The sequence below is a fragment of the Xiphophorus maculatus genome, chromosome 18 (genome assembly GCF_002775205.1).
Source record: "Xiphophorus maculatus strain JP 163 A chromosome 18, X_maculatus-5.0-male, whole genome shotgun sequence".
In the NCBI taxonomy this organism is placed as follows: domain Eukaryota; kingdom Metazoa; phylum Chordata; class Actinopteri; order Cyprinodontiformes; family Poeciliidae; genus Xiphophorus; species Xiphophorus maculatus.
Genome location: NC_036460.1, coordinates 5,641,025 through 5,785,203, shown reverse-complemented (window position 1 = coordinate 5,785,203; position 144,179 = coordinate 5,641,025). Strand labels below are relative to the sequence as shown.

At 36.8% G+C, this 144,179-nt stretch overlaps 4 protein-coding genes across 5 annotated transcripts; 1 reads left to right on the top strand and 3 right to left on the bottom strand.

Annotated features, from left to right (window-relative positions):
- Nucleotides 1-54,720: 54,720 nt before the first annotated feature.
- Nucleotides 54,721-67,768, bottom strand: treh (trehalase). The gene is made up of 15 exons (XM_005796897.3): nucleotides 67,642-67,768; nucleotides 65,276-65,376; nucleotides 65,037-65,184; nucleotides 64,353-64,440; nucleotides 64,048-64,148; nucleotides 63,867-63,959; nucleotides 62,804-62,920; nucleotides 62,588-62,710; nucleotides 61,525-61,574; nucleotides 60,636-60,836; nucleotides 59,282-59,499; nucleotides 57,354-57,465; nucleotides 56,638-56,750; nucleotides 56,505-56,558; nucleotides 54,721-55,041 (listed from the first exon to the last, which is right to left on the bottom strand). The coding sequence occupies exons 1-15, from the start codon at nucleotides 67,722-67,724 to the stop codon at nucleotides 54,904-54,906; spliced, it is 1,740 nt and encodes a 579-aa protein (XP_005796954.2). The 5' UTR covers nucleotides 67,725-67,768; the 3' UTR covers nucleotides 54,721-54,903.
- A 70-nt stretch (nucleotides 67,769-67,838) lies between these two features.
- ddx6 (DEAD-box helicase 6) lies at nucleotides 67,839-82,601 on the bottom strand. The gene is made up of 14 exons (XM_005796841.3): nucleotides 82,473-82,601; nucleotides 81,293-81,842; nucleotides 80,610-80,673; nucleotides 80,417-80,521; nucleotides 79,337-79,466; nucleotides 77,664-77,810; nucleotides 77,219-77,313; nucleotides 77,008-77,130; nucleotides 76,786-76,914; nucleotides 75,237-75,353; nucleotides 74,599-74,662; nucleotides 73,188-73,289; nucleotides 72,272-72,455; nucleotides 67,839-70,594 (listed from the first exon to the last, which is right to left on the bottom strand). Exons 2-13 carry the CDS (start codon nucleotides 81,487-81,489, stop codon nucleotides 72,280-72,282), a joined length of 1,449 nt encoding a protein of 482 aa, XP_005796898.1. The 5' UTR covers nucleotides 81,490-81,842; nucleotides 82,473-82,601; the 3' UTR covers nucleotides 67,839-70,594; nucleotides 72,272-72,279.
- A 6,666-nt stretch (nucleotides 82,602-89,267) lies between these two features.
- cxcr5 (C-X-C motif chemokine receptor 5) lies at nucleotides 89,268-93,211 on the top strand. Its single transcript, XM_005796898.2, has 2 exons — nucleotides 89,268-89,353; nucleotides 91,934-93,211. The coding sequence occupies exons 1-2, from the start codon at nucleotides 89,321-89,323 to the stop codon at nucleotides 92,996-92,998; spliced, it is 1,098 nt and encodes a 365-aa protein (XP_005796955.1). The 5' UTR covers nucleotides 89,268-89,320; the 3' UTR covers nucleotides 92,999-93,211.
- A 2,921-nt stretch (nucleotides 93,212-96,132) lies between these two features.
- bcl9l (B cell CLL/lymphoma 9 like) lies at nucleotides 96,133-139,289 on the bottom strand. 2 transcript variants are annotated; one of them, XM_023351209.1, is made up of 9 exons: nucleotides 138,875-139,289; nucleotides 115,904-115,977; nucleotides 114,490-114,866; nucleotides 106,471-106,590; nucleotides 106,095-106,248; nucleotides 105,229-105,313; nucleotides 102,045-104,268; nucleotides 100,397-100,651; nucleotides 96,133-98,435 (listed from the first exon to the last, which is right to left on the bottom strand). In XM_023351209.1, the coding sequence occupies exons 3-9, from the start codon at nucleotides 114,782-114,784 to the stop codon at nucleotides 97,348-97,350; spliced, it is 4,221 nt and encodes a 1,406-aa protein (XP_023206977.1). In that variant the 5' UTR covers nucleotides 114,785-114,866; nucleotides 115,904-115,977; nucleotides 138,875-139,289; the 3' UTR covers nucleotides 96,133-97,347. The 2 variants fall into 2 exon arrangements, with proteins under 2 accessions (XP_023206977.1, XP_023206978.1); XM_023351210.1 differs by lacking the exon at nucleotides 115,904-115,977.
- Between the last annotated feature and the right edge of the window lie 4,890 nt (nucleotides 139,290-144,179).

Here is a 144,179-nt window from a genome sequence, read left to right as displayed (position 1 = left end):
TAGCAAGTGAAATAACCCACCGTCTGTTACCACAGTTACAATATGACGCTACTCCATTTTTGTCTGCATTTTATGAAGAGTTGCAAAAGTTGCACTCATGTCTACTTGAGAGGTTTTCATGTCATTTCCTTCTGTAGTTTTTGGTGCAGCGCCCCCACAGGCAAGGAGGGGAACAGGTTTTTCAATTAGTTTGGTTTGTTGCAGTGTGAAAGCAAAACAAACCAGCTGAAAATGTAACAAACATTGTAATTTTAGTCCCCAGTCGAATTAAGTCTACTGGTCTATCTGGCATTAATACACAATAAGCAGAAAACAGAACTGGGTTTAAGGCAAACTATTAACTAACTAATTACAATCAAGCAGTAAAAAAACAAAACACTGAAATATTCACAATTAAGACACAGTAAATAATAAAAATGTGGGATGTTTTGATTTGCTTGCCAACACCTCCTAAATCAAGTAATGGCCTCTCTTTTTGTCCCATGTAAAACAAATTTAATAAATCCTGCAGCCACATGGACTGAAATATCAAAGCTGATCTTAAAAAAGTAGGAAAAGAAACAGAAAAATACAAACACATAATCATTTCTTACTTCCAGATGGGGTTTTTTTGGCAGCTTATGGAGGAAACATGCAGAAGCAATAAACGAATCAAATGTTCGCAGCTTTTAATCTCAATAAACCTTCATGAGACATAAATTGTCTAAAAGCTTTTATACTTGAATTCACTTCCCCTATTTCGTGATTGTTCAAAGCTTTTGAAAATCCAAGATGCCTAAAATATTGTTTTGGTTCATTTATCAAGAAAAGAAGCGATGGAGAATAAATCAACATATTTTTAAAACCGCTGAAGGGCCACCAGTGTCCTCGTCACCTTTGCTCCTCCTCCAGATTTAACCTCCCAACCTGATGCCCTTTTCTGCATTTAGTCGGCAAACTGAGTGCATTTGCTTCTCCATGAGTCTGTTTGCGCTTTTAAACTTTAACTTTCTCTATCAACTTATAATATCAAAGCTCACTTTTTGTTTATTTCCTTTGGCCTCTGTGTCAGTTTGCTACTTTTTGGCATGGAGGAATAAAACCTTTGTTTCAGTAAGAATATCTGAAGCAGAAAAACTTCTGCTTCGGTTTGAAGTGGAGAAAAAAAACAAAATTGCAACATTACTAGGGGATGAAAATAAAAGCCGAAGGGTTTTAAGGATAAGAGAGACTAAAGAATCGACATTAAAACACTAAAATGGAAGTCACAAATGTTTGGGCTGGTTTTTAAAATTGACTTATTTCCAGTTTGGATTTGAAGCATCTTTTTATCTGAAATGTATCAGCAGTTATTTAAAAAGCCGTAATTTTATGTAGAAATTTTTCAAGTGGTTTTTAAGATTTTTCTTCTTTTTATGTTGTAAATTGCTGATTTATGTGAGAAGATGTAACAGTCAGAGTGATTTTATGCTTTATTCATCTAATACATATGCATACCTAATACATTTACTTCATTGTTTCATTTAATAACCTTTTCACTACAAAATAAAACATCAAATGCAGAAAAATACTTTCAAAAACAACATTCCTAATTCCTCCTTAAAGTCTAACCAACCCCTTTATGAATGTCAGGCTAGTTAGCAATTAAATGGTTTTCCTCTCTCAGTAAGTATTTCTCCACTATTGGCACGTACACAAGGTTGATTGACAGCGCTAAGATCCGCCTCCTGACTTTTGTTGGTTGTTTTTGGTCGAGAGTGGTGCATTTTTTCACACTCCCAGGAAGGAGCTTGATATTTTCACAGATTATCTGTCTCATTACAAACTATAATGTCATGGTGATAGTTTTACCAAATGTGTAAAAAAAAAATAATTTTTTATAAACGTTACATAGTGCAGCTTTAAGATAAACCCAGTTAGACTTTTAAAAATCTCTAATCAGAGGTTTAAGTGAAGAGAGTCATTTTGTAAAATGTTTTTCATATTCCAGTTTCCCTCAGCAGTTTTTCCTCGGAAGAGGATTAGAGCCACTGGGGGGGGAAAAAAAGACAATTCTGACTTTAATCCCAGAATTATGACTTTAAAGCAAATTGGTTCCTGCAGAAACCTGCTTCAATGATGAGATGCAAATTGTGAAGAAGGAAAACAAACTTTCTAGAGAAAAATGTTGGATTTAAGCCAGATTTTCCGTGGCTGAGGGGTCACTGAAGATGCCATTTCATTAACAGAAGAGAAAAAGGTTTCCACCCAGCTTCCCGTCTGCTTTAAAGTTAGAGATTAAATTTTCAAGAGTCAAAATTTTGAGAGAAAAAAAGTCAAATTTTTAGATTAAAGTCAGAATTATGATATTAAATTAAGAATCATGGGGGGGAAAGTCAGAATTCTGAGAAAAAAATATTAAATTCTGAGATTTGAGTCAGATTTCTAAGATAAAATTCAGAAATCTTGGATTAGTCAGAATTATATGACTAAAAAAGTAAGAATCCTGAAAAAACACCAGAAGTTAAAATCTGAATTCTGAGTAAAAAAAAAAAAAGGCAGAATTTTTAAATTAATATAAAAATTCTAAGATAAAAGTAATTTTAAGATTAGAGTCAGAAATCTGAGTTTTAAAAAGTCAAAATATTTAGATTAAAATCAAAATTGATATTAAAATCAGAATTCTGAGGTCACAGTCAGATTAGTATTTTGTCAGCGGTCCTAATCCTGTTGCTCCTGTTACTGTTCTGGTGCTAATGTACAGATTCCGTCGCTCATCCTGTAACATGCAGCTATCAGTTTCTCCTGTTCCTTATTTCCATTCATTGGTCTGATCTGTGTTCTGCCACTGAAGGGAAACATGAAGCCTGCTACGCGACCCAATCTGAAACAAAAGCTGCGACCCAATCTGAAACAAAAGCTGCGACCCAATCTGAAACAAAAGCGGCATCAGATGTGGCTGTCATCCTGACACAGTTATCAGATTGAACCCCACACTCCGGAGGAGCGCCGGGAGTTCTGCCCCGATAGGTAAAACCGTCACAGCGTGTCTGACAATTGATTTGGCATTAGTTTTTCAGGTCAGACCAAGTGGAGGTAATCAGCCCCCTGCTTGTCTCCTCGCCTCATGCAGCCACTGATTGCTCCTGTTGATCTGCAGCTATTTCCAGTCTCAGTGGTGCAGTCGATGGGGCTTCCTAAACGCACGCCGTTTTATCTGCGAGGTCTGCCGACGCCGCACCTCCGTTCATGGGGGTTCAACTTTCTTCCAAGCTGTTTGGGGATCTTGTTGGTTGTTTTTTTTAGAGGTTTCATCTAATTTAGGGCATTTCATATCAGCCGATGTTAGTAATATAAATGTTAATACTGATTATTTTTTGTTTCCAATAACTGAAATACTTCCAAACTGGTGGCGTGACCTTTCTTTTTTTAATCCACACTTTTTATTTTTTATTTTTAAGCAGTTAGGAGGGAAGGTAGTGAAACCTGAAACTGCACTGCAAAAACAAAATCTCACAAAGTATTTTTAATTCAGTTTCTAGTGTAAATATCTTAATGCACTTGAAATAACGCAAAAGTAACTTAGAAATAACTTTTCAGCAACATGTAGGAGCTTTTTTTAAGTAAATAATTCCTTATATTTTGGTGAAAAGTGCTGGTTATATCGGCAGATAATTTCACTTATAACAAGACATTTTTCCCACGTTACAAGCGAAATAATATACCAGTGGAAGTAGCACTTTTTTAGGAAGCTCCTAAATCATGCTTAAAATCTGTTTATAAGTTATTTTTGTCTTTTTTCAAGTGCACTACCATAACTTTTAAGTAACTTTTCAGCAAGCTATAATAGCTCATTTGAAGTAAATAATTTTTTAATAGTGATAAAAAAGTTCTAGTTCCATTGGCACTTATAACATTGAAAAAATGTGTTGTTATAAGTATTAGTTCCAATGAAACTAATACTTTTTCATCAATATTGAGGAATTATTTACTTAAAACAAGCCATTATATAAGTTATTTTTCTCCCCCTTAATTCAAGTGTAATATTTCACAACAGACAAAAATTCTTGGTAATATTTTGTGTTTTTGAAGTGTACTGAAGTAATTTGTAGGACGTTGGAAGACCCAACTTTTTGAAGTAAATATCCATTTAAAAAACCAATAAGCCTTAAAGAAAAGCTGGGAGATGTAGTCAGAGGAAAATACTTTAACTGCTCAACCTCTCACGGCTAAGTCAGGTTGGCAGAATCAACTAACTCACTCATTCTTTGGTTACCTAGCAACTCATTCATTCTTTGGTCACCTAGCAACGGCCTGTTGAGTAACTCCAGCCACAGCACACTACAAAAAAACACAAAATCTTACCAAGTATTTAGTTTTAATGCAAATATTTTAGTACACTTGTAATGAATCTAACTTACAAGTAACTTTTAAACAAGAGGAACTGGTTTTCAGGCAATATCTTTAATTATTTTTTAAAAAGTTCTAGTTCCAGTGGCAGATCATTTCACTTATAACAATAGAAATATGTCTTGTTATAAATGAAATAATCTGTCAGTGAACTTTTAAGTGAAGTTCCTGTGTCTTGCTGAGAACAGTTTTTTTGTTTGTCTTGTCTTAGGTGTACTGAGATATTTGCAGAAGATACTAAACAAAAATACTTGGTAAGCGATTAGAAATTTCCTAATTGTAGTTTTATTTATTTTTCTAAGTTGTAGTTGCCGCTGGGGATTGGTTTAAATAAGCATTTAGTTAACACTCATATATTCATGGGTAGAAAATCCAGGCTCTCTGCAGACAGACCCCAGAGCTCGATTCCAACCGAGGACTTCCTTGCTCCAAGGCAACAGTGCTAACAACGTTTCCACCTGCAGCAGGAACTAATTGCTTTAATTTAAAACTGAAAAGCTACAGTAATACTATTAGTGTGAATATTATCTTTTATTTTGTGTTAATTGCATGTTTTGTTTTTATATTCCTCAGTGTGTTTGTTTTGGATTTATTTAAAGAGGCGGTATTATGTAATTTTTTTTAGTTTTTGTAGTTTTTATCATGTTATAAAGTTATTCCCTCACTAAAAACATACCTGAAGTGTTGCTTTATTTTATACATGTTTGAGAAATCCTCTCATCTCCATGGCAACCATTCTGCTGTGCAAAACGCCTGGGTGGATCTAGCTCCTCCCCCACTCAGCTCCTTCAGACTAGCCAGCAGCAATTAGCAAACACCTGGTGGAACTGCTGAGTTCATTATAGGAGCCACTTCCCAGTGAAACGCTGGTAAAAACTTTAAAGGGTTAATAGAGGAGCCATGTTGTGAGGACTTCCTGAAGGCGGAGTTTCAGAAAGAGCAGAAGCTTCTTAAAGAGACAGAGACGGAATTTAAAGGTGCTAAACTACATAGTTAACTTTCTTTTAGGTTATATTCATCAGTTACTGGATTGTGGTATAAAGTAGTACTACTGTATGTAGCCAGAAAATATATAATACTGAGAAGTTAAAGGATTTCTTTAACATGCATGAAAGAATCAAAGCAACAATCCAAGTTTGTTTTTGATGAGCAAATAACATTATAACATAATAACGCCCATTTTAAGTTCCGTTTGACATATACAGCATTTTTACAACAATGTCAGTAGTTATAACACTTGATTGTGTTATAAAATGGCACTAAGTGTGTGGAAAATATAGACAACATTATCACACTAAATGCTGTTAGGAATAAGTTTCAATGCAGTAACGGAGTTGTAAATGTTCCACTTTAACCTGCCACATATGTAATTAAATCCAGTCGGTTGTCTATGCTATGCTACATAAATAAATAGATAAATAAACATACTTGATGTTAAAAATAAAGGAAATTCACCTCATGGGAAACTGCTTCAGTAGAAGTCAGTAATGTCAGTTTTTTATTAACCCTGTTGTTTGTTTTGGGATTTGCTTTAATTAAGAGAGTTTCTTGTTTCTGTCAAAACAAATCACATTTTCCCAGTTCCTGTTTCTTATTGATCAGTTCTCCTTAAAGAGCAGCTTTTCTACATATATTCTCTCTCCTGCTCCTCGCGTTTCTCTGGTCTCGCTCAGTACTCAAAAGCACGTTTGTACCACCAGTTAGATTCACATACTACTTCTTACTGTGGAGTTGGAGTTGACGGCTCCAAACAGAGTGCAGACTCCTTACCTGCGGATGAAACGGCTTGTATTGATGCCTTGCAACAACATTCATATCTGCAGCCCTTTTCGCCGGGATAATTCAGCTCTTGGGGACTGAAATATCTGCCCACACACATTTCCACCGTTTGACTCCTGAGTTTCGTCTGTTGCTGTGAATGCTCTCAGCAGCAGAATAATTCTTCCAAAGGTTTAATGCAGAGAAGAAAAGACTCTGGTATTTCCTTCCCTGCCTATTTTGGGCCAGTGAATCGTGTGTAATGCATTAACTGCATCTGTGAGTTTGTCCAGCTGAAAAGAAAACAGCTGGTTGGACTACCGTTTATTCACGTCTGTCTCTTAAAAGCGTCATTTGAGATTCCTGCTCAGCTTTGTATTTTACTTTCTTCTTAAAGACTGAGAACCGCAAAACATTTACTGAAAAATGACAGAGATCTCACAAATTAATGTTTTCAAGTGTTATTGTGATTATGCTATTTATACTCCTCAATATCATACAGTAGCTGCGTCAAATTTTAATTATGTAAGTAAAAGTAAAGCTGCATATGAAAACATTTCGTCACTGTTACCAAAGTCTGCAGTGTGTAAAACTGATGACTTCATGCAAACCTAGCAACTTCATTTTTTACTTTATTCAAAGTTGTTTGATTTAAAAGCCTAATTGTGGAACTACACAGCAAAATACTGCAGAGAATGAGAGCAGAGGCTTTTTGTTCCACATTATGTTCAGTAATCTGCACTTAATTAGAAAACAGACACAGAACGAGCTCATTCTAATTTCTAATAGCTTTTTCTCTTGGTGTCATTTGGAACATGTTCAGCCAACTGACCATGTGCTTTGACTTGTTAACTGTAATTTCCTTGCCTCTTTAATTTGCGTGTGGTTTCATCATGTTGTTTGTTTTCTTTTATTATTCTGAAACCTGCTTATTGCCTGCTTGCAGTGAGCTTATTATTCATATGAAAGTATTTCAGGTTAAAACAGGAGAAAATTAGTGACAATTGTTCGGATGCAAATGCATTCAAAGAGACTCGCTTCTAAGAAAATAGGTTTTGTTGAGTATCTTTTAATTTTTGAATTAATACGATGATCAGGGACAAGAAACTTAAATGTAAGGACTGAAAACCAATCATCTAATTCTGATTAAATATCCAACAACTTTTGGCTTCATCTTTTTTCAGTCTATTATTTAAATGTGTCAAAAATAATTAAAATTTGAATTTATGCATTAAAATATCATTTTATGTATTTTATTTCCTCTTCATGTCCGTTACGAGATAATTACATTGGTGCACAGCATCTCAACTGCAGACCAATCACGTTGTTTAAAGCAGTGGAAGCCCCGCCCCCAAATTGTGACTAAAACTGAAAGAATGAAAAATAAATTAATAATGTTTTGTAAAGTAGAAGTCAAATGTTTTCACACCAGATAGTCCGGTAGATTCGGTTCGATTGGGAACCAAAATTGAAACATTTGTTACATTTTCATCTGGTGCGATTCTGTATGAACCAAACCCTTAGAAAAAGCTGTTCCCCTCCTCACCTGTGGTGGCGCAACAGCAAGAACCACAGAAGCATGAAAACCTCAGGAGAAGACACTGAACGCAACTTTCTTCCTCACAGAAATGGTGGCATTACATTTTTAGTAGTTTCTCTTGTCTTTTGGCGACAGACCACAAGCTACTAGTTCTAGACTAGCATGTTTGTTTTGGTTGTATTTACCCAGAATGCCTTGCGTTAACTCCACTTCCTGCTTTTGGATAGATCTCAACAGCTTACCGCAAAACTGTCCATTCGCCGTCATCGGTGGTCATGCTAACTAGCTTTAGCATTCCTGACAGACTCTGTTTTCAGGAAGAAGTGTAGTCGAGCTTGATTGACAGCACTAAGACCCGCCTCCTTGCTCTGATTGGTTGTTTCTGGTTAGCACTGGCAGAAAAGCTCTTTTTTCACAGGTTTTCTGTCTCATTCTATACTGTCATGACATGGTGACAGCTTCAACAAATATATAAAATTAGATATTTTTTAAAAAGTTACATACTGCAGCTTTAAGAAGACTTTCAAAATAAGCTTCGAATCTCTATAGCTAGGAAACTATTTATTAATTTTACCTTTAAAAATTTGGCTGGTTTGAGGCAGAATATAAAGAATGATTGAGATGTTTTTAGTGAAATTAAAAAAAAAAAATACAGAAAAAAGCTGGGAAAATTATAACAATAAATCAGAAAGTAATATAATAAAAGCTTATTGTTAGACATGTCTGACAAATGGATTTTAACTTTGTCTCATAGCTGTCTTTTGTGCAGATAAATTACTAGAATGCTGCTTTTTGTATACCTGCACTCTACCTGAAAATGCAGTAAAAAAGAGACGTTTTAGGCAGAGACATAATCATAACGCCACATGATGACCTTTTACATGCCACTTCCATCTCTGTTCTCCTGACGGCTCACAGGGGTGCCATACAGAGCAGATCAGCTGGAGGCAAATTAATTTATTAAAATTACCGACATCTGGAAACTTAGAAAGGCCTCCGGAAAGTGCAGATTTTCTCTGTGAAAACAATGGGGGGGAACTGAAGCAGCCTTATATAACTCGCTCCTTGGGTGTCCATCTGAGCCTTGCTTTGTTCCAAACATCGGCTTTGTGTTGTCAGAATATGACAGAATACCGCTGCTTCAACGTCAGGCTCTTTTCTCCTTTAAAGGCTCACCGAGAAACGGTGCCTGAGTGCAAATCTGTGACCAACAGGAAACCTGCTGCCAGGGTTGGGCAGTCACTAGTTACATTTACTCAATTACATTTACTTGAGTATTTATTCAGTAAAACTTTACTTTTTTAAATTTAAACTTGGAAATTTCTGATTTACAAGTTTCAGAAATAGAGATTGATCCCAGAAGATTTCTAGAAAAAAACTGTAAAAAAAAAATAAAAATAAAATGTAACTTTTGAAATTCAAAAAATTTCCAAAAGTCAAAAAATTTTGATGTTTAAAACTGAAATTTCCAAGTTTGTTTGAGGAAATTTCTGAGATTAAAATTTCAGAGTTTTTGACTTTTCAAACTCAGAAATTTCAGATTTTTGTCTGGAATATTTCTGAGATTAATCTGAAAACTTATTTTAAAGTTAAGTCTTAATTTTCGACTTTTCAAGCCCCAGAAATGTTCATATTTTTTCAAGAAAGGTCCTGAGGTCCTGAGTTTTTTGGTGAAAATTTACTCTTCCTTTATTTCCATCTGCGTTCCTAATAAGCAGTTATACTTTTATTCTTTTAGAAAACATTTAAAAATGATATTCTCAAATGGCATGTGATGTTTGATCGTTTTATTTTATTTGCCATGTTTTTTCATAATTTTATGTGAATATGAAACATTCTATTCTTCTAAGAGTCCGGGGGAACCATAAATCATCTGAGCTTGGGGAGCCAAACGCCTAGCTCCGGCCCTGTCAGTCTACAGTCACGATGCTCCAGTTTCATCGTAACGTTTATATTTGATCTCGTTTCCTCACTTTGCCTGCAGCGAAGTTTAGTATTCAAGATGGCTGCATGCATCATGTAGGACATGTTAACCTGAAGCAGCTGCAAATTACCCTGCAGCTGTCCTGCATTTTGATTCTAACTCGCACTTTGATCACACAGCGGAGGAATTAGCAACGCTAGTGCTGCTCTGTCTTTAAAGAATAACACACAAAAAGTGATTTTATCTTCTCTTAGTAGCTAAAAGTGACTCCAGATTCTTCTTCCTTGTTGGAATTGGACGAGCTGGACTCATCAGATTCACAGCATCCAGCTTTGCTGTCATGTTTGCAACCAGAAGGCTTGATCTGCTCCTTTAGTGGGAAGATTTATTCTCTTTGAAGAGGCTGCGCTCAGACTCAGAGTTACAAAGCAGGGATTTGTGTTGGCTTGGAGGTTTGTACTCATCACATAAAGAAGAGAAGCTGAATAATAATAATAATAAAAATATATATATTACACAGATTGTTTAAAGGAACCTGTTCTGAGCATCAAGGGAAGACGTGAACACATTCCCATATAAATCTACATTAATAAAGACAGCGAGGAGGAATAATGTATTATATATGTTGTATGAATAATATATCGCAGGCTTTAATGTATTTTATTGATTTTATGTGGCAAAGTAGCACAAAGGTTATGCTTCACATAGTTTTAAAATGGGACCTTTTCTGCTGGGTGGTGAACTGTCTCATACTTTTACAGTTTTTCCTTCCACTCAACTTTCTATCCACCCATCTAAAGATCAGAAACAAATCCAGTGGATAATAAGATCAGCAGAAAAGATCATTGGTGCCTCGTTTTTTTTCCCCTCACAATGAAACGAAAGGAAATTGCACATGGTTTTAAACTGAAAAGTGTGGCGTACATCTGTGCGTTCGTCTCTATCAGCTCTGCAAACCTGAAAGAATAAACATTTCTCCCATTGTTATTTACGATGTCAGAGAAAGAAAGGTTCAAGTCTTGCTTCACAGGTTCTTAATTAGATTTAGGTCTGGACTTTGACTAAGCCATTATTTGAGCTATTCAGTTGTAGCACTGGCTGAACGTTTAGGGCCCTTTTTCTGCTGGGAGATGAACTGAATCAGCCTATTGTGGTTTCCAAACATCATCACAGTTTCTCCTTTCACCCAACTTTCCAAATATAGTAGCTGGCCACCACATCTGGATGCACACTGGCAGTGAAAAAAAAATTATTTAAGAAGGCAGAATGATGTTTGCTATCCTGACAGCAGAAATTAGATTTTTAAAATATGTTTCTTTAAACTGGGTAAAATAAATTACTTGTTTGATGCACCTGAATTTATTATATTTATTCATGTCTTGTTTTCCACGTCTGTTGTGGAAGAGGAACTGATAGAGTAACTCAAATGCTGCTGTACTGGGTTAGAATTTTATAACAAAATTTAGAAAATACACTAGTGGGGTAAAAAATATGAGCAAAAACACAAAATTTTACCAAAAATGTTTGCCAAGTTTTCAGTACACTTGATATAAGACGAAACTAACTTAAAACAAGTAACTTATCATAAAAAAAATATTAAGACAAATAAATAAATTTTGCTGAAAGTTAGGTTTGTCTTATTTCATGTGTACTAAGATATTTTCTAACGTAACCAGACAAAAAATGCTTGGTAAGATTTTGTGTTTTTGCAGTGAAATTAACGTATTAATCCCCAGTTTTTTGTTGATTTGCATTGTTTTCATATAATGCTGTTACACGAAATAACATTTGGAGTAATGTGTTTCTTAAGGTAGATGTATAGAAATAATCTTGTAAAAACTAAAACATTGGGTTGCATACATGAACAGCATGGCTTCAAAGACAGAAAATAAAATCATATTTGTGTCTTTCTGAACGATGAGTCAGAACTAATTATTAGTAGTTGCTGCATGAAGCCATCAGTGAAACATGGCAGCTCTGCATGAGGAAAATTAAGCAGACAACAGAAAAGTCTGCATTTATCTCACTCTTCATATTCTATTTGCTCTGTTTGTTTCTTCCTGTTGAAATTATGTTTATCTCGGTTATTTCTGTGTGGTTATTAAGCGTTTCTGTTTTCTGGCCGCTTTGAGCCTGGGAGAATAATTTAAGGCGTTTTCTTTTCCTCCTGAGGAAACGGTGGGACTGTCAGCAGCTCTTCCTCCCTGTGTCTCCTGCTTCACCTTTTCCTGACTCCAGATAATGCGCTGACAGCCCATTACCTCTTATCACACGCCGCCCTCCTTAATCACTGATGCTGCAGCCGCGTCATAATATCACATAATGAAACTGCAGTCCTTTCCTGATAGTTTTGTCACATTGTTGGAGCTCAGAAATGTTGCCTTTCCTTCTTTTTGATAACAATGTTTTGCTAACTTAAGAGGATTTGTGTTAAATATTAATAGAAAGTGATTTTATTATTGGCACTGATGTTTCTTTTTCTTAGTTTGTGGAAATATTAATTTTATTAGTAGTAAGTCTGCTCAATCTTAATTTTGATGTATTTTTTTTAAATACATTTATTCCTCTGTTATCTTCTTTGTCTGGGTTAAGTTTCAATAGATTCATCTTGAAATTTTATCTTTGTACTGTAGTTTCTCAAATCTACTGTAAAAAAAACAACTTTAATTTGGTTTCAAATTATAATTTTTTACACTTTATTAAAGTTGACCCATTGTCCTTCCTTGAACAAGTTAGGATAGCTTTACGGGTGATTAAAAAACAATTATTAAATTTTTTGCAAAAATCATTGTTGGATTATGAGACTTCAATCTGATCACTTCTGCATATTTTGATCTGTTTTAGGGGGTCCTGTCACTTTAAATCCAAATAGGCTGCTGCTGGCCACACCCCCCCCAACTCAACCTTTACGCTCATAGCTGCAACCGTACATCTTTGAAAAGCAGAAGTGGAGCCTCCTGTACGACTAACATGAAAACAGCAAGCTGTTTCTGGATGGCAAGTGAACAACAAAACCCTTTTTTTCCCCAGCAGCCATTGTACTGTTTAGGTGTTGTGACTCTACAACTGGGAAGATTTTGAAAAGGCTCGTTTTCCAAGTGCCTAAAAACATTAACTTATTGCCAGATTGCAGCTGGGTGTTTTTATAAAGCGATTTGAGAAACAAAAAGAAAGTACAAAAACGCACAAAAATCTTGCATTAAGGTCCCGTTTAATTTAGAAATCAATGCACACAAATTTGTTTAGTTTTTCTACTGTTTCTGTTTATGATGTAATTGTTAAGGTTTTTCACAGACAAACTTAATCTAAATTCAGTCCTACGTGTCAACAAAATAATTAAAAGAAAAAACACAAAAGTGCCTCTACATCAGAAGTTTGATTATATATTAAACCTCAATCATAGTCAGTTCTGGTATCAGTGATACTGGATCTGTATTTATTTACCTGGTTTTGGATCAGTACCAAACTGTGAATGTAGAGACAGATCGACTTCAGATTATCTTCATCTGTTTCTTTCCTCATCATGTTTTTAATAAACCAAATAAACCCATGTTTACAAACACCTTCAGACATGCAGAGCAGGAAGATGTTGATGCATCCGGGTTTTTTTTTTTCTCAGCCATCTGAAGAAGAGAGCAGAGCTCAGATGAGATGATGGAGAAATACATGTGGACTCATGTTTGCACAAACAGGTTCTGGTTGTTCTGACATCTGGTTGTAACCCGTTTAGTTTATGCTGCAGTCTGTCACAATCTACTACGACCTTTCTTTAATTAGAGTGCTGCCTGCAGTTCACCATTTGCTCGCATACAAATGAGGTTTTTGCTGGTTTCCAACAATCGCTTGCAATTTCTTACAAATTAGAAGGAAAGTTTAAAAAAGCTCCAAAAATAGAAGATCTAGGATGGAGAACTAGGACCATACTTAGAAAACAAATTAGGAGAACAAACTCAATATTAGGATATTAAAGTTGAAATAATGCAAGAATAAAGCCATAAAATTAAAAGGATAAAGTTGAAATAAAATGAGAGCAAAGTCATAATATTTTGATGTCAGTCACATTTTTACAAGAATAAAGTCATAATATGAAAACAAAGTTGAAATAATATGAAAATAAACTCATGAGAATAAAGTCATAATATTACCAGAATAAAGTTGAAACATTATGACGTTATTCTCACATTATCTTAACCTTTTTTCCATGTGAATTCATTCTCGTAATATGATTTTATTGTTGTTGCATTTTTTATATTATAAAAATACACTAATATATTTTATTAGTGTGACCCGAATTCTGTGTTATAAGGATCAGATTTTATGTTTGTTTCGGGGCGTGCTGTGGTGGCGCAGCGGGTTAGCACGCCCCACGTTTGGAGGCCTTAGTCCTCGACGCGGACGTCGCGGGTTTGACTCCCGGTCCGGACGACCTTTGCCGCATGTCTTCCCCCCTCTCCTTCCTTGTTTCCTGTCAGCCTACTGTAGAAAAAATACGAGCCATTAGCGCCGCAAAAACTCTTCGGAGAAAATAAATAAAAAAAATGTTTGCTTCTAAAACAAAAATAAAATGAACTTATAATTTGGTGTAGAACGCAGTGAATATTAGAATCACTGTGTTTTATAATCTGAGTTTTTGTCACCAAACTATTGTAAACAAAATGAAAAAGAAACTCGAGATTTTGAAAGTCTCTAATAATTAACCTTTAACTTGAAGACCACACACAGAAAAGAAACTCCTCCATCTTGGTAAGATATCAGAAGTAAACGGTGTTTATGAACGATGGCAGATCGTTTCCAGATGTGTCCGATGTTACGTGTGAACACAAACCTCCCAGCTGTTGATACTGTATATAACCACCGCAGTTTGCCTCTCACAGCACATCTTGGTTACGTTGCTGTAGGAAGCAACAAAGACTCATTGTTTATTCCCCCGCTTTAAGTAAATGCAGAAAAACATCGAACCATCTGAGATACGATATTCACCCCAGCTGTGAGAACAATAATGACACTTCAGAAAAATCACAGATCTCAGCTCTATGCTCCCAGAAAAGCAACTTGTGAGATTTTTCTGTCAGTTTAGAAACAAAACAATCCAATAACTCAATTCAGATTGTTTATTTATACGGTAAAAGTTATACATCCATTGTTTATATTCTAAAACTGCTTCTGCGATGCATTTTTAGATGGTAAATCTAAGTAATAATGTTTCTGTTACGCTAAACAAAAGACAAAGTAAACAGTTTTTTACTGGCTGATTTTTGCCCAGGTCTCTAATTGTAATTTGTATTCTTGGTTGCAAACATCATGTTTGAATATCACAGTGTTTACATTTAAATACCTTAATAAAATCAACTAACTTTATTGTAAATTGATGATTTAATAAACAGAATGAGAGAGTAGCGCTCTCATCAAAACATTTTTTTGAGTTGTTAAATCTGTAAAATGATAAGATTTTTGCAACGTTTATGTTGTGAAACACAAATTTTTACCAACACAACCTCAGTATCTGTGACTCATTACCAGCATGAAGTTCAAAACCAGCACAAAGGCCGAATCAGCTGGAAATCAAGATAACTAGGAAGTCAGAGTCAACAAAATACATGAATACTTCTGTTACTTTAGCAGAATCAAATGTTGTGGTTTAACTGCTAAATATCCTGTTTTCTATAATTGGATCTGCTTTTCCCCCTCTGTCTTCTTCGTTTACTTCTGCATAAGTCAGATTTTAGTCAGAAACCTTAAACTGAGGTCAATTGGTGACCAAAAATGCAACATATGTTTCATTTTCAGCTGCTGCGGTTCTGTTTCTCACCTCTTTGTGTCAAACAAACCAAACTCTTTGAAAAACCTGTTCCCCTCCTCGCCTGTGGTGGCGCTGCACCAAGAACCACTGAAGGAAACGACACAAAAACCTCTGAAGACACTGAGCACAATTTCCTTCATCACAAAATGCAAACAAAACTGGAGTGGCGTCAGATTTTAGCAAATATAGGATTTCTCCTTTGTCTTTGGTAAAAGACCACTAGACATTTCTCCCACTAGCCTTAGACGTTTGTTTTGATAGTATTTACCCAGAATGCCCTGCGCTGTCATTCACTTCCTGCTTCTGGAGCGGTCTCCGGTCCACTTGGTGTTCACATATCCATTCAAACCGCACCAGAGTTCACTTTATAGGTTCGATTATGCATTCACGCTACACCAGGGGTCACCAACCTTTTTGAGACTGGGAGCTACTTCACGCGTCCAGAGTAACACAAAGGGCTACTTGTTTGATACAAACATAAATATTCTTGGCTCAGCCTTTATAACAATAAGTCATATATGTAAATATGATTACATGCTGCCTGATCATATTAATGTTATGGACTACTCACAATAGTTATCAGTAAGGACAGCTATGGTTAATGTGATCAGAAGTTCTTAGTTCAGAGTTTTAAGTTGGTGAGGTGGGGCACAAAGCCTAAATCTGATTGGTTAGTTTGCTTTTGTTTATTTCACGGGTTGGCGTTTTTCTGTAAGCTAAACATGAATGAGTGGAGTTCGAACCTCCCGTAGTTCTAAGATCCCGCCTGAGCTTTTTACAGTGTGCGGTTCTGGTGGGTCGCCGGTTTATTAGCCTTTTTGTGGTTTCGCGAACTGAACAGCTGACGGGTCAACAGCTGGCTGACACCAGCAGATGTCGGAAAAAAAAGGTCCGACAGATCGGAGGGTAGCACAAAAACTCTCACTGCACCTGACCTGCAAGAGCAGAACCGCCAAAAATCAGCACAAACCTAAACCACAAGAGACTTTTTTTTTTTTTCAGACGATGCTAAATAATAAAGACATGGAAGCGAAGCCTGACCTTGTGGTTCACGGAAAGAGGAGAATGTTGGTCGCAGGTTCAGGTGGTGTCAGATGTCCAGAGGACGAGAAGGTGAAGCAACAATGTTTGCTTAATTTCTGCTCTACTTTGGCTAGATTAAATTAGGCTAGATTAAATTAGACTAGATTAAATTCGGCTAGATTAAATTGTTTAACTCGCAGTCTTAGCGCGACGCTCAGGAAGAGCAGCAGACGTCAGCCGACAGGTGACCCATCAGCTCTCCAGTTCGGGAAACATCAAAGAAGCTCAGAAACCGACGACCCGCCAGAACCGCACTGCTCCCTAATGACAACGGCTATTTTTAGAACTTGCTCCACGGGCGACTGACAAGGTGCCAACGGGCGACAAGGAGCCAACGGGCGCCATGTTGGTGACCCCCGCGCTACACCAAACAAACCTGGCTTTAGTGCATCCTAAACTTCTTGGGTATTTAAAAATGTTCTGGGAAATTAATAAAACGTTCCAGAATTCATAGCAGATTCACACCTGTAGGACTTACCTTTAAGGATGGTTAGAGCAGCAAAAGAAGTCACATTTTCAGTTTTCAAACACGTGAAAGAAGAATCTGGCCAGTAAAACATGAAGAGGTTTAAATATTTTTCTAAGGCATTGCATATCCACTTTTCTTTTCTGTTATTCTGGGACCAATAGACAGTTTTCAAAGACCTGAGTGGAATTTTATCTAAAAATAATTTCAAACAATGAATGTTTGAAATTATTCTGCTCTTCTCCTGTTTGTATTGTTGTGGAAACTCAACAGTGATAGAAAATTTTGATATAAAAACAGAAAGTTTAGCTGCTACATTTTATGCCAACTAAAGTTTTGACCATAAAATTCGTTTTGCTTGAATTAGAACAAATCCAACAGATACTACTGTGTCCTCATTGCAACAGCTCTCATGTGTGAGTGAGTAAGCGATTCTCAGATTGAGTAAATAGAGCCGTACATCATTTTTAGATAAAAACTATTTCTGCAGATCTCTCACCTTCCTTCCTGAGAGAGAGAAGTCCATCTGGAAACCAGCCGTCTGTCAGCACCACCTCCTCCTCCAGGACTCAGACGATTCTGAAACTCTTCATGAATAATTCAGAGTCACATATAATGTTGGCAAATTATTTTATATAGTCAGGAAAGATTCATCTTAGAAACAGGAATTGGGGAGGGAGAAGCTAATGTGTTTATTATGCCAAGATAATAGCATGAAATAGAGGCCAGGGGTGGAGAATTTGGAGGAGTGTTTATACTTTATATTCATTGGAGAGTAGCATCTGAATGCCTCGTGGTCACATGATGGCAGATGTCTTCTCAATGCAATTTGTATGAGCCTGTTTGCATGCACGTGCGCACTCCAACTGTTGCGCGTTCACGCCGGTGTGCGCTTGCATGTGCAGAGTTAAAGTGTTTAACATGTGGATTTACTAACATTTACAGCTGCTTATGTCTGCTTTCATCGCCGTTGCTGGTTAGGAGAGGCCTGCAGGCTTCACAAAATATGTTCATTAAATCTTTTGCACAGAATCAATCTTAGATAATGAGATTTTATTTTGGTCAGCTTGAACTCCTTTCAGAATGAGCAGCTTTAGATGTCCTGTCACTTTAAATCCAAATAAGCTGCTGCTGGCCACGCCCCCCAATTCAACGTTTACACTTACATGTGGAAATTGCAACAAACAGAAGCTCAATTATACAACTACATCTTTGAAAAGCAGAAGTGAAGCTTCCTGCGCAACCAACAAGAATGCAGCAAGTGGTTTCTGGATGGTAAGCTAACAACAAAACAGCAGCCATTGTTACAGAGTCATTATGAGAATAAAGTCAAAGTTTTACAAATATATCTAAGAGTGACGAGATAGTTCAATATGACTAAATATAAATAAATAAACATGTATATGCAAATAATTAATACAACTAATCTGTAAATAAGTGTAGAAAAATTATAATTAATTAACTCAGAGTTGGGCTAATTAAATTTAAAGCCCAAAGCCCAATATCATAACTTTTTTCTCACATTTTTAGAACTTTACTTTTGTAAATGTCTTTATTCTTGAAATATTATGACTTTATTCTTGTAGTTTTATTTTCTTATGTTTTATTCTTTCTCAATATTGCCCTAAAACTCCATCATACATTAAAATCAGCTGAGAAATGTCCTGGAACTCAGTTTGGGTTGCTAGGTGACGGGTGGAATTCCACCCAGGTTGCTAGGTAACGGGCTTAGTTTCACTGGGGTTACTAGGTCAAGGGATCTGTGACTACATCCTGGAGGTTTCTGAAACGGCTCATTTTCCAGAAACCAAAAAACATTTAAGTTGTTGCCAAAAACCAGCTTGTTGATTTTTTAAAGGTCTTTTGCTGTTTTAGAAGCAGAAGAAACCCTAAAGGAAGTTTAAAACAAATGAGCATAATGTGAATTTTGCTTAAGACGACCCCTTTAAGAGAAGAATTCAATAGACATAATGCTGGCTGTTCTCCGTGAGTGGCAGAAAACGCCATTAAAGTGAAGAAAGACGGCTGCGGTTCAGAAAATGCAGAGGCCCATCTATACGTGGAGAACACTGGCGCTGTAATGACAACGCACGATCAGGTATAAAAGCGCCGTTTGAAGTCGAGGCCGACTGCTGCGTTGCAGAGCCGAGACAGAAACTCCATACAGATGTCAGTAGCGTAGCGTGTTCAGTCGCCTGGAAATAAAAGGTGCTCTCTGGTAATTTATTTATTTCCAGATGATCTCTGGTCGTACCTTACGACGCGTTTTAAAGTCTGGTTAAAGCTCCTGTAGCCAGACACAGAAACAGACATTTGTCATGTTTGTTTTGCCTCCAAAGAGAGAACATTTGTCTTATTTAACCAAAGGCCGTTTGAATCCCCTCCTCGATCCTTTAATATAATTCTCAAGGGCTGAAAGCAGGACATTTGGGGATGATAATATATTCATATTGCGCTGAAAGAATGCGTCTCGTCTCTGGCTTTCGTAAATTGGGGTCAGATGATATCCATTACTCCAGGGAATGTGCTTAGAGCTGACAAAGTCGCATTTTTTTTCTTTTTTTATTTATTTTGGAATTATAAAAATATATATATGTAATCTCCCAGGAGGCAGAGAGAAGGGAAAGAAATTAAATTGCCTCTTCGTCGCCCTGTGAAGAATAAAAACCAATCTGCAGGCTCTCAGTTCACACGTTACAAAGATTACTGTGAATATTGATATAAGTATTAACAAATGCGCTGTCCTTTTGGAGTGTGACGCAGTGCAGCTGCACTGATAAGGTTTTTTCACGTTGACAGAGCAGTTCAGACTGGTTCGTGTGTAGTTCACGTATACGGCCATAAACCACATCGCTACAGGCTTACACAGCTTTCAAACGCTGAATAAATACAGATTATGTCATGTTTGGTGAGGTTGTAACAGAATCAAAGTGCAGATAGGAACTTTTTTTAAAACATGGTGAATTAAAAAAAATAAAATTATAACTAAAAGCAAGAAACACAGAGTACATAAAGAGGAACTGGGTGTGATGTAAGGGAAGAAACAAGCACTGAACAACACAAATACAACAGAGTGAGCCTATTGTAATGACTTACAATTCATTTTTATTTGCAATATCTAAGGCAATTTAATATACTTTAAAGTACTGAAGATTTTAACTCAGGTTTCTGATATTATAAGCTGATTGGAACCAAATGCTGGCCAAAAAGCTTTGTGTGGGATTTTCTGTCCAAACTGTCACTGCTACTAATAATGCCCTACAACATGAGGGGCTTTATATTTTGTTTGGCTTGATTTAAAAATTCCCAGTTTTGTTTCCCTGAAAATCCCTTCCAGTAACATAAGTCCAAATTCAAAGCAGTGGGAAAAGGAAATAATGAGGTGTGTGGACAGAGGAGCTTCAGAAACTAGTCTTAGTGTCGCTTTTTGCTGTTAATTTCACACTGATCACTTCAGTGGAAATCCAACACAACTTAAAGGACATGATGGCCAGTGTGTGTGTGAGCAGTGTGTGTGTCACAGAGGGCACTGTGTTTGTTTACACTCTGCAACAACAACCTAATGTGATTAATTCAAAATGGTATACACAGTATTAGTCAGAGCTGAACAGCTCATTTCAATAGGAATGTAATCAGTCTGCAGACTGCAGTGAAACAGGCAGGTAATTTAAAATGAAAATATTGTCTAGATCACTGGTCCCCAACCCTCGGGCCGCGGACCGGTACCGGTCAGTGGACCAATTCCGTTTTATGTATTATGTGAGTCAGTAGGAGCTTTTATTTTGAAAATCCTTTAACCGGATTCTCTCGGTTACGTCTTGCGCGCCAACATTGAGCCCACAAGTAGCAAAATGAGTAATGAGTAAACAGATGTCTTTGGAAAGCTTCTTTGCAAAGAGGAAGAGACAGGAGGATGGATTTATCCCGGTAGATGATTCCCACATTCCAAGCTCTGCGTGATGTGATGACCGGATGTTAATGAGGGAATGAAGCTTCAAACTGCTTCGCTACTTAGAGACCAAGAACCCTGAGCATCACTTGGTGAGTTATTGTTTCCCTTCACTCCCAGATGGACCGACTCGTTGCAGAGAAACAAGCTCAGGGCTCCATTCGTCGTTATCATGAGTTAAAATTTTCAAGAAAGTAAAATGTTCGTTTTTGTGGCGCATCTGTATCTTATTTTGAAGGGACATGTAAACGTTACCATAGCGACCAGAGTCAGAGCATTAGCAGTGGTCAAGACGAGATGAGAGGAACTTGTGAGTTTTAGGTCTTTTTCACACGATTTAAGGATCGTCGGCTGATTTTCCAAACCTCTGTGACCACAGAGCCGATAAAAGTCCAACAGGTTCGATCGGTTCGTGTGTCCAGTCACACGGCAGGAGCGACACACCACACACGAACCGGTTCCACTCACCAACGTCCCGATTCCTGAGGAAAATCCAGTAAAAACCCCCAACATACCAAACGTGAATTTAGAGTAACAAACATGTCCGACGGTGTAGAAGCAGCAGTGATAGTTTGTGGCTCATTTTAAGCGATAAAAGACAAAACAAAAAGAAAAGGCGTTTGATAAAAGAGGAGGGAGCAGCCGCTCTATTTGTTGCACTATGCACTAAACTGGACTCTCGGTTGCCATGTCAACTGTTTGGGATTCCCCTCCGTTATACGTCACCGCGCTTTCTGATTGGCTACCTGTCACATTCAACAGGCTGCGTTCTCGCTCCCAGTCAGGGAAAACCGCACAGGCTGCAGTTTACTTCATGACCCTACATATAGTGGTTATAGACAATACATGGAGGAACGATACCTTTGATACCGGCCAAAGTGAGGGTGTTCAAAATAAATTTAGAAAAAAAATGACAAGAGTTTGCAGAATAAGATTGCCTTTAAAGTTTCCAAAAGGCGTTTCTTCTCTGCAGCACCCACATTTCAAATGCCTCCCAATGCTGTAAAATATTTTAAGTTTTAATGCCTGAACTTATATACAATTATATTAAAGAAAAACATTTATGATTTTATTTTAAAGGTTTTATTGGCTCTAGTGGCCTTTATTTGGCCAAATCAAATTAACAGAGTCTTTGGAGGTATTTTTATCACCCTTAACCACCATCTGTGGTATAAATATGCCCCCTCAGCTTTTTTATGACTGCAACAAGATTTATGCTTATACATACATCCAGCTAAGTTCAGCACATGATTCAACGTCTTGTAAAACCACCTTAAGCAGCAGTAGCTGTCAGTAGTAATCTTCTGCATGACTCTAGCAGTCTCTCACATTTGACCAGCTAATTTTAACACACTGAGGTTTCTGCACAAAGCATTTCCGTCTTTGTGCAACTGCAGTGCCTTTATTCAAACCTTTTTCAGACATTAGATTTACTGCTGTGCTTGGGAATATTGTCCTGTGGATGACCCGGCGGGGTCAAGGTTCAGCTGTTAGATGGCCTCACGTTTGACTCTAAAATACTTTACGGAGACGTTCATGGTCGGCTCAATGCCTGCAAGGTGCTCAGTTCCTGTGGCTGCAAAACAAACCCCAATCATCATCATCATCATCATTTGTGCCTGGTTTAATGTTTTTCCGCTGATGTGATGTTTGTTTTCCTGTAAACATGAAATTCTTCAGCGTAGAGAATCTCAGATAACGTCAATGATGAAGCGAACTGATGTGTCTAGAAATCATTATTTATGTTCAGCCTTCCCAGACATTTCGTGTATAAACTAGATTGCTTCATCCTTCCCCAGACAACCCTAAAAGAGCTATGAAGATAAATAAGAAAAAAAATATTTAAATATGAACTCAGATGTCGAATCAGTTGAGAATCTAAGTGTTTATCAAAGTGTTTCTTATACAAATCATTTGGCAAACAGAAAAAAACTAATGCAGGAACAGTTTGGCGTTTATTTCAGACTGATTTTGTTTATAGCATTATGGTGCAAAAACAGTCAAACAAAAAGCTACAACGAAAGTAAAGACCAACATTAATTAGCAAATTGCAACAACTAGATGCCATTAAAACATATTAAACACCAAAATACCATATTATTTCCAGGTAAAGACTTAAAAAGAAATCAAACGCAAGGTAATGCTTTAAGTAGCACAGCTAGAACAAACCCTCACAGGAAGTGTGTTAAAGAAAAGTACAAGTAGCATTAAAACAAAATATTCTATGGAAGCAGAAAACCGGTAAAAATATCCTCATCTGACATTTTTAGAGATTTAGTTTTGATAGTTGAAACTGTATGTACTCATTGTGGGGGTTAATGATTAACTGATTGATTTTGTTTGGTGAGGTCTCACTTAGAAATTGTGAAATTAATCTCAAAAGTAAAAAAATATTTGCAAGAAAAAAATCAAAAACTTTTTAAATTAATCTCAGAAAAAACACGGAAATTTCTGAGTTTGAAGTGTTGAAAATGTGCTTTAAAAAACTCAGAAATCTTGAGATCAAGCTCAGAAATTCTCAAGAAAAAAGAAAATTGTAGAATGAGTTTGAAAAGTCAAAAATTTATGTCAAAATTCTTGCATATTTTTACTTCAGAAATTTTCTTTTTTAAAGTTTTTTTTTAAAGGGGGCTTAAGTTCTGCCACTAAACTCAGACTTTTAGATTAAACTCAAAACTTGCCTAGAAATTTCTGAGTTTGTAAAGTCAAAAATATGATAGAATAAACTCATAAATTTTGAGAGGTCAGAAAATTTATAGGAAATTTCTGGTTAAAAGTTTAAAATTTTCTACTTTTGAAACTCAGATATTTCCACATTTTTTCTCAAAATTTTCTGAGATTAATCTCAAAGTGTCAGAGTTTCTTGTAGCAAATCTTTGACTTTTGGAGCTCAGAAATGTCCTTGTTTTTTGGTAGAAATTCACCAATTTATTTATTTTTTTTACTTCTCTCTTTGACTCTAATATGCAGTTATATAATTCTGAGAAAAAAAATCAGAATTATTGTTGTTATTGTTGTTGTTTTTTCAGAGGCCCTAATCCTCTTCTGTACTAAACGATTCAAAAAGTCATTCAAGGATTTTATTACATTTTGCGTCGATTATTACATAATGCTGTTTCAATTATGTTTCATTACATTTTAAAGCCCAGTTTTCACAGCCTGCAGCAGCGACTTCGCTTGAGCTAACAACTGTGCACAAAGTTCTCCAAAGACGTCAGCGTCCTCACTAGCTCTGATAGTGGGAGGTGAGGGTGAGTCTGAAGGAGAGCGTCTTCCCTGGAGGCTACAAGCTTTTTAAGGGGCCGCGCCCCGGAGGGCTGCTACTCCCCTTCCCTCGCCTCAAGATCAAACCCAATTCTCCCGCCTCTCCTCCTCAAAATTCCTTTTCATTAGTTTGCGATAAAAGAAACCTCTTAACAGCTGGAAATAACCGCGCATTAGGAAGCATACGGACAAAACTCTATTCAGGATTGGGCTTGAAATCACAGGAGGGCGTGGCGGAAAAGACGCTGCCAGGCAATGTTTTCACTTTTATCTGCACATTAAAATTCTCTCTGTTTTCCAGCGTGAAACATCTTGTGCAAATGCATCTGCGGCTCCTTTTGTTAGGCTTTAAAAAATCCTTATTATCATATATCTTACACTGTGTTATTATGTCAAAGAGAAACCCAGTCAAAGAGCTTTTTGCTCCTCGTTCACAATGCGCCCAGCAGAGTAAGTCGCACTTAGACATGGAGTCATTTCAATGCATCCAGTTATTGTGCTTGTTACAATCTTCTCTCCCTCCCAGAACCCATTAGATGTGGGATTCTGTATAATTTACATAGCATTCAAGTTGCAGGGCCTTGCTAATAGCTGGGTAGTCAAAGCATTTGCTCTCCTTGGAATGAAACTTCAAAGGCATTTGGGGTTTAAATAGTTTAAAATTGGAAGCAAATCTTCGCTGTTAGTGTTTCAGGTTGAATTGGGAGAGCAGGACATCTATTATTTGATATAAATCATTAATAAATTAGCATTTCAGTGTTTCTGAGGTGATTTTACAGCACCCCACAGGACTTACTAGCAACCCTGATAAAGATGAAAAAAAACAGCATATAGATAAATTCAGTATTTATTGCAGTTGCATCGTCTCATACTGCAAAAAACTTTGCAACTTTTTATCGAAAACATCTACTCAACAGTCAAAAGTTGAGAAACATTTGTTGTTTTTTTTCCCAAAATCACAAGTTCAACCTGACGATTTCAGTTTCTTTGCTAATTAACATTTATTTTACTGGTGGAACTTAATTTAAATTTTAATTGGGTTAATTGCGGAGTCTGTATTTTGAGAAAATAAGCGATATTTTAAATTCAAAACCTCTTTTTGTTGCTAAATAATTGAATAAATAGGCACATGAGCTGTGCAACAAAGATATTTATTGTTTTATTGATTCTTTTTTTAATGCTTTTATTTTGAAGTGGGTGAAGGTTGTTTATAAACAGCAGTTCCATTTCCTCTCCCAACATTTTTTTCCCAATAACTTTAACTTTGTACTTTATGAAACATATAAATCATAATGCCAAAACTAAATAAATGTTTATTATTATTGGTTTAGCGCCAGCTTCTGATAAATACAGTGTTGGTGTCGTGCTTTACTGTTAGCAGAACTAATGTTTATGACTAGAGCTTCAGTGTTAGCTTCTGCTAAACATTGTGATGTCATGCTTTAGCAATAGCAGAACTAATGTTTATCATTAGCACTTTAGCGTTAGCTTCTGCTAAACATTGTGATGATGTCATGCTTTAGCAATAGCAGAACTAATGTTTATGGTTAGCACTTTAGCGTTAGCTTCTACTAAACACTGTGATGTCGTGCTTTAGCAATAGCAGAACTAATGTTTATCATTAGCACTTTAGCATTAGCTTCTACTAAACATTATGTTGATGTAGTTGTTTAGCGTTTTAGTTAGCGGTGCCCACAACTGACTTTTGGAAATTCTTCTGTGGGGCTTGAACTCCAACAGTAAAAAGTCAATACAAAATAAAGGAATAATAGTGAAATTTAAATTAATAGGTGCCTCTAAATAAGTGTCTGAGCTACAAGTGAAAACTGGACTACCTTTTAACCCGACCTGTCCTCTCCCAGAATCCATGTGAAGCTGTCAGCAGATTATGTTCTGTTCATCAGGGTGTTAAATAAACTATCCAGTGTAATGCGGATAAAGTCTGGCACTGGTCGAGGTTTATTTACCCCTCAACCAGTTTGGGTTGCATCCAACCAGTTCGCTTATTTTAATCTAAAACTTTAATCTTTGCTTTTGAATTTGGGAATCTAAAAGCTTTTTTGGCTCGTCAGTGAAAAGCGTTAATAGGAGCCCGGATGGGAGTTTTCATGTGTTTTTGCAGAGAGAGTCATGAAAAGGGCTCAAGTTCATTTTGAAGCACCCCACCAAAAAATAAAAAAATAAGAGTTAAAAAAAACAAACCCCGTTTCATTTCTGCTCCCTTCATATTCCCCAAGTGAAATGACCACTGGCAGAGACCACAGAGTGCGTCTTTTGTGAAAGAGTAATAGTGTTGCAGCATAAAGAGTGTCGCCCCTCCTCAGCCTCTCCTTCTGGTTAATTTCCTCAGAGCCTGCAGGGCTAGCCAGTAGGGGGATTTGACAGAGGACTTCTGACAATCCAGAGGAGAGCTGACACCAAGAGTGCAAGTCTGCCCATCGCTTGCGGCCAGATTGGAAGATGCTCAGCATGCAGAGAGCAGATGAGACGAGCAGAGGAGCCAGGAGGGCTGTCCTTGCAGAGTGAGCTAAACTTGAAAAGTCCGGGAAGGGCACAGTGCCACTCAGAGGCCAAAACTCACACTCCAGCCGCAGATCCCTGCCACAGAAGTCTGAGTCATTTTCCATCTATTTTTAGATTGTTTAGGAATCCGAAACTTTCTGGAGGAGCCAAGTAGCTGGATGTGCAGAGACCTTTTGAAAATAAATGCAGTTCTATCAAACATGAGATGTAATGTAGGTAGAGTGAGAGTGTCTCTTAGCTTTTATGGAGTTCCATTTGTAACGTAGAGCTAATTTGACAAGCTTTAAACTCTTCAGAAGAATTCGGGCTTTACTTCAACAGGCAGGAAGAAAAAAAAAAGAGGGACTAAATTATTACCCAGCTATTTTCTACACCTAGATGTAGAAGATGGATATTCCTGCCACCAATTTAACGCCATCAATGCTAAAGGTTATTCTGCAAAAGTCACATTTTTGTACTTCCATTTGGGTTTCTACTGCTTCTAGAAACAGCATTTACAAAAACCATTATTGCAATAAGTGAATGTTTTTTTTTTAGTGTGAGCCGTTTCAAAAACCTTCGGAACATAAAATCACAAATTAGCAGGCGCTACTCCGTTACCTAGCAACCCCAACAGAGCTCCAGCTGTCACCTAGCAACCAGAGATGAGTTCCAGGACATTTGGTCAGCTGGTAAAAACCAGAAATGGCTGCTGGAAATGACAGGTGTTTTGTTGTTGACTTATCATTCAGCAACTTTGCTGCTGCTATTTTGTTGATTGTGCAGAAGGCTCTATGTTTGCTTTTCTTTTTTATTTTAGGTTTAAGTTTATATATATATAAACTTAAACCTAAAACCTAAGTTTATATATATATATATATATATATATATATATATATATATATATATATATATATATATATATATACATATATAAGCTTTTTTAGATCTACTCTGCTTTTCAGAGATGTACGGTTGTTTGTATACTTGCACATCTGTTTGCAGCCATTTTCACATGTGAGACTAAACATTGAGTTGAGGGGGCGTGGTCAGCAGCAGTTTATTTGGATTTAAAGTGACAAGATGCCCTAAAACAGCTCTTTCTGAGAAGAGCTCAATAAAATTTCATTAACTAATGATTTTGTGCAAAATATGTAATAAACATGTTTTATATACCCCATAGGTCTACACTAACACATTCAGCAAGGCGTAATAGGTCACCTTTAAATCCCAACTTGAGTACTCCCGACTCAGTAAGCCGGGTTATTCAGACAGATGCAAAGCACAGAGAGAGAGAGAAAAGGGGAAAGTAGCTTCAAACAACAGCGCAACGAGCTGCTGAGGGTCTCCGAGCAAGCAGGGGGGAAATGCGTCACTCAAGTTGTTGAGTCTGATGAATTTTAACTGCTGCATTCAAGCATGACAGATCAGACTGCGAGGGAAGGAGATGTTACAAATCCTGCAAAGGGAAGAAAAATCTTGACAGTAAGTTGAAGGAATATTTCTGTCATGAAGATGTGTTGGGTATTCAGCGAACAAGCAGCAGAAACATGCATCAAAAAGCAAAGGAAGAGCGATCTTTATGACAGCTGTGACTGCAGGGCCGTTGCACAACGTAGTACAAAACAACACGTGCAAATTAAGGGTGGAGCCAATTTCCTTATAACATGTAATCTGACATAATATCTACTACAAAAACAACATGTAATCCATCAGTTGATATAGTATTAGTATTAATTTAAACATTATTCCCTAATTTATTTTATTCAGCTGAGTCAGTAAGAAAACAATTGTAACGATTATTTGTATTAAAAGTACACAAAGAGAACAATATAAATAATAATAATAATAAACCTTTTGACTTCATCGGCCCACATAAACCAAGTCATAATCACATGTTTTGGTAATTACAGCAACAACAATGCTAATAAAAATGGGTTTGTTGAGATAAAAAGCAGCCTCTCATTTACGAGGATCTAAAAGCAATTCTTAGCTAATATCACATTTTCATTTTTAAATAGCTTCATGTATTCACCCCGCTCTGAACTTGTGTTAACATTTTAGCTGATTTAGCTACAAATTGACATTAGATTTAAGTTTAACATCAGCCCTTGCTCTAGCCAGATGTAAAAGACAATGTTCCTCAAATTTTAGCTTGTCTTTTGTTCTTTGTTCAACTCAGAACCGAAATCTGGTTGTTTATTGGACTTTTGATCAGTTTTGTCTGAAATATTTGACTGTTTTGTGTGCTTACAGGTTTCATAGCAGAACAGTTAGATCTTTCGTCGCCTGTTGAACCAGATTCGTGTTTTGGCCTTGAGGCCGACACCCGGTGTGCTAACATTAGACCTCAACTTTCCATCCAGATAAAGCTCGGCGCTTGAAAGACTTAGCGTGAATCTCTACGAGTTCTTTCTGCCGGACAAGGATCAGAGAGATTCAGTGGATTTATGCTGCTACTGTGAGAAACCCAAACTGAACCATATGGGTTGAGTGAGTGGGCAGGCAGCTACTGTTCTGGACTCGATCACTGCTGATCCTGGGTTTATTCTTCCAACAATTAGAGTCCTTTCTGTTAAGGTTTGACAGCTACATGGGTACAACCCAGACGTTTGTGTCCAAAAGACAGCATGTTGCTACAACTACAACAAGGTGGCGCTACAAATATTTGTTTCTTAAGATGTCTTGAGTGTCACTCAGCTACAGTCTTCAATAAACCATTTTTTTTTTTCCTGGTGATTGACGTTTACACCCAAAGCTGTTAGCAAAAATGCTAGCATTTTTCCGCTGCTTTGATATGACTTGTTGATGGCATATTTTCATGTATTTACAGGTAAACAATGGCTGTAAAAACACACAAAGTCATTTTCCTGCTTCATACACATATGGTGCATCAAATCAGTTTAATTTCTGCCTGAAATAATTTTTAAAAAATTAAAAAAAGAACAGCATGGAGAGAAAACTGTGGATCAAACAAGGAAGGTCACATCGATAGTGTGTCAGTATTTCAAAGATTTAAAACAAAAAAATAATATGAAACTGATATGAAATGTTTGTATCGTGATACGTTTTCCAGTTCTACTAGAAACTAGACAAAAATACTTGGTAATATTGTGTTTTTGCAATATAAAGACATTATAAAACAGGATAAAACTCATTCATAAAATTACACAGAACATTTAGAAGAAATGTGTTCCTCCTTTTTCAATTAGTCAGAAACAATCTGAAAACATCTAATTTATGAAGTATGTACTCCCTTAATATGCAGCATTTATCAGTGCTTTATGACGGTAATCCTTTTTTTAACTGATGCTGAGTTTGTACAGCCCCTTCGGGTCCTGAAGATGTCCGTCCCTCTCTCTGTTCTGACTCTTTAGTTTTCACACACGGCTTCAAGGTGAGGCGTCTGGAAGGCAAATAATGATGTGTGGGAGTGAGTGTGTGTCCAGGGCAGCTCCGGCCGCTTGTTTCTTCGAATAACGGTGGCCGTGTCCAGCTTCTGATTAATTAAACATCCCCTGGGGGGTCACGGAGTCGTGGAAGGCGATGTAATTTATCATCTGGCTCATGCGTAATGGAGTGTGGCCCACTGCAGAGTCTCTCATTAAAAGTGATAAACTCAGTTGTTGCGTCCAAGGCCTCTTCACGATTCAGCGTGGCTGGATGGGAACAGGTCAGGAATGAGCTTTCTCTGAGAACAGATCTAATTATTATCAGCCGCTTCCAACCTTGAAATAATCGGAACAAAACCGTCTCGATCATTTGAACTCAAAATAGTTTAGAGAAACTTTTACATTCAGCCACAGATGTCAGGAAAGTTCAAAACAGCAATTTAATCAACACTATATTACATTTGTTTTAGACATTTTAAGTGTTTGGATTGAATTTAAACAAGATTATTTTGGTGTAATACTATTACCTGGGTGGGTGTAAGTACATTTACTTGAGCAAATATTTAGAAGTAGTTGTACTACATCATATTTCTTACTCGAGTAATAATATTATTATTAGCTACTCTTATTTGGGTAAAATTTCTAACTACAGCTGCAGCTAACAATTATTGGCAAATTTTGCAGATTGTTAATTTCACCACTTAATCTTATTTTATTGAATATTTGGCATAAATAAATATGAAAATAGACAAATATGTCATAGTTTTATTGCTATAAATCCAGAAACGGCATTTCTTTAGTGAACGTTTGTAAAGGATGAATCTGCAGCTAAATAAATACTTCTGATATCAACTTGTGAAAAACACAAAAGGTGATCACATGTTTTCTTGTTTTTTTGTTGGGTTTTTTTTCCAGAAAATATGTTTCCATCTGCCCTTTAGCGCATTAGCTCATTTCTAGAAAGCCAAAAACTGCCTCGAGCGAGCGGAAGAAATTGCTTTTGCTAAATTATTTTGAATTTTGCCGTTTCCATCATTCTTTTCAAATGCACCGCTTCAAAATGTGCATAGACCTGTCACAATAACAAATGTTGCTGGATGACAAATTGTCCCAGAAGTTATTGTGATAAACTATAATATTGTTATTTTGAGACCATTTTCAAGCAATATTATGGTAATAATGGCACAGTAATGCAAGAACACAGTCTCAAGATTAATCAACTTTAAATTCTAATAAACATTTAATACTGGAAGACATTTTAAATATCCAAAACAAATGAAATTAAATATGAAGTCTCTGTAAACAAAAAGGGTAGTTGAGACCAATAAACCAAACTTAAAACTTTTATCATCCAGTTTTTGGTAGAAAGAGAGAAAAGAGAAAAATAATAAATGAGCTTGTTTTAATTTACTGTGTGATTAATTGGTTAAACCAACTTCCAGAAGGGGTTAGAGTAAACCCTAAGTTTATACTTAAAACCCACCTTTTGAAACATAATCAATGAAACAATCAACAATCTGATGTGCAATGACAGAAAAACGTAATGCTTCAATTGTTGTGTTTTTATGACGTAAAGCCCTGTGACCTGCCTTGTTGCTGAAATGTGCTGTGAAAATAAAATCTGATTGATGTAAAAAGAAAAACATTGATGGAAATACGGTTACAGTTACTGAGCCTTTTTGATTGGAATGAGGAGATTCTCTGGATAAAAAACAAAATAATCACTTAAACTAGACACCTAAAAATAACTTGAATTAAGAAACCACACAGATAAGGAGAGGTGCAAACACGATCACAGCTTTACAGGGTTTCTGACATCAAATGAAGCTACATCACTATTTCTGTCCTCATCTCGTAAACTAACGTTGAAGACAAATACCTAGAAACTGAAAACCGAAGCAGAGTTTCAGTGTTGTTCCATTTTCTCAGCGTAAAGGGAGGAAAATGTAAATAAGACGAGTCTAGTTGGGAATTCGGATGAATCAAAATATAGCACTTGTGAGCGCAGGGAGAAGGGAAGCGAACAGATGTAAAAACCCGACACCGGCTAACTTTGAACAGAATGCAAATATGACTTCATTAAGTCATGAATATGCAAATTAACATAATCTAGCAGCATTCAATAAGTTTCCAAACAGGCTTCAGCGTCTTTTTCTCTAAAAGCTGTTGGCAGCAGTGATTCTGTCGCAGCGCCGACAAGATTTCCTAATATTACATTTTAACATCATACAAGAGATTTTAAGGAACATTTTTGTTTTCCCACTTAATTTAATAAATAAATTTACACATTCTGGTCCACAAACACCAAATTTTAAAGTTACTCAACTAAATCTCTAAATCATATGTAAAATTGTTATTCTAATATTTTCATGAATCTCCTTCATATCAAGTCAAAGTTTAAACATGAGATGACCAATCACAACACCACAGGTAGATAAATGATAAAACGGAAAATAAAATCAAGCTTAGAAAATATCAAAAACTAACAAAAAATAAAAATCGAGATATACTTAATATCATTTTCCCCCAAAAAAATATTATTTTAATGCTGAAGTAGACATAAAAATCTTTTTTTAATTGTACCTACGAGTTTAACCTTTAATTTGCAAAAGACCATACCCTGTAAAAAGCTTTAAATAAGTCAAATAAATTAATCTTGTATTGCAGTAGATTAAAATTACACACAAAAAACAGAAAAATCCAACCTCTAAATGAAGTGTCTGTTTTCAAGGTGTTGGGAAAATCCCTTTTTAAAATATAATTGTTTGGCTGCAGCGAATACTTTGTACAACTCGTTTTGATAATAGCAAGATTAAGATGATCCTCTCAAATTCTCTTTTCCCGACTGAATAAATGTACTTGGAAGGATTTATGAATGAATATGACTGAACTTTTCTTACCCTGTAAATGTCTCACCTCATAAAAAACATTTATTTCGTTCTGAAACTGAGGCTGGAGGTTCTGCAGGTTATAATCAGGAACAATGAACTGGCGTGTTTACAGTTCCAGCATATATTTTATTCACATTGTCTATATTATATTTTGACTTCCAATATTTATTGTATAACATTTGAATATACTTATATTTGTAAGTTCGTTTTAGATTGCATACTTTTTCACCTTTTAAGTTGCATTCTTGCAGACAGTGCAATAAGTTTTCCAATGTACAACGAAACGTGTTTTTAATGTTTTAGCGTTTATTTGGTACAAGTTCAAATAAATGTTGAACATAAGCGACGACCCTGCTCTCTTATTTCCCTGTTAGTGGTGAGAGTAGCTTAATATTCTGCCAATGTCTTTAAAAGTCTTTTTTCCATTAAATGAGAAATTTAATCAAAATCACATGTAAATAAGACCCTTTATGCAATATGTCATTAAAAATTAAGGATGTAAATGCTTACCTGAGATATATTCATAATTCAGTCATGGCGCTAACACTCATCATCTGACCACCTTTTGAGGAAATTGTAGTCGGCCATTTTACAGAAGAGTTTTGGATCCAATACGTTAAAATTACACAAAATGTTTTATGAACGGTGCGATGCTGTGAGAGCTCTGGAGGGAAAAATTATAATAATGATAATAATAAAGAAACATCTTCCTGCTACCACTTCCTGTCATCTTCTTTGACATTTCTGCCAGTAGTAATATCCAGTTGTTTATCATGTGACTCGTGTTTCCATTGCAGTTTTGAGAAATATATTTATTTCGATACGGCAGAAAACCACCTCATTGTAGCGCTAAAACGTTTTGTTGAAAATGTGAGGAGTTTTTTCAAAACTTCAGAAAAAATTTTCAGAAAACTTATTTTCACTCTTGCGCAATTTTGTGGTTAAAGGAAATGCAGCTAATGCTAACTCAATATCTGAAAGCGTGGCCAACATGTACTGAATGGCTTCGTTCTCTTCGTCAGCTGCCGTTGCAATGCAGAAAATTTACATCATTATTCACAACTCATCCTTCTGTTCGCTGATTGGCCAGTTTGAAATTCTACCAGAGGAATCCAAGTAAATTGGAGAAATGCCAGACTCAGCTCTTAAGAGATTATAATCGAGCAGAAATGCAAAACACAAAGTCTTACCAAGTAATTGTTGTCTAGTTTCTAGTGCAAATAACTTAGTACAATTGGCGTAAAACAAAGCCAACTTAAAAATAACTTCTAAGCAAGACATAGGAGCTTGTTTTAAGTCAATAATTTCTTCATATTGATGAAAAAGTTCTAGTTCCATTGGCAGATTATTTCACTTATAACAAAACATTTTTCCCATGTTCCAAGTGAAATAATCTGCCAACGGACAAGCACATTTTCATCAGTATGAAGTAATTATTGGCTTAAAACAATAATTAGAAGTTACTTGTAAATTAGTTTTCTCTTATTTAAAGCATCTTAAGATATTTGCACTAGAAACTGGACTAAAAATACTTGGTAAGATTTTAAGTTTTTGCACCTTCTGTGCAATCATTTGAATCAGTTGTGGGGAAACATCTAAGGTTCAGAGTTGAGAAAGTCCGAGACTTTCTCCTCCGCTCAAGGTTGGTTTTTAATGTCTTACGTAGACGACTCGGGGACTTGTTTAACACATTTTCACCATGAAGGTCCTCTTGGCTCTAAAAAGTATCATCACTGACAAATCCAGCCGTTTCAGTTTCATCCCAGACATCCCAGACAGACGCACTTGATTAAATCCATTATTCTGTCAGTGCCTTGTTTTTAGGCACCATCAGTTAATTGGCTATCTCAGAGGCTTGTGTTCTTGTTAGGCAGATGTTAATAACAGCAATTAGTCATCTTCCTCTGAGACAGATACAGGCTACAGGCCTCAGGAAGCAGTCCTGCTCAACTGACTGAAAATCCTTTACTGGAGTACATTTGCTCACTGTGCTCCGACGCTGGTCACATTTTAACCGTTCTCGGCTCACAGTGAAATGAAAATGTAAGTCGATACTTCAGAAGAGACAAAGGGATGAACTGGGACTAGCATGATGTAACCATTACAAGAAAAGACTTTCATCTTCATGTAACGATGTTAGAAAACCTCAGTTTCTCTATGCTTTTCAGTCGCTATCTGCCATATAAAACAATGAATTATTGAAATTATCAACTGCGTTGAGATGTTCTGCTTTAAACCATGAAAAGACGATTGGATTGTTTAAAGGGAAACTTATGAAAACTTATGCTTCTGTTTGGGTTTTTTACTGCTTCTAAAATCATCTCAAGTGTTTAAAAAAAAACACCCAGCAGTTTTTTTGGAAATAAGTTCATGTTTTTTGATTTCTGGAAAATTAGCAATTTCAAAAACCTCCTAATTGTTAAGTCACATTCACTTGTCATTACAGCTCATTTCACCGCTGTACAATGGCTGCTGAAAAAGACAAGTGTTGACTTACCATCCAGAAACCACTTGCTGCATTCGCGTTGGTTGTGCAGGAAGCTCTACTTCTGCTTTTCACAGTTGTACGGTTATATAATTGTGCATCTGTTTGCAGCCATTTTCACATGGGAGAGTAATTGAGTTGGAGGACGTGACCAGCAGCAGCAGTGGCGATACACCCTAAAATACGGAACACCAAAATACTCAAAATTAAATAAAATAAATAAAACACTATGAAATAAGTATTTACATGACTACATTTTGAAACAGCTGAATAAACCCACTTCTTGCATGTTTTTTACTTCCATTTGGGTTTCTACTACTTATAAAGTCAGTCCAAGTACTTAAAATAAAACACGCAGCTGTTTTTTTAGTGTCTGGGAAACGAACTGTTTCAAAAAACTCCCGATTACTAAGTTCTAACCAAGAGGTACTGCGCTGTCACCTAGCAACCCAAACGGAACCCAGCACCGTTACCTAGCAACCCAAACGGAACCCAGCACCGTTACCTAGCAACCCAAACGGAACCCAGCACCGTTACCCAGCAACCCAAACAGAACTCCAGTATGTTATATGAGCTAGTTTAGCTGCTAAATCAGTTGTATTGCGTTTTGTTCTGACTCAGGGTCGAAGATGTACCGTTGTACAAGTCTGTGTAAGTTTGCAGCCATTTCAGGTGTATAAAAATGTAAACGTTTAAAGTTACAGAGGCCCTAAAACAGCTAAATCTGAAAGAAGATCAACACAGGCAGAACTAAGCAGACTAAAATCTCATTATCTAAGAATAATTTTGTGCAAAAATTGTTATGAAAGTGTTTAGTATAACCCATAGACCTATCCTAACCTTTTCAAGGAAGAATATAGATTACATTTAATATCAGCTTTGGCACAAATCATTATCATAATCATAATAAAGCTTCCAGTCTATTTCTGCTCATGTTCACTCACATCCAACAGACCATCAGGCTACACTCAAAGCCTATCCGTTGTTTTGTGCAATTCAAAACCCACAAAAATCAAAACCCCTTATTTTATGTTTAAACAACAGCAAAGCACTAAGCAAGACACGGACACCCTGACACTGGAAATTACGAGGTAGAGGTGGTAATCAGATCTTCTCTCATGCTCACAATTGCACATTCAGCCACCGAAACCTACGCTGCCATTTTCCCTGCCGCCCCGTCGCTGCGGCTTGTAGGCGTGACTGGAAACGAACTTCCCCCCGCCGGGCAGAGAACAACCGCGTGGCCCCACAGCGGTGCTCCTGCTGGGATATCAGAGCATCTGTGCCCCCCGCGGCTCGTCTTTCAAACCACACGAAGGCCGTCTTCTCTCAGCACCAGCTTCCCCCCCCCCTCAAAGGCACAGGCAACGCTCGGAGGAATACATTACAGCCTGCATCCTGAGCCCATCTGCCGGGCTCACACCTGGGAGGGAGGCTTTCACTCATCCTCAAGCCCACACCAGGAGAAACTCATGCTCTGTACAGCTAATAAAGGCTCCTTCTGTCATTATGAGTGGTTAATCAAGTCAAGTTTGAATCTCAACACAATTACAAAATAAGTAAACATTACATTTTGTCAAGTGCCATCATCAAAGTCATCAAGCAAATACACAAATATGTTACCATGGGTTACTACTTCCTGTTGTCTCCTTTGTGGTTTCTGCCAGCAGTAAAACCCAACTGTTGATCAAGACTTGTGTAAACAAAGTGTTTCCATTGCAGTTCTGTGAAATACATCTATTTCAAAATCACTTTTTAGAGAAAAACGTGACTTTTTTCAAAATTGACATGTTTCCATTAAGCTCATTTATTTTCGTAATTTCAATTTGCGCGATTGTATGGTTAATGGAAACACAGCTACTGCTACACATACTGATATTACAATAATCAATGTGACTGAACATAAACGGTTTTTATAGATCTTGCTGAGACATTAGTCCTTTAATCCTGCAAAACTTACTAAAAACTTAAGGAGACAGAGACTTTTCTTCTGTTCAAAGACTTTGGAAACTCCCTTCCTCAACCAATCAGAGCCAGGAGGAGGGTCTGATTGATAGCGCCGTCAATCAATCTCATGAACTCGCTGCTAAATGTCCTAATGGTGGAGAAACAACTTACTGTTACAGAAAAACCATCTATCTGCCACTACTGGTGGCTATGCTAAATAGCACTACCACCAATGACACGTCTAGTTAGCATAGCCAACAAGTCTAGTTAGCATAAAGCAAGAATGGAGGGGAAAGGAGGGAGAGCATATAGTTAACACTATGAGACGGCAGAGGAATTCGATTTTTTAACAGATTATTTAACTCATAGCATAGTGACAGTTTCAACAAATATGTAAAACTATTTTTAACAAAAGGTACTTACTGCAGCTTAAAGGCCAGCTAAAAACTTTTTTTTTTAAATCTGCCTTTGTTTAAATTTGTTTTACCTACTTATCACTGAAGCTGTGCTGACCCTTTAGGTCCAAAGATAATAACGTCGGTTTTTATCTTTCCCTGAAATTAGTTTCCATTCCCTTCCATTTTGAGATGCAAAGAGTAAAAGGTGACATTTGATAAGAAAATGACTTTTTTCCCCTTCCATCTCCCTCAAAGTAGATATTAAAGTAGATGAAAGGAATCATGGGCCATTTCCTTTCCTGGTGACCAGCTGCAAAAATTACTCCTGAAAAGCATTCTCTGTGGTAAAATGTCATAAAACTCTGCAAAATTTCATTTAAAGTCAATGACAATCAAACACAATGAGTGCTGTTAAGCCCTGATGTTTCCTTAAAATGAAATCCTATTTTCCTTCCCTGGTTTAGGGTTTTCGGCCGGACTCGCTGATTACATGCTTTACACGTCGCTGACAAAGGAGGAAATTGGTTTCCCATCATTATTCCTCACCAACGGGACACAACAGATCAAATCCAGTGGACAAAGACGGTCTTGACCCGACTTTGTAAATATTCAAACGCTCCTAATGAGAGACATGAAAGAGGACGAGTGGCGGAGGGGGCCTCGGCGGTCCCTCTGTTGTCTTTTCTTGGGAAAAAAAAGAATAAGGATGGATTTGCTCTTTCATCGAATATAGATTCCTTGAAGGCGTGAGCGTTAATTACAGGATGGCATGACCTGCACTCAGACGCAGAGACCCACGGTGCTCAAAAACACAAACAAGAACTCCTGGAGTGATTGGGTATCGATTACCTCGACAGAAGTCGTTTGTCTTCTAATGGAAACATTTTTATTTTATTTCAGAGAAAATGGACCACGCCATCAGCTGCATGGGCTCATTTGAAGAGAAAGGTTGACTTCTACCGTCTAAAGCAAAACGAATGTAGATGAATTGATCGATTATTTTCAGATTAATGCCAGATATGCATTGAGTAATTGGTAATTTGTCTAATAAACGAAGGCAAGGTGCTGCATGAACTCGCAAAATGGTGGGAAAAGTTTGATTTTCAACATTTTTTACAATTAAAATGTATTATATGCAATGATGTTCAACAGTGGAGTCAGTATTTTGTAGATCCAGCATTTGCTGAAACTGTTTCAGGGATTGTCTGCACCAACGTTATTATAGTTAAATAAAAACAAAATAACAAAAACTGAGATTCAGATAACATTTTCAATTCCTGAAACAAATAAAAATGATAATTAATGGAGAAAAACTAACGACCTGGAACAACATTGTGTGTTTATAAAACTAAGACATGCTGAAAGTATAGATGTAATATTTTTAGTTATTGTGTTTATGAACCTATTAATCTTTAAAATACCACATTTTGGACTTAACGTTACATTTCTGTTTGATTTTTTTTTTTAATATTAAATCAGATGCTCTGATCGTTTTAACCAAATACAGTTTTACTCTTAATTTTTACATTTACTTGAGTAAAACTATGTTGAAGTATTGCTACTCCTACTTGAGTACAATGTTTTGGGTAATCTACACACTGGATGTGTATTTATCATATTGTTTATCATTTATTGTGATAAATTTGTTTTCATAATTAATAAGAATTCTGATTATTATTGTCACAATAAACTCGAATTAATGATGAGTTTTATGGTTTTGCTGTTTTCTCCAACGTTTGTTCAATGAAAGCGTAAAAAAAAGAACAAGTTTGAAAATGCAGTAATCTTTAACAATATGGGGATACAAATCACACTTAAATAGTTATCTAAAAATGATCTTTTATTGCTATCGCAAAATATCGCGATAAAACTTTACGTCCGTATCGCCATTTTCTACCTCCCACCTCTGAATGTAACGTGAAAAGGTTAGGGATGTGATTCTTTTTGTAAGGTTGCTGTGTGTTTGGGAAACTGCTCCATCTCACCATCGGATTGTTTTATTTTTTGCATGCAGGCTGTATAGATTTCCTGTAGGAGGGCATTATAAATTCTCGACAGGGTTTAATCTCCCCGGAGAGGAGCTTATATTTATGTCTCTGCATTAATGTCAAAGCGGCAGCCAACTCTCCTCTTCCCTCTGCTGATTGAAATGTAATTTCAAATCTAAAATCTTCTCCAAATATCCCTTATCAAAACAAGCCTAAAGAGAAGGAGAGCCGGGCTGGTTAGGGTTGCCTTTCTAATGCCCGTATGAAATGTCATTTCCCTCTTATTACTTCTGCATTTATCACAGGCAGGCAGACAGAATGAATATTGACTAAGGCTGTAATAATAATAGCTTGCAAAGCACAAAATCTGGGCTATTCAAATATATCTTCCTTGCAGTTGCAGACTCATGAGATCTGTTGAATCCCTCCTCCCAGTAATTTAATTCCCCTCCATCTCGGCCGTCCTCGCCGCCCCGACCCGTTCCCGGCTGGAGCCTGCTGTTCTTCCCCTCAGGATGTCGCACCATATGCCTCTCCTACCTTCCGCATTGTGCTGCTCTGAAGGAATTAATATTTTACTGACGGCTCCTGAGCCGTTTTTCTTGCTGACGAGCTGAAGGTGCAGCAGAACAATAAATATTTAAGCGTTTTCTTTGGAGGTTCTCCAATCAGGAGCTCCTTATGAACGCTGTCAGAGTCGTGCGCCGCCGCCGTTCCTCTGTCACACCTCTGACTCTTTATCCATCTCTCCCTACCATCTCATCTGCTGCACCATCTGTGCAGCTGTAATAAGCTCAACTCCTCGTGTTTTCCCTTGATTCCCACTCCTCTCCAGGCGAAGCCTCACCCTGCTTGTCTGTTTGACTTGTTTGGCTCCGAACGAGGCAGCAGTTAAACCCGGCGAATGCAGGAACGACTCAAACTACGGCTGGGCGACAGGGCTTAAAAATAAAATACCCGATTTTATCCAGACAAATCTACAACTGTGAATTAGAGCCATTATAGATAAGAGGGGGAAAAAAAAGAGTACATTTCAGCCAAGAAGTCTCAGAAATTTCTAGCAAAAAATGAGAAAATTTGTGAGTTTTGAAAATACAAAAAATTGTTAGAAAAAAAAAATTTGGGATTAATTGCAGAAATTTGAGAAAAATATGTAGAACCTTGAGACTCAGAAAGTTTCCAAAAGTCAAAAAATTTTCCAATTTTGAACTCTGAAATTTGAGGGAAAAAACTAGGAAATTTCTAAAGCTAATCTTAAAATTTCTAAGTTTTGTCCTCGCATGTTTTCGACTTTTCAAGCTCCGAAATGTTCTTGTTTTTCCCAGAAAATTTCTGATTGATCTAAAAATTTCTGAGATTTTGTCAAGAACATTTAACTTTTCAAGCTTAGACATTACCACATTGTTTTATAGAAAATTTATCAAAATTTGATGGTTTTTAAAGAAAATTTTTGACTTTTCAAAATCAGGAATTTCCTTGTTTTTTATTTAGGTTTTTTTTTTTATATATTAATCTGAAACTGAGTTTTTCAACTTTTTCTAGAAAATTAATCTCAATTTCTGATTGTTTTCCTTGCAAATTTTTGACTTTTCCAACTCAGAAATTCCCATGTTTTTTATTTCTGGTACATTTTTTAGATTACTCTCAGAAATTACAAATGACACACTACAAAAAAAAATCTTTAAAAAGTATCCTTGTTTAGTTTTTAGTGCAAGTATCTTAGTACGCTTGGAAAATGAGACAAAACTCGGTTGCAAGCAACTCTTACTTTAATTTATGTCAATAATTCTTGAATATTGATTAAAAGGTTAAATAATCTGCCAGTGGAACTGGATCTTTTTAATCAACATTAAGGAATTATTCACTTAAAACAAGCTCCTATGTATTGATAAAAAAAAATACTTTAAAGTTAGTTTGTCTTGTTTCAAGTGTAGTAAGATATTTGCATGGGAATCACAAGTTTTTGTATAATAAATTGTGGCCTGGATGTAATTTTCTCTAGAGTTGACCTAGATACAAATAAATAGAAGCTGTACAACACGCTCGTCAAACAAGATGCTGCCTTGTGCGTGCTGACGTCACTCTGAACTACAGAAACACAAGAAGTGCATTGTTGAAAAAATCCCCATTCTTCCCCATTCTCCAAAAATTAAATCTTCAAGCCAAAATCGTGATCGTCCAGCTCTTCCTCAGACTGTTTCGTTCCACTCGCCGTCCCCGTCGTCACGCGAGCTCTGGGCTAAAAACCTCGCCGCCGGCAGAAACGAGGTGACCTTACACACGCTTTATGTGTGACACGCACACAATGCGCCTCTTTTCTCTCCTACAAACTCTCAGTGTGTAGCAGTTCTAACCATTTCAAGTCCCTACCAACAGCAGCGTATCGATCCGAGCCAGTAATCGCACTGACACTGCACTCAGCCGGATGATGAAAAAGGGGAAGATGGAATAAAAACCCCTTGGCTTATGTTTCATACGCAGCAAAAAAAAAAAAAAAAAATTAAAAGTCCTCAAAGAAACTCTTGGGTTTCTGGTTTCAGCGTAAAGCTTCCAATGAAATCCTCCCTGGATCTGGTAAGTACTGTGTGTCCCTCTTCTGATACCGAAAGGCCTTTGAGGTGGGGAAAAAAATCCACATAATAAACGTGGGAAAATGATCCACTACAGTAAAGAGTTCAGCCGCCTCAGGGTGGCAGGTTTAAAGCAAACGCAAACAAAAACCAAGCTGAAAACTGATCTGTTGGGATATTCTCAATATTCCTGGACTAAACAGAAGAGCAGCTGCCAGCCCAGTTAGCATGTCAGATTTATCGCTAGTTGATGACCAAATGGCAACAGGACATTGGCAGACGTCTGATGGAGTGTGGACATGATGGATTTCATCATAAAACTGACAAAGACACAAAGGACATCATCAGGAAACAGTGGAAGTGAGACAAAGACACAAGAGCAGGAACATAGAATCAACAAATACATATTTGAATAGGGAGTTCAGATTTGTTTTACATGTTAATTTCTGTTTAAAGGGAGGAAAATTCAAATTTCACACTTTCATTTGGGTTTCTGCTGCTTCTAAAAACAACCTGAGTAGGGCTGTTGTAAACAAATATTTTTCTATCTATCGATCTATCGATTATTCTTACGATTAATCGAGTAATCGGATTTTTTTTTTAAATTATAAAACAAAATATTGATAAGTCTGGCACAACACTGGTGTTACTATCGGATATCAATATCAGTCCAGTTTTTCATTTTTGAGCATCTCTAACAGTTACTTTTCTGTAGTTTGGAAAACTAACCTGTAACAATAATAGCTCACTTTCTAAGTTAACCTGAAGAGAAGTTATACAAAGATCTGAAATTATATTCACTTTAATAATAAAGAGGCAGGCTCACAAATACGCTTATAAAAAATGTCTATGCTCCAGCTTTTAGCTTATCTGTTCATCTTCAGTGAGTTTAATAGATGAACTCTCACCTTGCCCCATACCTGTCAAGCTTTGGGTTTGAGAATCCAGGAAATGTCGCCTGGAGTTGGGGGAGAGGAGGCGAACAAACGAACATTAGATGGGGGTGGAGAGGAGGAAATAGACGAATGTAAGTCCAGGGACCGGTAGACCAGGGGACGAAAGTAAGAACTGGGGGGAGCAATACGGGAAATTTACGGCTCCTTCGTTCGCACTTAGCTTTTGTCAACAACTCAGAGGCAGAAGTCAGAGCTCTGAGCAACGCAAATAATGTCCCGGCCGGAACACAATGCGCTAAATAATAAAACATAAATTAACGAAGCTTCGAGGCAGGTAAATTTTCCTCAAGGAATTTTAATAATCAAGGTACTTGAATCTTTGGAGGAATCGCTTCAGCCCTAAACCTAAGCATTTAACAATAAACCACCCATTGGTTTTTGGGAATAAGGTAATGTTCTTTTTGGTGTCTGGAAAATGAGTCCTTTCAAAAACCTTCGGAATGTAATGTTACAAATCAGCAGGCACTCCACCGTAACCTAGCAACCCTAGCAGAGCCCAGCCCGTTACCTAGCAACACAAGCTGAGCTCCAGCACATAGGAACATTTCCTCCATTTATTCAATGTTATGAATTAAGAAAAGTTTAAAAAATGTGGATCATCAACTGTTGTTTGCTGAACTATCAAAGTAAGGCTCTTTTAAAAGCTTGTAATCAGTTAATATGTTAGATCCAGTAAATAAATAGCATGGTGTCTTTATTTAGCATTAATCCAAATTTGTTGGTCCTTGAGGACTTTATAACTACATTTTGTCTCACAGTCAGATTCAAAAAAGTTATTTTTTTAAAATGCCAGATTAATCAGCGGGAGACGTCTAGGAGAATGTCAGTATTAATGCCTTTTAAAGTTTCTTTAAGTTTAAAACTCTAATTGTTCCTGTTAGATGTTTACCTCTGTGGTAAAAACAAACTGCTGAATCTCGCCTGTGTTAAAAAGTCCCAGCTGAGACGGTTCAGGTAGCTGATCAGGACGCCTCCCGGCCCCCTCCATCTGGATGTTTTCCTGGCGCATCCTGCTCTGGTGACACCCTGAGGCTGAGCCATAAATCACTGGAGGGGTGACGGCACTGTGCAAAAGTCTTCAGTCGTTCCTTCTTTCTTTGCAGCCCAAGGGAAGCCAGGCTTTTAAACTGGAAAACAGTAACATGTACAAAAACATGTAAAAAATGTACATTAATGTTTCTAAGAGACATGACTTCATCTGATACAATTTTATTTTGACTTGACTGTTCTTTGGTCTTTAAACATTTCTCAACATCCATGCAATTCTGAACGGAAAATGAGTGAAAAGGCCGTCAAACACAATACCTTCAGAAAACCTGGAGAACTGTTAATAGTCCTGCTTATTGTAAAGTAAACAAACAAATTAAGAAGAGTTGAATTGATTCAAGGCAGTGCAATACAAAACAGCCTATTCCAGCCTATGTAGTTTAAAAACAGAAAACTCAGAATGAAGCACAACAAAAAATGGTTCTGGGGAGAAAGTGAAACTATCCATCTTCAGACTCAGAAAAAAGGAGACTTAGAGAGACAGTATGAACAGTAGGAGTCTCTGCATCAACAAAGAGTCAGTGTGAGAGCTCAGGGGTATGAAAGCTTCTACATCCAAGGAGGCAACCAATGCTGGGACAAACCCCGATCTTTTTTCATGGTGGAGAAAATAGCTTCACTACGTCTAAACAAAGTAAGACTCTCCAAAGGGATGGCATCCTCTTGTCTTCCCAGTAGCAAACATGCAGGTTGTAAACCAATCAGAACGCTTTAAAGGATGGAAAATAAAGCTTTTATTTGACCAAAAACACAACAAATGTCAAAAAGTCAAATCCATTTTCAAACAGATAAAACTAAGGTCAATCTTCCCAGCATAAAACACGGGTTTTCTTTAAAAAGTGAATAGTTGAGCAACACAAATCTTCAACTGTGATCAAACAGAAGCAGTGCATATAATACATAGAAAAACAATGAGGCAAAAATCAACCTAAAAGGGGTTCATGACCTTTGTTTGACAGCATCCTGGCAGGAGACAGGGAGAGAGAAGTGGCCCAAGGCCAGAAGTTGGACCTGGCACAACACCATCAAGGTCAATGTTTGTGAAATTTAACTGATGAACTAACACCAGGTTTCAGCAGAATCAGCTGGTCGGCTCTTAAAGGGGCAGGGCGGTGTAAAATCTACTATTACATTATGTTACAATGTTATTCACTCTTCAAAAATACAACTGGCGTGTTGCTTTGATTCTTTCATGCATGTTTGAGAAATCTTTGTGTCTCCGATGGCAACCATTATGAGAGTTTCTACAACACAAACACCGATTGGTTGGTTAAAGCAGCAGAAAACTTACAGTCATCCGAGGTGGCTGCTTTAAATATTTGAACGAGAAAATAATAGTTAAGGGTTTCATCCTTTCTCTCAAAGCTAGTTTAAGAAGCATTATTTTTTAATTATTTTACAGAGCGTTGCTCCTGCGAGCCGTCCTCAATCAGCTCCTCCAGACTAGCAGCAGCAGCGATTAGCAAACACCTGGTGGAGCTGCACTTCAGCTAAGTTCATAATACAAACTACGTCTCTGTTTAACACTCCTAAGAATGGTTGTAATGAGAACCATTTCAGAATAGGACAAGGGCCATTGAATAAATATTTTTATTTAAATCTTGACTAATCTGGAGAAAAAAAGTCAAAAAATGTACAATTTTCAGACTCAAATTGTTTAGCTCTCAGACATTTTCTACAAAAAAAGAACATTTCTGAGATTAATCTAAGTATTTCTGAGTTTGTTTCTTGCAAATGTTTGACCTTTGGAGCTCCAAAATGATCACATTTTTTTCTTAAAAATTTCTTTGCTTAATCTTAACATTTCTGAGTTTTTTTCTAACAAATTATAAATTTTTAGAGCTCAGGAATTACCCTTTTTTTCTTAATTTCTGGGGTTAATCCCAGCCTTTCTGAGGTTTTTCTCACAAATTTTAAACTTTTGGAGCTCAAAGTTTTTCTTGAAAATCTGAGATGAATCTCAAAATTTCCAACGTTTTCTTGCAAATGTTTGACATTTGGAGCTCAGAAATTTCCTTGTGTTTTCTATAAAATTTCAGAGATTTAACTAAAAGTTTATCATTTTTTCCTCACAAATTTAAAATTTTTGACCGCATAATTTAAGTATTTTTCCTAATCAATTCTGAGATAAATATAAAATTGTCAGTTTTTTCTTGCAAACGTTTGACTTTTGGAGTTCTGAAATGTTATTTTTTCTAAAAAAAAAAAAAACAACAACAACAAAAAACATCTGAAATTAATATTAAGATGTTTTATTATAAAAACCTGGACCTAAATGGTCAGTTTGTGTCTGGGAATCGTTGCAGTTTCAAGTTAAAAATCAGGGACAGAGTTACGCTATTGGCCCTCTTCCATCCATTAGATTTAAAAATGTCTTTTTAAGCAGGAGAAATCCAATTGGACCGATTCCTCAAGCCATATTGATCCTGAAACTCCTGATTTCTCTGGACGGTGCACGGTCGATACCTCTAAGCTATCAAATATCCTCCTGTATAAAACCTGTACTTAGCTAATCCTTCCAGTTTAGAGGTCAAGGAGTCAACTTCATCTCCAAACATTTCAGCTGCCGACAGAGAGACATTCGGTTGTGTCATATTTTGCAGGAGCAGCTCGGGAGTCGGGTATTGATTTGAGAATGCTGACTGGGAGCCATCACGCTGGATCTGGTCGTGTGATTTCCCGTCAACAGGACGAAGCTCTCTCTCCCCCTGCGGTCCTGCAGATTGCAGCGGAGGCTGGGGGCGGGGATTATCCCGGGGTTCTGCAGCGCTCGGTAAGCGCCGCGATGACTCAGTGGATAATGAGCCAGTTTGTGATGTGTGCTGCAGGGTCTCTGCCAGGTAGCAGTAATGAAGCACAGATCTCTGCAGATTCCAGCAGATTTAAATCCAGCTGTTATCGCCCTGTTCACTACTGCTTGATAGGATTTCAGTCATATCTGCGTGTAATCTGACATCTTGCTCTCAGAAGAAAAAAAAACAAGAAATGCTGATTTCTTTCAAACAGACTGCAGAGTTTAGGACCCACATTAATTTAAATTCCAAATAATCCGAATATCAGCTGAATATGATAAAGTTTGCATATAGAATATCTATGTGGGACGCAGAAAATAATCAAAAGATTATGCATTTCCTAAACCTTAAGTTCACTATTAACTTCAGTTAAACTGCTGAGTGAACTAAGTCTAGAAATCTGCTAAAAGCTGTAATTAGGCCTGCCATTAATTCAATAAATCTCATAAGTTAAAACAAACTCAGGAATTTCCACATGCGTGATTTATTGTTTTTCTCTGTTTAGACCAAAAACTGGATGACAAAAGTCTTCGGTCTGGAGTTTTGGTCTGAACTAATCGCTTTATTTGAAGGATAATTGTATTTTCAGAATCTTGATAATTGAATTTATTTGTTGTTTTGTTTATTTATTTTGGATATTTAAATGTCTTCCAGTTCCCGTGTTAAATGTCCATTATAACTTAACGTTTATTAATCTTTAACAATGTAATCTTGCATTATTACCATTATGTTACCTGAAAATGGTCTCAAAACAACAATATTATTGTTTTTCTCAATAACTTATGGGACTATTTACTATATGACAGGTCTAGTTGTAAACACATGAACTTATTGTGTATTTTAATGATGCGTTTAAACCTATTTTTTCCCAGGTGGATTCATTATACAAAATAAGATTTAGATAAATTTTAAAAACAAGAACCAAGTGTACAAGTTACAATTTTTGGTGAATTTTTATTTAATTCACACAAGGTCACAGTTAAGCACTAAGAAATATACTAAGTCATCAGCTTTAATGACCTGTGGATTCACGTTGTCATGGTAAAATGGGGTGGACAGGCATTAGAAGTGTGTTTATGTGAGTTTTGACCATTCTTCCAAAAGAGCATTGATGAGGTCAGACACTGATGTTGGACAAGGAGGGCTGATTCACATTCTTCACTATTTCATAACATTCCTATTATGTTAAGATTCTGTGCAGGTTAGTCAGGGTCCATACTTAGTAATTCAGTTTCAAAGCTCTGTCCAGTAATATCTGCACCACTAAAACATTTACAAACCTAAGTTGTTCAATCCTTTCTACAGCCAATTTTTGCTTCATATCTACTTTAACACATTAATTTTAATTAATTACATGGATTTTAAGGTGATAAAAATTTGAATGCAGTTAATAACATTTGGGTTTTATATAAAAAGGTTCGGGCTGGAACCTTTATAGTCATATGTTTCTGGTACGCCAGTAAATCCGATGCACAAGCAACATTTGCAAACAGCAGTGATGGAAGTCGCTTCTCTTTTTCAAATGGTGGTTCATTTTTGTTTGAAAGAGCAATCTGATGGGACACTGGGAAAGACTATTGTTGTGTTTAAGTTGTGCTAACAGGAGTTAGCCTACAAGCTAAGCAAAAATTGCATCTCAATGCTAAACGTGTTGCAGCAGCACAGACAGCCCCATGCTAACGTTAGCATCCACAGTTCAGATTTCTAAAGAAGTTCAATGAACAATCAAGAGTCCCTGAAACTCTGTTGGTTGAATAACCTACATAATAGATTAAAAACAATAAATAACTTTGGTGTTGAGCTTATATGTGTATTTATTGAGTAATTTAGCAGCAGAAAGGGTTTTTGAAATTGTAATGTTGCTTATTTTGTCGTTATGTTTCCAGTTATAATTTTAATCAAGACCCACCACTAATTGAACACCAACATTGAAGAAAGTCTTGGTAACAGTGCAGGTGATTTAAATGTTCACATCTTCCCACACAGACGCTAATGTTGTTGTAAATCAGTCAGTAAGATTTGCTAAACAGAAAGGATTTCAAATCGATTCCAACTCACTAGAGTGAAGGACGGCGCTATTTCAGAGCTCATTTATATGCAGCACTGCTTGCCGTACAGTTGGTGAGGGTGAGACACTCTGACCTTTTATACCATGACAGCATGCCATGCAGTTGTTGCTGGAGCTGCTTTGCAATTCATGGCTTGCCCATTAAATGTGCTGCGTGAAATAATGTCATCAGGTTTGTGTAATTAGCGGCAATGCGAACACGAACAATAGCTGCAGTCGCACCTCATCACCGGCTAAAGCCAGACGGCTCCTTCCACACTTTGCAGCTTGGTCTCATTAGCTTGCTGTACAAGAGATTTTGTAGAAAGAAAAATTTTGAACATTTCTGCCAAGAAAATATGAAAATCTGTGATTACTCTCAAATTTTCCAGGAAAAACACAAGGAAAATTTTGAGTTTGAAAAGTTTAAAATTTGCTATAAATAAAACTAGAACATTTCTGACATTGAAAAGTTTAAATTTTTTTCTATTGGAAATTTTCAAACTTTTTTATTTTTTTGGAAAACATGGATATTTTTTAGCTCCAAAAGTCAAAAAATTGCTATAAATTTGCTTTTAAAAAATCGGAAGTTTTCAAGAAAGAAAGCCTGGAAATTTCTGACTTTCAAAAGTCAAAATTTTCCAAAGTTGTTTTTCTTTTTCTTAAGGACAACTGTGAATTTCTGAGCTCCAAGAGTAAAAAAAAAAAATAGAACAAACTGAGAAAGTTTTAGGTTAAACTCAGAAATTTTCTAAAAAAAAATAAATAATGAAATTCCTAGGGTTGTAATAATCAAAATATTTTCCAATTCTGGACATTTTCAGAACTGCCAAGTTTTTTTGTTTTGCTTGGTTTTTTAGAAAACTTGGTCATTTCTGAGTTTGAAAATTTGCTGTAAGAAAACTTCACTTTTTTTTTATTAATCTCAGAAATTTCCTAGAAAAATAAAGAGATGTTTGAGTTTGAATAGTAAAATAATTTCTGGAAAACAATAACATTTTGTGATTATTCTTAAAGGTTTTCTAGGAGAAAGAAAACATGGAAATGTATGAGTTTGGAAAGTCGAAAAATTGCAAGAAAAAAAAAACAAGAATATTTTAAGATTAGTCACAGAAATTTTCTAAAAATAAAAAAGACTGGAAAAAAATCTGAAATTTCAGAAATTTCCGAGGGAAAAAACTTATAAACTTGGAAAAAGTCACAAATTTCCCAGTTTTGAAAATTTCTGGGTGTCAAAAGTGGAAAATTTTCAACATTTCAAACTCGACTTCCTTGTTTTTTCTAGGAATTTTCTGAACCTAATCTAAAAATGTCAGAGTTTTTGACATAACTCCTTTTCTCCTTTGTTTGTTTCTACTTTAGCTCCTGCTGCCGGGTGAGAAGTCGGTGACAGCCGCCTGCTGCTTAAACACACGGTGCAACATGCATGACTGCGGCTGCACGGGTGTCACTTATGGCCAGAAGAAGTTGGTGAAATGACTTGTAAATGGAGATAGCGCATTATGGAGGGCGATCTCTGAGGTTACATGCTCCGCTGCTCCTGTTGGCCTTTTGCTGATTTAAATCGAACAGTCAATCTTTGTGTCCACTCATGCTAAAAAGACAAAATCCTTTATTTTGTCGTCCCATCTTCAGCACCAACAAGGGTGGAGAAAATCTCCTTTTAAAGTAAATATCTCATTACTTTTTTAAAGAATCTGCATATTAGTCTGGACGTCATTTCATGCTTGACCACCGTGTCGCCACAGATGTAGGCAGAAATGACAGAGAGATGTGTTAGAAGAGCAAAGAATAATGGCTCGTTTCTGTTTCATTTGAAGTGCTGATGTTTGAAGCGCCTTCAATTTTTTCACATCTTCAACAAATGCTGCAGATGCAAAAAAAGCTTTTTACATCTGTTCATTTTCAAATGCACAACAAATAACTTTGTTTAAAAAGTTAATTATAAGAAACACATAGTTATAATAAAAATGCTCTCAAACCAAACTTCTCGTTTCTGTCTGGGAAACAATAGAAGGAAACCCAAAATGTTCAAAGAAAACACTACCAAATACTGGGGGAAAGTATTTTCTCAGTATTTCTGATTTTGAAGACATTAATAAAGAAATATGACATATACTTTCATTATTTTTGATATTCAGTAAAACACAAATAATTTAGGGGATTTTAACTCGCCTAAAACACTGCAAAAACACAAAATCTTACAAAGTATTTTTGGTCTAATTTCTAGTGCAAATATTTTAGTACACTTGAAATAAGACAAAGCTAACTTACAAGTAACTTTTCATCAAGATATAGGAGCTTGTTTTAAGTAAATAATTCATTAATATTGATAGAAAAAGCACTAGCTCCACTGGCATTTATTTCACCAAAAATTTAAGAATTATTGACTCCTATCTTGCTGAAAAGTTATGTGTAAGTTAGTTTTGTCTTATTTTAACTGTATTCAGATATTAGCAATAGAAATTAGACCAAAAATACTTGGTAGATTTAGTGTTTTTGAGGTAAACAAGACAAGTTTTGTCTAATTCAACTACTAAAACTAAAACTACTAAAAAACTACTACTAGTTGGTAGCACTGTTGCCTTGCAGCAAAGTTTTTCTACATCCAGATTAATTGTTCTCCATGCGCATTACCGAGTTCTCTACAGGTACTCCAGCTTCCTCCCAAAAACGTGCTGCAGTTATGAGTTTATGCCGCCAGGTGGCAGAACTGAACTGGTAAGTGGGATTAGGAGGTAAACGTGTCAAAATAATTCCTGAAATGTTTTCTATTATACAAAAAACAGCTTTAGAAAAATTCTAATTTATATAAAGTATACTTGGGTATGCGGTTTTTGGTATGCAGTAAACAGTTAATCCAATGTGGAGGGTTTTGTCTCAAAGTTTCATGTGTCATTATACACAAGATATTCAAAACGTGACCGGCTTTTGATCTACTGCTAACTATATTAGCTAGCTAGAGCTAACGCCATTAGCAAGAGCTGGATTTGACGTCAAGCCCAGGTAACAGTAGAATTTCACCATGGCAACTTGACTCATAAACACTGTCTGCAGTACCTCTTGAAAATAATTTAAGATTTAATTTCTATTATCAAACACTACTTTTTATCTATTTTTTCAGTTTGTAGTTGTTTGATTTTATGGAAACTCTTACATAATAAACATGACAAACTGTTCATGTGAGGAGCGGCCATTTTTAAAAGCAAAGTCCGCATTACTAGTCCTAACTGGGAAGAGTCGGGAGTTCCTCCCAGTTTCCCCGTGGGTAATTCGACTTCAGAGGGAGGTCGAGTTTAGTTTGGGGGGGGGGTTGCCACTCGGAAGTGGGAATTTCCCAGTTTCGAGAACAACTGGGACGCAGCATTAGGGAGAGCCAACACAGTTAGCAGGAAAGAGCTAATGCAAACTCAAAACAAATTGACATAGATATTTTTAAAGTGCATCGTTAAGTCTTTTTAAAACATCACTCTAATATATTTGAGGAAATATTCCAGTGCTTACCGTAAACAGTTTGTTAGAAACCGGATCCGCTCTTCCTCTGAACTGACGTTTCAAAGTAGCAGCTGCCGCACAAACACACCGGCTTTTCCGACCGAATCTCTTCGCTTCGTCTGTTCAGTCCTCCTGGTTTCAAATTATTCTTACATTCTGTTTCAATACACTTAAACTGAAAGGGCTAAATGTCACTCAACGCGCAAAAATTACTGTTCTGTCTGGACGGAGCTAGCGCCGTACTACCTAGCATAACTCACCTACCCAGAATGCATTGCAGCATAAACAACATTGCGACGTCCGTGTGACAATAGACATATTTTATTTAACTATATGAAAAACATTATCTACAGTATTTTGACTGTTGTTTATACATTTGATTTTTTTCTCTAACTAATCAAATGTCTCTTCTTCTTTGTTCTTCTAGATTTCAATGGCGAATAGAAACATGGCACTTTACTGCTTTTCAGTCACATCTTATGTGACTGTGAAACGGTGTAGCGACCAAAAACAGAAAATGTTTAATCTGATTTGAAATCTGTGACAAATGAATTCTGCATTGTATTTGAAAAACACTGAGTAATATTGACAACCTAATTTGTTGCCTTGAGCAGAAGGGAATATTTAAGAATCCAATGCTGTAAGAAATCAGCCATTTCTGAGATGAATTTGATGGAAAGTGATTTGGCCTGATTCATCAGGCCATTATTAATTTAAACAACCTAAAAAAAAAAAAAAGAAGAGGAGCACGACTCTGTCAGAGAGGGGACAGAATGATCCCGACTAAAGCTGCGATACAGAAGCCGTCAGACACAATTAGTTGTTTTTCTCCCCCTAAAAATCTAACTAAGCATCAACCAAAATGCTCTTACTTGATTTAAACATCAGCAGGGACACAGCTTTAAATAAAAAACCATATATGCATTGGATTAATGCATGTTTGTCATGTTTTCCAACATCTGCATGTGCACTTGAGATGTGTGTTTTCAAAAAGGCCAAAGGTCGTTTCCATATGCACTTTGTGATGCACCACTGGGAGAAAAGGTTGGAGCGAAATTAATTCCCACACACTTCTTCCAGCGCAGTTAATGAAAAAGGCTTCAGTGGTCGACCTGTAAAAACACAATATTCACATATTTTAATGCCACAGTTATCCAGCGTTTCATTCTTGTATGCTGGTACTGATGGAACAGAATGCGAAAGACTTAAAGCATTTTTTTTTATATTTCATTTATTTTTTAAATCACGAAAATGACAATAATACAAAAGAGAATCAGAAAAAAAAAATGTATTTTTTTTTCTCAGAATAAGAATCCTTTAGATTGTTCATGCAGACAAATCTAGTCTTAAAACTAAAATCTACAAAATAAATTTGGGACAAGCTTCTAGATAAAGAGTCTGTTTACCAATCTCATAACAAGAAGTAGACAGTTATGGGATTATAACTTGTTAGCATATTAACCGGATTTTAACAACATAACTGACATGCACCTAAGAATATATTGGTTTTCACATAGATGGACACAGAATCAGAAATTTGAGAAAAAAGTCAAAATAAAGTCAGATTTTTGAAGATAAAACTGAAAATTCTAAGAAAATGTGAGATTTCTGAGGAAAAAAGTAAAATTCTGAGATTAAAATTAGAATTTTGAGAAAAAAGTAAAAATTTTCAGATTAAAATCAGAATTCTGAGATTAAAGTCATAATTCCGAGATTAATGCCAGTTCTAAAATAAGAATCAGAATTCTGAGAAAAAAATCAGAATTCTGAGATTAAAGTCAAAATGATGTGATAAAACTCTGAACTTTTAGATTAGAGTCAGAATGTTGGGAGGCTAAAATCAGGATTCTGAGAAAATGTCAATTCTGAGGGAAAAAAAAATCTAAATTTAATTTATTTTCTTCAGTGGCCTTTATCCTCTTCCGAACAATAAGTACAAGAACTGAATCAGTTGGATAAACATTTTTAATCTCAGTTTTATCTCTGAGAAAAAAAAAACAATGCTGAGCTTCAGTGGCACTAAAGTATTAAATCTTCTCAGGAACCCAAACATTATTCACCTCAGAGGAATGAAACCAATTAACAGTAATTATATTAGGTTGCTGCAGCTACTTCTGCGGTAAAAACATCCTCGTTAGTCTCTGTAGTCCGTGGACGAGGCGTGGAGGAGGAAGTGTGAGTCGAAACATGAATGCTAAAATAAAATCCAAGCCTCAGCCGGGTTCTTCTGACACCTCCGATTCACCGGAGCATGACAGCGACGGAGGCGACCAGAGGCAGCAGGAGGTCAGAGCGCACACGGTCGCCTCCCGAGGTGAGAGTCGCCCCATACTGATCCAGGAGCTGCAGGGCCACGCTGTTGGTCCAACCAAAGCCCAGCTGCAGCAGGAGGAGAGGAGAGACGCAGCAGCAGCAGCAGCAGCGTTAGTGTTGCTTCTATTTTTATAAAGAGCATCAGACAGACAGCCAGAGACGTGCTGCTCAGTCACAAAAACCTCAAACGCGACTTGTTTTCATTAACTAGCTACAGGGAAAGGAAGATGGCGTCACGTTTAGTTATTATTGAATATTTCAAAATATTATAAAGACCTGAATCGGCACAGATGTTCCCAGCGGCTTTTTGAAAAAGAAAGAACAAAAAATCCCAATAGCATTAGCCAATGAAAAATTCAAAATGGCCACTATGGTTGTCATGGAGAATATATTTTTGTACTAAATTTGAATGCCTTTGGTGTCTAATTATACGTTACTGAAAAAAGCCCATAGAAATCATATTTACTGATCAATTTAGATTTTTCAAGATGGCTATTATTGTTGATATGCAAAATGTATTTTAGCACAAAATTTCCATTATTTATCACAAATTAATACTTCTGCAATATATTTACTGATCATTTTTTATATTTTTCAAGATGGTTGTTATGGAAAATGTATTTATTGCACTAAATTTGCCAATATTTATCACAAATTAATACTTCTGGTGTCAAATAATTCATACTTGGGCCCATAGCCTTTACTGATCATTTTTAATTTTTTCAAAATGGCCACCATGGTTGTCATGGAAAATTTACCAACAGAACCCAATTGTGCTATAAATAATAAAAAGTGCCCGGAAAATAAATAATACCGCTGCTTTAAATAAAATAATTAACTGAAATCCAACCTGAGGCTCACAAACAACTCTTCAAAGTAAGAGCTTCTCTACAGTTTTCTTAGTTCACTGACGTTTCCAGTCATTTGTTTCTGCATTTCAGCCAGGCAGCCATTTTGTTCTGGACTTAATTTTCCTTATTAATGACCCAGTTTGTACGAATCTTCAGCTGTCAGATGATTACACTAATTCTGTTTGTCTTTTGAAAACTTTGAAACACAGAAACGTTCATGATCAGTTTATAACCCCTTTACGCTACAAAACAAGTCCAAACCATCACACCTCCACCACCGTGCTTCACAGTTGGTATGTGGTACTAAGCATTGGAGCCAGGAGATATATGATGATAATAATACTAAAAACATTTTTGGGACACTCAAAGACAAGATTGTCCCAAAAGCTGCAATTCTTCCCCACCACATTTCTTCCTTCCACTCAACTTTCTGTTAAAATGTTTTGATTTTACATCCAGCTTCTTCAGCAATGACGTTTCATGGCTTCCCTCCCTTTCGGAGTGTTTTCTAAACATCTGTCCCGTCAGCCATCTTCCCTATTTTTGTGTTTTTATTTGAGTTATTTTCCTTCCCTTTCACCTCTACGCACTGCTTTGTGTTGGATCAATTCACAAAACTCAAGTAAAATACGCCGAATTGGCGTAAAATACCAACTGGAAACATAAAGAGGGAGTCACCTGAACGTCGTATTCTCCACCTCCGCCTGGTTTTCCGTCTCCGTTCACGTCGTACTGTTGGGGCGGAGACGAATATTACACGATGCGTCATCTGAGCGCGATCTGAGCTCTGAAGCAGCACAAACACACTCACCTTTTCAAACATGGCTTTGTATATCTCATAGGCCCGCCAGTTCGTGTTGATCCAGCGCTGCGCCAGATCAAACGCCAGCTTCTTTCCCTCCTCTGAAGGCAGTTTGGACAAACCTGGAAAAGCAAAATCTCTCCTTTTTTAACATAAAACACTCAAATATTTTACCCTAATTCATTCTTTTTACAACAATGTAGCACAGAAAAACCTCAGAATACAAGACTTAAGGTGAGATTTAGCTTTTTATGGCCCAGTAGTGCATTTTTTTATTTTTCTGATCCAATCTGTTACCTGATTTCAATGCAGGTGAGCATGTATTTCACTTCATGCACACCAAACTGAAAGGAAAAAATCCCCTGAAGCAAGAAGAAAATAGAGAGAGCTGCTACACAGGCTCCATCAGAGCATCACTGAGGAAGATGCCAGATAAAAAAAATATGACAGGAAACAATCCCTCCAGCTGTGTGTCTGATGTGAATGTAATAAACACATTTAAATGGAAACCAAGTGTGATGAATTGAGATCTCAAAGTGGGAGGTTTGGTCGTATTTCTACTAAAAATAGCAACAAATGAGCTTAAACATTTATTTTTCCTGATTTTTTAGTACAAATCCAAAAGAAAATGAGTCATATAATCTGAATTTGCTTCATGAAGTCCTCCCATGGTTTCAGGAAGTTGTTGTTTTTATTCAATTTATATGTTTTTTTGTGCTTCCCACCTTCGATGAGCATGTGCTGCAGAGGCGGCCAGGCGTTGGGATAGTCCCACTGCTGCCCAGAGTCCCTCAGTGACGTCGGCACGCCGTTGGGGAAGTCCAGAGCGCCGCTCGCCTGTGCAGACGCCAGAGGAAGAAAACGAGAAGTGAAAAAGCCTTGCGGTGTGGCAGCGCCATCTGCTGGCGCAGCCGGGAATCGCTCAGAAAGAAACCGTTGCATCTTTCAAGCTGCAAAAAAAAAATCTACAAACTTCTGATTTTAGTGTGAAACAGTTGAGAACCAAACAGATGTTAAGAGTCAATGTGACCTTTAACCTCCATGAAGATAAAACCCAAACTACTCTAATGAGCCTTTTTCTTCTTATAAACTTAATGATCAGCTTCTCATTTTCATATCATATCAAGATTATGAATATTATGAATGTACTGACAAACAGATAAAATATCAATAGTTTTGTCTGTATTCGATAAACACTTCTTAACATTTAATAACGCTGAACATCTCTTCACTCTAGTCCAGGATTTCACAATTTTGATTGTTTTGCAATAAAAATTACTGATTTGTGGAGAAAGTTTGCAATATTTGCACTTAAGTAAGACAGCAAATGGCTAATAAGAGACCATAAAAGTAAATTTTCCTGGGATCATACCTTTGGTGATATTTGCTGGAAAGATGTTTGGTTCATAACTGAAACGTTTTGAGATTCTGCATAGATGTAATTCTGTTAATTGTTTCCATTTTGCCACAGCTCTGTGGAAAGCATCACTCATCTTTTCTGGGACTACTCCTTTATTAAATTAAAACAATATTATGTGGTTTCTCCTGTTTGAACACTCCATAAGAGCAAAATTTGATATACACAGCTGTAAATTTATCAAGCTAAAACCTAAGCTTAATGCATTGTTTTGCCTATTTCTTTTCATATTTGTATTTTCTAAAGTATTGTACCAATATAACAGCTTTAAAATCTCAATTTGTGCTGAATTTCTAACAAAATCTGCCAAAAATGTTGTATTTTTCCTTTTTAAGGTTGTAATTTTTGCTCTACATATTTTTATTCCGTTCTTCTAATTTGTTGCACGTATTTTGTCTAAATTAAATAAAAAATAATAAAAAAAGGCCGAGGCAGCAGTGAAGTAGAAGTGAGAGATACTGCCCCCTACAGGCGAAAGTTAGCGGTCAGTTAAACTCAATGTTTACGACTGAGGAAGATTTGTAATAAACACACACAATTTTTTATTTTGTTTTGCCTTCTTTCACAGTTACAAAGAAATTATGTTTCTGATTAAAGAATTAGCGCAAAAAAACTGCAAGAATATGTTTATTTCGCGTGAATTTTGGCGATCGAAAGTAAAAGTTGCCGCCAAAAAAAATTTGCTCAAGTGAGGAAGAGTAAAAAAAGTATTTGGTAAAAATTTACTCAAGAATGGATCAAATTATCAGTCATTTGATATTTAAAAATTACATCATCAGATGGACCAAAATATAAAGTTAAGTGGAAATTTTGCCATTTTATGGACCAAAAAGAAAATTATTTATAAAAGTAACAAAAAATAATAAAATCAGGCAAAAAAAAAAAAAAGTCTAAAACCGTTTCTTTTAATAAAAAACTTTTAAATGGAACTTTAACAAAAATTGCAGGTGTGTGTCTGTCTGGTGAATTTTTGTTTAAATCATGTTTGTCTTTCATTCAGTGGGTAGAAAATCCAGACATTTTACTGAAGTAAAAGTTCAAATACTTCATAATAAAAGTACAGCGTAGTAAAAATACTCATAAAAGTAGATTTTTTTTCAAAAGGTTACTGGAGTAAAGGTAACTATTTAGATCCCAACTCTGAATATGATAAATGTTTTGCTTAGTTTTTATCCAGCCAGCAAAACAAATAAAAGTTTTGAATGTTTGACTCTGATGCAGAGTGAAGCTTCCCACCTTCAGGTACTGCAGCGCCTTCTCCCCCATGTCCGGCTGGGAGTAGCACTGGGCCCAGACCGGCGCCAGGTTGGACGGGTAGAAGTCAAAATGTTTGGAGTTCGTCAGCAGGTTGTAGTCTAACCACGCGCCCCTCTCTGCGTCCCACAGCAGCGCCTCCATCGCCTGCGTCCTGCGTGCCGCCGCTCGCTCGTACAGAGCAGCCGACTCGTTGTTACCTGTCGGAGAACGGCATCGTCACGCACAAGCAAAATGACAATGATAAATACGAGTAGCAAAAAATAACAAAATCAGGCAAAAGAAAATATTTCCAATTCAGTTTCTGTCAATAAAAATATTAAGAAAATTTAATAAAAAACTGCAGGTGTGTGTCTGAGTCTGGTGAATTTCTGTTTAAAACATGTTTGTGGGTAGAGAATCCAAAAATACTACCCAAAATTTGCTAGAAAAATAAACTCCCAAGTTTTCATATTTCTGAGTTTGGAAAATTTACTGGGAAAAAAAAATACAGAAATTTCCAGCATAGAAATATGGATATTTCTGAGTTTGAAAAGTCAAATAATTGGTAGACAAAACTCAAATAATTTTAGAATAATCTCCAAAATTTTGAAAGAAATTAAGAAACTTTTAAGTTTTATATTTGGAAAATTAGATAGAGGAAACTCATAAATTTTCAGATTAAGCAATATATATATATATATATATATATATAGAAAAAAATGAGAATATTTCTGAGTTTGAAAAGTAAAAATAAAGAGTAGAATAAAAACCAAAAAGATTTTAAGAATAATCTCAGAAATTTTATAGAAAAATCAATAACATTTCTGGGTTTGAAAAATTGGATATTTGCTTGAAAATAACTCAGAATTTTTTAGATTGATCTCAGAATTTATTTTTAGAAAAAAGTAAGAACATTTCTAAGCTTGAAAAGCCGTAAATTTGGTTAGTAAGAAAACTAGAAATTAAAAATTTGTCTCAGAAATTTAACATTTCTAAAATTAGCTTGAAAGAAAAACTTTATATTTTGAAAAAGAAAATATAATATACAGATTTTAAATATATATAGATCTAATATATAGATTTATGTTACAAAATTTCTAGAAAAAAAAAGGAGATTTTAGAGTTTCAAAAGTCTAAATTTGTCAACTTTTGTTCTTCATTCAGTGAAGTTACTGACACCGGATAAAAAAATCCACACATTTTTCTCAAGTAAAACTAAAAAAAGTACAGCATAAAAATATTATTTTTTTAAAGTTACTCAAGTAAATGTAACTGAGTAAATGTAACTGTTAGTCTTTATGCAACACCAGCTGGGAACTGAAAGCTAAGTGGAGGTCAGAGGTCAGCATCTGACCCAGCAGCCAGTGGAAAGAGGCCAGGAGTCTCTCGTTGCGGCAGAGCAGGGCGTTGAGGTCGGCGGGGAGGATCTGGCTGGTCCGCGTGTCTCTGAGCGTCCCGTCGTTCTGGCCGCTGGCGTTTATGAACCAGCGGGACGTGAAGTCCCAGCCGGACTCGGCGCCGGCCTTCAGATCCATGAACAGCAGCCGTCTGGCCTCTGCAGAGAGAGAAAGAGAGAAACATTCACACGTCCAGGGCCGTTTGCTGCGCATGCATCGCTTCGCTGCTACAGGGAAACTACAACCAGGCCATTTTAGAGAGAAAGACAAAACATGAAGAGGAAATTTCCAACAAAACCTCAGAAAGTGTCAGATTAATCCCAGAATTTCTTTGAAAAAATAAGGGAACAGAAGAGGTGATTTCTGAACTCCAAACTTGCTAAAAGCAAAACTCGGAGAATTTCTAGTGAAATTCTAGTGGAATTCTTTGGGAATTAGTTTTTTGCCTTTTCAAACGTTTGTATTTTCCAAAGGTTTTTTCTAGAAAATTCCTGAGATTAATATCAACATTTCTGAGTTTTTTCAAACAAATGTTTGAGTTTTCAGACTCAGAAATGTTCTAGAAAACTTCTGAGGCTGAAGTTGTTTTTTAAAGTCAATTTTAGACTTTTGGAGGTCAGAAAATTTCTTGTTTTCTTTTCTAGAAAATGTATGAAATTAATCAAAACATTTCTGAGTTTTCCTTTTGGACAAATGTCCTCCCTTTTTTCTATTTACTCTATTTACAGTTTTAATAAACTGTTTGAGTGGAGGAATGAAAGGTGTACCTCTGTTCTACAATTTAAGTATAAAAAGCAAAAATGTCTCTTTTGAGGAAGAGGAATAATAATTTTAATAATTTATTACCATCGGAGAGTCCTTCGGCTAATTCCAGATCATCTGTGTACGATTCAGGCCTGGAAGCAAAAACAAATTAATGTGAGTAAAGATGCAGATAATATTGTTTTTTTACACAAACGTTACTGCTTAAGATTTGGAAAATCAGAGTTTTTCTTTCCTTTAGTTTTACTTTTCTAACTCAATCTGTGGGAAGTTTCTGCGTTTTTGTGTAGCAAATTTTCCACATTTCAAACTCAGAAATTTCCATATTTTTCAGGAACATTTCTGAGATTAATCTAAAAAGAAATTTCCTTGTTCCTCAGAAACGAACATCCTGAGCTGCAAAAAAACAATTTATACTTTTTAAATGTAACTCATAAATTTTCTATACTTTCTCTTCAGTAAATTATCTAAGTATTTTCTCACAAACTCAGATATATATATATATTTTTAGAAAATTTAAGATTAACTCAATATTTCTGTTTTTTTTAGTAAAATTTAAACTGTTCAAACTCAGAAACGTCCTTATTTTTACAAAAAAAAATTATGTGATTAATCTCAAACTTTGAGTTTTTTTAAGCATATTAAAATTTAGTGACTTTTCAAATTTTGAAATTTCCTTATTTTTTCAAGAAAATTTAAGCTATTAATCTCAAAGTTTTTTTCTAGGAAATTTTCCACTTTTCAAACTCAAACATTTTCCTCCTTTTTTCTAGAAAATGTCTGAGATTAATACGATTTCTATTTTTTCAACCAATTGTTTGACTTCCCAAACATAGAAATGTTCTCTTTTTCTTTAATATTTCTGACATTAATCTCAAAATCAAAAAAAATAAATTCAAGCAAATTTTCAAAATTCCCTTTATTCTTTCTGAGATTTTCTGAGATTAATCTAAAAATTTCTGAGTTTGTAGCAGACATTTACTCCTCTTTCTGGTGCGAATAATTCACTGTAAGCTGTTTTGATTTGATTAATAAAATCATATTTAAGCAGACAAATGCTATTTTATAGTTTCTATTTATGTACCTGGAGTCTAGAAAGCCACATAAAAAAACTTTGGCAGAAGTTTTAAATTAGTTCCTGCGTTACCTGGGCAGGTCCGCCTCCACGTTGAACCGGTTCAGAACGTGTTCTGACCCGGCTACCGTCACAGTTACTGAACGGTTCTGCATCCAGAACCGGTACTCTGTTTCCAGAGCCGGTAGAGCTCCGCTAAACATGAACGGGAGGCGACATGTAAGTGCAGAGCAGCCTGAGATGTGACGGCGCCATTTTGTTTTTATGGTTTAACAATAGAAAAATCACCGGAGGAATTGCTGGTTGCCGGTTGCTCCGTAGTAGCTCTCCACCATCAGCGGCAGGAAGGGAGGCTGGCTGCGCCGCTCGTAGTAAACCCGCCCGCCGTTGGGAACGAACCCGTATCTGAGGGAGAATCACAAGAAATGTATTATTTTATTAAATCTTAAAAATGTGTCTGGATCAGGGGTTGACTTAACCGAATATGTTCCGTCTTTGACATGTTGTTTTATCTATAAAAAATTTTACGACAGAGTATTAAAAATAAATAAATAAAATAAATGAATAAAATAAATGAATACAATTACGAGAATAAAGTTGAAATAATGCTAGAAAAAGTCGTATGAAAATAAAGTTGTGTGAAATCTGTCAAAAATGACGAATGGGCGTCAGATTTTTCCGTCGCCTTTTATAAAATATCAGCACAAGAAAGTAGAACCAAACTAAATAAATAATATTAAAATATACAAAAGTAAATGCAAAACGATACAAGAATAAATTCGTGATATTTCGAGAATAAAGCCAAAATAATACTAAGAAAGTAACAATATGAGAGTATGGTCATAATATTTTGAATATTTATTATTATTTATTTTCTTTGTGAGAGGAGAGTCCTGATTGGCTGTTGTAATTACTCCATTGTATTTTAATAAAAGATGAGGAAAAAAATCTGACGGTCATCCTTCATTTTGACAGATTACACACGCAGACAGTTTCAACTTTACACGCAGAGACAATTAAATCAATTAATATGTCAATTAATAATCACATCAATTAGTGAAATTTTACTCCATTCCAGCGTGATGATGACGAGATGTGGGTTATCTGTTCAGCTCGTTGAATAAAAAGTAAACAAAATAAAAAATAAAAGTGGAATTAAGTTTCATTATTGAGTTGAAAACTGATGGGTAAAAATAGATTATGGCGGGATTTTAGTCAAAATGTTAGTCAAAATGGCGGAAAACGAAAAAAAACAAACAAACAAAAAACAAGCTAGCCCGACCTAAACTCAGGCGAACCCCGTTGCCATGGAAACCACACTTCCGCACGAACTTCCGGCGTTCTTTAATACCTTTCGACCAAGAAGAGGAAGTTCTGAATCATTCCGTACGCCGTTTCCGTCATCTCCGACAGAATGAGCCCGTTGATGACCCAATAAGAGTCCCTGTTGAATGTGAGGGGAGCGTCCTGATTGGCTGATGGGGTCAGAAGGGTCAAATTGACGGCAGTGATTGGTCAAACTGCTGGCTCACCAGTAGTAGAACTCCCTGAAGCGGCCGCCCGGAACCACGACCGGATGTGGGGTGAAAATCTGAGAGTAGAGCTCCGGGTGATCTTTGACACTGGTTTGCATCTGGAGGAGAGATTTGTTCTTGAATAATCCCTCATTTCTTTCAATTAAATAAATTTAGATTGTGGCTGTAGTGGGATGAAATGTGGAAGAGTTAAAGCGGTTTTAATACTTTTGCAGGTTGCTGAAAACATGCTAACCTTGCTAACGGCGTTTACTAAGAGTGAAACTGTAACTCATCTGGGTGACGAAGCTGGAAAGCGTCACCTTTCTGCCCAGAGATTTCCACAGGCCGTGAATCTGCTCCGCCCACAGCCGCAGCTTCTCGTCTGCGATTCCACTCAGGAACCGCGGCCTGCCACAGAAAGACGAGTCTCCTGTTAACCAGACACCGATACAAAACACACAGATCTGTACGGAAGACAATTAGAGCCACTGAAAAAAAAAAGAATACAGAGATTTTTTCTCAAAATTATATATTTTTCCTCAGAATTTTATTATTTTCCCCTCAAAATTCTGACTTTTTTTTCCGTAGCACTCAATTTTTGTTTTGCAGAATTCAAAATTGATTTTAAATCTCAAAATTCTGTTTTTTCCTCAGAATTCTGCTTTTAGTCCAAGAATTCCTTTTTTTTTCTCAAAATTTTTGTCTATAATCACAGAATTCAGGCATTTTTGTCTCAGAATCAGAATTGTTTGAATTGTTTATGCTCTATCAGTCAAATCTAGCAGGTAAATTTGTACACAAATGAAAAAAACACAACTATGTGATCATTTTCATATACGAACAACAAAATTGGCAGGAACCTAGGAATGTTTGGCTATTTATTCGAATTTTGACATAGTTGACACAGAATCCGAATTCTGAGATTAAAGTATTTTTGCTGAAACGTTTTTATTTTTTGGCCCTAATTCTGTTCCGTAGACCTGAGTGGAACAGCTTGAACTCACTTTTCCTGCCAGTCGGTCGGCGTCCACGTCTCAAACTCCGTCCCCGGTTTGTCAAAGTTTGCCTCCAGGAACTCCTGGAGCTCCTTGGTTGGGATGCTGGAGTTTGGCCACTCGTTTAACAGCGTTTGAAAAGCCGCCAAAACTTCACCTGTGGAAAATTTTAAAAATAATAATAATAAAGAGAAAAGCAGGAGCCATGGATGTCTAATCAAAACATTTTTATAGAGGCACAGACTCACCAGGAGGCGACTTCAGCTTCATGTCTACAAAGTGTTTGTCATCGTTGAACAGCTTTGCTTCCTGCATGTGATGCAGGATGGGGCCTGAGCAGTAGATTTCACTGAAACAAGGAGGCGAAACCATTAAGAAACTCCAACTGGAACATCATAAACCCCAGTGGGATAATGCATAAGCAAACTGGGATAAAGGTTGATGTAATAAATTTAAATAAAATTACTAAAACTTTCTATTTCAAGCACATTTTCTCAAACAACAATATTTTGTCAAGTTAGAAACAAGAAAATGTTACGTATTTCATTGGAATATTATGTGATTTATTGGGAAATTGACCATACACTAAAATATATATATATATTATGAAGTACAAATATTATGTTTTATTTAACTTTGGCTCACAACAAGATGCCTAAGATTCAGTTTCTTAGAAAATGTAAATGTCATATAAAACCAGAGACAAATTATTTTTTGTAGAAAAATAAACACGTTTGTGTAATTTTTTCATTTAGAATAATTGGATTAAATTTCTACAAAAAAAGACACAAAAAGTACCAATTTTAGTTTTTCTTGTCTTTGTTGGAAACTATGCTCTTCATATACAAAATTACATCAACATCTCATAGAAGAAAATGTATCCATCTTATTTTTGCTAACATTTTCAAGTTTTTGTTTTAAAATATAAAAATAATCTAGAAATAAAATTGTGTTTTGTTTTTGGCTCTAATTTGATTTTATTTTGTGGACTGAGGGAAATAAATGATTAAGGTTTCAGACACCTGATGTAGGGGAAGAATAAGCCACAAAATACAAACGCTAAAGAAACAGAATATCCACGCCTATTAATGGAAAATTTAGTGGAAGGAAAAAGTGTAATGGAAAAGAGAATGATTCAAGAGAATCAAGCTGCTGCTGGAATCAAGACGGATTTGCAAGGATAATATATTTTATGTTGTAAATGCAGGAGTAAAATGCAAATCCATTTAGTTTACTTTGACTTATCTGTAAAAAATATGATAAACCTATTTGAACATGACATTTTCTAATTATGTAACCCAACTTTTGAACCAACTCATGTAGGATTAACAGCAGGCTTTAAATACGACAATGACACAGCATTATTACCACTTTTATTTATGGGTATTGTGCTGTTTTTTTATGAAGCTCCAGATAAGAAGTTTGAATTTCAAGATGGTGAAATTCCTTTACCAGGAAAGGTTGACCAGCTTTCCTGGTAAACCTTTTCCAACAGAGCCTGAAGCTCGAGTGACAAGTCATCGCTGTAGCTCATGCTTCCTGCCGCGCTGTCCGTGTCCATAAACACTTTTTGCAGCAGTTCTAAATATTTTAAGGTTTATGTTTTGTAAGCAAACACCACTTTTAATTTTCTCTGTTTACAGCTACAAGCACTCCTTGGAACACGGACTTTAGACGCACTTTTACACGTTTTGTGAGGAGCGGCCATATTGAAACATGAAGTGAGCCAGAAATCATAACTGGTGTTGCTCCCAGTTTCCCAGTGGGAAATCTGGCTTCCAAGGGCTTTCCGGTAAATTGTTTTTTACTTGAAAGTCAGAAATTTCAACATATATGTATTTTTATCTAGTAGTTTTGCGCTGCCCATTGGGAGATGGTGCCCTGTGCAACTGCCATATGAACATGCACATATGAAAAATCACCAATAGGAGTCCAAATTTCTAAACTCTTTGCTGCAGTAATTTATGTAAAAGGAGCCCAGACCAGGAAATGAGTGCAGGCTGGCCTTCCTGTATTTAAAGTAGTTTTTTTTTTTTGTTAGTAATTCTGACATTTTAAAGTTCGCAAGTGACTGAAATGTCTGAAATGGTTTTAGTTATGCAAAGTTAATCAAAATTACTAAAACAAAAAAAATCTAAACATTTTTAACCCCACAGTCATTGACTTTATTCCATTTATTAAGATGCGTATATTCCTTAGGCTCCATTTTTGTTAGATTTAAGCATTTTTACCTAAAAGTACAGGTTTTCCTACATTTCCACATTGAAATGACGCCCCTGCTCGTAAAATTGATTTTTTCCCAAAGTTATCAGAATGGACTTTGATGTGAAATAAAGATCTGCAAGTCATTAACAGATAGTTATTTTAAACCTTCTATTGCAGTGCCATTAAGATCAAAGGTTTTCAAAATCACTAATAAAATTTTAAGTAAATAAAAACAGAATTAAAAGCAATTTCCCCATTGTTTTAAACAGAGCATGAACTTTAACCTTCAACACAGCCAACAGAACCAAATATAGTTTAACAAATGCTTCATTCTTTTTTCTGTAAGTTTAAATATTACTTTTAAACAAAAAGCAGAAGTTAAACTGGATTTTTGTAGTAATTATCTCACCTGTCGCATGGAGGAGGCAATGAACATTTCACACAAATAAACAGAGTTATGAATGAAAAGCAGAAGACAACACGATTCTCCATTTTGAGAGATGAGTCGAAGTGGCATATCGGCTTCCAGGTCTATTTATATACCTGCCCCAAAGTGCGCCACACCACCCTCTAGCGTCCGCTCAACAAACTACACACACCAGTCGATAAATTTCAGTGAGTTTATTCATCCAAAACAAAACAAAAAAAAAAACGTCCAATCCAATATTCAATATCCATGACTTCTTGAACATGTAAAATTTGCCTCACTGAAAACAGCCAATTACATCAAATTTAAAAAAAGAAAAAAAAATTAACAGGCTTTAATAAATTTACTTAAATTTGGAGACTTAAAGTTAAGGTGTACTCCATTTGAACACGCCATTAGAAAACAAATTTAAGGGGCAACTCTTAAATATTTTTATACCCATTTCCAAAACTTTGGATTTGTCTTTAGGTGCCCGCTTGTCCCTCCCACCGTTAACCGATGCACTTCCGGTTGTGACGTTCTCTCGTCCGGCGTTGTGACCGTTGAGACAACAAAGGAGTGCATCAGGGCAGCAAATGAGCCAAATTACCCACCCAATACTATTTTTGTAAAGAGACCTTAAAGACGGAGACAATTTGGATTCAAATTTTATTAACTTTAGCCAGCGAATCCAGGGTAAGATGCTCTTGTCTCGGTCTTTAGGGTTCAAAATGGCGACCTGCGTCAGTGCGGCTAATTCCAACTGAAACATTTTAGCTTCGAGTCGGCAGCCGTTACTAACGGCAGGAAGCCAGGAAACAGACAGCTGCCGGGTGTCTGAACAACGGCATCCCTGTTCGCTCGGTAATGATTAGGTCGCTTTTGATATGTAGTTTTTTTTTTAATTTACCCCCCAAAAAAGAAAAAAAAATAGAGGTCCGTCCCCTCAGAATTAGCCGAATTAAAGCCACATTTGCGACGATTTCTGGGACTACAAAACCGGGAGAACAGGGATCAGAGCTCCGACCAATGAGAATGGAGCTTTAATTGGAGGAATAATTCTCATTGGTTGGAGCAGTCAGGAGCATCTCACCAGAAATAAATAGGGAAATTTGTTGCTAAAAGCAAATAAAGATTTTTATGACAAACCGAGACCAAAACCCCACAATATAAAGCAACGACAGGCTGAGCGCAGACGCCACCGGCTCAGCAATACAACTACTCTTTAATTTTTTTCTTTTTAGGCCAATTATTCAGCAGTTCTGCACCATAATATATTTATGTCATCAAAGATGTAAATAAAGCAGTCCAAGTCAGAGCAGATGGAAGAAATCACCTCTCTGAGTGTTTTAAGTGCAACTCAACCTGCTGAGGTTGTTTTTGATTAAATTCCTGGTACATTTTAAATCAGATGGTTCATTTTGATGCATTTGGCGAACATTAAACAAAAAAACAAACAAAAGAGGGGGATGGACAAAACAGCTTCTGCCCAACAGGAATTTATGTAGCCAAGCTTAAACATGGCATAAATCAACGTAACAGCTTCCCTTCAGAAAACAAAAACGGCCAATTAAGCTGCACTGCAGCAAGAAGCACGACTACGTCACAGATTATTCCTCCTCAAAACACCAGCAATCGTTTTGACAAATCAATTTTTGGAGGCGGTTTAACAAACCTGAGCTGGTGACAAAAAGAAAAATAAGATAAAAGTCATCAATCTAAACACAGAAGTTAAGGGAAGCCATCTTGTTGACTCTGTGCTTGTTAACACTGGTAGCAGGAGAGAATAAGGGCGACATTTAAACACCAAGTGCATGTTGAAGGAATTGCACCGTAAAATTTTTAAAGAAATAAAAAAAAAAAATAATTACTGATTACCTCAAAAACATTTCATGAACACAGTCAAATGTTTTTGCAAATTTTTTCTTCTCTAAAATTATAAATAAACTCCCGGGCAGGACAAACAAACTGGCAGTAGAGGGAAAAAGATCTCCAGTGATAACGGGCAGCTTTCCAGTTCGCCAGCCAGTTACTATTACAATTTCTTTTTTCTTCTTTAAAACAATCTTAAAATGAAAGTATGTACAGGAAGTGAAAGCTGACCCCGCATGTCGGCTTCGTGTCTCGCAAAATAAGGTACAACAAAAAAAGAAAAAGAAAAGAAAGACGAAGGAACGCCACTGGAACAGGAATCCCCACAAATCACGGTGTTTTGTTTTTTTCCGTTTTCCACGCTGCTGCTGCTTTTTTTCCTCTTTTCTCTCTTGACTTTTAGTGTTCTGATGCTGAAGACGAGCGGAAAGGAAAGGGGTCAGGGTCTCTTGGGAGAACGAGCTTCATCACACGCAACCGAGCAGTCTGGTCGTCTCTGGGCGAAGAAGAAGAAAAAAAAAAATCCAGTCTGTGCTCTTTGAAAATCCAAGTTTGCCCTCATTTATCCGCCAGACCAAACCGGTTATGAATCCTCCTCATCTGGTCGGACGTCGACAGGAACCAATTCTCAATCAGGTGAGCATGAATATGGAGTGATTAAAGATGGCGGGGTTATTACTTCGGAACGTGTTGAAACTGCTCGTTAAGGCACTTGTTACAAATTGGTGAAGAGTTTTAAAGGTGAAGACGTGCAGAATGGAGGGCGTCCTTTCGGGGTCGGAGGTGGATGTGGGTCAGAGTCGTTCCGGTTGTCGTTTTTTATTTTTTACGTTTGCGCCGACGTCGTTTCCGATTTGGTCCCGTTCTTTCCTCCTGCCGCTTGCGTCTTCGGTACGTGGCGGAGCAGCGCGAAGCCTCTAAGTGAGGCCAGTGAGTTCTTCCAGAAAGTGTCCGTCTCCAAACGCATTCCAGGTGGCGGGATCCGAAAAAAAAACTGTACACGAAAAAAGGTTTAAAAAAAAAAGAAAAAAGAAGCAAGACAAGCAGGGGATGGAGAAGGGTTTGAAGGAGAGCGGAGGCCGATCTGTAGAAGACAGATTACAATCAAGTCAGACAGGAAATTAGAAAATGAATATTTTTTTTATAAAATGTAGCAACTTTCAAAAATATTCACACTGTTCACATTCCAACTAGCAATGCACAGATCCACTTTTCGTCCCCTTCTGATGCCAATATCTTACGTTTAGTATCGGCTAATATCGATTAGATACAGGAAATCAGCTGAATTCACGTAAACGTTTCTTTTATGGATGCACTGATTTATCAGCGCTGATTTCCATGATTTTGGGTGATCGGCCGATGCTTGAACGTGAATCAGATCTCATCTACCTCAGCAAAGGTCTAAAAATCAGAAACAGAGAGGAGACCGAGACCGGCCCACCAAGTCATGTCTGCATGTTAATAGTCACCTCACCGTTGCCAATTCAGCAACTTTCCTACTGTATTTAGCAACATTTCACATAACTGGCATTGCCTAAAATCGGAATCCACAGGTCAGGCTTTTTAAAGATCTGTAATCAGCCAGAAAACTGTGATCGGTTCACCCCTAGTTTCTTTTTCTAAACAACAAATAAATTTGTAATTAAGTACATTTATATCAACACTGCACCCATTAGAGGTGCAGATTTCTGGCAGACTGCCGGTCACAGATCTTTAAAAAAAGCCTGACCTGCCAATTCAGATTTTGGTCAATGCTGATATTTTTTTCCCCTCATCTGAAATTTTGCTAAATATGGCAAGAAAGTTGCTGTGTTGGCAACAATGGGGTGACTATTGTTAACACAGAACGTGCAGACATGATTTTCAGAAGTTAAGATCGGCTTCACGTACAATTATCGGTCAATCACCCAAAATTAAGGAAATCGTTCAATTTATCAGCTGGCTGATTCACCTGTGCATCCCCAACACCACCAGCTTCACAAGCTTTGTCAAATGTTTAAAATCAACTTTAATTTGTTCAGTCAGGAGTAGAACAGTCAAAGTAAAATAAATTAGAAACTGGCAATAAGAGGTCGACTATTTCAGTCCAACATGTAAAAAACAAACTGCAACAAACTTTCTCTCAAATGGCTTAGAAAGTGCAATTAGGAAATATAAAATAAATTAGAAAGCACGACGTTGCTCGGAGCACAAAGCATAGAACTAGACTGAATAGATCTGTCCTTATGGGTCAAACACACTAGCTTTGTTTCATTGATGATATAATTGAGCAAGTTGACATCTTGAAGATAAATTTGCTCAGTGAAACGCATCAATTTAGGAAAGACGCTTTAGAATTGGGATATTTGTTTTAAATAATCAAAATTTGTTTATTTCTCTAAACTGCAGGGGAAACAAATTGGATGTTGGAAAACCACAAAGACGACAGGAAGTAGCTGAAGTATCACGGTGCTGCATGTTTTTAATGACTTATGATGTGAACAAACTTATTCATGTGCAATTTAAATTGTGTTTATTAAACAATGCAATTGCGAAATTAGCGAAACTGCCCAACATTAGCAGAACACTGATAAGGTTTTGCACATATTTGTAATAAAAACGCAGCTACTGCCACCGATACCCGAACTAGAATTGTTTCAATATCAAGACAGATTCAAACTAATATCGGATCGGTGCATCTCTAGTTTAGAGGGCCACATAAAAAGCTCTGGCGGGCCATGTTTGGCCCCCGAGCCTTCAGTTTGGCACACGTTTGCTGTACCTGCAGGCTCACTGCTTGACCTCTTCGCCGCTCTCGCTGTGGTACTCGGCCACATACAGGCTCTTGTCGATGATGCCGGGGATGGGCTTGATCTCCGTCCCCAGCTGCTCCTCGATCGCCTTCAGGTTGAAGCGGTCGTCGTACGTGATGAGGTTGATGGCCAAACCAAGATGGCCAAAGCGTCCTGGGAATCAATCACACGGTTTGTACGCTCAAGCATTTTCAAAGCAAGTTTTTCCACAACACTTTGGAGATAACAGCACAAACGAACTAAAGACGACTTTTCATTTCACGACTGTATGATTTATCACTGATCAATAGTGACTTGTAATAGCATTTCATACAGCAGGAACAAGTGAAATACTATAAAGCTAAATTTTATTTTTAATCAAACATACACTTGACTGATCTGTGAAGGAAAAGAAAACAAATTTAACAAAAAAATTAAAACATTTTAATAACATTTAATGTATAGAATATAGGCCAATTTTTATGTGATATTACATTGAAACAATTCAACTAAATTACGTAAATGTAAATTACTTTCTTATTCATGAACACAATATACAAAAAGTCACAAAATATTTTTATAAAATGTTCTCGCCAAGTTCTCTAGTATTATTGAAATAATGTTAGTGATTCCAAGTGACCAAAAGCAAGAAAAGTTTAGTCAGATTTAACTTCAGACTGAGAGGAAAAAATGTGCATGTCTTTTTGTTCTGTGTGTGAAAATATCTGGTTTTAACTGTAAATGTTTTCCGAAGTCAGACTTTTAAATTAACGTTAAATTGCACTTTTATCAAAAGATGCCATTTGAATTTCAAGCACTTCAGGATTTTAAACACGCTGTAGGGATTTAAAATCTTAAAGTTACTGAAACAACATTTACTCCAGGAATAAACTCTGCTGCTCTTACCAGATCTCCCAATGCGATGGAGGTACGTCTCTCCCAGTTTAGGAAAATCAAAGTTGATCACAACATTCACAGCTTGAATGTCAATTCCTCTCGTGAAGAGGTCTAAAAAAATAAATAAAAAGAACTATGGAAAACCGTTTTCCGTAGCGCACCAAATACTGTAAAGGGATGCAGATTAAACATGATCAGATTCATAAACAGGGAAATAATAATTTGCTTTTGGTTGTCCTGTTAATTAACATGGCTGTGTAAATATCTAACAGCAGAGACTGCAGATGGCAACATGATGTAGACTAAAATAAAAACTAATTAGTCAAATAGATACAATGAAGAATTTGAGCACTCAGCTTCTATGCGCCACAAATCTGGAGCAAACAGCCGAAACACAGAGTTGCTCTAAAGCAAGACTGAAAACCCAAATGTTTAAAGTTATTTTTGAACCATAATAAATGAAACATGAACAAAGATGGCAGTTATCAAAATGTAATGTTTCTTACTGTCTCTTACATCTTTGTGTTTTTATGATGTAAAGCTCTTTAAAATGCCTTGTTCATGAAATGTGTTACATATTTTAACTCGATTCATAATTTGGAAAGAGTGGAAATTGTGATATCAGTAAAAACTGTAAAAATTTATAAATTGGGATATATCTGGATAATTATATAATCTTTGTCTCCTTCATATTTGTTTTCAAACAGGATATGCTTGATTATTGTGATACATTTCTTTTTTTATCATTTGAATTTGTCAGATATTTACTTGTCCAAAATAAATAGATTTCATAAAAGTTTTGGATAATGACATTTTCATTTCTTATGGTAACTAAAATGATTGTAAATATAGATTAAGAAAGGAAAACATATTCCACTGTGTATGGTTTGCATTCAACACATTTTCTTCTGATGTATAGTTCAGAGTCAAATGGAAAGAGATTTGTAACTTTTGTTTCAGAATATTTAGCTCCCAATAACAGCAGGCGATCAAATAATTTCAGCATTTGCAGCAGAAAACTGCAGGATGAAATCCAGGCAGAAAATTATTCCGATAGCAAGAAGCTACGTTTAGAAAATTATGAGATTTACTCATGACACCACAAGCAAGTGGAAAGGAGAAATAATCTGAAGCAGCAGCTATCATCCCAAACACAGTGCACAGGAAATGACAAGGTGCATGCTGGGTAATTACCAAAACGTTCAGACAAACACTGCACACATTCGAGTGTTCAACCGGCAGAAAAAATGTAGAGAAACATCAGAACCACGTTTCAAACTGCAGCAGCTAATCAAACAGTTACAAATAAATTAAATGTGATCCCAGGTTCTGAATGAGACTGGAGCAGCTTTAAAATGTAAAAACCACCAATCAGACGAGACGTTGACACCCTGAAGCACCGAGCAGCTGCATCACTCACCAGTGCAGACCAGGTTTCGGCAGAGCCCATTTCTAAAGTCATGGAAAACACGGTTGCGATGTTCCTGAGAAATAAAAAAGATTCATTTAAACTGCAGACTCAGAAAGTTAATCAGATGAAGCAACCAGATTTTGTTTTACAGTGTCTTTTCAACAACTGGAATCATATGAACTAGAGGTGAACCGATCAGTTTTCTGGCCAATCATCTATTTTAAAGCCTGATTCTTATTCTTTTGTCTGAAAAGTCACTAAATATAATAACATTTCCTAACAGTAAGCTGCTAGGAAACATCACCATATGGGTTAATACTAAAGGCCTCCCTTAAAGGGACATTTCTGATTTTTTCTTTTTCAGTCCAGCAGTTTTGTGGCACATGGAGCGGTACAAGCTAGTTAAGTATTTTCCCCAACTTACATTTAATCAATCAAAACACCTGAAACCAAACATCTCATTATATCCTCTATGCTTTCATAAGATATGAAGTTAGCTGCTGTCTTAGAAGCTAAATGTCTGTTGCTAACTAAAGCTACGCTAGTTAGCTGGCTGCTGCCTGGTCGATTAAACAAAGCAGCTAAGAAGCTCAGGTTGAGCAACAGTAAAAAGTGATGAGGACAGTAAAACTCATTTTCCAGCTGACCTGTCTCATCTTGGCATGAATGTAGAAACATGAATAACCAAGCTGGGAAATCTTCTTGGCAAGAAGCTCCACTCTCTGAGAGGAGTTACAGAAGATTATCGACTGGTTGATCTGGAGCTGAAGGCCAAAGAGACACAAAGGAAATCAGAGTGTGGACAGAACGCCATGAAACAAACTATATAGCACAAACTCGAGGTCCGGGGGCCAAATCCGGCCCGCCGTAGCTCTTTATGTGGCCAAAACGTGGCGTCCAAACCTCTTGGCATGGAGGCCAAAAAATTCAAGTTGCAATTTTTGTACTTTTTTCCCCAACTATAATCACAAAAACTACTTTCTTTTTTGAATTTTTTTGATAAATAAACTTGAGCACACAATATTTCAATGAAATACGCAAAGATATCTGTATTTCTTTGTAGATTTGAAATAATACAAAAATGTCAAACCATATGAGAAATTTTGAAAAATTTTTCTAGATTTTTTTGTATCTTTTTTAGCCATAAGAACAGCTAACTCTTGTAAAATACAGACCTGGTCATGTCCAGGTCTGTATTTTATTAAAACCCACTGGATGGTTTTGTTACAAATAAATTAAATTAAAAGCCAAACCCTGGATGAATACTTTGTGTTGCACGTTACATTTTCCATTTTAAGATTTTAATTGCATAATTTTTGAACAGCCTGGCATCAGTGAAAATTTCACCAACATTGATTTTAAATGCGGATCCGCATTTGATGCCAAGTTTAGGCCGTTGAACTGTGATTGAGGGCCACAAGTGGCCCCAAAAAATCCCAAAAACAATTATGAAACCCTGGAGGGACTGAAAAGATGTTCAATATTATTTACTCTTAAGAAACACTTATTGAACTCTGAAACAAACAACTGTTTATTGATATTTTAACAGTTTATTGGGTTTTATCAATACATTCTGTAGCAACCGGCCCTTTAAGAACATTCAGATTTTTGATTTGGCCCAAAATGACCCTGCTCTCGACTCTAAGGGGACATAAATAGAACCGTAAAGATGACATTGTTCCTAAATATTATTTTATCAATCCAATCAAACCAGTTTCTATCCATTTTCATCAATCAGTCCCTCTGATTTCTTGCGAATTATTGCAGAAATTCACACAAAAAAACAAATCCCTGCACTTTTTTGTGTTAATATGTAATTGAAAGTTTATCGCAGACTTTTGGTAAAAATGGTGAAAAACATTCGCTCCAAGTGACTGTTTACTCTCACCTGCAGTGTTTCTTCTACTAAACAGCTGCCTCACTAGATGCTATAATCTATAGTATAAAGTGGCATTTACCATCACACATGAGCGCAAATATTTATAAATTACTTACACAAACCTTTTTTTTTTTTTTAAATCCCAAAACAATGGCAAAACCCTGGAGGGACTGAAAAGATGTTCAATATTTAATTTTAAGAGTTCGTATTTTTACGGTTTGTTAGGTTTAATCAATACATTCTGGCACAACCGGCCCTTTAAGGACATCTATTACCTTGATTTGGCCCAAAATGAAGATCAGTTTGACCAAACTTACCCTGGAGAACAAGGTGTTGAGACAATGGACCTTTTGCCTTTCTGTTACGTAAGCATAATACTGAGTCACTCCCTTCAGCGTTAGCTCCTCCATTAGGTTGATCTCATAAGGTTTTTGCAAATGTGCGTTCTGTAACCGGGGTAAAAAAAAACACATTTAGATGATTCTAGAAGCTTTAGACAATATTAAAAAAATGTGAATAAATGTGATTTTCTTTGGCACCATAAACTTCTGCACACTGAGCGGGAAAGTGGCGGAGTAAAGTAAAATCTGCCTCTTTTTGGGCAGGAAGCCCAGCATCTCCTCCATCATGACCACAAAGTCCTGAGACAGGAGCTTGTCGGCCTTAACGCAGAGAAAACGTTTAGTTTTCAGCTCAATACACGGATTTATTCAGAAAAAAAACAGATATTCAACACCAAAAATGACTCACTTCATCCAGAACAATCATCTGGACCTGATTGACTTTGGCCACTCCTTTTTTGATTAGGTCTAAAATCCTCCCTGGTGTAGCAATAACCACATGTACTGGAAGACAACAAAAAAAAATACATTATCTGTATTAAACTCGATATTATGAAAAAAATCAGATCAGACATTTGTGACTTTGCAGATCTATTGAGTCTAATTCTACGCTTTTCTGCTCTGAGAAACATCTCATTTTATTATTTATCTTGCATTATATTTAGATTTCCTAATTGCACTTTCTGAATTATTTAAAAGGTTTGTTGCAGTTTATTTTAATGTCAGTTTTTATTATTTATTTTTACATTAGATTGACTGATTAAATACATTAAAGTTGTGTGTTTTTTTTCTTTTTTTAGTTTCTTTAGGTGCAGCTTTATAAAATCCCATCCTGGTGGGAATTGGATGCTCACCCGTTTCGTCGAGCCTCATGATGTCGTCGCGGAGGTTCGTCCCCCCTGTGGTCGCCATGACCTTCACGCCGCCCATGTGTTTACTGACCTGGATGCTTATTTGGCTGACCTGCAGTGCCAGTTCTCTGGTGGGCACGATTACCAAAGCTGCAAATAAAAATGATATTAAAACCCAAGCCACGCTGAGATTAATTTACCATCATGTTCCCACTAGAACTGCAGAGTCAAAAACAAAAGTTTCAGAGTGAGAATAAAGATCAAGTCCTTTGGATTTATTATCGCTTTAGTTATATTTTATGCCTCAACATCGTAATAAATAATGCTAGATATTATTTTAATTGCTTACATCCTTGTGTGAATACATTTCTAGTTTAATTAAGCCAAGAAAGGCTCTAAGAAATCTGCTGATGACTAAAGTTGTCAAATTTGCAGCTTGTTTGGAGACAATTATTTATGTCAAAAAGCTTTTAAAATTTTCCTGTTGTGGCACCAGAAGGATTTGGACTATAAATATGAAATCTACAGGTTTCATAATGTTAACCATAATAATTACTTGTCAACTTTGTAATTATTTTGGCTTTAAAATGTTGTTTTACAGAGACAGGGCTCCCATTAAACTGCAAAAATACAAAATCTTACTAAGTATGTTTGCCTTGTTTCTAGTGCAAATAAATCAGTAAAGTGTAAATAAGAAATTTAATTTATAAGTAACTTTTTAGCAACATATAAGAGCTTGTTTTAAGTCAATTCTTGATTGTAGATTTTTAAAAAAATATATAAGTTCCACAGATTATTTCACTATAATGAGACATTTTTCCATTGTTAAGTGAAATAATCTGCCAGTGGAACTTGTACTTTTTAATCAATATTAAGGAATGGGTTTTTTTTTTAAACAAGCTCCTATTTCTTGCTGAAAAGTTACTTGAAAGTTAGTACACGTTAAATAAGACAAAGCTGACATATTTGCATGAGAAACAAGACAAAAATATTTTGCAAGGTTTGGTGTTTTTGTAGTGTATAAGCAATGATTGGTCAGGAGAGAACAGAGGGAATAATAATGTAAATGCATCTAAAAATCAACTGAAATTCAAAATCTAGAAACAAAAAAACCAAACAAAACAAAACAGGTTGGACATTTGTCACAAAAATGTAACATTTAGATAAACCTGCAAAACAATTCTCTTTGCTCACAGAAGATACTTTATATGGGTCTTATTTTGCTTTAATTGAAGCTTCTGGAAATTAACATGCAGCTATTTTTAGAATAAGTCTTTTTGAAGCAATCAGGGAATTCCTCATCCATTTTCACAAAGCCTTTTTGTTCTTCAGTAATTATTACTTGGCATAAACTTGAGACAAAACTCCAGATTTAACTCTTGACGTACAGATATAATTGAGGATTTTTCAACCTCCTCTAAAATTTAACTACCAACAACATCAACTTTACCCTCCCCAAATTTCAAAAAGACATTTTTTTTATTTTTTGTTGTGCAACAAAGAAACCGCATAAAATGCAAAATCACAACAAAGGTCTCCAGTAGAAGTAAAGCTAATTTGTGTCTCTGTAGTCTCATGTTTTAAAGTCGCTCAGTCCTGGATGCGGTTTCATTTCTCTAATCGTTCTCGTTATGTGAATCTGCAGCAGCAGCTAAATGAGCAGAAATCAGACTGACCCTGTAAACAGTCTTTCTTCAGGTCGATGCGTTCCAGCAGGGGAATGAGGTAGGCTCCGCTCTTTCCTGTGCCGTTCTTGGCTCGGGCCAAAATATCCCTTCCTGACAGTGCGATGGGAATGCTTTCCTCCTGCACAAAAACAAAACACGTCTCCTGTTTATGTACACAACATCTTCAAACATTAAAGCTTCATATCAATTTGAAGCAGAAAACAAATTAATTTCCCTCCACAAACTGATTATCGCAGTATCTTCAGTCTTTTCCTGTCATCACATGTTTAAATCATTATTATCCATCACTCTTTAAAACAGACATGAAAGATTAAAGTTAAAATTGGCTCATTTTCAAAATTTCATTCCATTCTGATCTGAGTTTAACATGATAAACAGTTTAACAGTTAAAATATTTCCAGCTGAATCAATGGGAGAGAAAACGGAAAGGCAACGGCAGCCCGAGATAAAAATAACTCATCTTCAAATGTAAGAGTTCACTTTCTACCAAACCCAGTCCAGACTGGTTCGATCTAAACCCACAAATATCCACCGAGATTAACACAGCAGCAGCAACTCACCCAGATATCAACAGATTATATTATATATGTCACGACTTAAGATAATTCAAGAGTTTATTAACGGAAAATAGTCACTTCTGATGAACATTTTACTACAAATATTTGATGCGTTTTGTATCAAAATGTATCAAAGGAAGTGGTTAATTACTGCAGACATGTACTTTACAAGAAAAATAAAGTTTAAGTAGTTATTGCAATAAATGATAATATTGTTTAAGTAATGTAATGGTAATGCCATAATAATTTGGGAACACATTCTCACAGATCAATAAACATTTAACACTGGAACTGGAAGACATTTTAAATACCAAAAATAAATAAAACAGAAAAACAAATAAAATTAATTATGTCTTTCAAAGAAATATCTAGTAGACAATCACCAGACTGAAGACTTTTGCCATTCAGTTTCTGGTAGAAAGAAAGAATAAATCACAGAGATGATTGAGTTAGTGTTAATAACTGATTTATTGAGACAGGTCTAACTTTGAGAACCAGTTTGAGACTGTACCTGAATTGGAGATGGCTTTTCCCAGCCCATCTCAAAGATTCCCATAAGTAGCTCCCTCTTTAGGCAATAATCTTCAAACTCATTGCCTTTAGTTGCAGTCACATCCTGCAATCACAAAATAGCTCCTGAGTAGGATTACAGGACGTATAGATATGTGTTTTGCCATTAACATTAAAATTTTATTTATACTTACCGAAGTTTTGATCCTCATGTCCTTTGGGGGCAATTTCAAATTCTTCTTCCAGTCATCTCCAGGCCTGAGTGGGTAAAGAAAAACATTTACAGTAGAAAAAGAGACCAAAATTTAATGAAATCATAAATAGGAAGAGAGTGAACATTAAAGATGCACTCATGAAGATTATGATTCTCAGGACTGATTCTAACAGATTCTCTGTAGGATTCTCACACAGATGAGTTAACTACCAAAGCATCTGCCTTCAGTATTTATTCTGATACTATCAACCTAAAATGCATAGCTGACAAGATTATAGCCTGAAATCTTATTTCATTTTTTAGCATGTGTCCGACTGATCTGAATGAATCAAGTTGAAAAATTGGTATCATCCAATATTTTGGAATAAATCAAGTGGAGCGATTGGTAGAATGCAATGTATTGGAACAAATCAAGTGTAAAAAAAGTTAGAATCCAATATTTTGGAACGAATCAAATGGGGAAAAAAAAGGTAGAATTTGATATTATAGATTGAATCGACTTAAGACATTGGTAGAATAAATGCTATAGAACAAATCAAGTAAAAAGATTGGTAGAATCTAATATTTTGAAATGAATCAAGTGGAAAAAAATGGTAGAATCCATTCTACCATTTTATTGGGGCCTCTTTGGTAAATATTAATTTCTTTGGTGGCAGGACTTACTTGATAACAGCGTTTGTTGGAGGGGCTGACTGGGAATTGCCGTTGATTGCGCCTTTTATCATCTGGTTTAACTGCGGAGGTTGAGGACCTCCTCCACCTCCACCTGGTGCCCCTCCAGGTTTCACCGAGCTCCTCAGCTGTCCGTTCTGGTTGGACAAGCCCAAAATCACTGGGTTCTCTGTCCTGGTGGTGCTCATGTCCACTTATTTTTATTTTACTTCAACACCAATTAAATCTTTAACAGTCTCTAAACAAACCGTGTCCACTTCTCTGGGACTATTCAAAGTAAAGATTGCCCTTGGCTTTTCAATAAATCAAATTACTCATCAAAACTAATGGACCATCAAGTGTCAAGAAATGAACTCGTCCTTTTAAATTTACTAAGACTTCTGAGCATGAAAATTAAATAAGGGTTTGGCATAGGGTTAATCGGCCAACTTTATCTGAAAATCAATACACCAGGAAGGCTTAGTTAGCTTTTAAACGTTGGCCCCATTAGCCATCCCGTTAGCTTAACCGGGCCTCTGTGTCCTTTCAAGTCTGTCCAACCCTGAAATATAAGAAACGCAGAAGGAAGCATTGTTAAATAAAAACAGGGGTTAGTTAAATAAGTGAGTCACAATATTTAGCCTTAAAAATTGAATTTTTAATTGTAAGAAGCGCTAGCTAGGAGTTGGCCTAAAGTCAAAAGTTAGCCGACCCTGCGGTGACCGTTGCTAAATGCCAACAGCAAGGCAAAGCGTCACGGTGAAACATATTTCCCATCTTAAACATATTTATTGTTTCACGTATACATACGTGTATACAAAAGAATGAGACAGCTTCTTCCCAGTTTTATCCAGCTTGTTAAACCAACGTCAAACGGGGCTAGTTAGCTTCGAGCTAGCGCATGAAGCTAGAGGTTTGCGGCACCAGTGAGGATTCCGTATTCAAATATGCTCAAAAAAACTAACACACGACTTGCATGTTCTGCTGTGTTTTAGCGTTAAATCGTCTCGAACAATATTATTAACAGTCCGAATTATTCGTTTGTCGTTTAGTGACAAGTCTGTATAACTACGAGCTAACTGGCTAATGGAGGCGAATTAACGTTCACCATTAAAGGTAAAAGCCGTCAGAAAACGCTAACAGTCGAATACATGTCATTACTTTGTCCCGGGTAGAATACAAACGCAGTTACCTTGGATAACAGAAATAAAGCGGTTCCGTTTGCGGTTTTTTTGTACAGTGTACTGGTTTTTTTTAGCTGACTACGAGAGAGTCTTGTCAAACAAGGATTCAAGATGGCTCCCAGCCGTATTTGAAGCCGTCCGCAGCCAACAAATCAGCTGATTCCATTTCAAATCAACAAATCAACATTTAAGGTTTTCTCGCGAAGAAATACGCCACAGATTAAAATGTCAACATCGCAACTCTGTAAGCTCTAAGTTGTTTATCATTTATTAAACAAAAGCTAAAATCTCATTAGTTTTTTTCATGCAAGTTTCATGAGCTTTTTTTATTGAAAGAAAATGATTTGGAAACATTTTTCTTTTGCCTGATTTTGTTATTTTTTGTTACTTACATAAATTATTATATACCCAAATTTCCACTTAACTTTATGTTTTGGTCTGTCTGATTCTGTAATTTGTAAGTACTTTCTTGGCTGTATACTTTTTACTCTTACCTGAGTAAAGTACTCTGCTCTCCCTCGACATAAACCATAGATAAAAAGAAAATAAAATAGGACTGCAACTAGCGATTATTTTGGTTATCAAGTATTTTAGCCTTTATTCTAAAAAATAAAAAATTCGGCGTATTTTGCAGATTTTTTATAACCACTTCTGCTCCTTTTTTTAAAAAAAAAAACAATATTAGATCTAAATAAACACATAATTAAATAATTATTTAAAAATAATACTTACTAACCTCAGTACTAGTACATAATGACACCCGATTTTATTTATACAAAATGATGTCATCAGACAGACAAAAATGCAAAGTTTTGTGCAAATCTTGGTATTTTAAAAACTAAATAATAAAAAGCACGATTAACATTAGATCTTCTACATTTGAAACTCTTCTACAAAATTTGTGATATTATTCTTGCAATTTTCAGAAAAATTTCTAGCAAATTTTAAACTTTCCAAACTCAGAATTTTCTAGAAAAATTCTGAGATTAATCTTTTTTTTTTTCTTGTTTTTTTTTTTTTTTTTTTTTGACAGAAAGTGTCCGAGCTTCGTTGTAAACTCCCTGTTATTTGTGTTTCTCTAACAGTAATAACGCTGCAGCCGGATGTGCAGTGTGTCGGTTCTCCCACCAGAGGGCGATCTAGGCTTTGGACGCCGCCCCAGGCATTCTGCGGTGTGCAGGATTTCTTGGTGAGCGCCCTGCTGCGCAGCCAGACATTCCTGCAGAGAGACTGTGGTCACTAGTTACCCTTCCTGCAGTTCATGACTGCAGGAAGTTCTGTACATTTGGTGACTAAAATCAGACGAAGTGTTTAAATCTAAAAGTAATTTTGTCACCTTTTGAACTTGTGGCCTGCATAGCTCAGTAAAACTGCTCTGAAATATAAAAACAAAGCTCACATTTTAATTGTAACCTTATTTAAAATCTTTAATTATTGTTTAATTAATTCCTGTTCAACAATTGAAGTTTTTTTTTCTTTGACTGACATCTTTTTTATGTCATTTTTTATTTTAATTAAAATAATGTCAAATCCCACCTTTATTTGTTTCCTTATTCAAGAATATTTCTGTCACTTTGTTGTAAAACTGTCTTCTTTTTGTAATTTCTGAAAAATCTCTGAGCTTTTATAGAGATGATCATCAAGGACGGGAATTTTCATTTAACATTTCTACTCTGACTGTATTTTTCCGATTGTTTTTAAGAGCAACTGTTTGTTTTAAGATTAATCTCAGCAGTTTTTGAGGAAAAAGTCTTTTTTTCCCCTTTTTTTTTAAACTTTTGGACATTTTCTGAGTTTGAAAAGCCAACCATTTTCCACTTTTGAAGCACAAATGTTTGACTTTTCAAACTCAGAAAATTCCTGGGGGAAGGGGGGGCTTCTTGAAAATTTCCGAGAATAATCTAAAAATTTCAGGCAAAAATTTGACTTTTCAAATTTAGAAATTTACTTGTTTTTTCTGTAAAATTTCTTAGATTAACCTTAAATGTTTCAGAGATTTTTTTTTCAACTTTTCAAATCCAGATATTTCCTTTTTTTCTTGCAAAAATTTCTGAAAATCTAAAATGTTAACAGATTTTTTTGGGGGGGCAATTTTTTGACTTTCCAAGGTTTTCTCAAAAAAACAAGAAAATTGATAAAATGAATCAAAATGTTTTGCTGTTTTTTTGGCAAATTTTCAGCTTTTCAAACTCATACATTTTCTTGTTTTTTCTCAAAGATTTCTGATATTAATCTAATCTTGTCTGAGTTTTTTAACACAATTTTTTGAGTTTTCAAACTCAGAAATTTCTGGAGTTTTCTAGAATTTTTCTGGGATTCGTCTCAAAACCTTTGATATTTTCTGGCAAATGTTTGACTTTTCAAACTGAGGCATTTTCTTGATTTTTTGGCAGAAATTGACTCTTTTTTCCAATATTCTATTTAAAATGATTTTAAGCTGCTCTCGTGTTGCTGAACACCTTTCCTGCTAAGATAGTTTTCTCTCTCCATGAGAAGCAGAGCTAGAAACTCAGCAACAACCACATAGAAATAATATTTTTAGACCAGACAGCCATGCCGGCAGCTGATTAAAGACTAGCATGTCCTGTCAGCTCAGAGTTTGACATGCATGATTTCACTTCCTGTTCTATCGTCCCCAAGTGGCCGAACCGCGATACCAACTTATGAAACCAGGGGAAATATTAGGCATTTCCAAAGCAGAATCATATCATAACCATGAAGAAATAAAGCAGGTTCACTTCGCATGTCATTACCAAGATAAAATAAGTGATCATTTTCTTTAAACAGGTTAAAAAACCCCAGTAATAAACCACTAAAATGGCATAAAAACAGCAGCTATTCTCAATTTCTGTTTCCGGTGTTTATTATGCATATTAGCAACAAAATACCATAAATAGGCCACAAAATTATGGATTTTGTAGTTTAATAGAGGTTATAATTATTCACAAAGTCAAACTAGTATATTTAGCTAAAAAACAAGATAAACTGTGTAATATTTAGACCAGTGAACACAACAGATGTTGAAAAAGTCACACTACTTTGATAAATTATTTCAGCATAGAAAATATTTTCTGTAAGCAGTTTTTTACAAAATAATTTGTGTGGAAAAATGAAGCAAACTGTGACTGAAAACATTGATCAAAGGCAGTTTTATACCTCCTAATGTTTTCATATTGAAAGCAGCACACAGCAGCAGCTTAGTGCCGAAAACGCACCGCGTTTCAAAGGAAGTACGTGAATTACATTCAGAACCAGATAAAGACAGATTTACATTTGAAATATGACAAAATGTTTATTTCGCTCCAGCTAAATGATCGTATCTATAAAGCTTAAAGTGGACCTGCTATGCAAAACTGACATTTTGCATGTTTTTGTTCCTCCATTTGGTCTCAACTGCTCCTCTGCAGGCGCTGTACAATGGCTGCTGGAAAAGACTAACTGTTTTGTTGCTGACTTACCATACAGAAACCACTTGCTGCAATCATGTTGGTTGTGCAGGAGGCTCTACTCATGCTTTTCAAAGATGTACGGTTGTATAATTGCACATCTGTTGAGTTGGGGGGCGTGGCCAGCAGCAGCTGATTTGGATTTAAAGTGACAAGACGCCCTAAAACAGACAGAGAAGACTATAATCTCAATCTAAGAATGATTTTGTTTTGTATCACCCGTAGAGTTCTCCTAATCTGTTCAAGGAAACATAACAGGTCACTTGTACACATTTAATCAACCTTACTTTCTAAAGAAGTATTCCTAAATTTTTTAAGTATCTATATTCTACATGAATTACCTGGAAAAAAATCAAAAAGTTTAATACATTTTAATATAAACTTTACATTATTTTTACACTAAATAGATTTAAAATTTCATTTATTCCTGAACTGGTTTGATTGATTTGTTGAGCTGCTTTTGCTACACATGGCTGCATCCTGGGTGCACAAATGAGCGTTACCATATATCCTTCCTCCATACTGTCATTATTCTGAATTTCACCACTTTTGGACATTTATATTCTATTCAAAGCTGTGAAAACAACTCTGTATTTTTCTCTCTATTTATAAATATCTGCTTGTTTTCTGGTGAACGTGTTTTAGGAAGATTAAAGACAAACATGTCCAAAAGAAAACTGGGGGCATGTATAACTTGAAGTGTAAGTCGACTTCAGTGGCGCCGAGCAGATCACAGAAAGACTCTCCACATAAGTGATCAAAGTCAGACTGAATGTTTTAAGGTCTCAAGTGTTTGAACTTATTTTTCTACACTGAAACACATGCTAGCAGCTTCGTAGCATCTTTAAATGTATTTTCAACAAGAGTAACTCTGGTAGCCTCTACGCATTGCCAAGGTAAGAAATCCTCAGTGGGGGAAACTTTTTCAACTCGTTTGTGGCGTTTATGGAAATCACGGTATCTGGTTTCGAAATGTCTGATTTTTGCAGATGATGCGGTTCTGTTCACACCTTCAACCCGTGACCTTTACGGTTCGCTGTAGCGGCTTGCAGATGTATGATGCCAGCCAATAGGAGTTTATTAATGCAAAGCTTTGCAAAGATAGTCGTGCTTTCAGAGCAAATGCCAGAATGTCGCCTCCAAAAATCATTTTGAGCATTTTTATGCTGTTCTTTTTGCACACTTCAGTGCATTTCACTAAGTTTGTAAGTGAGAGAGAGAAACTAGATGATGACTAATTGTGAAATCCAAATTAAATTTTTTGTTTGTCAAACATTTTTTAAAAATAAAAGTAATTCGCATTCACCCCCCATTTGTTCGACTTAAACCTCAAACATGCAAACAATGCGTTTCTTCCCCTCCTTCACATCTAAGTCGTTTCCAAAACACCAAACTTTGCGTTGATGTTTGGAGGCTACAGACTCTAAAATCCCTGAAACAAAGTGGGTGGCCTAATATTTAAACAGTTAAGGTCAGAAATCAAACAAAACTCTGATTATTGCCACAGAAGTACCACAGTAAAAAACGATAACACTGGTATTCTTCCCAAAAGAAACAAAGTAGATTTCATTTTAAATACTGAATTGTTTTATTTAGTTTAATTTTACTGAACAAGTCCTGTCTGGCAGTGCGGCATTCAAAGTTGTTATTGGAGTAATCAAGGTCAAACAGTTTTACTTTCACAAGTGGAGCATTGCTGCTTTCGCCACACATAAAACTTTATCAGATATTGCTTTGGGATTATTTTATATCTAACAACCACAGAGACAAAAAGTAAGAAGAAAAGAAACAGAGAAAAGTGGGGAAAATCGCAGGTCAAAACAAAACAACCTAAAATCAAGCAAATAAAGTAGCCTGGTATTTATTGTATATCCAAAACTGTAAAGGTGTTTTTATGTCGGTGCATCAGGGCCGTCGTAGATAGAAAAAAAGGAGTACGTTTTTGCCAAAAACTCAGAAATTGTATTTAATTTTAAAAAATTAAAAAAAATTTGTAGAAAATTTCTGATATTGATCAAAATTTTTGTTTTTCAAAATCTTTAATTTTGCACATTTAGTGTATTTAAAAAAGGAGTCTAGTTTTCATTTGTTGGGCTCAATTGAATTAATTTATTTTCAGTAATAAGAACAAGATTTGAGTCACTTTGTTTCAAAACTCTCACTATTTTTAGCCAATTTTTAAGAAAGAATAAAAGCTGATTTGGCTGCAGCAAAGTCGGCTTTTCAGTAAAAATCCAGTTTTACCTTTTGTTAAAACTTGGTTATAAAAACACAAATACATTCTGTTGCACTTTACATTTTCCTGTGTAGAAAATCATGTTAAGAATTTTTACCCTGATTATAAATTAAAAATTTTCGCCTGTATCTACCGGTCATATTGAATAGCAGTCGGGGGCCGCACAAAATCAGTCTAAGGGCCACAAATGGCTCCATTTGTGTCCACACTTTGGACACCCAGGATTTAAAGGGAAAGAAGGTCAACGCCTTAGAAGTCTGGAAGAGAAAAAACAAACTGAGAAACCACAACAACCACCAAAGCAAATTTTCTAGTTTGTCAGTAAATCTCTCTGATTTAAAATAAGTATTACACAGAGAGTACTCAAAAAATGTAATCGAGTAATATCTGTAATGTACTTACACTGTTTGTGAGTCCAGAGCTAGTTCTAAGCTTGTTGTCATAGCAACTCCATAGGAACTGCCTACCAAGATGGCTGCCGGTTACGCGTGTGACGTCACATGAGAAAACTGAGCTGCAGGAGCCACTGTTGGACCTGAAGAGGGCATCACTGGGAGAGTCTTTGGCCAAATGTTGCAGAATTAAACGAGTTTACACAAAAACAAGTTGAGCAGAAACATAAAGATAGTCGTCTTAAAGCTACAGTACGGAGTTCTGAGAGAAGCCTGAAAATTTAAACAAGCACACCTTACAGTTATGATGTTTCCTGTAATGTCAGGCTGGAATTTCAAATGAGAAAAAAAAAAAATGTAATTAAATTTTTATTTTATTTTAAGTTTTCTTGAAAATTTCTGAAATTAATCGCTAAATTTCAGAGTTTTTGGCAAAAAATGTACTTCTTTTCTCTATCTACAATGGCCCTAATATACAGTGGTAAAATTCCTTTCGAGTTTTGCATCTACCATAAATATCAGGCAACTTTATTTGTTTAATTTCAGGTTGTTTTTTTGGCCCAAGTCTACTTTTGAGTCTACCACGTTTAATTTGTCGCTGTGGCTGCGCATCGCTGCTCGTGTATCCGCTGCAGAAATCTTTTTTCAGCTGCTAATTCTTTTCTCCGTGTCTCCACCCAACAGAAAGCTTTAGAAGGCAAATTTAAAAGGAAAGCATAAGAGGAAGTGTTTGCGCTTTGCCGCTGCATAAGTGTGAAACGATCATCTCCAGCCGCGCCGTCATGGCTTTCACAAAGACCTACACTGGAGACATGGTGAGACTTTAACCCACCTTCACAATAACGCTGATTAATTCATCATTTAGCGTACATTTAAGTGTTTTTTTTTTAATCTATTTTTATCTCCAGATAGTGGATTCAGACTATAATTTAAGTCGATTTACCTAATTTCTCATATTTCTATATTTCAATTTTAAAACCAATACAGATTTTTAAAACGGAAACCTAATATTTGTATTTTTTTTCTTTATTTTGCAACTGCAATGCAATATTTCTTGCTTGTTTGTTATTTTATCATTTAAATTGCCCTGTTCCTTAAATGTCTTAAATAAACCTAGACAGGAAAGATGTATGTAACATATGGGATTTATTCAAATTAGCTGTGCACTGCTTGTTTCCTGTTATTTAACCAAGCAACCAGAAAAGAAGAAGTTGTCCAAAGCATGTTGAATATTCAAACTAAATGCGCTGAGGGGTTGATTTTTCTAATATAGCAGAAAAAGAGGAAATAATGCACATGATCAGATTATTTATATGCTTTTACACATTTTTGCATATAAAATGGATGCTGTTTGTTGTCATTTGCAGCTATATGAATGAGCCGAATTAAAAGTAGCAGCCAAAATTGTAAAGATCAAGTTGTTTAAGACGAACTGATTACATTTTATAAATTTTTTAGTTGACAAAGTTTTCTTTTTATCTAGTTAATTAAAATCTTTAATGTTTATTAATGTAACTTTATAAGCAATTCTTCAGTTTATTTAAATAGCACCAATTTACAACAAACGTCGTCTTAATAAAAACTCAACGTCCAACTGGAAGTTTCAGAAAAAGCAGAGAAAGAAAGTAGAGAATCACTGACACAGGAGCACTTTCTACGTTAAGCAAAAAGTAATTCAATGTTGGAGAAAAACGTAGCTAAACTAGGGTAACTATGGTAACCATAGTGACCAGTAGCTTTCTTCGTAATATTGTCAAAAAGAGGGAAAAGGTAAAACACAATGATACAAATCTCAAATGAAGTATAATTTATATGGATAGAAAAACCAGAGGTTAACTGCAAAAGTGGAGAGTAGTAGGAGAATGTAGTAGATGGAAAGTGGTCAGTATGTTTGCCAGGGTGTTTCCACGTCTGATATTCCGGTAGATTTGGTTCGATTGGGGACCAACGTCGCAACATTTGTTACATTTTCAGCTGCAGCGGTTCTTTTTCACACTGAGTGAAAACAAACCAAATCATTTGAAAAACCTGTTCCCCTCCTCGCCTGTGGAGGCGCTGCACCAAGAACCACCAAGAGAAACGACATGAAAACGTCTGAAGACACTGAGCGCAACTTCCTTCTTCACGAAATGTAAACAAACAAAATTGGAGCTGTTGACAAACAACCGCATGCATAAACACCCATTTTTCCCGCTAGTCTAGCACATTTGTTATGGTTGTATTTACCCAGAATTCCCTACGCTGTAGTTCACTTCCTGCTTTTGGAGCAATCTTAGGTCCACTTGGCGTTCACATTTAATCTGCACCAGAGCTCACGTCAGAGTTTCATCACCTCGCTGACGAAAACTTTCGTTGACATCTTGAGAGAGAGAGCGGTTCAGAGAGCGGTTCTGTCTGAACCGGTCTCAGTCAGAGAGACCGAGGTTTGTAGACGGACCAGAGTTCACCGTTTTGGTCCGCATCAGAGTTTGATTGCGCATTCACACCTCCACAAACGAACTGGACTTTCGAGACAAACAAACTACAGTTTGATTAAAGCGGACCAAACAGGACTAGTATGAACACATCCAACTTCAGGAGTCACCAGTAAACCTGCAGCCTGACAGCAAAGATGGACCAATCACATCTCCAATATCTGATGGAGTTTGATTATAACGGGCGAAGAAGAATAATTTCAAAATACTCTGGATTTTGGATCAACAGTTGGCGTGTAACTAAATTTTGTGGATTTCCCGATAGTAATAAATTATAATACTTCAGGCTTGATATACACTACAAAAACACAAAATCTTGCCAAGTAATTTTGGACTAGTTTCCAAAAACAATATCTCAGTAAAAATATATATATAAAATAGAAAACTAGCTTATAAATAGCATTTCAGCAAGTAAGAGCGTGTTTTAAGTCAATAATTTCTTTATATTGATGAAAATGTTGTAGTTGTAGTGGCAGATCATTTCATTTCTAATAAGACATTTTTCCCATGTTGTAAGACTTTTCCATCAACAGTAAGGACTTATTAACTTAAAACAAGCTCCTATTTACGGCTAAAAACTGTAAGTCCGTTTTGTCTTATTTCAAGTGTATTAAGATATTTGCACTAAAACAGGATTAAAAATTCTTGTTAATATTTTGTGTTTTTGCAGCAAGTGAATCCATTGCAGATGATTATAGAAAGTAGTTCTCCTTTATTTGCTATGGATGTTTTGCTACTCAAAATAGCTAAAAATAGCTCAGATGTCTTTAAAGAGGAAGAGGAAACCATCTGGCACATTCAGAGCTTCCGGGAACCGATTTGATAGAGAAGACTGCAGGGTTTAAGTCTGTTTATCTGTTACATAATGACTCTTATTCCGCTGCTGTCATAACAAAATTCTCTTTGTTCTTTATTTCATAGGACAACGATTATGACTCTTACAGCGATGACAATAATACAGATTATAATGAAGACACTTTCACCTGCGATGACGAAAGATTGGTATTCCTGGAGTTTTACTCTGTGTTCAGTCCGGTGCTCAACAGCCTCATCTTCCTTCTGGGTTTGGCCGGAAATGGCCTGATGGTCGCCATCCTCCTGAGGCGTCACCGTCGGCTGCGCATCACTGAGATCTACCTGCTGCACCTCGCCCTGACCGACCTCCTGCTGATATTCACGCTGCCTTTCAATGTGGTCGAAAGCGTCGCCGGATGGATGTTCGGGGAGTTTTTCTGCATGCTCAATGGCGTGTTGAGAAACCTGAACCTCCTGTGTGGGAGTTTCCTCCTGGCTTGCATTGGATTCGATCGGTATCTGGCCATCGTCCACGCAATCCCCAGCATGCAAAGTCGACGCCCGAAAAAAGTGCACCTGACCTGCGCTTCACTTTGGCTCATCTGTTTCCTGTTGTCACTGCCCAACGCCGTCTTTCTCTCTGCCAGGTCAAACACAAACGACTCCTTGCCCGAGTGTGATTACTATCGTTATGAAATCAATGCGCAAAACTGGGTTCTGGCCAACAGGGTCTTGCATCATGTGAGCTTTTTCTTCTCGCTGGCTGTCATGTGTTACTGTTACACCGCACTTGTCATCACTTTGTTCAAGAGTCAGAAAAGCCAAGCAAAGAAGGGAGCCATCCGGCTGGCTTTGCTTGTCACCATTGTGTTTTGTGTCTGCTGGCTACCAAACAACATCACCTCACTGATGAAAACTCTCGTTGACCTGGAAGTCGTAATGAGTGACACCTGTTGGTCCTGGAAAGCGCTAGCTCAAGCTCATGCTGTGACAGAGAGTCTGGGTGTCTCACACTGCTGCCTCAACCCGTTCCTGTACGCATTTGTTGGGGTGCAGTTTCGTAATGAGCTGTTGCATCTTCTGTGTCGTCTGGGCTGCGGCCGTTTTTGCCTGCGGTTTATCAAAACTCAAAATTACGGAAGACCGTCTGTTTCTGATGGAACGACATCAAACAGCATGGTCATGTATTGACTAATGACTCAGATTTATCAAGAGTCTAAAGTGCTACCCAAAGGGCTGGACCAATAAATCAGATATATCTATATGTATCAATAGATAATACATAAAAAGCTAGCCGTCAACCTCTTACGGCTACCTAAATAAGGTTGGTGGTAGACCTGTCACAATAACAAATTGTCCCAGAAGTTATTGTGATAAACAACATTGATGTTTGAGACCATTTTTAACTAATATAATGGTAATAATGGCACAATAATGCAAGAACAGATTCTCAAAGATCAATAAACTTGAAAGGCTAATAAATATTTAACACTGGAACTGGAAGACATTTTGAATATCCAAAATAAATAATCAAAACAACAAATAAAATGAATTATGAAGTATCTGTTAACAAAATTATCGAGTTGAGACCAAAGCACCAGACTGAACACTTATTATTTTTGGGAAGAAAAAGAGAGAAAAGATAAAAACAATAAATCATGCAAATGGAAATTATTGACAGTGTTTTAATTCATCATGCGATTAAATTGATTTATTGATTACTGTGAAATCTGTGCCATTAACTAATTCATTGACTCTCTGGTTACCTAACATAAACAGGTTAAGTAACTAGCACTGTGTCTCACAGCTGCATAAAAGTGAGCAGGGAACGTTACGCCACCAATCTGGCAGTATTTTGAATATTTAAAACAAAAAAACAATCAATAATAATTACCGAAGTCGATTCATATGAACCACTTACCCTGATAAGTTTTCGGCCGTGTTGTCCAGGCCTATGCTACAATTTACATTTAAGGCTCCCACAAACTCAGCCGTACTGTACATATTTCAGTCGCGCGTACTAATTTTCTACGCGGTGTCTAATCCTTACCCAGGGCGAAAGCATTTTCCTCCACGTCTTTTTCTCTGAAAATCGTTAATGTATCATCCAAGTTGCTATGTCTCTTCCGTGAGACGTGCTTCACAATGTGACGTCATTTTGTCCACAAGATGGCGCCGATTCTCATTCGGCGCCATCTTGCCGACGTCGACACTTATTAGCTCAGTGTCACATACAAAACAGTCCGATTTGATCATTGTTTCCCGCCGAGCAGTTCACAGTGCGACCACATATTGCGACGTTCAGTTTAAGTCCGTATTGAGCATGCGCAGACCTCCGCGGAGTGAAGTACGCTAGTGTATGTATGCCTTTACATATGTGGCCCATTAAAGGCACGAAATGGGCTGAAAAGAGGAACGGTAAGGAGTTGGCATTGTATGTAAAATTGTGTACACAGTGGACCCCCGCCTATTTGCCGAAAATCTTAATATTAGGAACAAAATGCAACTTCGGAAACTGAAGTAGTTCAGAACAATGCTACTTGACACACTATTGGCTGGCGTTTGCAAAGCAGCCAATCCAGGACCACCATTTATTTTCCTTGTTGTTGATTGGCTGTACCACCAAGAGGAAATGAGGAAGACCGTAAATGTTAGCTTCCGTGGCAGTTTTGCGATGGTTTCCACTGAGCGTATTCATGTTAAGGAATATTTCGAGTCTCAACTATTACAATAAAGTAATAAGTGTTTTAGAGGAGCTTTCAAGTATTTTCAGATTTTAGATATTTATAGTGGACGGCTGTGGTCGCTAACCCCAACAAATGTCAGGATCCCCTGGGTAGGTTTGCAGAAAAACTTTAGGGAAAAAATGGGGCACTCATATGGGATCCATTTGAGACCAAGTAAAGAGCTACATAATAACTGAATTCAGTCAACCAAACTGGGTCCAACGAGTAAGATGGCAATTTAGGACCATTGGAGATGAAAAGCAGTAGAAGAAAAGTAAATTTCAGAAATTTTCTAAAAAAAAAAAAAAAAAAAAATTTCTGAGTTTGAAAAGTCAAACAATTTCTAGAACCCGTTTTCTCCCCCCAGACATTTTGAGATTAATCTAAGAAAAATTATTGGAAAAAACATGGACATTTCTGAAAAGTTGCAAATTTGCTATTAAAAAACCTCAAATTTGGGATCAAAATGGAGATTAATCTCAGAAATTTTCTAGAAGAAAACATGGAAATTTCATGAGCTTCAAAAAGTAAAAGTTCCCAAATTTAGAAACTCAGAAATCAAAATAAATAAATAAAAAAAATTCAGGTTTTTTTTTTTTAGCAAATTTGTAACTTCTCAAACTCAGAAATTTCTACGTTTTTTTTCCTCAAAGATTTCTGAGATTAGTCTTAAACTCATGCCCACCTCCTTAGCATGAACAGACTACTTAAATAAACCATTTCATAATTATTTAAGCATGTCAGAATTTAAATAGCACTGACAATTAAGTTGGTCTATTCACTTTGTTAATTTGTTTTGGTTTTTGTATTTATTTTATAGATTCAAGTTGGTTTGTCCCTTGGTGTTACTGTTTTGTAACCATGTTCAGTCCAGTAATTTCATAAACTATTGAAATACTCTTTAAAATGCCTTTACATGACATTTAACTTCTGAAAATGTACTTTAATGTATTTTACCTTGTTTCTTATTCCTTTGGACCGGTTGGTTGACTGTACAACCAACCAGTTGAAGGTTTTTATTTTAATTAAACAACCAAATTTCCTCAGAGTAGAACATCGGAAATTAAGCTCAATTTGTGTGAAAAAGTCAGCTACAAATAAATCTCAAAAAGTACAACAATATTTTTAAAGTAATGCCATATTAAAAGGTTAACATTAGGGATGCAATATATATCATTGCTAATATCAGTATTGGCCATATTGGTAATTTTTTTTACATATCTGTTCGATTTAAAAAAAGGATTTGATCATGTGATCCAGCAAAGGATTGTGGGGAATTTAACTTAAGTTAGTGGTGTGGTCTATTTTTTTTCCCAGGGTGTTGAAAAGGTAGCAAAATGTATATGATATTGGTAGACATCAGTTATCAGCTATAACATATCAGTGAATTCCTAATTAACATCCTATATATACAGTATATATCAATATACTCAACATTTCCTGTTTCTGTATTCACAACTTTGTATTTACTATGTGGATAAAAAGGCTGTAATGAACTGTATTATTTGCTTGTATTGTAGCTAAACAAAGTTTTTTATTTTATATGTATATATATATGACAAATAACTGTTGCCTAAAGAAATAAACACAATAACCAAATTAACTCCAGAGATTATTATTCTATTTGTAGACTTCTATTAAAACACAGACAGAACAACTTCAAACAATCACACATTGCATCTTATATACAGCAAGTATATATTATATATTTATATATAATTTATTTTCACAAGTTGTTTTTTTTAATTGGAGAAAAAAATAAATCAATGATATTAAAACAAATAGAAATTTGAGGCACTCCTCTCTTGACCGTCACCAAGCAAATACACAGATTTTGTGGAAATTTACACAATTTACAATATTTTTATTATTTAGAAAATGGCTTCAAATTTATTGAACAGTGTTACAGTGCTCTGAAATTTTTACATGTCTTAAAATCAGCTTCAGCCCAGAAAACTTGGAGATAAACTCAGACATATACGGGATTAACACCCGATTGAAGTTGGCCCCCCAACTGTCTTCAAATTAAATGAGGTTGGTGTCAAAAGTTTGTTTAGCAAAATTTTTAAAATATTAAATGTTTGCAGAGATCATTGAAGATCAACGAGCACAAAAAAAAAATCATCGTCAATCAGCTGTGCTACAAATAATTTAGCTGCACAAGCATAGCACAGTTAATTTGTATCAATTTCGTTTGATTTTGTAAATGTACAGTGGTTGGTTGACCTTTGATGACCTCCGGAAACATTTATGAATATCTCTAGAATTTCAGAAAGAGCTGTTTTAGGGCCTCCGTCACTATAAATCCAAATAAGCTGCTGTGGTTTCTGGAAGGCAAGTCAAAAACTAACATTCGTCTTTTCCAAACGTGCTGGAGCTCAGCTTGGGTTGCTAGGTGACGGGTGGAATTTTGCTGGGGTTGCTAGGCAACAGGGCTGGGCTTCTCTAGGGGTGCCAAGTAACGGGGCAGTGCCTGCTGATTTGTGACTATATTCCAGAGGTTTTTCAAACAGATAATTTTCCAGACGCTAAAAAATATTAACTTATTTCCATAAAGCAGCTGGATGTTTATGTTTTTAAGTGTTTGGGCAAGCAGTACAAACCCAGACGGAAGAATGGAAAAAGTGCAAAATGTGAATTTTACCTACCATGTCTCCTTTAATATCTTTAAAAACAGCATAAACAAAAAATGTTTGCTGCACAAATGTTTGACAGCAATTTCGTTTAATCTGAAGAAGATGTCGAGGGAGGAACTTCACTCAGGTGGGAATAACAGTACACCAAAAACGGACGTTGTGTAAGTATGAAGCCGGGTCAGAAAGGCATATTGGCCATGCCGCCGGAGCCGTAGGCGATCGGACTGTCCAGAGTCATCCCCCGCTGCCTGAGCGGCTGCTGCTGCCCCATCATGGCCGCCTGAGGGTGGGGCGGCCCCACCATGGGCCCCTGGTGTCCAAACGGCTCCCCTGGGATTGACATGCTCCTCTGTTTCGCCTGCATCATCATAATGTTCTGCTGCGTCATCAAGCTGTGCGGGTGCTGCTGCGGCGGCATCATGCCGGGGTACGGCCCCGACGGATGGTGGAGGAGATTGTTGGCCATCATGGCCGGCTGCTGCTGAGGTGGCATCATTCCTGTCCTTCCCATCATGTGTCCCGGCGGACACATGGCGCCGCCGGCGGACATCACCGCCCTCGACCCTCCCATACCTTGTCGGATAACTCCGTGCGAAGGGTGGGGAGGCAGCTGCTGCTCCGCCATGCTCTGCAGGCTGGCTAGATGCGGGTTGCACGACGCACTGCCACCACCGCCTCCGCCATGTTGGGAAAGCTGCTTGAGCAGCTGCTGTGGAGTATGCTGCTGGTGCGGGTTCTGATGAGGCTCGCTTTTGGGGAAATACTGCAGCGTGCTGCTGGGCTTGTCGGACGGAATGATGCGAGACAGATCGAACTCTGGGATCCCCGTCTGTGTCGGCCGAATCACCTCGCTCAAATCCGGGCCGTCGCTCAGAGGCAGTGGCGGGAAGGAGTCGGGCGGGTGCGGCGCACGCTGGTGATGGTGGCCTTTGCTGAGCATCTGAAGCTGCTGATGCGGCAGGATGTCGTCGCTGGGCTGGGGAAAGTTCGGCGGCATTCCTCCGATCGGAGAGTGCATGGGCGGCTGCATACGAGGAAAACCCGCCGACAGCGGCGACGCGCTGCTGGGGCCCATCCCGTCAGGCGCGCCGCCTCCCATGATGACCGAACTCATCGCTGGCATGCCCAGTTCAGGCCCAGGGGCATCATGGGACAGATGCTGCTGGCCTTGGCTGACCAGACCCATCGGGCTCTGAGGCTCGTTCTGGGGTCCGATGGAGCCTTGACAGTTCAGCATCTGAGACATCTGGGCGTTCGCCATGTTTCCTGGAGAGGAAGAGGAGAAAACATGGACGACAAAACAAATGAGTTTACTTAATTCACTCAGTTTAAGCAGTGAACAGAGTGCATTTTCTTAATCTAATATGCAAAATGTACATATTTTTGTGCAGTTTTGCCTTAATTACTGCTTTGAATTTGTTTTTCAGGTAATGAAATTACTCATTTTTGAGTCTCCACTTCAGTTCATGATTAATCAATTACTAAATTGGTTGACGATTATTGCAACACCCGATTAATCGAATCAATCTCGATTAATTTCAACCATAAACATTCCTGACTTGCAATTGGCTTGCAATAATCGAGCAAATTAATCGGTTATTAATCCAATTAATCATGATTAATTATTTCAGCCTTAAATATTTCTCTGGACTAAATTAAAATGATTTTATTTAATCCAGTTAAAGATTGATCAAATACTAAATTGGTTGATGATCATTGCAATAATCAATTAATCTTGATTAATCCAATTGATCGTTTCAGCCCTAAATATATATATATATATTTTAAATGGTTTAATTTAATCCTTATTTAATATTCTATTTATGAGAGGATATTGGGGTTTTATCTGTCAGCCATAGTTATATAGCAGTCTGTGTAATGAATGAGTTTCACTTTTTAAATTGAATCATCACAAAAACGTTTTGTTTTGATATTTCTTAAATACTGATGTGTAAATGTTCATTTTGTTTCTGTTATGGGTAGGCCTGTCGCGATAAACGATAAATCAATTAATCGTACGATGAATTAAAGCTATCGACCTCATTTTCATTATCGGTATTAGCGTCTCTTCCGGCCTTTTCCTCTTTATGTTGATGACACTGAATGAAAAAAGGCTCAACTCCAGTGTTCCCCACTGACCCTCCCTTCCTCATTTCCTTAGTGTAAAGCCCAGCCCACTCTATACGATATTAGAGCTGTTGGCCGATTGTCGGCCCATTTTCAAAACCTGAGCGACCACAAACTAGCCGACAGAAATCCTAGGTATAACGGTTCGATCGGGTTCGGACCTGCCGTGTGGTGTCCAACAATGGGCACAAAATAATGGCTACAAGTCCACTTAACTAATTTTAAAACCAAGCATTAATCAATGCTTTACTACAATCTACCTGCAATGCATGTGGCTAGTGTCAGTCCTGACTGAATGAAAATCATTATAACCTATTTATGTCACGTTAATGAAAGTTACCGGGTTTATCAACTGCGGTAGCAATTTCGCTCCAACTCCTCCTCTTGTCATTTCTATATTCTTTGCATGGTGTCAGCTGTTTGGGATTCCCCTCCGTAATTTCCCCTCAGAAAACACGGAGGAGAATCCACGCTTTCTGATTCAGCCCAGAAATTCAGCACATTCAACAGGCTGCCTTAAAGCTCCCAGTCGGGGAAAACCCCTGATTTGGATCAGAGCGGCATCGAGGATCTACCATAACACACCACAGGATGATCGGTTATGAAATCGCAAACGATAATCTTAGAACGGCGGACGTTCTATCAGGGCAAAAAAATCGAGTAGTGTGAACTATTGCATCAGGTAGTCGATGTGCCCATCTTCTCTATTTAAATTGAATTATTACTGAAGGGCAATATAGTATACAGACATCATAATCTGCCCTCTTTTGGTTGAATGCAGTATTTATTTCCACTTTGGTTTTATGTTGTTTAGATTTCATTCAAGTAAATTTTTTATTAATGGAGACTGAGAATCCATTTTATTTTTGTTTTTGGTTGTTTTGTTTATTTTGTTTATCAGTTCCAGTGTTAAATGTTCTTTTGAAAATAAAGTGTATCCATCTTTGGCAGGAAATCACATGCATTATTACCTCATTTCCATTAAATCAGTGTAAAAAGGTCTTCGAACAATATTATCGTTTATCGCAATAATTTTTGAGACAATTAATCGCTCAGCAAAATCTGTTATCGTGACAGGCCTAGTTATGGCATCTTCATACCTCCAATAGTGACACCAGACAGAAGAGGTCGATCAGACAGCATCTCGTCGTCAGAAGTGGCAATTGTTTTGATTGCATCGTGGTAGAGCGGGGTCGAACTGGGGACGGCGTACTTCGACATCTGAGACATGATGAGGGATAAAGGATTCTGGGATGGCGTCGCACCCGGGGAGGAAGTGAAGGGCATGCTGGCATTCATAGAAGCTGGTTGGCTAAGGGGCGTTGAGCTGGAACTTCTTGGAGGATGGGGCTGTCCTGCAAAATATACAAAAAAAAGTTATTAGTAGCAGAGTTTCGTCTAAAAGAAACAAATGTTGAGGCCTGAAATCTGAGTGTAGTGATGAACTCAGGTCTGAACCTTCAGAGTCACATAAAGACAGTTACAAAGTCAGCCTTCTATCACCTTTACCTAACCCTATCACAAACATTTCCAGGATTAAAGGACTAATGTTCCAGCAAGATCTAAAGAAAGTCATCCATGCGTTTATCTTTAGAAGCATTAATTACTGCAATAGTGTCTTCACAGGTCTGCCTAAAAAAAAAAAAAAGTTCAGCTAATCCAGAATGCTGCTGCTTGTGTTCTCATTAAAACCAGGAAGATAGAGCACATAACCCCAGTTCTAAAATCCATACACTGGCTCTCTGTAGCTCAGAGGATAGACTTTAAAGGGGAGCTTTTATCCAGAATTCACATTTTACACATTTTTGTGCTTTCATTTGGGTTCCTGGGCCGCGTGGCCAGCAGCAACTTATTTGAATTTAAAGTGACAAACCTATTAGGGCTGAAGCGATTCCTCGAAAGATGCAAGTACCTCGATTATTAAAATTCCTTGACCTAATTACCTAATTTTCCTTGAGGAAAATTTACGCACCGTGTTCCCGGCCGGAACATGGTGCGCCCTGGTCTATTTTCTGCCTCCCACTCCCCACCTCACGGCGACATTTCCCGTATTCTCAAACCCAAAGCTTGACAGGTATGGGGCAAGGTGAGAATTCATCTATTACACTCACTGAAGATGAACAGATAAACTAAAAGCTAGAACATAGACATTTTTTATAAGCGTATTTGTGAGCCTGCCTCTTTAACTTTAAAGTGAATATAATTTCAGATCTTTGTATAACTTTTCTTCAGGTTAACTTAGAAAGTGAGCTATTATTGTTACAGGTTAGTTTTCTAAACTACAGAAAAGTAACTGTTAAGGATGCTCAAAAATGAAAAATTGGACTGATATTGATATCCGATAGTAACCCTGGTGTTGTGCCAGATTTACCAATATTTTGTTTTGTAAAATTTTTTAATCCGATTCTCCTGGTTCTGTTTTGCTCTGCATCCCCAGAACCAAACACGGAGAAGCAGCATTCAGCTTCTATGCACCACAAATCTGGAACAAACTCCCAGAAAACCAAAAACTGCTGAAACACAGAGTTCCCTCTTAAATGAAGGCTAAACACACACCTGTTTAGAGGTGCTTTCGATTAGCAGTTAGTGGAGCAGTAATCAACATATTTGATATGCATTTGCTTGATGATAGCATTTGACAAGATGTAATGTTCATTGCTTGACTGTATGATGTTTTTATGGTGTAAAGCACTTTGAACTGCCTTGTTGCTAGAATGTGCTATGCAAATAAACTTGACTAAAGTGTACCTGCTTCAGTAGAGCCGTTTCCTCCATTGCCGAGGGGCTTTCCACCGGTCGGACCACCGGGACTTGGAAGAGCAACCTTAGGCGACGTCCAGCCGGGAGAACCAACAGCCATAGCCGGAGACTTAAGCTGCCCTGGAGAAGCCGACGGAGAGTGCAAGCCGAGGTTGGAGGACGCCATTAATTGAGGAGACTTCAAGGAAGAAGAGCAGGGAGTTCCCGCTCCGGACGCCGGGGGGAAACCGGGGTGGTGCCCGGCGTTAGACAGTGGCGACTTCAGCCCTGGAGCGGACGGAGAAGGCAAGAGAGGAGATGGCTCTTGATTGAGGGATGGCGACTTGAGTTGGTGAGGCGGAGGCACTGATGGAGAGGCGAGGGAGTTAACGCTGACAGACATTTCAGGGGCGTTCCTGGAAGCAAGATCCGCTCCTCTAAGGCCTTCGGTTTGAGGCAAATGGCTGAGCCGAGACGTAGCTCCGAGCTGATTGGGTCCAGGCTGGTCAGGGCCGAACATCTCAGGGCCAGGTTGTTGAAGAAACGACCCGTCCACCTGTCCTTCAGGGTAGGGACCTTGACTCGGGAACTGGAAGGGCCCGTCGGGTCCAGGCATCATCCCCTTATTCCCACCTCTTCCGCTGATTTCTCCAGGACCAAACATATCTGGTAAAGGCCCCCCTCTGAGCCTTTGTGACATCATCATCTGCTGCTGCTGAAGGGTCATCTGAGGGTTCATTCCCATTGGGATATTGCTGCCTAAAGGGGAATCCACCAAGTCTCTCATTGGATGACACGCTCCAGGTGACCCCATGATCTCCCTTGAACCGGGAAAATCCATTGGATCAACCCGACCAGACGGCGGGCCTCGCACCATTACTAAGTTGGGGAAATCTGCACCCCCGAACCCATCCATTATTCTTGGCCCCATGTTCCCCTGCTGCTGCTGTTTAGCCAATCGGTCTAGCTCAAACCTGGACACCTGCATTTGCCGTTTCTCCATGATCCGGAACATTTCCTCGCGCGCTAAAAGCTCAGCATCGTCTTGAAAGTGTTGGGGAGCTCCACCGGGGTAACAGCCATGAAAGGGACCACCACCACCACCGCTGTTTGGAACGTCTTCCAGCCAGATCATCCCGGGTCGGATGGGTCTCTGAGGTCCTAGACCCTCTAAGGATCCGGGGAAACCCCCTCCACCTGGCTGCCCTCTCTGGATCTGACCCAGGAACCGAGGGCCCCGTGGCCCTTCCGGGTGCATTTCAAACACTTTCCCATTCCCACCGATTCCCCGTCGCATCAAATTCCCAGAATCCCACTGCTGGTCTCCAGGTTTATTGTGGTAGGGAGGAGGTGGCCCTCTAATCATCATCGGGGCCCCATGCATGCCAGCCTCAGGAATCATTCTAAAGTGCTGCGGGGGTCCAGGGTGCTCAATCTCATGCTGCCGCCTCTTTTCCTGGTAGTACTCCTCCTTAAGCTTCCTCCACGCCATCTGCTCCCGTGTGAGCCCCTCCGGCCCCATCAGGGGCGCCATGTTGTCAACAGGCGAGTGCATCTGGTGATGCAATGGCGGCGGGAGGTTGTGGTGAGAGTCTAAACGCGGGTTGTCAAGAACTGCCCCACCGAGAGATTGCGTTTGGGAAATCATGGACTGGAGAGGCTCTTCGTACTTTTTTGGCAACATGCTAGCGTTAGCACAATTCCCAGAGGCGTTCGTACCAATTTCACCATCCTCAGCGCCACTCCTGTCTGTATTATTCAAGTTGGTTGGGTTGTTCGCACTGCCGCAGCTTGGGCCTCCCGGTTCTCCACTGCGCAGAAGCAGCCGCTCTATGTCTCTCAGAGTCTGCAAAGAGCGCTCTCTGTGTTCGAGTTGCTCCTTGGAAAGACAATCCATGTTCCTACTGCCTTTCTGCAGCGCATCACCCTGCAGATGAGCGGACAGGATGCTGGCGCCTCCAGATGGAGAGGAGGCAGCACCCGAATCAGCACCGCTAATTGACTCTCTAAGTCCTCCACCTGTCCTTTGGGGGGCACCGTTGTTACTGCTGGGAGCCCCGGCAGGTCTGACCTGACCAGACTCGCTGTCAGAGTGTCCGGCTGATGACGGACCTCCGACTCCGGCGGAGGCTGGCCGCGGTGTTCCGCTTTGGGACTTGGGGGTTCCGGTTAACGGAGAGCAGCTGGAGTTGACCTTCTCAGGGAGGTTAGGGAGCTTCCCTTGTTGGTAGCCCTGCAGCAAAGAAAACAAACATTAAAACCTAACAAACTGGAATGCACACCCTGTTAACAAATATTTTAACTTCACAGACCACACTGCAAAAACACAAAATCATACTGAGTATTTTAAATTTAGTTTCTAGTAAAAATATCTTAAAAGTTACCAAGTTCAAGTTAACACAAATACTTCATCTTACAGCTGCTTAGCTGTTCTTATTGTTTTATTGCCTTTTTCATATTTTACTGTACCCCTATTATGCATTTTATTTACCGGTATTCTTGTTTGCGTTTAACTTGTGAAGCACTTTGTGCAGCTTGAGCTATTGGAAATGTGGTATATAATAAGTTTGACATTGACAAAATATAAGAGCTTGTTTTAAGTAAATAATTCCCTAATATTAATAAGAAAGTACTAGTTCAACTGGCAGACTATGGGAAAAATATCTTGTTACAAGTAAAAGAATCTACCAGTGAAACTAGTTTTTTAAAATCAATTATTAATTAAGGAATTATTGACATAAATCAAGCTCTTAAAAGTTACTTGTAAGTTAGTTTTGCCTTATTTCAAGTGTAATGCAATATTTGCACTAAAAATTTGAAAAAAATCTTTGGTAAGATTTTATGTTTTTGCAGTGTAATGAATTAAAGCGACAAATTGGATTCCAGAGGAAGAGATGAGATTTTAGCGGTACCAGACCACTGAAAGTAGATTTAAAATTCAGTGGTGTTTTCATATTCCCACAATCAGAGTAAAAGTCCATTTGGCAAAACAAAACATTAAAGCCTTCCTTTATTTATTTATGTCTTCTTTAAGTTTTTTTTTTTTAATAAAACAGGAACAGAAACAAGTGATAAACTTAGGTTTACCAATCATCCATCACACACATTTTGCAGCTGTTGTCTTTTAGATAGTCTCACATTTACATTCTGATTAACAAAATAAACTCATAAAAATAAAGTTTCGGTTTCTGACCTGCTCCAACTTGGAGTTTGGAACATTTTGCTGGTGAAAGCGAAGGATTGAATCACTTTGTCCCTTCATCACTGCCTCAGCAGCGCTGTTGAAAAAAACAAATAAATGAACTTATTAATGCTGTATACATGGTTCATACAAAGTAAAATTCAAAAACTTTTAAGGTATTTTTAAGACAAATTCACAAACTTTTCCAGCACTGCACTTTGGAGATAAAAAAAAACAAACTAAAGGAGAAAGTTAATTATTTATTACTGTCAATCTATTTTTGGTGGTATTATTCTACAGACTACAGCAGGATAAAAACTAAAATAAAAATTTTACATTCTCTCATACACCTTATAGACCTAACTGGTGTGATAACAAAACTCTAATTTAACAGAAAAAATACAGAAACACAGTTTGGCATAAAATATAAGATGATCAATAATTCACTGAGTTATTAGGAATAATAAATATTCACTTTAATGAAATATTTCAACCAAATCACCTTCCTGCTCAAATTAAAGGCTTAAATACCAAATACAACCAAAATTACACAAATGATAAGTAATAATTTTGTATTCTTGCCAGGTTTTCAGGCCTTTAGCAAATAAAAATAATTTTTGTCATTCTAACTGGCATAAAAACAAATATTTAAGTCTGATTTTATTTCACAGTAAAACAATTTTTTTAAAAATGTTTTTACTAGGTGTGTGAAAACATCTGATTTGAACTGCAAATAATAAATAATTTAGGCTTTTAATCAAACATATTATAACTTTATGAAGAAATCAAGAACTTTCCTAAAATTCAAGCATTTTAAAATATTTTATAATAAACACCTGTAGGAACTTTTTTTTTTAAATCTTGAACGTGCGTCTCACCTGTTGGCCAGGCAGGTAGTGAAAACGTAGACCACCTGCTGTGAAGGCTGCGGCAGCTCCGCCTTCAGCGCCGGTCCCGATCCGATGACAGCCGCCCCGGATTCAGCCGCCAGGTTTCCAGCAGGAAGGCGGTCCGAATGTCCCGGGATCGGACCTGAGAAACCAACAGAACCAGAACTCAACGTCTCTCCAGCTGAAACAAGCATCCACTCAGTTGCAACAATTCAACACTAGATGGAGCTAAAACCAAACTTTTTTCCTCTAAGCTTCTATGGCTTCTACATACAAAAAAAAAGAGGAGATTTCTGTAATTAGATTAAGATTCATTGATATCGCCATGGTTACAGCTGCGTTGGTGAGGATTTCACAGACTTACGTTGGGAGCCGGAGCGCGGTTTGTCTTCGTCATCCGTGTCTGGACCAGAGCACCATTCGTCTCCGCTGTAAGGCTGCTTCTTGGTCAGAACGCAGCGCCGCTTGCTGCGCATCACACCCTCTGGATGAGAAAACACACATCAACAGCAGCACTGGCCAAACTGTGTGGGCTAAAAATAAGTTTAAAAAAACAAGCAAATAAATGAAGCTGAATGGATTTTAGTCATCACAGATCCAAAAGGTAAAAAGGATTTTGCAAGTTTACTGTGTCAAACAAAAATAACCGGGTTTTTGCGTTTCTTTCGAGTTGTAAATAAGCCTGTCATAACGAGTTTATTGTGATAAATGATAATGTTTAGAGATCATTTTCCAAGAAATATAATGGTGGTAAGAACACATTCTCAAGGATCAATAAGCTTTAAATTCTAATGAACATTTAAACACTGGAGCTGGAAGACATTTGAAATATCCAACATAAAGAAAACAGAAACAACAAATACAATGAATTATTATAGAGTCTCTGTAAACAAAATCATCTTTAAAAAAATAAATAAAAAGGGATAGTTGATACCAAAACACCAAACTGAAAACTTTTATTAACCAGTTTTTGGAACGAGAGAAAAGAGGAAAAACGACAAAGCAATTGAAAATTATTGAGCTTCTTTTAATTTATCATGCAGTCAATTGATTTATTGTGACAGGCATAGTTTTAAGAACAGGATTTAGGTTACTTTCTTTCAAAACACCTGCTTTATTTAGACAAATTTAATAAATTAAAATCAGATTTTGGCTCTACAGAAAAGGATTAGGCCCACTGGAAAAGAAAAATTGATTCAGATTTTTTTTAGGAGATTAAAATCAGAATTTTGTTGCCAATTCAGAAATTTTCCTTATTCAGCAACATTTCAGACAAAAAAACATTGGTATTGGCCAATATCGGAATCGACAGGTGAGGCTTTTTAAAGAATGACCAGAAAACTGCAACTGCTCATTTGAGAGAGAGAGCATCTAAAAATCTTCAAACTATCAATTATAAATCACTATAAGGCTTTCTATTGCTTTTCAAAGCAGACAACTAATTCCAAAACGGATTTCTTTCACACAAAACAGCTGTTTATAAAAGTCACTAATACAGGAACAACATCCATTATGTTGCATTATGAACATCCAGTGTGATACTGTGATGTTCGCCTAAACAACAGACGGGACTGGAGACGTGAAAAAATGAAATAATAAAAAAGCAGGTTGAGCTTCATGAGGAAGATCTTCTATAAATCTGCCATTAACTGTGGAGCAGCAGCATCAGAGTCCGGGACTTAAAACGGCTTAACAAGCTGATAAAGAAGGCTTTTTCTGTGAAAAATGAAGAGCCCACTGCAGTGAACCTGTAGTTGTTCCACCAAATACTGATTTCTGAACTCTTCCTGAGTTAAAACATTAATATTGTTGTTTCTAAATGAATATAAACTTGTTTTCTTTGCATTATTTGAGGTCTGAAAGAACTGCTTCTTTTTAATTGTTTTGACCATTTCTCATGTTTCGCAAATAAATGCTAAATTTTTGCTTGGAATTTCAGAGACATGTTGTCAGTAGTTCATAGAATAAAAGAACAATGTTCATTTTACTGAAACACATTAAAAAGTTAAATCAGAGAAACTGATCCTTTTAAATGGTCTCCTAGTTTTTTCCAGAGGTGTATATTTTCTTTGTGCTAATGGTCAACATTACACCAACCAATTGCTCTACAGACTGATAGCTGTTATTAAAATGACAGTAGAGGTGCATTGATTGCAGTTTTCTGGCCGATCAACAATATTTCAAAAGCCTGACTGCCGCAAACCCAGCAAAAAAGTTGCACATATGGTAACAGTAGATTTTACACAAAAAGAAAAAAATATTTTAAATATATTTTTCTGCCATTTCGACACCTTGAGGGGGGGGGGGGGGGGGGGGGGACTGAGCACACCATTGACTGCTTCAGTTAAACTCCCCACATCAAAATCACATGACCAAACAAATACCACCCAACCAGCCGCCTCCACTCCTCCAGAAACAAACGGCAACAAGATGGAAATAATTATCGGTTGTTAAATTGTTTTCGACCACATTTCTTCTCCGACTGTTCCTCTAATTTCCTTCCCGTTTTTATTAAGAATAAAAGGCTGAAACAAACTGCAGCAGAGTTGAGTTGAGTTGCAGCTAGAGCAGAAACACCTTGGAGGAGAGTTATTCCAGACACCAAACTGACGGAGACCACATGGTGGAAGTATAATGTGTCATTTCTAAAGCAGGGGATTTCCCCCGACTTTGTTTGGGCTGCCTGACCGAACGGTGGCGTAGCAGGGAAATACAAGCTGCCTGGAACGCATTGAAATGCATATTAGACATTTACATCACATGCACGTGCAAAACTTTTAAACAGAGTTTATTGATAGTTTTTTTAGACTTTCAGAAGGTTTTTTCTTTTAATTTCACTTCTGTCTTCATTTATTTTCTTTAATCTTAACTGACGGGTCAGGCTAGAAAGACCAGGGATTCTTTAATCTCACGTAAAACTGATTTATTTTATTCCTCCAATTCAGATTGAGTGAGATTTTTATTTCCAAAACATGAAAACTCTTGAGTAAATTTTGCTTTAACTCAAAAGTTAATGGCAGAAACCAAAAATGAACCAATCTGAAAAATAGGGCTAATACCGACAGATATTAGTATTGCCGTTTTGGCCAATAACAGATATTTACCAATATCATACATTCCTCACCCTTTTGACTTCAATTGCTGCATCACTAAATGTGTCACATGACAGAACAAAAATCAAATGACCAATCCCGTCAGGCTCCTAAAACACAAACAAAATGGAAATAAGCATCTAATATCAGCCAAGTTTTACTGATCTGATTGATAGGAAAAACGACAAAAATTAACTAAAATCTTCTGATACCAAATTTAATATCAAAATGTAATTTTCTAGAAGAAACATGGACCATAAAAATCTCCATCACAGAATGTCCCTAATGTTTAGAGCCAAAACAAAGAGCCTGGTGTGTGCTGATGCGTTTACTGACTGAAAGAAAGTGGGAGGTTTCAGCTTTAATGCATTTCATGAACAAAAGGAGGAAAAAAACTATTCTGGTTTTATTTTCTGTGAGAAAATAAAACAATTTCTAACACCTGATTGTTGATTGCTGGAAAATATGACTGAAAAACAGCAGAAAATACCAAGAAAAACTATGAAAGTCCTCAAGAATATTTCTAAAAATTCTCATACAAAGAAACTTGCTTCATTCAAAACAATGTCTAACTTACTAGAAAAGATTAAAAACTAATTTTTAATACAAAATAATAAAACGAATGCAAATGGTAATCTGCATGGTTTGCTACAGTAAAACAAAAGTTAATTTCATTTGGGAATCTGAGTCAGACGAGCACAAAGTGATCCGTATTGGTAAATGAAATGGAAGAAAAACAACAACCAACAGTTCAAAATCTGAAAAGTGAGGTGTGCATATTCAGGCCCCTGAGGCAAGACTTCACAGAAACAAGGGTGCACCGATTGCAGTTCTATGGCCAATCACCAATTTTTAAAAAGCCTGACCTGCCGATACAGATTTCTTAGCCTGAAAAGTTGCTAATTTAGCATCAGTGGGATGATTATTGTTACCCAGCAGAGAAAAGGGGAGCAGTGGTGGATTTACAGACATTTGCAGAGGGAGACAAGATTGTTTCTGCACCCAAGTATTAGTGAATCACTCAAACTTAAAGAAATTGATGATAAATTTATCAGTGCACCTCTAGTAGATACAGATTTCTCTGCAGTCGCAGCTTCAAACCTCGGAGTATTTCTCTACCAACTTTGCACAGCTGAAGCTCAGTCAGACTGACCAGAAAGATTCTTCAAACTTCTCAGTCGTTCCACAGATTATCTGTTGGATGTAGGTTTGGACTTTGACTAAGCCACTAACACAGAATCTCAGGAAATTGTGACATTACTAAATATGCTTCGACTAACCTACATCTTCTTTATACTTCAGTTTTCCAGCGTACAACCGAACAAAAAGTTCCCCCAAGCTTCCTTTCTGGCTGAGATTTCTCACACATTGAACTTTTAATGACTATTGCGATTTATTATATTGTGCAACTCTTATCTAAACCGTCACACTGTAGCCGTGGCTGCGTGTTTAGGATCACTGACCGGCTGGATGGTGAACCTTACCCGACCTACAGCACCACTCAGAACTTCAATGAAGCCCAAAGAGTAAAATTTAGGCCACCAGTCACCATTGGAGCTGCAGCTAACGATTATTCAAGTAATCAATTATTCATATGATCGGATGAAAAATGGGCACATTCTGCAGATTTTTCATTTAACCAATTAGAATTATATTAGGTATTAGGAATACATTAAAAGATGCAAATAAGCATAATCTGATTCAGTTTTTAAAGAAAAACATTTTATTGCCTAAAATATAGGGCTGCAGTTGTTAGTTGTTACTCAGATGATTAATCAATTAATTGGATAAAAAATTATTTGCCACATTATTTACTTTACATTTAACCACGTAAGTCTTAACATTCAATATTAGAAAACTAATACAAAATACAAATAATTCAATTAGTTTTTTGAATAAGAAAATAAAAAATTGTATTGCCTAAAATGAAATAATTTTGTTTTTAGATTTCTTAATCATTTTTTAGCAAAAGATGCTAAAAAAAGATTTTTTTTCTCTGCAGCCAGAGAAAAAATGTTGTTAACAACTCTGTTGATTATATTTAGATTAATAAGCTGACGGCAAAACATGCTTAATATGATTTTTTTAACTTTTAAAAATGCCATTTGATGAGTTCAGGGTAGAACATATTTAGAAACAAAGAAGATTTTTCATCTTAAATGCAAAATGTACATATGTTCTGTACAGTTTTGGCTTAATTACTACTCTGAATGTGTTGTTCTTTCATCAAATAGCCGTTTTTGGGGTTTGTATACTCCAGTTAATTAGTCAATTAATTAGTTGATGATTATCCCAATAATTGATTAATCACGATTAATTGCTCAGTCCTCCAAAATGAAACAACAGCACTTCTTTGTTGAATACTTGATCATTTGTAGCAAAGGATGCATATGCAGGTAAAAATTTACTTCCAACATAAACATGTGGAGAACTCATCCCTTTCTGCTTCACTTAATACACTGTAGGGTTTACTCCAGTTAGCGATCAATCAATTACTAAACAAGTTAACGATTACTTTAATAATCTAATCATGATTAATCATTTCAGCCATGCTATAATGTAGTTTTGGCTTATTGTTCTTTCAGCAAATGGTCTTTTTTGAATTTGTAAACTCCAGTTAGCAATTACTCGATAACATTAGTTGACGATTACTTTAATAATTATGATTGATCGTTTCAGCCCTGCTATAATGCAGTTTTGGCTTAATTTTGTTGTTTCAGTAAATGGCCAATTTAGGGTCTATATAGCAATTAATTGATTACTAAATTAGTTGTTCCAATAATCGTATCGGTCAGTGTCACCATGGGTCTCATCTGTTCCTGTGTGGTCGGTTTTCAGTTGTGCCATAATCTTATATCGTCTGTTTCACAGAACAGCTGCATTCATACAGAGATTAAATTTTGTCGATTGTATTTAGGAGGATTGGGTTGAATACATGAGCACACCCACTTTTCAGACCTTGGTTTTAAAAACTTCCATCTTTTTCTCTCCACTTTGTGTTGGTCTACCACATGAAATCCACTTGAGAAGCGTTGACGTTCAACATCTGAAGAAGTTCACAGACTTGAGTACAGTGCTACCGAGTGCGGCTAGCTTTCCAAACACAAGTGGGGCGAGTCTGAGCAACCACAGCGTGCAAAAGTACAGTAAAGGAGGAAGTTGTTTATATAATGCAGAGCAGACGACAGCAGCAGGAGGATTTTTACACCATCAGACAAACATTATGACCTTTTGTGTTTTTGCAAGCAGCAGACAGAGAAGCTTTAGGGCAGAAGCTCAACCGGTTTAAGGTAAATCTGAAGAGAATAGCTGTAGCTGTGCGTACGTGTCAGTGGGAGCTTTTATTTTCATTTATCATCCTTCAAGCGCCGAAGCCACGCCTCTTTGAGTGGGTTTTTTGTTTTCTCAGAATGTGCATATCAGAATTTGCATACAGCACTCAAATCAGTTTTTACAGTCACAGTTTGTGAGGACTCGCCCCCCTCTTCTGTTTGGAGACAAAGAAAGCAAGTCACCACAAATTAGCATGATGTTGTTATAAAGGCAATGATTAGCGCAGGCGTCGAGGAAACCGATGCGAACAGATGTCCTCTGTACCAATGAAAGCCCGAGTGTAGGTTGTACAGGAAGCAAAGAGGAGTTTCACTAAAACACACTAATGTGATCTGCAGCCAAAACTCTCAAAACACAAGCCCGAATAAAACAACAAATGCAAATCATACACTTGTTTTATTTTCCTACAAGCAAACAGAAACCAGATGAATGTCTTGGATGTGAAACACACCATAAAGAGTTAAGAAGGGGAAATTCTGACGCTTTGGCAAAAGGTCAGGGCATTTCAGCGAAAGAGAAAACAAATTCATCCGTCCTCTCGGTCCTTACGTTCACTTCCTGCTGTGGAGGAGGCGAATGCACGTAATCTGGTATTTCGGGTAAAGATGTTGCTGATAGGAAGTTAAAGGAAGTGTAAATTTAGACCTGAACAGGGCAGGGCAATATGACTGAAAAATAAAATCAGATTTTTTTCACACCAGATTAGATTTTAAATAGATTTTTTTTTTCAAATCAATTCTCTACAAATGATGGAAAATATTTTCAAAAAGTGGCTTTTATTTCAGTCATTCCTTCTGTTAGTTGTATGGCAGCGTTTAATTACGAGATTAAAGTGACAATAATGGCAGAATACAAGCGCAAGTTTACCAGAAAAAACATCTTAAAATTGAGAAAATGCTTTAATCAGGATCTCTCTCATTTCATCTGGTTACTTGTTTGAAATAGATTCAGTCATTGCTCAATCGTTTAAAGTCCTGCTACTCATAATAATGTCATACTAATGTGGTAAAGGATGAAAGTATTTCTGTTCTGGATAACTTCACAAGATGCTCAAAATTCCTCATTTAAATTTATTTTTTCGTGTTCTAATATTACAACTTTATTTTAGAGCTAGACGACTTGACTGAAAGACATATCACAATATACGAGTTTCATATCAGTCCACACCAATAATTATTGGTTAGTTTTTTGTTTTAAATATCTGAAATAATAAACTTTTAATGTGACCTTTCCAGTTTTGTTCCTGCTTTTGTTGTTTATTTTTAAGCAGTTATGAGGCACGGTGGTGAAACCTTAAACTGCTTCTGCGCTAGTTACTCTGCTAGGTAACCAAAGAACGAGTGAGTTGCTAAGTAACCAAAGAGTGAGTGAGCTAGTTGATGCCACAAATAGAACAGAATATACTTTATTGACATCCAAGAGGAAATTGCTTATTCATTGAAAAGTTACTCCATCTAAGGTTTAAAATATTAATAGTACAACTACAACCATAAGAGGTAGAGTTTATAATAATCTTGATTAGCTGACCATGAAAGGTTGAGGAGCTTTTGCCTACATCTCCCAGAATGCTCTGTGATTCTGGATCAGAGTTCAGTGAATAATCTATGCATTGAATATTCTATTAAACTGAGACTGACATTGATCACGTGTTTATCATGATATATATTGTTATATTTACTGTAGTAGGGAAAAAAGTAGTCGTTTTTCCCTAATATTTAATTTTTGATATTCTATTGTGGCGTTGACCTGAATTCAAAGCAAAAATAAACAGAAGCTGTCAAACAAGATGGCCACCATGGGAGCGTTGACGTCACATTGAACTATGGAAACCCCAGGAGTGCATTGGTGAAAACAAATAAAAAAATGACAAAAATGAAGATCTTCAAAAACTAAAAATTTGATTAATCAATAAAAATCTAAGTTTTTTGGTTTGTTTTTCCCCCTATGAGAGAACTCACCTGCTTTGGCATCTGGTTCCAGCGCAGGAGCCGGAGCGCCGCTCCTGGATTCGCCAGAGTCCATGGACACGCTCCGCTCCCGCTTGGATTTGGTTTTCAGCATCCCTCCGCTCACCGATTGCCCCGCCGCCGCCACCTTCTGGCCCGGATTGCCCAGGGAAACCTGTCCGGTTTTGGCTCCATGGACGCCGGGAACACCTCCCTGCTGCTGCTGCTGATTCACACCTGGGATTTGGGAGCGGCCGTCGCTGTTGACCTGCTTGCCATGGTTGGCCGCTTTGTTGTCGGTGTGCATCTGAACGGCCGAATAGAGGTGGACGCTTTGGTGAGGAGAGCTGCAGCGCCCCTAGTGGAGCTCACATTGCTAACAGGCCACACTAGAACATAAAAACAAAATGTAATGTTCAGTGCTTTTTCCATAACTGATGACTTTATGACGTTTTTATGATTTAAAGCACTTTAAACTATACATGCTATACAAATAAACTTGATTTAAAAGATGTAGGGATGCTGGTTATCAATTAACAAATCAGTCTGAAGTTGAATGATCTTACTGTTAGACTAACTGTTAATTGATAAGCTACCATTTTTGTTAAAAATAGTTTTTTCCTTGTATCAAAAGGGTAAAGCCTCTTCACATAACATAAAGGGGTACATTATTCATAATATGGTGAAACTTTGACACACTTATAAACTACAACAAAACAAGAACTTCTTAACTTGCTAATAAGAAAAATAAACGATGAAAAGAATAAAATAGGTGAAATACATTATCCCCCATTAACAGAGAGTCATACAGAAGCAGTTTGTGGTTGCTCTTGAATTAGTAATAACACTTCACTCTATTAAGTGCATTAACCCACGACAGAACTCAAAATAAACGGCTTGTTGGCATCATGTTACATTTTTTCTCTTTATTGTTTATACTCGCCGCTTTCCGGTCAACCTCACTTTCGTAGCACATCAGTAATTTTTAGGTGATAAAGTTGACGTTACTCCGTTGTGCAGCTTGGCTGAATGAAGCGCTATTAAAGCTGATAACTTAAAGAGTTGGTCGACTGTTTACATTTCAAAACAAAACCGCAAAAAGTAGATTTTCCATCCCAAGCCGGACTCTGTTTGGACCGTTTATCATCCCCGTTCTAGAAAGTTCCCGCCGCCATCTTTGATCCTGTCTCAACGGCTCAGCGTAAGGATGCCCAGCGTCGCCCTCTGCTGGATGGCTGCCAAACTACAACACTGAAAGATGGTCTCAAGCGGACGTAATTCGTTAATCGATCGGAGCTCATTTTAATCTAATAAACCATTAACCGATTGTTTGCATCCTAAAGAGAATAAAGGAAGAAATCAGGCAATTCAACCTTGGGAAAGAAGATTGGGGGGTGGAGGGGCGAAATGAAGTTTTCTCACTCACCTAAAGACACCTAGACGCTCAACTGACATGCTGCCATGTTGCTCTGCAGGGCGCCTCACTGACCACACACACACCTGGAGGACAGCAGGAGAGGAATGTCATCAGATGAGGCAGATAGCAACCTTTAGAGCCGCTGCTATCTGTCTGTGTCCTCAGCCTGGAGGTCAACATCAAGCTTTATGTGCGGAGACAAGAGAGATAAAAAGACGGCAAGGCCGAGGAGACGCCGCGCTGCGGGGCGACTGGCCCTTTAAGAGAAACTGAGCCAAAAGAGAGTGCTGCACGGAGGAGGAGGAGGGATCTGAAACTCAGAAGTAGCTCAGCAGTGTTGAAGGTCCCACCCCCTGCCAGACACTCTGCAAACCACAAAAACTCCAGCGAGCGCTCTACCTCTCCCTCGGTTTCCCCAAACCGAGAGCCTGATTGAGACTCTGACTCACTCAGACATCCTCAGTGCATCTGCGTTTGCTTTTAATCTATTCTGCCTGCATGGAGAGGCCAGATGATAAGGACTGCACTGCAAAAACACAAACTACTAACAAGCATCTTTACTCCCGTTCTAGTCCACATCTCACAGTACACTTGGAATAAACTAAAACTAACTAAAATTATACTCAAGTAAAAGTAGCACTACTTCAACTAGGCCTGTCACAATAACAAATTTTGCTGAGCGATTAATTGTCTCAAAAATGATTGCGATAAACGATAATATTGTTTGAAGACCTTTTTACACTGATTTAATGGAAATGACGTAATAATGCATGCGAAGATAGATACACTTTATTTTCAAAAGAATATTTAACACTGGAACTGATAAACAAAATAAACAAAACCACCAAAAATGGATTCTCAGTCTCCATTAACAAAAAATGTACTTGAATAAAATCTAAACAACATAAAGCCAAGGTGGAAATAAATACTGCATTCAACCAAAAGAGTGCAGATTATGAAGTCTGTATACTATATTGCCCTTCAGTAATAATTAGATTTAAATAGAGAAGATGGGCACATCTGGCTACCTGATGCAATAGTTCACACTACAGGTTTTTTGAAACAACAATCTTAGAACGTTGGGCGTTCTAAGATTGTCGCTTGCGATTTCGTAACCGATCATCCTGGAGTGTTTGGTGTGTTACGATAGATCGACGTGGCCGCTCTGATCCAAATCAGAGGTTAACGCAGCCTGTTGAATGTGACAGGTAGCCAATCAGAAAGCGCAGATTCCCCTCTGTGCTTTCTGAGGGGAAATTACAGAGGAGAATCCCAAACAGCTGACACGGCGCAACCCAAAGTCCAACGGACATTGGAGATGATATGTGGAAACAATATTAATGTTTATTCAACATTTCGTGCAAAGAATATAGAAATGACAAGGGGAGGAGTTGGAGCTAAATTGCTACCGCAGTTGATAAACCCGGTAACTTTTCAGCTGTTCTTCGTTAACGTGACACAAATAGGTTATAATGATTTTCATTCGGTCAGGACTGACACTAGCCCAGGGGTGGGCAATCCTGGTCCTCAAGGGCCGGTGTCCTGCAACTCTTGGATGTCTCCATGTTCCAACACACTTGAAACCAACAGCTGAATCACCTCCTAAGTGCAATCAAGTTCCCCAGAGTCCTGCTAATGACCTCATTATTTGACTCAGGTGCGGTGAAGTAGAGACACATCTAAAACTTGACCGGCCCTCGAGGCCTGGAGTTGCCCACCCCTGCACTAGCCACATGCATTGTAGGTAGATTGTAGTAAAGCATTGATTAATGCCTGGCTTTAAAATTAGTTAACTGAACTTGTAGCCATTATTTTGTGCCCATTGTTGGACACCACACGGCAGGACCGAACCCGATCGAACCGTTATACCTAGGATTTCTGTCGGCTAGTTTGTGGTCGCTCAGGTTTTGAAAATGGGCCGACAATCAGCCAACAGCTCTAAGATCGTATAGAGTGGGCTGGGCTTTACACTAAGGAAATGAGGAAGGGAAGGTCAGTGGGGAACACTGGAGTTGAGCCTTTTTTCATTCAGTGTCATCAACAGAAAGAGAAAAAGGCCGGAAGAAACGATAAAACCAATAATTAAAATGAGGTCGATAGTGCGATTAAGCGATTTATCGATTATCGCAACAGGCCGAACTTCAACATATTTCCACTCAAGTAAATGTAAAAAGTAGAAATTAGTCAAGAGTAAAAAAAAAGTATTTGGTAAAAAGTTTACTCAAGCACTGAGTAACTGGCCAAATTATTAATCATCTATTATTTAAAAACTACGTAATCAGACGCACCAAAATAAAAGTTCTGTGAAAATTTTGGTATTTTAATAACCAAAGTGACAATAATTCATATAAATAACAAAAATAATAAGATAAGGCAAAATATTTATTTTTTCCAAATCAGTTTCTTTCAATAAATAACTTCATAAAAACTGCAGGTGTGTCTCTGGTGAATTTTTGGTGAAAACATGATTGTTTTTCATTCAGTGGGCAGAAAATCCAGAAATTTTACTCAACTAAGAGTAGAGATACTTCATAATAAAATTACTCATGTAACAGCGTAGTAAAAGTAGATAAATAAAAAAAACACACTCAAGTAAATGTAACTAGTTGGAACCTAACTCTGCTTACAAGTAACTCTTAGCAAAATATAGGTTGTTTTAAGTAAATAACTCTTTAATATTGATTTTAAAAGGTACTAGTTCTAATGGCAGATTATTTTAACTGTAAGACGACATTTTTCCAGTGTTATAAAAGAAAAAATAATTTGTCTGGATTTTAGTGTAAATATCTCAGCTTTGTCTTATTTCTAGTGTACTAACGTACAAGATTTAAACAAGATATAGGAGCTTGTTTTAAGTCAGTAACTCCTTTATTTTTAGTATAACATGAAAAAAGTGTTATCATTGAAAACAACAACAACAAAAAACTGCCGGTGGAACTAGAACTTTTTATCAATATTGAGGAAATATTGGCTTAAAACAAGCTTCCATATTTTGATTAAAAGTTACTTGTAAATTAGTTTTGTAGTATTTCAAATGTACTGAGATATTTGTACTAGAAACTACCAAACATATTTGGTGTTTTTGCAGTGTGAAACATATTATACACTGCAAAATCACAAAATCTAGCCAAGTCTTTTGTCTAGTTTTTATCTTAAGACAAACTAACTTATAACAAAAGTTAAGATAAAAAAGCTTGTTTTAAGTTAATAATTCCTTAATATTGACTTTAAAAAGCACTAGTTCCAACGGCAGATTTTTTTCAGTGTTTTTCATCAATATTAAGGAATTATTAACTTAAAACAAGCCCATATCTTGCTGTAAAGTTGTTTCTAAGTTAGTTTTCTCTTATTTAATGTGTAATAAGATATCTGCACTAGAAATCTGACTAAGATATTTGGTAAAATTTTGTGTTTTTGCAGTGTCTCCGTTCCAGATTTCTCAGCAAAGTGAAAAACTTAGAGAGCAGAATTCAATCTGCATTTCTGATTTTAACCTCGTGTAAACATAATTCACACACAGAAAACAGATTCTACACACTTTTTCCCTTCCATATAATTTTGTCTGTGTGTGAAAGGGAGAAAAAAAAAGGATATAAACATCTACAGGTCTCAACAAGACCCTCCCACACCTGTTTCTGGCAAACAACAGAAGATCAAGAGAGACATAAACCAACATTTCCACCGGCTTTGGGCGTCGGTAAACACAGCAATTAGTCATTAACCAACACCGGGCGGATTCGGCGTGGAGCCTCAGCGCCGGCCGGTCGCTCGGTCGGCCGAAAGCTTCGTCACTCATTAACTCGGACGATCAGACTGTTGACAAAGTATGAGTCACTGGCTTTGTGTAACAACGGGAGGAGGCAGCAGACTAATCAAGACGCTGACCTTCGAGTGGATGCTTGTGAGGAGATGAACGCCAGAGAGCGGCGGACTGAGGTCACGGCCGGTTCTGCCGTAGCAGACACGATAAGGGAATCAAGGCGACGCAAATGTAGAAAACAAATAAATACAAAATACAGGATTAGGATGAATTTCAGTTTGAGATGTGAAAGACTTTAAACACTGGGTGATAAAAGTCTTCAGTTTGGTGCTTTGGTCTCTAGCTCCTTTATGGAAGGACGATAATTAACTTAATAATTAATTTTATTTGTTTTTTATGTTTTGTTTATTTATTTTGGATATTTAAAATGTCTTCCAGTTCCAGTGTTAAACGTTCCTTAAAATATAAATAAGCCTTATTGATCTTTAAGAATGTGGTCCAGGATTATTATATTACTCATCTCCAAACAACGTTATCGTTTATCGCAATAACTTCTAGGGCAATCTATCGTCCAACAAAATGCATCTTTCCCCTCGCAAAAAAAAAGAAAAACAAAAACAAAACAGAAATATAATAAAGATTAAAAGTTATATTTGGTTAATTTATCTCAGCATTTCAATACTAAAGGAGATCCCGGTTACTGATTTATTTCAATCATTTATTTTTGTTAAGCTCAGATGATTCAGGTTCACATTAAAAAGTATAAACTACTAAAATATTTTGTTATGAATTTTAGCTTGAAATGTGAAAGACTTTAAGCTACTGGATTTCTCAGAGAATTGGTTAATGCAAACCTGTCATAATAAACAATAAGTCAATTAATCACATAATAAATTAAAACAAGATCAATAATTTCCATTTGCATGATTTATCGTTTTTCTCGTTCTACCAAAAACTGAATGATAAAAGTTTTCAGTCTGGTGTTTTTAGTCTCTACTAGATCTTTTTTAAGGACAATTTTGCTTATAAAGATGTAAGAAGTTGTCTTATTTGTTGTTTCTGCTGTTTAGTTTATTTATTTTTGTTATTTAAAATGTTCATTAGAATTTTAAAAGTAGCAAACAAATTTTATTGATTTTTAAGAATGTGTTTTATCATTTTTATACCATTATATTACTTGAAAATTATCTCAAAACATTATCGTTTAACGCATTAACTTCTGAGACAATCATCCAGCAAAAATTTTTTTAATAGAAAGAAAAAGATGCAATTAAAATTGGAATTTTATTTTTGTAGCTATTTTACGTCAGCACTCCAATACTTATGGGGAATTAGATTTCTAATATATTCCATGCATTTACATGTGTTGTTTTTAGATTATTCAGGCTTATTTTCAAACGTACACATTTCCCAACATTTCTGACTTTTAAAAACAGAAATGTCTCGTTTTGCTAAACAATCACTTGGAAAACTGCTGACTTGACAGTCACAATAAATTCTGCTGGAGGATAAACTGACCCAGAAGTTATGCGATAAATGATAATATTATTGAGTTGAAACCAATTGCAAGTAATATAATGTAATCAGTTATGAACACATTTTTGCACTGCAAAAATTCAAAATCTTATCAAGTATCTTTCGTCTAGCTTCTAATGCAAATATCCTATTACACTTGAAATAAACCAAAACTAACTCATAAGTAACTTTTCAGAAAAATATAAAAGCTTATTTAAGTCAGTAATTCTTCAATATTGATTTAAAAAAGTATTGGTTCCATCTTTTAAATTGGAAAAAGATATTAGCACTAGAAACTAAACTAAATCTGGTAAGATTTTGTGTTTTTGCAGTGCAAACGGTCAATGTAGACTCTTATATACCGTTTTCAATAACTAGAAATTAAATTGTTTGTTTTAAATTATTGTTCTATGCGGGTAGTGATGTCAAACTGTTTTATTTTTTGTCTCATTTCAGTTTGTCTTACTGCAGAAACCCGAGGCAAACAGATGAATGAATTTCTGATTCCCGTCTGCGCTCTTTTATAGATGAAAATCTAAAATTAAATCATGCTTAATTGGTTTCATCTGCGTTCATTAAATTCTGAGGAATTTAAGAAATGAGAAAATGAGTCATAACTGCTGACATTTCTACAGAAATATTCAACGAATCCATTCAATCCGGCTGATCTTCAGTTTTTCTACATTAATATCGTGGCTGTAAAATTTAACTTAATGTCCCATTTGAGGGAATCTTTCACAGTCAAAGCAGGCTGGAAATAATTTCTTTCCTTCTCACTGTTTCTCTGCATAACTTGGTGAAAGTTAGCACGTTTTCCCTTTGCTTTATTGAAAAAAAAACTAAAGCAAGCAAATATAGTTTAATTTCTAATCCTAAATAAACAAAAAAGTGAAAAAAAAATCAGATTTAGTGTGGGTGACAAAAATTTGTTTGATTTTAACTTTAATACCAAATTTTACAAAGTTTTATATAAACAATATAAGAAGTATAAATTTAATTAAAGATCTAGTGCTGATATGATTTTAAAAGTAGCTATTAAGTGACTGAGACAATTAACTTTGCGTCCTGTTCACCTTAAATCAGAGCCAACGAAGAAAACTTTTGCGGTAAAAGTCTCGTTTACAGTCACCGAGTCCATTGTACCGATGCGCTTCACATGCAAATGCTGAAGAAAAACAATAAAGTACGAGGATACATTACACAGTGCTGTCAGGCTAACAAAGTTAAATCCAGATCCTCCATTAAATTTGGCACATGTACTAAAGAAAAACAGAGCTGCTCTGGGACCCCAAATTTATCTGTGGTGAATTTTCTAAGTAAGATTGAGTAATCTGCATTCTCATAACTCAGTTACCGTCAGGACAAAAGTATGCTTAGCATCTTGCAGCTAAATTATATGAATATATTTTAGCAAATCTAAACAAAAATCTGCTTTTATAATGCACAACTATCAGAAACCAAACAGGGAGAAAGAAACGAAGAGTCAGAGTTTCAGTGGCCGCTGGTTTCTTTCTGTTCAATCTGTGATTTCTGCTCCTCCAACTGGCAATATGGGTAAAACTACAATTATTTCAGAACAGTACTTCTCTGTTAGTGCAATCGTCTGCTGTGTACTGTCTGCAATTACAGGATATCCAGCTAAAACCCTGCTTTTCATTCAGGCTTCCGCACAACAAACAAATCTGTGTGAGCAGCTACTTAAACAGAAAATATATGAAGACGACTTGAGTGGAAAAGCGTCTCTCTTCTCATTTCCTTATATTAAAGCATTACAGTAAATTACAGCCGCCCAGCAAAGAAATGTTACGTATTTTGTAATTATAACATGCGTAACGTGTCTTTTGTTTTTGGAACAACTTGCAGCAATAACTTTTACTTTATAATAATGCGCTTTGAAATGTCGTCTGTCCAATGTTTTAAATAGAAAGATTTTAGGTAGCGGGGTTCTGTGGAATATCTGTAACTCGTCAGTAGCTTACCTGCAATAAGAAGCAATGGGAACAATCTCAGTTTGGAGAATCAGGAAGGAAATCTAAATGATTTATGCTAACAGCGGCACAAAAAAACTTTAATGAACTGACAAATTCAAAAAAATGTTAAATGAATTCTGCCACTAACAATTATGAAGGTTTTTAAATGTTGCAAAAAAAGAAAATATTTCTGTCTAGTGGTTGGCTATACAAACCGGAATTTAATCTGATATTGATGAAATTGATAAAACCTCAAAAGTATCAATTTATTTGGTAGGGTTGATTAATACACATTAATCAACATTTTTGTAAAACTGCCATAATTAGCGCTTTTTCGCTAATTGTGGCGAGAAAGCCATTATTAGTCAAAAATAGCCAAAAGGTTATTTTTCATCTGTTGTCCCTAGACAATGATCAATTTGTCTTGCTAAAAACAAAGGTTACACCTACATTGTTAACAGTACTTGTTAACTACACATATTTAGTGAAATAAAATAAAAAATAATACAAAGAATAATTACCAAACAAGGCTTTGATATCTACATTACAATTATTATAAAAAGCATAAGAAGTAATTAAAACTAATCTTTAATTTAAATGGCAAAACACAAGTGGTCACATGATGGGATTAGGAGAAGTAGAACAGGACAAAATGGCTGAGAAACTTCAATATCAATAATTATTGATTAGTTTTTTGTTTTAAATATTTTAAACACTGCCAAACTGACGTGACCTTTCCTGTTTTATCCACAGTTTTCACTACATGCCGTATTATTTTTACCTACAAGCAGTTATGAGACACAACAGCAAAACTTTTAACTGTTGCTGCGGCAGTTATTCAACATGTTGTTGCTAGGTAACCAAAGAGTGAGAGCTGGTTGTTGCTAGGTAACAAAGGAGTGCCACAAATCTCGGTTGGCTCGCATTGAAAAGCAGTTCACTGAATATTCTATATATTGAAAATTCTATCAGAATATATCATGTCTTGATATTGAAAACGTGTCTATTGTGATATATATATTGTTTTTGATTTATTGCCCATTCCTCAGGAGAAGTTATTATTATTCAAAAGTTTAATCTAATTGCTACGTTTGAAGGCTTTATTTGGGAAAACTGGTCATAAATACTAGGAAAACCAATACGAGTATCATTTTTAACATTAAAGGCATAAAGGCAGACGCACCTTAAGGAAAATTCTCCAAAGTAAGACTAGAGACAATCATTGTCTTTGTGGCTGAAACCAGTGGGAGTTGTCTGTGGACGCAACAATTAATATAAAACAAATCAGGACTTGAGCATTTACCATGCTTAGCGCATGCTAAAATATTATTAATAATTTTGATATGAACCAAGCCTGATCAAATGGTTTTCTGTTTTCAGATAATCCAGCTGAACTGGGAGGTTTGCTGCAGTTCCAACCGGGTCCGTGTTTAATTCAATGATCCATGCTCTTTACTGGTTCTGAAACACAGAAACAGGCCTGTCACAGTTAAATCTTTCATGTTTTGTTGACTTGATCAGCAGTTTCTTAACTGCCTTTCACACTGGGATCCATTTTCTCCGGTAGGTTGTTGTGAACGACTGATTTGAACAAACTATTACCCTTTGCTTCTGTTCGCAACAGAGAAACCCACATTTTTTACTGCAAGCGTTTTGGAAATGTTAAAAATGGATCTCTGAACTGGGAAACTACTTTGATATCTGACAGGAACTTTTGCAGGGAGACGACTAGAAAGGTGTAATTTTTTTACGGTCTGCTTTTATTTCCACCTAAATAACGTGGGCTGAATACAAGCAGGCCAGAAGGTTTTCACCTCAAACACAACACAGAAGCATTAAGCTGTTTATTTCTCACACATGGCGCCACACGCTAAAGCATTGATCCACTCTGAGTCACTTCTTTGTCTTGTTTAGACTGGTTGTGCACCATCTTGATTTCTGAAAGGGTTTTTTTTTTTCTCCTCCTCAAAATATCTAAACCAGAATAAATGACAAACAGCTGTGGACATTAAGGCTAAAATGATTAATCGCTTTTAGTAATAATAAACATTATTTCAATAATGATATTTAAAAAAAATAAATTATTTCAAACTGTTAAAATACTGATTCACTAATCATTAATTCAAAAATAATGATTAGCTTTGAAATAATACTTATTTCAATAATACATCAATCAAATTAATTGTGATTAATTGATTGAGATAATTATTAATAATAATGAGTCGTTTCCTGGGTTACAAGTTCTAATAAATTAGTAACATGTTAAAATTAAAACTGAGACAATTAATCGGTTTAATTAATCATTAAAATAACAGTCCATTATCCAGTAGTAGTCAATTAATCATTAACTGGAGTATATTGATTCAAAATAAGCAGGCATTTGCTGAAAAAAAGACCATATTCAAAACAGTAATTAAGCCAAAACTGTACACAAAATATATACATTTTGCATTTAAAATTCAAAAAATACCTTTTACGTTTAAACTGATTGAAATGTTTAAGATTAATCAATTACTGAAATAATCTAACTAATTTAGTAGTCGATTAATTGTTAACTGGAGTATACAGACTTAAAAACAAGACATTTGATGAAAGAACACTCCTGTAATTAAATCAAAACTGTACAAAAATTTTCAAAACTTTTTATATTTAAGAAAAATAAATGCAAGTATGTTATTCCCAACTCTTCAAGTGTCTGTTTTAGTTTCACTTTGTTCAAATTCTGTAAAACAAAATAAAAAGTAAAAATCTCCCATTAGGGACCTTTTTCAGTCCAGTAATTCATAGATTAATCCAAAATATTTCACTACTATATTTCACTAAGGAAATGCTGTTGCATTTCAGGCAAAAACATATTAATTAATTTAATTGTTTATTTACATATTTTTATGTATTTCTAATGTTTCATGAAAAAAGGTTTAAGAAGTTAAATTAAAAATATGCAAAATGTGCCAATTTTCTTATCAATTAATCAGCAGAATATCTGATAGAATATTTAGTAATAAAAATAAGCATTATTGCAGGTCTAGTGCCATAACATCTTGCCACTTCTAGGTCTGAACTTTGAGTAGGCCATTCTAATATGCTCTGTACTACGGATGCACCGATTAACGGTGACTGGCTGAACGCCAGTCTTTAAAAAGCCCGACCTGCCGATTCCAATTTTGACAATTATCTTTTTTTGTTTAAAAAATTGCTATTTATATACAGCCAGAAAGTTGCCAAATTGGCAACAGTGTGGTGACTATTACAGCCATCTCTCATGGCGGAGCATGACCGAGTATAGGTACAGGTAATCACCCAAAATTAAGAAAAATCAGACCCAATTTATTGGTACACCCCTATTTTATGCTGTAACTCTACCTGCATGATTTGGGTACATAGGCCCCACACGAATCACAACTCTTATTATTGTGTTCAATTGCTGAGGCTACTAAAAGTTTCTAAATGTTTCAGAAAGAAAGGAGGAAAAATCCAAATAATAATGTTAATCGGACAAAACGTGAGGCAAACAGAAGGAGTTTTGATGTTAAAACAGCAGTTTTTCGGTGCAGAAACATGCAGAATAATCTTAGATCAATATGTTTGGAATAAAAAGGAGTCTTTGATTTTATAAAGCTCAAACATCTCAGATAATAATTCTCTCTCTGGGAATTAATCAGCATATTTTGGAACTGAGATACAACAGCTATCACAAAAGACTGACTCATGCATTTCATACAATCAAACTATTTTGTCAAATGAAATGCAATTACTGTCTAATTGTTTTTCTCTGCTTTATTGTCTTTTTAATCCGTCTTTTATTAAACGTGCCACCAAACTTGCTGTTGCTTCTGATCAGAGGCGTCATGTGGCAATAAACTTCTTCTCCAGAAGATGAAGTCTCACAACACAGCGACGGAAAATACTTCCCTGACATTCGTCCAAGTCGTTCCGGAGCAAATTCGATTTCAAAATGGGATCCTGTCCAGATGGATCTAACCAAATAAGTGGAAATAATTCAATGAGTTTAAAAATGTTCAAATCACATGATCATCATGTGTTAAAATGAGTGAGCACACAAAAAGAAGCCAACATTCTGAAATTTTGTAATAGAAGCAAACGGCAGTACACTGCTAAGCAGGATGTTTGATCAAGTATTAAAATTATTAATGTAAAAATAAAGTTGAATAGGTATATTGTGCTGGAAGCACACATTATATTCCTTAAATATGGATTTTTTAAAATCCGTATTTCTTTAATCCATGTACTAAAAAAGGGCTTAATTTTGATGCAGAAGGAAAATATAGCTGTGAGGTTTTTTGAGATATAATCAGTTATGTGTGACATGGATATGTATTAAGGCTTTTTCTAAACCTTCAATAAACCTCAGATAAAATTTCAACTAACTGCTTGCCGTATAAACTAAATTGTGGAATACGGCAGGTAGTTTCTACCATAAAACACAGTGGTGGCTGCCTCATAATTAGGCCTGTCACAATAACAAACTCTGCTGGATGATAAATTGCCCCAGAAGTTATTACACTGAACAATAATATTGTTCAGTGTAATATAGAGACAATTTGGTGCTACGCCACTATCTAGCAACCACAGCCAAGCCCAGACTGTTACCTAGCAACCCAAGCAGAACTTTTTACTGACAAATTGAATTTAAATGCATGTTTTAATATTTAAATTTGTTGCTTAATTTTTTTTTAATCACAGTAAATAGAACTAGAAATGCTCACCAATAGTTCTCAAAAGCAGACATGAATGCACCTAAAATGTCTACATTTGATTTATGAAACTTTGATAAATATGCCAAACTGTTTTCAAAGAAAGACAGTGACCCAAACCCTGTTCTTATTTAAGGCTACCTTCACACAGCAGATCTTGATGTTCAATTGCGATTTTTTCCCCCCAGGTCATTCATACCAAGAACTATATTCAACCGCAATCAGATTTCTGTGTGAATGATCTACGATCCAAAAGCAGCCCAGACGCACCAAAGAAGAATGTTGACGTCACACAGGATCGATCAATTGTAAAGTTATTCAGCAACGGGAGCAGACAATTTCGTAACAACACAAAAGAAGCTAACTGGATTTGAGTGACATTTGTTGCTAAAAATTTGGAATAAGATTTCTTATACACAAGACCCTAAGATAATGAATGTTTATTGTTGAGATGGACCAAACATGTCACCAACTTTTTTTCGTTTTTGATTGAAACCAAATTGTTGCACTTTTGACTTGACAAAAAGTTTGGACGCCACTAGACTACGACATAAAATACCAGAAGTTTAAGACGTTACATCTGTTTACTGACAGAAATGGGATTAAACCAAACATATTTGGTGTTTATCCATGAGGAGGTAAGCGCTCCCGTCTAGTCCCAGTGGGTCACGCAGAGCGGTTATTAATAGACGCAGAGAGTCCTGGAAAGTCAGGGCCACCAGAGAGAACAAAACCCGACGCCAAGGCAGAAGCTGCCTTGGCGTGGATCCTGTGGATCAACAACACAGGAAAACACAGAGGCCCAAGTGTTTAACAGCACTGACGAATTAATAATGAATAACGTGACGCAGGGGCTCATACGGTTACACGGACGCAAAGCGGAGACGCTTGTGATATCAGATCGTCAGCAAACTGCATTTCTGCGTGGCGCCAGCCGGAGGAGGAGGAAAGTGGGCTGAATGTGGTATGTCTGTTGGGAAAAGGCCACGGCTAACACAACATGTGACTGATAACTAAATAAATCCCCAGTGAAGGACTGAGCTAACCCGTCTCCACTCTTACGGAATAAAAATAAACATTTACAGTAAAAAAACTCTTTCAAGGCCCCCGTTTCTTCTGTCTGAACAGTTTTTAAGGAACTTTACAAAACATTTCTTAAAAAACAAAATATGTAAATAGTTAAGCATCATCCACCAGAATGACCCATGCTGTTTTAATTACAGAGCTAAACCTGAAAGCTGAATTAGAAATGAAACAGTAAGTCCTTTCCGGTTTCCTTTGAGGTCTAAAAGAGAATTGGATTTTGGACCTAATATATTAAAATGGAAATATGCAAATTTCACATTTTGTGCTTCCATTTTGGTTTCTATTGTTTTTAAAAAAATCCCACCTGGGGCGTGCTGTGGTGGCGCAGGGGGTTAGCACGCCCCACGCTTGGAGGCCTTAGTCCTCGACGCGGACGTCGCGGGTTCGACTCCCAGTCCCGACGACCTTTACCGCATGTCTTCCCCCCTCTCCTCGCCCTCCTTCCTGTCTGCCTACAGTGGAAAAAATACGAGCCACTAGCGCCGCAAAAACTCTTCAGAAAAAAAAAAAAAAATCCCACCTATCTGGTTTTTGACAATAATTTGCAGGCCTGTCACGGTAATATTGTTGTTTTGAGACCATTTACATTTAATATAATGTAATGGCATAATAACACAAGAACTCATTCCCAAAGATCAATAAATTTGACATTTTAAAGAACATTTTAACACTACAACTGGAAGACATCTTAAATATCCAAAATGATTAAACAAAGCAAAAAAAAAACCAAATAAAATGAATCATGAGGTCTCTAAACAAAATTTCCATCAAAAAAAGGACTAGTTGAGCCCAAAACACCAACCTAAACACTTTTGTCATCCGGTTTGGTACAAAAAGAGAGAGAGAAAAAAAAGGTGAAAAAGGATAAGTGATAAAAATGGAAATGATTCATTGTCTTTTAGTTGATTTATTGCTTATTGCGATGGGCCTAACAATTTAATGTTTTTTGGCATCTAAACAATGAAAATCTCCGGAATGTAACGTCACAAATCAGCAGGCACTGTGTCGTTACCTAGCAACCCCAGCAAAGCTCAGGGCCTTACCTAGCAACCAAAGCTGAGTTCCAGCACATTTGATTGGCTGGTTTTACCATTACATGTGCTGTACATAAAATCAGAAATCTGGATGTTGACTGCTCAACATTTTTGACCTGTTCAAAACAATGAAAACATTGTTATACTTTAAAAGTGAGTGGTTATATTTTTCAGATCCTTCTTAGAAAGAACCATATGATTCAAGAAAGACCGCTCCAGTATCGAAAATGACATCGAGTTTGACATTTTGGTGTCGTGACAACCCTAGACAGAGTAACCACAGAGGAAATGGAGAAAAGGTAGACACAAAAGGTAAATACACACAATGAGTGTCAGCATGTGCAAATGTTTCTGTACAACTATGAGAAAGCATCGCAAGATGGTTCATAACCCAAAACTCCGAGTTTGCTGGGAAGCAAATGTCAAGAGACAAAAGACGCACAACCTAAATGTATTTTAAAATAGTTTTTTGAGCATTTTAAATCAATTCAGAATTCCCAGGACTAGGAACTGCAATTCTTTATAAACCTACTGCAGCAAGACGTCACGTGTGCAAGATCCCAGCAAAAAGCTGCTTGCTTGCTTTTTGCTGCTACGATGACAATCATTGGTTTTCACTATCAAGTTTTCAACATAACGCACTAAATTTTAAATGTATACATCATATACAAAAGAAAAAGAGACGCAGTGCTTTGGTACACTATAACAACTAGATAAGTTCAAGAACAAGTTTTAATAAAGAAAAAAAGGCGAGTTAGATGGTAGTAGGCCAGTTATGCTAGCTTGACTTTGACAACTTTAACATGCAGATGTTGTGGAATTCGGTGTTTCACTTCAGTTAAAAAAAAAAAGAAAGAAAAAGGTGATATACACACACCAAATCTGACTGATCATCAGTGAAGGAGGTGTTTAAATTAGCTAATCTACCACCACAGCAACGGTAGCTAATCTGCCACAGCAATCACTTATTAAAAATAAAATAAAAAAATAAACCAAAATCACCATTAAGCCTGAAAACATAATGCTCAATACTCATGAAAACTGAATATTCTGTTTTGTGTGGGAAGTGTTTGCGTGTTTTTTGGTATTGAATCTTTATACATTAGTAGTGTTGTGGCCAGTTACCATGGCAACGACTGTGCGTAGCGTAGCCGAGTTATCAACGGTTGTTCTGCATCATTTTTCCCTTTGCTGTGGCGCACTGCACTGAATTAATAATACCTGCATCTCCAGGTTTCATTTTGTTAACGGAGTTGTTCTATCGCAGCAGCACGACTATGGATGGCAACCAAAAGAATTGTCTTTTTGCCCACAAGGACTGTGGAAGCACGCAAATTTTCCAGATGTAAACAATAACATACAACAGGCTCTATAGAATCTATTTTTTTCCGTACTTCTAACCATTTGATTTTTTGTATGATCTGCATGTTGCAGTTATACCTGAATTTCCTGCATTGGACAACAAAGACAATCACTATTCTATTTATTTGGTCTGTTAGTTTGATTTCCACTAATCAACAAAACAGTCGGCGAAATGTCTATACTCAAAGCGGTTGGGAAGCTGAAGAAATTCAGTTCGAAACCATCTTAATGGACCAACTTCACACTTTAAAAGTGCTTCATTAGGCCTTAATGCGCTTCCTGTTCCTCTTACTTCCTGTACGTTACATAATCTTTCAGCCAACAGCTTCAGTGAGCAGTGACAGCAGGAAACGTGACCCGAGACTGACCTTTCTTTACACCAAAGCAAACCACTGAACGACAAACAGAAAAAGGCAAGTTAAGCACAGGCAAAGAGTCTTGTTGTTGTGGCCAGAACCAAATGGAGGACAAAAAAAAAAACTTTGGCGATTTCCACACCAACTCCTTCAATATCTGGATGGAAATAAAGTGTAAAGAAGCTTTCAGGAACCCAGCGAATGGCTCCAGGAGCGGGGAAGACCCAGGCTTGTTTTGCACATTGGGTTAAGGGTTGTATCCTCTCCAAGACATTCTGGGAAGACGTCCAAATAGAGCACAGAAAACGACTTAACTGCAGCTTCATTACGGACTGAAGGCAGGCATTATGGCACAGAAGCAGCTGGAAAACGAGAGTGATGGGCAGAGGCCAGTCAGCTCAGATTAAAACACCTCGCTGTCGATGTAAGAGAGCAACAGCAGCAGCCTGCAAAACTCATGCAGCAGCACATATAGCTACAAAATAAAAAATTTTTTTTATTGAGCTGACAAATGTATCCTTTCCAGATCTCATCTTTCTGCACTGCAGAAACAGGAATGCATAGTAAATATTGACATTTCAACATTGTCTAATTAGAGCAAAGTGCCAAAACCAAACTATGATCTAACTGTTGTTCCTCTGTAAATCATTAGACGTTGCACAAGGCGTTACGCAACAACAACCGAGACCAAAACTTGGTTCTGAACGAAACCTCCGCCACAGTCAAAGCAGAAAATCTTACACTAAGAAATCCTTCATTTGACCTTTGTGCTTTAATTACTCAAAAAAAGAGCAGAGTGTAAGTTTTAAAATATTTATATCACTTTAAAAAATGTTTTTCCAAATTACAACCTGAAACTTTTGTGTATTTTAAAATCAGGATTTTATCTGGGGAAGAAAAACAACAAACTGCATCATGTAGCTCTAAATTTTGTTTATAATTGCTTCTTGTTGCATGATGGACAGTTACTCTCTCTGGTTCTGGATGCTATGCAGCTTCTACTTCTTTTACTTTCGGAACAGTGTGTGTGTGTGTTTATGCGTAACCGTGGCAATGAGGAATTGTTTTTACAGTTGGGAGCGGCTGATTAGCATCTGAAAAGCGCAAATAGCACATGAACTATGACCCCTTTGAAAAAAGGTTCATGGATGCAGAACAGAGAGAGAAAGAGGAAGTTTGAGCCATCTCTTCCATTGATCATAATGGGCAGGGATTGCATCCCCTACTCCAACATCCCTGTGCTTTGCTTTCTAACATTACGACCAATAAGGAGATCTAACGCGGAACAGCAAAAGCAAATGAAGTGGATTAGCAGTTCTTGGTGTCATCCAGGACATGTTACTGTGAAATATCGTCTCTGAGAAAGGCTGGGCGATATTGGAATTTTATCGCAATAATTTGTGGTACTATTGTGATGACGTTAAAGATTATTATTAAAAAGAAAAACAATGTATTACTTATTTTTAGGTAACTGTATGGTTGTGAAAGTATGCCACAGCATTCATAGTGTCACAAACAAATACTGTATAGTACTTAAAGAAAATTCACATTTTAAAATTTTTCTTAAAATTTACTTTTTTTTCTAGAACTCTGATTTTAATTTCAGAATCCTGACTTTTTCTAAGAAAACTGACTTTTAATTTTACTTTTCCCCAAAATGTTTTTATTGTTTTTCCCTCTCAATTCACTTTTTTTCCCCTTTCAATTGCGACTTTTTGTCTCTCAACTGCAACTTTTTGGCTCCCAATTCTGACATTTTTTCTCTCAATCCATATTTTTTAGGACTTTTTTCTCAAAAACCTGACATTTGTGTCAAAAATCTGACTTTTTAATTTTGCCTGTTCTCAAAATCTTGCCTTTTTTGTCAGAAGTTTGATATTTCTTCTCAAAATTTTGACTTAAACTCGGAAGAGTAAAGTCCGAATTCTAAGAACAAAAAGTTTTTTAGATTTTTTTCAGTGGCTCTAATCCTCTTCCGTATTTCCAGGAGTCATCGTGGCTCAAATTTGCGTCATTCTCACCCAACCTCACAAAATCAAGTTAAAGAGCCAGCCTGCGCTCCAAATCTGTCTGCTGTACATAAAAACATTAGCAGCTTTTGTACGTTTTTGGTGGAGCAGTTTCCGTTGGCTGCTCTGTATGCAAAACATGCAAAAGATAAGCACAACAGCAGTGGTATGAAAATATGCGACACAATGCAGGTGTCACAGTCAGATCGGCTTTATGTTTTGGGGAATTCGCCCTGAAGCCTTGCTTTTTATTTCATTGGACTCAAACTTCAATGCCTGGGCATGAAGGCATTCTCAGTGTCGCATTATTCTTTCATAGCTCACCTTAGCGGCACTCCCTGTAACTCACCCCAAAGTTCTCAGATCACCTAACCAGATAAGAATCACTTTGTCAGCAGCTCAACAAATCTGTGTGGATGCAGCAGCAGCTGCATTTAAAAGTTACAAATATATACTGTACATTTTTAACACAAAATGATCATTTCAAGTCTGATTTGTCCTTAAAAGTGCTTAAAAACATGGCTGCAAGTTACTGTTCAGCTGCACTTTTATGCAGCAAGAATAAAAAGAAAACAGGAAGATGCTCGCAGCTCTTAGAAAGTGATACGTTTCACCTCCAGAGGAAAGAAACGTAGAGCTCTCAGCAGCCCTGAGAGACAATTTGGATCAAGTTGCAAACTCTGTTAGGAGCTAAATATAGTTCTGCAGGATATTATAGATACACAAATGCAGAAAGACTGTGCACAAGGAGAGAAAGCGCGCTTGAGACAAACCTGTGTAAAGCATGGGTGCATTCAACAGGCCGGTGGCAGAAGCCCAGCATAAATAAATAAAAACACAGAGGAAGACAGTAACAGGAAAAGAGAGGCCTTAAATAAACATGACACCAGTTTTCAGAAGCAACACGTAAGCACTTTGCTGTGCAAATATATCTGCCGCTGTGATAGAGCTTTAATCACATCACGGTTTCTACACACTTTACATTTCCAATACATTTTTAGTGCAGTTTTCAGGTTGTATTGTCAATATGATTAAAAATACGTATAAAAATTATATGAATTTATAGCAAAAATTAGAGATGAACCGATTGGCTTTTCTTTACCAATACTGATTTATAATGGCTTCAACTAGGAGTTCACCAATAAAATGGACTGATTTTCTTAATTTTGGAAATCAGCCGATACTTAATGAGAAACCGATCATCTAAAAATGAGGTCTGTGTGTCTTTAGTCACCCAACTAATTAATAAACTTAGCAACTTTGTCTCTATATTTAGCAACCTTTCAGACAATAAATAGGCATCAGTTTGAAAACTGCAATCAGTGCACTCCTCCTTTAACAAAATCCTTATATTTTTCTGAAAAGTCATTTATTTTGCAGAGACAAAATATAAAGAAGTAAAAATGATTCAAAATAGAATTTTTAAAAAGTGTTCACATTCTTCAACTGTTATTAAATAATACATTTTATTTAGAACGGACTTTACATGTAAATCTCCAAGTGCAGCAGAATGACAATAAAAGCATTATTCAATCTAAAAACAATAAAAACTCATTTTAAAATATTAATCATAAGATCTTAAGAACTAAAATGTTTTCAGTTCCTAAATATTAAAAATTAAATAAATATTAAAGCATCAAAACAGGTCAAAATGGAAATTAGCAGGTCAGGTCTTATAAAGATCGGTGATCGGCCTGAAAACTGCAATCAGTGCACCTATACTTTAAAGAGTCCTTTATTTCTTCCAATGATGCTAAAAGATTTTTTAAACAACCTTAACTTGTAAAAAGCCTTTGAAAAATCCCCAAATGTTTGGGAAACAGAAATATAAAAAGTAAAGATGATCCAAAGAAGTTGCAAAACTGTCCACAGACCACAGTTAAAGTGCTTTGTTAAAGCACCATTACAGGCCAAAATCGAAATTGGTCAGGCTCTGTAAAGATCAGTGATCGGCCTTAAAACTGCAATCAGGGCAAAGAATGAGTCCAGTTCTTTAAAAACAGTATAAAGTGATCTAAAGCCTCATCTTTAACTGAGTTTCAATTAAAATCAGGAAATGTGTATCAAATTACACGAGATGGTGAGTTTTTTATATACCAGAAAATGTGAGAATGACTGATTTTGAAGTGTTTAATGACTGGGAGATGAATATAAAAATCACATGTTCCTTTATTTGATTAGCCAAATTAGACAAAAAGAAACCCAGATCATAAACCTCCCACTACCGTGCTTCACAGCTGCTATGAGTTCTCTCTCTGAGCATCTCTTTTCCAAATTGATTTAAATGCAAACATAAGTCGTGCAGCCATATTGTTTCAGGAAAGCAGAAACATTCTCCTACAAGCAGTTTCCGTCTCATAGTGTGCTAAATGCTAATTGAGACAGTCGGAGATGCAGCTTTGGGATCTGGGAAGATCAGAAATGATCTAAAATGTTTCCCAGTTTTAAAAAATCTATTTGGAATTTGAAAATTCCCCAGATTGTTGTTTCCTGATTCAGTTCTATGAGACTTTTATTAATCCGAGAGGAAAACTAAATATTGTAACTCATACAATTTCCTTTAAAGAACTGTTGTAGATGCTGTTGGAATGAACACCTGTAGCAGTCTGTATTACAGCTATTTGGAAGAAGCCTCTGACTAAAGAAATTATGTTAATTTTTTTATGTTTTTGACAAATTCCACGTTGCACAATAACCTCCAGATGTTCCAGAATAATCCCAGAAATTAAGAGCAACAGCATTTTTTTTATCAGGTTGCTAATTGCTAATGTCTTCCCACCTTCTAACTGCTGATGCTCAGTTAATAAAATAATTTAAAACAAAGCATCAGGTCACTGCTTGCCCCAGTAAGTCCTTCTTAAATCAAACTGCGAAACTTGGTAAGACAAGAAACCTTCTTAAAACAAGATACAAAACTTGTTAAATTGACATGACAAAAACTTGGTAAAAGTGCAAAACGTTTACATGAATATTAAAAACCTCGTTAAAATGCAGAACTTAAGAACCTTCTTGTAACAACAAAATGCAAAACCATTTAAGACGAGGAACCTTCTCGTTAAAAAAACAATGCAAAACTTGTTAAGATGAGAAACCTAGTTTAAACGAGATGTAGAACTCGTTAAGACCAGAAAACTCCCAAAAACGAGACACAAAACTTCCATCCATCCATCCATTTTCTGTTCACCCTTGTCCCTAATGGGGTCGGGAGTGTTGCTGGTGCCTATCTCCAGCTACGTTCCGGGCGAGAGGCGGGGTACACCCTGGACAGGTCGCCAGTCTGTCGCAGGGCAACACAGAGACATACAGGACAAACAACCATGCACACACACACTCACACCTAGGGAGAATTTAGAGAAACCAATTGACCTGACAGTCGTGTTTTTGGACTGTGGGAGGAAGCCGGAGTACCCGGAGAGAACCCACGCATGCACAGGGAGAACATGCAAACTCCATGCAGAAAGACCCCGGCCGGGAATCGAACCCAGGACCTTCTTGCTGCAAGGCAACAGTGCTACCAACTGCGCCACTGTGCAGCCAGACACAAAACTTAATTTTTAAAAAATTGTTTCTTGTTTAAAACGAGATGCAAAACTCGTTAAGATTACAAAAACGTTCTCGTAAAACAAAGTGGAGTATGTGTTACACCGAGACACGTCGTTGAAACAAAAATGCAAAACTTGTTAAGACGAGAAACCTCGTTTAAATGTGATGTAGAACTCGTTAAGACAACAAAGTTTCACGCTTTAAATTCCTCTAGCAGACGACAACGTCGCTCACTTGCTCTCCATCTGATCAACTCTGGCATCCCTGAATGAATTTGAATCTCACTAGAACGAGAGAGTTTCTCGTTATAACAAGTTTTTGATCTGCTTAAAATTAGGGGATTTCTCATTGTAAAAAGAAACCACTGCTATATTTATTTGCTAGGTTTGGCAGTATTGTGCTTCCATAGTTATGGGGCTGGCAACATTTGAGGTTAAATTGATGAACATCCTGATATGCAGAGTTGGGTAGTAAGTAGTTACATTTACCCGAGTATCTTTTTTGTAAAAATTTTCTTTAGGAGTATTTTTATTACATTGTACTTTTTACTTTAGCAATTTTATCATGAAGTATTTCTACTCTTATTTGAGTACAATTTCTGGATTTTCTACCCACTGAATAAAAAATGTTTTAACCAAAAATCCACCAGACACAGCCACACGCCTGCAGTTCTTGTTAAAAGTTTCAGCAGTTTGGAAAAACGTTTGCCTGATCTTTTTATATCTTGTTACTTACATGAATTATCATTTTCACCTTTAAAATACCAAAATTTCCACTTAACTTTATAATTTGGTCCGGTCTCATGATGTAATTTTTAAATATTAAATGATTGATAAATTGATCAGTTACTCAGTACTTGAGCAGACTTTTTACCCCCCAATTTTTTTTTACTCTTGAATAATTTCTTAGATGGCTACTGAGTAAAAATATGTAGAAGTAGTAGTACTCTGATGTGAGTATAATGTTTGGGTACTCTGCCCAACATTCAGCTGATATGTTGAATAATATAATTTTTAAGTGGGTGTACTTTCTTTTTCACACCCGTTTTTATTGCAATATTTAAAGCAAATGCACCTTTTCTCCCCTCTACAGCATTAATGGGTGTTGTGAAACCTGCAGCTCTTTCCACATACCCACAGTATGTCACCTGCTCAGCTTCGGCTGTTTAAACGCCGCTGCTCCCATCAGCTAGCTGACAAGCTAACATTAGAAGTGGGCACATCTGGATTCAAAACACCCCTTTGCTCCTTCTCCGCAGACTGGAAGCGGTGGGGTTCGAACCGGCACGGCGTTCCCACCCGGAGAATTTGAGGACCCATGCCCCTGACGTGAACCCCACGGCGGCTGCTGAGTGGAGCCCCGCTGCGCCAGCCAGACCCACGGAGCTAACTTAGCATGCTAATTCATGTCTCCGCTAGGCTGACGTCGCCGTAGCGCCGTCTTCCACACACACATACACGCGCGCGCACATCTGCAAGGCGAAGCGGCGCTAGCTAATGGGATTTCAACTTTTTTTTTTCTTATCGGGCTCAGGAAGAAAGTTACGCGCTTCAACACGTACAAACGGGCGGTTACGAAACCCAACAGGCTCCGACGGTGACAGTGTTGAGAAATGCGGCGGTGCTCCTACCACGTTCGGCGGCTGTCTGGGATCAGAAGAGGCCGATCATGTCGGGACTCAACGGCCCCGGGTTCGGTCCACATTCCCCGGAGTGGCCGCCGCTGCTGCCGCCGCCGCCGCTCTCGGTATCACTGCGCAAAGATGGTCCCGATCCTGTCGCTTGATAAGAAAGGGAAAAAAGGAGCTGCTGCTTGGCGTTCACAGCGAGGTGCAGATGGTGATTAATAACATCGGCATGTCTGCGCTGAAGTTTCGCTTGAAATCAGAGGACGCGTCACCTTGCAGCGGTTCATGACTCCCACTGTTCAAGATGTGGAAGGGCAGGACGAGTCCGTATCACTCCCAGCCGCTAACAATAATCGGTGTGGCCACACGGGCATCCGTATGTCACTCTGCTGACATCCAGTCACCGAAAACTGCACTCCTCATATCACTCTCTTTCTGTCAGGTTTAAAATGTCTGGTGGACGGCGGCCAATTACATACAAAAAAAAAATGGACGCGTGAACTTCTGCCAAAAAAACTGAGAAAATGTGAGATTTGTTTCAGAGAGTTTCTGGAAAAGACTGGGAAATTTCTGATTTAAACAGTCGAAAAATTGCCAGAAAAAAAATCTGAAATTTTCTAGAAAAAAATAAGGAAAATTCCGAGTTTGAAAAGTTTAAAATGTTCTACAGAAAAAAATCTGATATTTTGAGGTTAATCTCAGAAATTTTCTACAAAAAAACTCCAAAATTTCTGATTTGAAAAGTAAAAAAATTGTGAAATAAAATCGGGAATTTGCCAGACAAAAATAAGAAAATTCATCAGATTTAAAAGTGGAAACTTTGCTAGAAAAAAATACAGATTTTGAGATTAATTTTAGAACTTTTATAAAAAGGGAAAAAAAAAGAAATTTCTGAGCTTAAAAAGTAAAAACACAAAGCTAGAAAAAAATAACTCAGAAATTTCTGATTTGAAAAGTTGAAAATTTGCACAAAAAATGAAATTTTCCAGAAAAGAAAATAAGAACATTTGAGTCTGAAAATTTTAAACTCTACTAGAAAAAAAAATCTGAAATTTTCCCAAAGGACATTTATGAGCTTAAAAAGTCAAAAAGTTGCTAGAAAAAAAAAATATTGAGGTTATCTCAGAGATTTTCCACAAAAACATGGAAAACGTGGAGTTTCAAAGTTTTATCCTTTGATTGTCTCTCCTTATACCAAATTTGTTCAAAGTGGGGCAGGAGGCCATTTTAAATCTGGATGAAGTAATGAACTCTGACCTGAGCGTTTAGAGCCACATAAAGTCAGTTATAAATTCGGCCTTCTATCACTTAAAGAGTGAAATTTTCAGGATTAAAAGACTAAGGTTTCACCAAGATCTAGAAAATATCATCCAGTTGTTTATCTTTGTAGCTCAGAGAATAAAATATTATTAGTTTATAAATCACTGAAAGGATTGGCACCACAATACATTTGCATATTTTATATGATACAAAAAGTAACTAAAGAAGCAATAATCTCATGCAATATGGTTGACTAAGATCTTCATTTACTCCTTGTAACGTTTCCTAAAGTGAAACACAATTCTGATCAAAAGTTGACATAAACGCATCTTGTCCAGATTAACTGGTTCCACAACATTTTGATGCTAATTTTAGAAACGGGGATTCTATGTTTGTGCTTAGAAGTTATGAAAGAAATCTACAAATTATACATTTCAGGTGAAATGTCAATGAAATCATGCACATTCACCATGTTAGACAAATATTTCATTACATATTGTAGAAAATACAAAATTTTTAAGGAGGAAAATTATAATTTTGTATTTTTCATATATACTAGTACAAATATATTCAGTTTTACAATCTAATCACAAATGTGTTGTAAGCATCAGTAAATTTCTTCTTAGTGTATTTTTAATTTATTTATATCTGCATTTCCTTTTGACAAATCATGATTTAGTCTTTTATTAACTTATGTACGTTAAAATTAAAGATCAATAAATAATCAAACAGATGTAAAACATCTATAAATAAAGCTGGAAAATATTGCACAATATACATTCAGTTTTATTCACTAAACTAGCTGCATAAAGCAAATATAAGCATTCACTCTACAAACACAAATCTATAACAAAACAATATTAAAGTGTTCAAAAACTAATATTTTATTACACTTATTTATTTACGTTATAGCTAATCCAATCATTAATATATTTTATGAATGTTTTTATACTTTTTTAATATTGAATAAAAATTTTTCCATCTTTGGATTTCAAATAGATAAACAATTCATATTCATGTTTGATTTTTGTGATTTATTTTATTGCTTCATTTTCCAAGCTACTATAAATAGGAAACAAACAACTTTGATTGTTTTTAAAAACAATGAAAGTACAGAAGTTTGATTTTATTTTACATTTCTGTTAATCCAGACATGGTCAAAGTAGACAGAACAAAAGAACAAAAGGCTTAAAAATATTCATTATAATATCTTCAGTTGCACCGTGCATAAATCTCAATAATTATTTGACCAAAGAATAAATAAATGTTCAATATAGTTGAGTTTGGTGTTTGGTTATAAAATTATAGTTTATGTTTATATTGATTAAAGTTTTGTTGAAAAACTGATTTGTTTCCAAGTTTTAACCACTTGCCATTACTTTTTAAATGATTTGATTTTACTTCCTGTACTAAAAAAACACACCTGCTCTCATCTAGTTTATTTGAGAAACTTTAAAAAATACTCAAGTCATCTTGATGTTTTGAGAAAGTTAGAAAATGTTCACACAAAGCACCAAGTTGCAACAATCTCAGCTTATTAGTGGTGAGAGGAATCCATGATTGTTGTTCCAGCTGTTCTGGTTTACCTTTGCTCTTTTGCTCCCCCTGGTGGTCGGGCAAAAAAAACTCACCTTTTGTAATTTACTTCAGATAAATTTAGCTTAATATATTCACACTTCCACATGAAAATAATCTTTATTCCTAAATTATCTATAGTGATCAAATCATTTTCTTCAATAATAAAATAAAAACACAAACTTGATTCTCTGACATAAAAATAAAATAAAGTTAAGCCCTAAGAAGAAAGGGTTGCATTGTGATATAATTTACTACATATTCACATCAGTGATGTTCAGTGGATTTAAAAACTTAACACAATGCAGATAAAATATTTTTGTGACTAAAAATAAACTAATTCAAAAATCTTTCCACATTTAATTTGACATATATTCTGCACAATGCTGAAAAAACTAACTTACAAATAACTTTTCAGCAAGACATAGGGCTTGTTTTAAAAATAAAGTACTAGTTCCACTGGCAGATTATTTTACTTTCAACAAGACATTTTTCCCTTGTTGTAAGTGAAATAATCAGATATTAAGGAATTATTTACTTAAAATAAGCCCCATATAATGCTAAACGTTACTTGTAAGTTAGTTTTGTTTACTCGGGTATTTGCACTAGAAAGTAGACCAAAAATATCTGGTAAGATTTTGTGTTTTGCAGTGTAGCTGTGAAACTGCAGCTTCGTTTTGGATCATCAGACTGATCTGAAAGACCTTCTGTTTGACAAAGAAGTGAGAAAAGATTCCTTCCACAAAAAAAAAAGAAAAAAAAAGCTTCTTTGCACCTGTTGCCAGCAGCCATTATGCACAGCTAATTATGTTGCTTAGGAGTTTATTAGCACCAAATGAGTGAAGTCATTATCTCCCAATTTAGCATGAAACCCCTAACAGACGATATAATTATGGCCGATTCATCTTGTTAAGTGAAAATGCTAAACTTTTTAGCTGCACAGATTGTATAATATTGAGTAATTTTATGTTTATTATGAGGAAAATGCAGAGAGACAATCCGAGTTCCTCCCCCTGAGTCGATTAACCCGGCAGAAGAACGAGGAGAGAGGAAGACTCCAGCGTTTGTCTGGAATAAAAGGAGGAACGAAACACTGGAGGAAGGTCAAGAGAACAGAAGAAAGGCTCAGCGGGAAATGAGAGAGCAGGAGCGAGGAACAGAGAGAGACAGAGAGAGAAGGACGAGAAAGTGAAACTATGTTGTCATGGAAACTGGCATGGATCTGAGGAGGAAAATAAGAATGCAAATTGGTTTATCCTCAGGGAACGAGACGGCGCTGCGGAGGAAAAATAAATCAAGAGACAAATTTAACGAGGAAGGAAGGAAAGGAGGAAGGAAGGAAAGAAGGCAGGAAGAAAGGAAGGTAGGAAAGAAGGATGGAAAGAAGGAAGGAAGGAAGGAAGGAAGGAAGGAAGGAAGGAAGGAAGGAAGGAAGGAAGGAAGGAAGGAAGGAAGGAAGGAAGGAAGGAAGGAAGGAAGGAAGGAAGGAAGGAAGGAAGGAAGGAAGGAAGGAAAAATAAAAGGGAGGAAGGGAGGAAGGAAGGAAAGGAGAGTGGGAGGAAAGGAAGGATAAAAGGAAGGGAGGGAGGAAGGAAGGAAAGGAAAGTGGGAGGAAAGAAAGAAGAGTGTAAATGATGGCATCCATGTTTGCAGCTGCAGTTGCTTCCAGATGAATAATTGAAGGGCCGTCAGCCCGGGAGGCGCAGGTCAGTCTGAGTGGGTGAATTACTAATACGGCTGAACAAATTGTGCTTTAAGTGCGGCCGCCGCATGCCAGAAACGTTACTTTACTCTAATAGGTTGACACTTTTAATGGCGGCGACGCCTGAAGGGCCTCATCATCGGACAGCGGTAACTGCTCCCAGGACGCTGATCTCCATCTTGTTTTCAGTTATTCATAACAGGGAGAAGTTCCTCTGACTTGTAAATACTTTTGTTTTCCCATGTAAGCATTTTTAATCTCTGTTTACCTTTACAAACCCATCGATCGATTTGATTCCTCTATGTTGGGTTGTGGGGTGTAATGTCACTCCAGGCCACTAGGAGGAGCTGCTGTAAGAAGTGAAATGAGAACGATAGGCGGAGTTTTGCTTTTTTGACAAACTAAAAAAGGAACTGGACAGAGAAAAACAGGACGGACGGACGGACGGACGGACGGACGGACGGACGGACGGACGGACGAAGGAAGGAAGGAAGGAAGGAAGGAAGGAAGGAAGGAGGGAAGGAAAGAAAGGAAAGGAAAGGAAAGGAAAGGAAGGGAGGGAGGAAGGAAGGAAGGAACATCAATATCTATTTTCTCCAAAGCGTTTCCTAGTTGTAAATACTAAGATGGCGGTTACACAGCTCTGATCACCACCAGATGATACCAGGCTCGACCCAAATAATGACCTGGGTAAGATGGCGGACGCCTTGCACACAGCCCAGGCCAGAACATGATGAAAGGAAGTTTCTGAGCTGTAGACAGACGACTTGT

Coding starts and splice junctions, on each gene's coding strand:
- treh (XM_005796897.3), bottom strand. CDS start 67,724: ATGGAGAATCGTGTTGTCTTCTGCTTTTCATTCATAACTCTGTTTATT. Junction 64,149..64,352: donor GGAAATCTCTGGGCAGAAAG/GTGACGCTTTCC, acceptor TCTCTCCTCCAG/ATGCAAACCAGTGTCAAAGA. Junction 63,960..64,047: donor TTCAGGGAGTTCTACTACTG/GTGAGCCAGCAG, acceptor CACATTCAACAG/GGACTCTTATTGGGTCATCA.
- ddx6 (XM_005796841.3), bottom strand. CDS start 81,489: ATGAGCACCACCAGGACAGAGAACCCAGTGATTTTGGGCTTGTCCAAC. Junction 79,467..80,416: donor AAAAGCCATCTCCAATTCAG/GTACAGTCTCAA, acceptor GTTTTTGTGCAG/GAGGAAAGCATTCCCATCGC. Junction 72,456..73,187: donor CCATCGCATTGGGAGATCTG/GTAAGAGCAGCA, acceptor ATTGATTCCCAG/GACGCTTTGGCCATCTTGGT.
- bcl9l (XM_023351209.1), bottom strand. CDS start 114,784: ATGCACACCGACAACAAAGCGGCCAACCATGGCAAGCAGGTCAACAGC. Junction 106,591..114,489: donor GGAACCAGATGCCAAAGCAG/GTGAGTTCTCTC, acceptor TTTCTCATCCAG/AGGGTGTGATGCGCAGCAAG. Junction 104,269..105,228: donor CAAACTCCAAGTTGGAGCAG/GTCAGAAACCGA, acceptor TCTTTGCTGCAG/GGCTACCAACAAGGGAAGCT.
- cxcr5 (XM_005796898.2), top strand. CDS start 89,321: ATGGCTTTCACAAAGACCTACACTGGAGACATG. Junction 89,354..91,933: donor AGACCTACACTGGAGACATG/GTGAGACTTTAA, acceptor TTTATTTCATAG/GACAACGATTATGACTCTTA.